At 35.5% G+C, this 114004-nt stretch overlaps 15 protein-coding genes across 21 annotated transcripts; 6 read left to right on the top strand and 9 right to left on the bottom strand.

The window, feature by feature from the left end:
- Positions 1–2300: 2300 nt before the first annotated feature.
- On the top strand, positions 2301–9536 carry LOC148302533 (zinc finger protein 711-like). 2 transcript variants are annotated; one of them, XM_088271499.1, is made up of 6 exons: positions 2301–2438; positions 3455–4151; positions 6007–6196; positions 7515–7601; positions 8196–8345; positions 8724–9536. In XM_088271499.1, exons 1-6 carry the CDS (start codon positions 2301–2303, stop codon positions 8965–8967), a joined length of 1506 nt encoding a protein of 501 aa, XP_088127625.1. In that variant the 3' UTR covers positions 8968–9536. The 2 variants fall into 2 exon arrangements, with proteins under 2 accessions (XP_088127625.1, XP_088127624.1); XM_088271498.1 differs by having other exon boundaries at positions 8706–9484.
- Positions 9537–11396: 1860 nt separating this feature from the next.
- LOC148302532 (uncharacterized) lies at positions 11397–14149 on the bottom strand. Its single transcript, XM_088271502.1, has 2 exons — positions 13564–14149; positions 11397–13368 (listed from the first exon to the last, which is right to left on the bottom strand). The coding sequence occupies exons 1-2, from the start codon at positions 13913–13915 to the stop codon at positions 12200–12202; spliced, it is 1521 nt and encodes a 506-aa protein (XP_088127628.1). The 5' UTR covers positions 13916–14149; the 3' UTR covers positions 11397–12199.
- Positions 14150–14533: 384 nt separating this feature from the next.
- Positions 14534–28851, bottom strand: LOC148302531 (BRCA1-associated protein). Its single transcript, XM_088271520.1, has 10 exons — positions 28648–28851; positions 27916–28288; positions 27059–27232; positions 24503–24681; positions 22507–22671; positions 20020–20086; positions 19019–19110; positions 17888–18077; positions 17578–17685; positions 14534–16828 (listed from the first exon to the last, which is right to left on the bottom strand). Exons 1-10 carry the CDS (start codon positions 28718–28720, stop codon positions 16582–16584), a joined length of 1668 nt encoding a protein of 555 aa, XP_088127646.1. The 5' UTR covers positions 28721–28851; the 3' UTR covers positions 14534–16581.
- Positions 28852–29028: 177 nt separating this feature from the next.
- On the top strand, positions 29029–36837 carry LOC148302530 (uncharacterized). 4 transcript variants are annotated; one of them, XR_015838635.1, is made up of 7 exons: positions 29029–29349; positions 29436–29793; positions 30536–30737; positions 32135–32221; positions 33307–33456; positions 34894–35708; positions 36144–36837. XR_015838635.1 is itself a non-coding variant. In XM_088271521.1 (6 exons), the coding sequence occupies exons 3-6, from the start codon at positions 30577–30579 to the stop codon at positions 35177–35179; spliced, it is 684 nt and encodes a 227-aa protein (XP_088127647.1). In that variant the 5' UTR covers positions 29472–29520; positions 29852–29968; positions 30536–30576; the 3' UTR covers positions 35180–35319. The 4 variants fall into 4 exon arrangements, 2 of the variants coding, with proteins under 2 accessions (XP_088127647.1, XP_088127648.1); XR_015838634.1 differs by having other exon boundaries at positions 29039–29349; positions 29436–29520; XM_088271521.1 differs by lacking the exons at positions 29029–29349; positions 36144–36837 and adding an exon at positions 29852–29968 and having other exon boundaries at positions 29472–29520; positions 34894–35319.
- Positions 36838–39697: 2860 nt separating this feature from the next.
- On the bottom strand, positions 39698–44936 carry LOC148302529 (THAP domain-containing protein 2-like). The gene is made up of 5 exons (XM_088271503.1): positions 44606–44936; positions 43469–43652; positions 41678–41770; positions 40959–41181; positions 39698–39960 (listed from the first exon to the last, which is right to left on the bottom strand). The coding sequence occupies exons 1-5, from the start codon at positions 44824–44826 to the stop codon at positions 39830–39832; spliced, it is 852 nt and encodes a 283-aa protein (XP_088127629.1). The 5' UTR covers positions 44827–44936; the 3' UTR covers positions 39698–39829.
- A 1143-nt stretch (positions 44937–46079) lies between these two features.
- LOC148302528 (uncharacterized) lies at positions 46080–49965 on the top strand. The gene is made up of 4 exons (XM_088271491.1): positions 46080–46412; positions 46513–46645; positions 48073–48807; positions 49769–49965. The coding sequence occupies exons 1-4, from the start codon at positions 46233–46235 to the stop codon at positions 49897–49899; spliced, it is 1179 nt and encodes a 392-aa protein (XP_088127617.1). The 5' UTR covers positions 46080–46232; the 3' UTR covers positions 49900–49965.
- A 1648-nt stretch (positions 49966–51613) lies between these two features.
- LOC148302527 (uncharacterized) lies at positions 51614–54605 on the bottom strand. The gene is made up of 4 exons (XM_088271483.1): positions 54235–54605; positions 53963–54095; positions 52303–53139; positions 51614–51887 (listed from the first exon to the last, which is right to left on the bottom strand). Exons 1-4 carry the CDS (start codon positions 54484–54486, stop codon positions 51688–51690), a joined length of 1422 nt encoding a protein of 473 aa, XP_088127609.1. The 5' UTR covers positions 54487–54605; the 3' UTR covers positions 51614–51687.
- Positions 54606–56086: 1481 nt separating this feature from the next.
- On the bottom strand, positions 56087–63447 carry LOC148302526 (uncharacterized). The gene is made up of 4 exons (XM_088271481.1): positions 62823–63447; positions 60958–61090; positions 59382–60371; positions 56087–57600 (listed from the first exon to the last, which is right to left on the bottom strand). Exons 1-4 carry the CDS (start codon positions 63003–63005, stop codon positions 57419–57421), a joined length of 1488 nt encoding a protein of 495 aa, XP_088127607.1. The 5' UTR covers positions 63006–63447; the 3' UTR covers positions 56087–57418.
- A 516-nt stretch (positions 63448–63963) lies between these two features.
- Mst85C lies at positions 63964–68710 on the top strand. The gene is made up of 3 exons (XM_088271492.1): positions 63964–64522; positions 65153–65374; positions 66719–68710. Exons 1-3 carry the CDS (start codon positions 64218–64220, stop codon positions 66876–66878), a joined length of 687 nt encoding a protein of 228 aa, XP_088127618.1. The 5' UTR covers positions 63964–64217; the 3' UTR covers positions 66879–68710.
- Positions 68711–74438: 5728 nt separating this feature from the next.
- LOC148302524 (uncharacterized) lies at positions 74439–82047 on the bottom strand. Its single transcript, XM_088271482.1, has 5 exons — positions 81798–82047; positions 80932–81118; positions 78633–78756; positions 76654–77538; positions 74439–75302 (listed from the first exon to the last, which is right to left on the bottom strand). Exons 1-5 carry the CDS (start codon positions 81851–81853, stop codon positions 75088–75090), a joined length of 1467 nt encoding a protein of 488 aa, XP_088127608.1. The 5' UTR covers positions 81854–82047; the 3' UTR covers positions 74439–75087.
- Positions 82048–82830: 783 nt separating this feature from the next.
- On the top strand, positions 82831–86401 carry LOC148302523 (uncharacterized). The gene is made up of 5 exons (XM_088271473.1): positions 82831–83000; positions 83495–83678; positions 84114–84237; positions 84521–85498; positions 85994–86401. Exons 1-5 carry the CDS (start codon positions 82948–82950, stop codon positions 86197–86199), a joined length of 1545 nt encoding a protein of 514 aa, XP_088127599.1. The 5' UTR covers positions 82831–82947; the 3' UTR covers positions 86200–86401.
- Positions 86402–87736: 1335 nt separating this feature from the next.
- LOC148302522 (uncharacterized) lies at positions 87737–92640 on the top strand. The gene is made up of 5 exons (XM_088271489.1): positions 87737–87907; positions 89330–89513; positions 90645–90771; positions 91247–92005; positions 92456–92640. The coding sequence occupies exons 1-5, from the start codon at positions 87852–87854 to the stop codon at positions 92623–92625; spliced, it is 1296 nt and encodes a 431-aa protein (XP_088127615.1). The 5' UTR covers positions 87737–87851; the 3' UTR covers positions 92626–92640.
- Positions 92641–95136: 2496 nt separating this feature from the next.
- On the bottom strand, positions 95137–100574 carry LOC148302521 (uncharacterized). The gene is made up of 5 exons (XM_088271484.1): positions 100377–100574; positions 99055–99232; positions 98858–98978; positions 96857–97705; positions 95137–96151 (listed from the first exon to the last, which is right to left on the bottom strand). Exons 1-5 carry the CDS (start codon positions 100430–100432, stop codon positions 95952–95954), a joined length of 1404 nt encoding a protein of 467 aa, XP_088127610.1. The 5' UTR covers positions 100433–100574; the 3' UTR covers positions 95137–95951.
- A 1824-nt stretch (positions 100575–102398) lies between these two features.
- LOC148302520 (uncharacterized) lies at positions 102399–107424 on the bottom strand. Of its 3 annotated transcripts, none has more exons than XM_088271485.1 (5): positions 107202–107424; positions 105556–105733; positions 104639–104759; positions 103400–104209; positions 102399–102727 (listed from the first exon to the last, which is right to left on the bottom strand). In XM_088271485.1, exons 1-5 carry the CDS (start codon positions 107264–107266, stop codon positions 102540–102542), a joined length of 1362 nt encoding a protein of 453 aa, XP_088127611.1. In that variant the 5' UTR covers positions 107267–107424; the 3' UTR covers positions 102399–102539. The 3 variants fall into 3 exon arrangements, with proteins under 3 accessions (XP_088127611.1, XP_088127612.1, XP_088127613.1); XM_088271486.1 differs by lacking the exon at positions 107202–107424 and adding an exon at positions 106866–106994; XM_088271487.1 differs by lacking the exon at positions 103400–104209 and having other exon boundaries at positions 107202–107397.
- A 798-nt stretch (positions 107425–108222) lies between these two features.
- On the bottom strand, positions 108223–113669 carry LOC148302519 (uncharacterized). Its single transcript, XM_088271490.1, has 5 exons — positions 113413–113669; positions 111839–112016; positions 111052–111172; positions 109991–110806; positions 108223–108418 (listed from the first exon to the last, which is right to left on the bottom strand). Exons 1-5 carry the CDS (start codon positions 113463–113465, stop codon positions 108303–108305), a joined length of 1284 nt encoding a protein of 427 aa, XP_088127616.1. The 5' UTR covers positions 113466–113669; the 3' UTR covers positions 108223–108302.
- Positions 113670–114004: the final 335 nt, after the last annotated feature.

Here is a 114004-nt window from a genome sequence, read left to right as displayed (position 1 = left end):
AGATATATATATATATATTTATATATATATATATATATATATATATATATATATATATATATATATATATATATATATATATATATATATATATATATATATATATATATATATATATATATATATATTTTAAATTAACAAATGATATGACTACATTTGTAATTCATTTTTTTACCGTTCAACAGATATATTTGTCGAATTACAAGTAGATCTTGTGGTACCTACCTCAATAATTTTTATGGGTATTTTTTCATATTGTTTTGTGATCTTATTTACTAGCCATATAATTTTGACAGTTGTTGTCGAAATGTCAAACCTGACACCTGTATTCAGGGGGGGTCGACTCGTAAACGTCAGATTGTTCAAAAAACGACCAGAAAATGACGAGACACACTAATACACTAACAAAAACACCAAAACGGGAACGAAAAATACGAGATACCAACAAGTTGTTCAAATATTTCAAATAAATATAGACAGACTATGGTTATAGATAATTATCAATCGAAAAATAGAAATCCGTATATGAAGAACTTGATAATATTGAGTATTATGCCAAAGTTAAAGTTAAATTTTGCGTATGAAAGTGTAGTTTTTCTAACTTAACACTACGCTCCCTTGAACTTCTGCAGCACCCCCCCAAATGCAAAAAATTTAAAAACGCCCACAAAGGGGCGCTGGCACCCCCGTTAAGAAACATAACTTCAGGAAGTGGTGGGCATTCCTTCCGCCCTTTTAAAATATTGTATTTTCTAGAATTTTTAATATAATAAAGTAATTTGTAAATTCTATCGTTTTTGTTTTTGTTGAAAAGCCTTATATTTATACATAGTTTGGGATAATAATTTCAAAAAAGTTACCATTACCATTTACCATTGTAAGGTTGAGTTGAGTAACCATTATTAATCGCCTGAACTCTTTTTATAAATGTCGCGTTTTAGCCGTGACCTTTCTATTTTTGTTTACACTGAAATAAATAAATTTAGATAGTGAAATTTCTTCTTTGTAATATTAATATTATAATTTTGAAAATATGTTATACAACAAATTTCAATATAAATACCATTTAACCTGAAAAATGAATGATAAATATTTCGGCGGGTGGATTTGACATTCAGCCGCGGCGAAGTCACGCCCAGCCGGGAGCTTAGTACTTCTAGCCGTTTACGTCACTTCCGGCCGCTGGCGAATATCACTTCCAGCCATAAAAAATCGAGGTAGTTGGCGGTCTTTATATAAAATAGTTAGTCTGTGTCCAGGGGGGGTCGACTCGTAAACGTCAGATTGTTCAAAAAACGACCAGAAAATGACGAGACACACTAATACACTAACAAAAACACCAAAACGGGAACGAAAAATACGAGATACCAAAAAGTTGTTCAAATATTTCAAATAAATATAGACAGACTATGGTTATAGACAATTATCGATAGAAAAATAAAAATCCGTCTATGAAGAACTTCATAATATTGAGTATTATGCCAAAGTTAAAGTTAAATTTTGCGTATGAAAGTGTAGTTTTTCTTACTTAACATAACGCTCCCTTGAACTTCTGCAGCACCCCCCAAATGCAAAAAATTTAAAAACGCCTAGCCAGACTTCCAAAACACCCACAAAGGGGCGCTGGCACGCCCGTTAAGAAACATAACTTCAGAAAGTGGTGGGCACTCCTTCCGCCCTTTTAAAATATTGTATTTTCTAGAATTTTAAATATAATATAGTAATTTGAAAATTCTATCGTTTTTGTTTTTGTTGAAAAGCCTTATATTTATACATAGTTTGGGGTAGTAATTTCAAAAAAGTTACCATTACCATTTACCATTGTAAGGCTGAGTTGAGTAACCATTATTAATCGCCTGAACTCTTTTTATAAATGTCGCGTTTTAGCCGTGACCTTTCTATTTTTGTTTACACTGAAATAAATAAATTTAGATAGTGAAATATCTTCTTTGTAATATTAATATTATAATTTTGAAAATATGTTATACAACAAATTTCAATATAAATACCATTTAACCTGAAAAATGAATGATAAATATTTCGGCGGGTGGATTTGACATTCAGCCGCGGCGAAGTCACGCCCAGCCGGGAGCTTAGTACTTCTAGCCGTTTACGTCACTTCCGGCCGCTGGCGAATATCACTTCCAGCCATAAAAAATCGAGGTAGTTGGCAGTCTTTATATAAAATAGTTAGTCTGTGCCTGTATTTTCGGATGTTATTGTCCCTATTTTTACAACTCCTATAGGATATTAATGTGTATTGCATAGCATTTTACCAATAAAATAAAATAAAAAGGCGAATGACCAGAATGAAGTTTAGCAAAATATGCCGAATTTGCCTTGAACGCGGTGAAATGAAGTCCCTTTTTACGAGAAATTTTATAAACAACATTCAATTGTCGTGCGCTGAAGCGATGCTGCAAATAACTTCCGTTCCGGTTAGTATTTAGTTATAATACTAAAAATCGTCTTAGTTTATCAATAATTTATTTAACGTTTCCAGGAGTACAATAATTGATGTCCGACTCTCTCTGGGGAGTGGGTTTTTTTTTTACATTAAATATGTATTTTTTAAAAATAAAATCTTTGTATTATGAAGATAGAAATTATGTAAAAATAAATAAATAAAAAAAAGGTCGCCTTCTCTAGGTTTTATTTTATAGCAAAGTTAAATACAAATATTCACAGATGTCATTACTATACAAATTATATCATACCAACTGACAGATGGACTTCGACGTTCATTTACGTCCATACTCCCGGAAAGGTTAAAGAATATCGCGATGTTTTATATAATTTGTTTAATTTCTTAATTTCTTTAATTTCTACAACCGTATCATCAAAAAACTAAAGATGTTGTAGGTGTGGCGGCTTTAGGGAGCTTTCAAAATATTTCCTTAATTTGGGTAAACTTATCGCGTAGCAGAGAAACCGTCAAAAGAACGAGGATGTTTTTGTAAAGTGACTCGAGCAGCCCTACGGCTAATATTACGCCTAAATGAGATGGTCTGGACATGTGGATTGAATGAGTGAGGAGAGAACAGAACAGTTAGAGTGAAGAGAGAACAAATTTATAAAAATAATGTAGTTGGAAAAAAGAGCAGAGGAAGACCGAGAAAGACTTGGCATTGTGAAATACTTGAAAGCGGTCGGGTCAGGAGTGGGAATAATCGGCGGGTATGTATGAGGAGATTCATGAATGTGGAAGAGGCGAAGAATAAACATTGCAAACGCAAAGACAGAGTGGTGTGGCGTTCTATTCTCTCTGCCTACCCCTGCGGAAGCGGTGTGATGGTTAGTTACTTAAGATTTGATTAATAATTCAGAATAGATGTAACAAGTGCATAAGATAAGAATATAAAAATCTGGGCATGTACAGCGATTATGACCTGTTATTAAGCATTCAAAAAGTTACAAGAAATTCCATTCCATTGATAATATTGATTGTTTTCAGATCCGAGAAAAAGATGGTTTACCAAAAAATATTTGTAAAAAATGCATATCTAAGCTTAAATCGGCCTACAAATTTAAGCTTTTATGTCAAGAATCCTACAATAAACTCCTCGGATATCTAAAGAATAATGAAGTAACCAATCACGACAGCTATACATACGAAGACGAACAATCAGCCGATGAATTCCTCACCAAAATCAAAGTGGAAAACATAAAAAATGAATTCGGACCAAATTTGCCCGACCCTAATTCGGACCTGAAATCAGAAGATGAGAAAATCGGACATACAAATTTGACTGCAGAAAATTTCACACTTAATCCTCCCTGCCTCGCTGAAGACATCTCAAATCTACATACGCCAGTCGTTGTCCTAAATGACTCGAAAAAGCACAAATCCAAAAAGTCAAAGAAGAGAAAGTTCAAAGACAAATATCAGTGCGACATTTGCGGGAAAGTATTCAACCGAAAGGACAATTTGCGGGTTCACATTCTCGCCCAGATGGGCTCCAAGGGCTACATCTGCCACAAGAAAAGAAGCAGAGATAAACCATTGGTTATAAGTGAGAATCTGGACCGAGTCAAACCGTTATATCAGTGCAGAACTTGCAACAAGACCTTTCAGCAAAGCTCCAATCTGAAAAAACACGAGCTGGCCCATATCGGCATTAAGGGATACTTCTGCGAAATGTGCCAAAAGAGTTAGTATATAGCTCACTCCTTTCAACAACGTCATATGTACTATATGTACTATATCCAAGCAAAAGCGGCATATTGTTTACTTCATATTTACCCGCTACAGGGTAGAAAGTGTTGTTTTTGCATTTTGAAGAAAATGTATTGTTTAATTACAACATTTTGAGTGTGTCCAAATACTTGTTCACAAAATCTGGATTATCTCCAATTACAGGAGTTATTTTCATATTATTTTTGACATCCCATCAAAGATGTCTCTAGTGAAGTTCTAGTGATTCAAGAACAAGGTTTCTAAATTGGTTCATATATACAGAACTTCCAAGAATTTGAGTAGTGTGGTTGTCAATAATGGGTAGAATTGGTGAATGTTACACGTGTGTAAAGTGATCACTTAAACCAGCCTATGACGGTCGTCAGCCCCGTAAATGCCCAGACTTCCATATTCTTCTTCATCTTTGATGAGATGTCAAAAATAATATTGTTTAATTAATTTAAACTAAATATTTTTCAAATGGAGAAAAAACATTCAGGTTTTACCTAAAAAGATCTGTTGCATAGTAAAAAGTTCAATAAGTGGCTTGATATTTATTTTTAATACATTTCATTATATTTTTAAACTTTAAAAACGATCTCCTGAAAAATCAAGTTTTTTTTATATATGACGTTGTTAAAAGGAGTGAGCGATATGTCTACCCTAGACCCTTATCCACACCCATTGATGCAAATGGTACTGCATCAGATTGCAGCAGTGATAAATTAACTGTAAGTTATACAATGCCAAGGCCTGACCATTGGCATCTGCTGTATCGGACAAAATGGTTTTAAATATAAAAATGAAACACTTGTATGAGACCACTTTTTAAATTTATTAATGTAAATTTGACCAGTTTCAACAACTAAAGATGTTCTCATCAACGGGTGAAAATACACACTTTATATCTTCACCTGTTGATGAGAACCTCTGTAATTTAGAGAACTACAGAGGTAGTCCGGTTTACAATAATAAACTCAAAAAATGATCTCATATAAGTGTTTTACCTTTATATTTAAATCACAATGTCATTCCACAAAGTTAAAGCCGGATTAATAAATAATGAAATATATCTGGATCACAAATATATTATATTATTAATGTCCCCCAACTAAGCAAACACTTTGCTGCTCTTTCTGAAAGGAGAATTGCCACCCCTTGACGGTGATATCGTTCTTGGCCGGAGTGCAGACACGTGTGACTATCCAACAACCTCTTTCCAGATCCTTTCCATCGCGACTCGCTCAGTCCTAGGATTGCATCGCTCCTGTTCTCTTATACGGCTGTGAGACATGGCACCTTACAAGGGCCCAGAGCAGCCGTGAACACCTATTCTCAAAGCTTAGTAGCTTTGAGAATAGGTGTTTGCGGAGGATTTTAGGCGTGCGGTGGTTTGACTTTGTGAGGAATGAAGAGATAAGGCGTAGGACGCAGCAAATCGTGGTCACAACTGTCGTCAAGAAAAGGCGATTCAGTTGGTTTGGCCATGTACTCCGCATGCCTCCTGAGAGCCGCCATCAAGCTTGCCTCTTTTACAAGGCATCAGGTTCGCGCCGCCCAGGACGACCACTGCTGACAATTCGTCGGCAGTTTTCGTCAGAACTTCGGGACGCGGATCTGACTTGGGAGGATGCAAGGGAGCTGGCAGCTGACAGAAAAGCCTGGAGACAGTTTGTGGACTCCATATGCTCCACCTAGGGAGCGGATAGGGTTTATTTTTATTATTATTAATGTCCCCACAAAGTATCTACAAAAAACATTCAAGAAAAAATGTTTACAATGCACAATTTTTTTCAAATTTCTTATATTTTGTCCCAATTTAAATCCAGCCTTCAGCTCCGAATCGGCGCATCGCTCGGTGCACGTGTCTCTGCGGTGCGCGGAGTGCGGGCGCGTGTTCAAGACGGGCGCAGGGCTGGACGCGCACGCCCGCCAGCACGCCCTGCCCCTGCCCTACCCCTGCACCCACCCTGGCTGCCAGAAGGCCTTCCCTAAGCCCAGCCGTCTGCAGATGCATCTGTGAGTCGAGCTCCATTTTCACTTCACAGACTGCGTGATCTCAGATCAAATCTTGGCAAAATAGAAATTAGTATTGGTTGTAAAATATTAAATGTTAAAATATTTTAACCCTTTTCACTCTGACCATTTTTTCTCATAACTGATCAGCTACTCTGATCAAAAAAATGTGACGTTTTTCTACCATTAAAATGAATATTTTGGTTCCCTTATTTTGGGACACTCTTCTGGCAATTCGTACGACCATGTTAATTAAGATTAACTGTATTTATCTAAAATATTTTTTGGTAGAATATACTCGGGTGATAGAGAAATCAGTGATCAAAGTTATACCTGCGCTGGGCCAGACATTGTGACCCACGGAGCTGCCTACTAGAATGTCTGGCCTACAGAGTGGCAAGAGTTAAAGAAATATATGACTAAGAAAATACAGTGGAACCTCTCATAATGAGTAATTTGCATAACAAACAAAAAAATATGTGAAAAAGTTGCTCTCTTAATGTGCGAATTTCCCATAAGGAGTTACAGAGAAAGGGCAGTAAAAATAAAAATGTTTGCTTAGTGAATATTTCGCGTAACAAGTAAGATTCTAGTACAAATTATGCTTTTATGACAGGTTCAACTGTATAGGTGGCGAATGTGAGCGGGAGAACAGAACGAGGATGGCCGAAAAAGACTTGGAACGATCAGATTAATCAGAACCTAAAACCTGGTGGGGTCAAAAGTTAAAATAATCGGAGGGCATGTATGACTAGATGTATGGGTGTGAAGGAAGGAGTATATATCAGGACAGAACAGGATAGACAGTGTGGCGTTCCATCCTCTCTACCCCTGCATACAAACGGCGTGATGGTAGTAGCAGCAGTAGTCATATTATAAGCATTATCGATAAAATTAAGAAATGTGTGTTGAAACAGTTTGGACATGTGTTGTGAAGCGAATGTCGAAGGAAAAAGAAGCAGAGAAAGACCGAGGAAAACTTGACATGATCAGGTAAAATATGGACCAAAGGCAAAATAGAGGAATGGAATCATTAAAAATTGTAAAATATGCTGAAAGCTGCATTTTCTTTCTTTACTTTTTGTGCGTATTAAAATAGATTTAAAAAAAGAACCCATGTAAAAGAACTCCACCGACAAGACACAAGGCTTGGTGATTCTATGCAAATATGTAAATATTTATAAATTTTAACAAATAAATTAAATAAAAGGGAAAAAAGAAGTTCATTGCTCATTAAAAATGTTAGCGAAAGGGAGATCTTTTCTGAATAGATGTTAGTTCTGTGGAATGGTACTTTAAGTGTCGTTTATGGTTTTTCCAGAACAACTCACACAGGAGAAAGAAACTTTATCTGCCAATACTGCTCCCACGCTGCCAGGAATAAGAAGCAACTCACTATACACATTAAGTATGTATATTTTAGATTTTTTTATGGCACTCAAAAACTGGGAAAATATATACTATAACTTATAGAATTCTCACTCCGTGGTCAGAAGTGGAAAGCTATTTACTACACACAGTTCTCAACAGATGGCAGTCCGACTGAGATACAAAAGTGGTTGTCAATATACTCTATGTAGGTACATACAACTTTCAACTTACTTCAGCCTTCTTCTTGTGTCCAGTATTGAACAAAGGCCTCCCTCTTGGACTTCCACAGTTCTCGGTTGGACGCGACTCTCTTCCAGTGCAAGCCCACTACTTTTTTAATGTCATCGGACCATCTTGTCTGGGGCCTATCCACGCTTCTGCGTTCTGTTCTAGGCCTCCTTTCAAGCACCTTTTTGTCCATCATTGGACATACACGCCACATGACCTGCCCAGTTCCACTTTTGTTTGATTTATTTTCAATTGGTCTGGGTGTTTGTGGTGCATTTTTCACATTGACCTTCTCTACCCTACATGTAGACAAACCTTTAAAAAGTAGAGTCTTTGAGGGTTATTCCTTAAAATTAAAAATTGAATATTTCTGAAAGCTGCATTTACCCGTGTTTATTTCTAGATACCATCACACAAAGGAGAAAAACTATGTGTGTGACACGTGTGGGAAGGCGTTTGTGACTTTGCAGGATAGAAACATCCATGCGCGGAGACACGATCTAGCACGCAACTACCACTGCACGCATTGCATCAAGAGCTTCAAATTTGACTTGTAAGTATTTCTCTATTTTTGCTCTTTTCCTCTAGTGCCAACCATACTGTGGAAATACTCTATTATATTTTATTTTTATTTTATTGTATTTGGAAATTTTACAGAACAGTTACATTAATACATTTACATTAACAAGTAACTAAAAACAGGTATTTGTACCATTTCAATTACAAAATTTCACATTTGTAATTTAATATAAATACTTGGAAGAGGGACGGGAGGGAGGAAAAAGGGAAAAAGGAAAGATCAAAGCTCAAGTCCAAGACAAATTATGTGAAAATAGGGACACACCACAATATGAATATCGATTTACAACTCGATATTCATATCGTGGTGTGTCTGACTTATCTCAGTGCTCAGTGATTTTATTTCCCGCAGTGATCTCCGAAACCATTTGAAGACTCACTCGAGCGAGAAGCGGTTCGGCTGTTCATTCTGTGAGTCGCGCTTCCATCGCAAGCAGCACAAGGAGAAACATGAATCACGCGTCCACAACATCGAGCGCTCACACATCAAGACTCCATTCTTCTTATCTTCCAGCTCCAAGTCTCTTCAGGCCAGGAAACTGGACTCCGTATCCCTGGAAGGAGATCCCCTTCTCGCCGCTACAACTGATCCATAGCTAGTGACAAAAATAACCTTATTCTTCTTCTTGGGGTAGGCCTTGTAGCCTGTGTTAAGAGAGATTAGCCTCCTGCGATGTTGATTCCCAGCTGTCAATCTATCTCTTTGGTAGTCTGTCCGGGAGTCAACTACCTTAGGGTTTGTTTGGCTGTGCAGTGCAATGTGGGGGAGTCTGGATGGTCCCATTTTCCTCACATGCGCATACCACTGTCTCCTTCGTTGCCTTCGTCAGGGGACCTGACGACATCTTCAATCTCGCATATATCCCTTATCCTGGCGTTTCTTATTCTGTCTCGTAGACTTTTAATAAGACCCCACTTCCCATAAATCTGTCATGTCCCAATGACAGATTTATGGGAAGGTCTGATGTTGTATGGGGAACCCGCCAGCACAGCGCAAGTTCAAACTGCTCCTGCATCACATGATGTATTCTATGAAAATGGGCAAGTCTGAAAAAAAACAATGTCAAGACATAGACCTTTATATTACAATAAACATTATGTTTGGAACCAGATCCTGATTTGGTGTGATTTATGAACAATAAAAAATTGTTTTATTAAAATTAACATTTCCTGTTTTTTATTTTACATCTTTTCTTTAAGGTTTCTTAATTTTTACTCTTTTTGTAGTTTTGTTACCCATTTTTCTGGTTAAAAATAATTACAATTAGCGTGTATATTGTATTTTGTTGTTTACCCACGCACAGACTATGCCTATGGCTATGTCTATGTGGGATTTTTTTGTTTGTGTTTTAAATACATACCAATTCTGAAATAACAAAATTGCAATGATGATGGGCAAAATCTTCTTCTGTGTGTGTGTCTTGTCAGGTCCTCCTGACGTTGACTACCACTTGAGAGTACTGTCCTTGTCTCAGGCAGCTCTAAACAACGCCTCGATGGTCCTGGCCCTGTCCAATCTCGTATATATTAACAGTGAAATGTAATTAAAAATATTAAATTAATAATAATAATGATAACAATTTTATTAATTTCAAAAATAATAAATTTATATGGATAAATATAAACATATTATATTACACAGGTATGTGCTATAATTTGACATTTTTCTCAGACCAAGACTTCATTCAATAAAATTATTATTGAATAGTAAAGTAGGTACTACTTAAATACTTAATGGTATAGTAATACTTAATAGTACTACTTCACATATGACTACTTAACAAAATATAGAGTTTTTAATACGTCTTCTGAAAGATAAATTATAAACTCTGAGCAAGCGAATGGTTTCTCACCCGTATGGGTAAACACGCGTTGCTTTAACCGCCCTACACATACGATCCCGTATGACCTACGCGCACGAGAAAAGATATACGTTCCAAAAATATTTAATGCGTACCGGATACACAGACAAGTTTTTGTCAGGTTCATACATGACAATATTTTGTGCCAACAAACAATTCTTTTTTTAAATATACCTGAAAATAACCCGAAGGTAGGGTGGTTAAAGCCTTTTTCTGTGGACACTTATACTCACTCTGGGCAAGAGAATGATTTTTAATTGTACGGCTAAACATTAAAAAGCCTCTTTAGAGCCCCTTTTCGTGAAAATACTTGTTGACACTCTCAACGAGCTAATGGTTTCTCACCAATATGGGAAAACATGTGTTAATTTAAAACTTGTTTAATGTGAACGCACGCACTCTGAGCAAGCGAATGGTTTCTTATTAGTGTGGGTTGTTTAAATTATTATACAAGTGTTGTTTTAAATTGTTTTTCTTGTACACTTCAACGCATGTTCTGAGCAAGAGAATGATTTCTCGCCAGTATTTCTTACCATAATTTGCTTATCTCAACCACCTTTAAAGCCCCTTTTCGTGATTAGGCACTCTTCACAATGGTTTTTTCAGCAGCATAAGTAAACATGTGTTGATTCAAATGTTCTGTAGACGTTTATATTCACATTCTGAACAAAAATAAGGCTTTTGTATCGACGATATATGTATGTATGATACCTAAAATCCCGCCCTGACGAAACTATTTTTAGCCGGTTCCGTAAATATTTTGTAACATCCGTTTTCTCCGGCAAAAATAAACGAAATTCAAATCCTAAGGGCGCTTGTCCACTACTCGGAATTTTACCGTCCGGCACGTCAGTTAGTGTTTTAAAACGATGACTGAAAAAACGTATTTTTTCAATAAGAAAACAATGTTTTAAGAAAAAAAATCAATTACGTCGGATGTTACCCGGGTTTAGAGAAAGTTAGTGTCTTACTCTATTACTTTTCAGAAGAGCGGAAAAACATTAATAACTTTGAAATAAATTTCCCTATTTGTATTTTTAAACTTTGTTATCATAACGAAAATGTTTAATTTTACTGTAATGTTAAACAATTCAATTCGTTAACAATTCATTCATGGTTTGAACCATTTGAAAATTATGGTTCAAATATAATAAAACGCAAAGTTTTTTTTGTAAATATAAAACATTTATTTTGAAAAATATTCATCTAAAGACGCATAACGATATGAATTTTTTAGTCATTGCAATATACCAGATAATGCACAGGGCACCGTATCAGTGAAGAGTTCAAGATGAAGGGGTTCCTTTATGGGAAAGGAAATGCAATAATTGGTAGGAACAGTAAAACGGTAGCTAATGGCTAGGGTACAAGGTTGCATACCCATACTCGTACCAGCTTGTGTGATTAAAATAAGTCGAATAAATTGCTTGACGTTGTTAGCACTCTTAGCGTTCTTCAAATTCTTAGAATTTAAAGTTCATAATTTGTAATTACAAATAAAAATAAAACTTTATTGCAGTTAGACAAGGTCGTATCTATCTTTAGAGACGTTATAAAACGTTTGTATATGGAAATCTTAACATCTGCAGTAAGTTTGTTATAATATATGTTGATGTAAAACGAGTTTTTCTAATATATATTAGTAAATTTGATGCGTTTTATTAAACTAAATTGAATGGATATTAATTTTAGCTGTGGAATTTTGCCAAAAGTGTAAATAATCTCAGCAACACAGCTCTCGGTCTTTTAAGAAAAGCGCTCGAACCGACAGTTCTTCGATTAAAATCCTCGACATCGAATCATTCGTCAGTATACAAATATTTACAAATACATGTATGTATACCGTGAAATAAACTGCGATGCAGAATTGATAATATTGTTAGTTTATTGCTGTTTTCAGGGGGTGGATAGTATTCTTCATAATAATCCCTTTATTATAAAAATGCATATTTTTCGTAAAAAACGTTTACGTGATATTGTGCAATGTAATGATATGTTGTTCCAAAGACCATTTCCGTGAACTTTTGAAATCGCAATACGAGCAGGAGAATGGTTTCTCACCAGTATGTGTAACCATTTGCCTCCCTAAACCCCCTTTCTTTGAAAATTTATAGTAACATTCTGAGCAAGAAAATGGTTTCTCAGCAGTGTGAGTTAACATGTGTTGATTTAAATGTTCTTTCTGTGTACATTCATATTTACATTCTGAACAAGAATAAGGCTTTTCATCAGTATGGGTCAACATGTGTCTTTTTAAATCACCATTTTTGGAAAATTTTGAATGACACTCTGAACAAGAAAATGGTTTCTCACCAGTATGCGTAAACATGTGCTGTTTTAAATGCTTTTTCTGTGAAAACTTATAATCACACTCTAAGCAAGAAAATGGTTTTTCCCCAGTATGGGTAAACATATGTCTCTTTAAATCCGTTTTTTGCGAACATTTATATTGACATTCCGGGCAAGAGAATGGGTTTTCACCAGTATGGATTAACTTGTGTCTCTTCAAATGTATTTTATAAAAACTTTCATATTGACACTCCGAACAACGAAATGGTTTCTCGCCGGTATGAGTTACCATATGTAATTTCAGTTTTGATTTAACCGAACATTTATATTGACACTCTGAGCATGCGAATGGTTTCTCACCGGTATGGGTAAATATGTGTCGTATCAAATGGAATTTCTGTAAACATTTGAAATCACACTGTGAACAAGTGAATGGTTTTTCACTAGCATGGATTAACATGTGCCTCTTTAAATCTCCTTTTTTTGAAAACTTATAATGACACTCTGAGCAAGAGAATGGTTTCTCTCCAGTATGGGTAAACATGTGTTGTTTTAAATGCTTTTTGTGTAAACATTTATACTGACATTCTGAGCAAGAAAAGGGTTTCTCGCCACTATGAATAAGGACGTGTCTATTTAATTCCCCTTTATAAGAAGATTTGTACTGACACTCCGAGCAAGAGAATATTTTCTCACTGGTATGAGATAAAAGGTGAGATTTTAGTTCCCGTTTCATTGAACAAGTAAATTTACACTTAGAACATGATATTATTTTTCTGGGTACTTTGGAAACCAATCCTTTAATGTTCTTTGAATATGTAGGTTTTATTCCGCTATTTATCATATCTGGAAAACAAAACATAGTTCATATTGTAAAATTTTAAATAAAAGTGCATCCTTGCATAGGGAGCGCATCCATGTACACTGCAAGGAGTACATTGATTTAAGAAATTACTGACAGGAATTATGTAGTCGCGTGTACGGTCAGCAAGGTACATAATGTAACAAAGGTATTTAAGGATAGAGAGAACATAGAGTTACCCAAATCAGTTTCAACTGTGCCCGAGGATTTCAAACATGCTTGTTCAATTTCCGTATGACTGTCATCAATCTCAGTATAGATTTGTATTACACTACCCTCTGTGCACTGCAGTTCAGTACTAATCCCCGTTTCAATACGGACACCATACTCTATTTTTACTTCGGTTTTGATAATAGGTACTTCTGGATAAACAACATTCGAACGTGACAAGTCTGCGTAACAGCGCGGCGAATCTAAGCTGCCCATAACAGACTCGGGGTCGCTCTCGAATATTGCCTTAACTCCAGTGTGAAGAGAATCTCCTGCTTTCATCTCAATACTTTCCATCTTATAGTCAAATAGCGTTGTCATTTCTAGTATTATTATTTCCCGCAATTATCGTACTATTTGTCACGTCCTTGCTTTATTTTTGACAGATGGATATTATTGTTAAATTTTGATGATTCGCCAAGCTTGATGTGTAGTATCGAACCAATATTTAGTTACACCAGTTAATCCTTTACTGGAACAGTAAAAACCGTCGAACGCTAGGTTTACATTCAAATACTAATATAATAGTACGAAGGAGCACTGAACTATCGCTGCTATTTTACCTAGCATAGACAATAATACGTAGCATAGACAGTGGGAGAATAAATTGAAGTAGGTCGGTATATAGATACCTACTCGATTATTAAAATAAATGTTTGTTTTCGAAACTATTCTCGAACAATTTAATTCGATTCTCCCGGATTAAATATTTGGGAAAAAAATCCAAACCTCTTTTTATTTTATAAGCCCCCACTTGTGATTTAGTAGGACTTAGAAGGCAACATAAAAATTATTCGACTGGGTCTTTTTGAATGTTGTAAACGCCAATTTTTCAGCTCGAGGACATCAAAAGGGTAAATTGTATTTTATCTCCAATCTTGTCAGTGTTAGAAAATATGAATACAATTTAATTAAAAAAAAACAAAATGGTCAACAAAATTAAGAATTCCGGAAACTTTTATTTATATATAAATATTTAGGTACATATTTTACAAGCGTATAAACATATTTTGCATATTACTTTTATAGAAATATTTGACAAAACATCCATAAATGTTGCCCTTTACATGCAAATTAAATCACGTTATATTTTCAGCCAACAAAGTATCATATTTTATTATAGAAAAATACTACTTTGTCAACATTTTGTTACAATTTATCAAATGTCTCAACAGAGATAAAGCATCATTGATATAAAGACATGATAATAGACCCTCAGGGGTAAAATTCAAAGTTTGAGAGCATTAAAAAAAACATTCAAATTAAAATTTTTTGGAAAATCTTTTTCATTCAGATAAATTTGGAAAAGAGAAAAGATAAATTTGGAGTGTATGGATTTCGCTCATTGCAAAATGAATTCAAGAAATATTATTATTTTCATTTGGTCTGGGTAATTGTGATGTATTTTTCAAGTCTACCTTCCCAATCCTTACTTTCCTACTTGCAGACAAGCCTATAAAATAAAAACATTGGGGTTATAAAAAAAATGATGTTCATAAATTCACTGGGAAAAAACACAATATATTCAATGCTTGAATTCAGAAAACCAACATGGAATTTATTAAATTACTTTCCAATCAAGCTGAGAATTATTTTATGTCTTTCTGGTAGCATGCGGCTGTGCATTGTGATGTTGGAGGACAACTCCCCTTCTGTTTCCTATACATATTTGGCAGCTTTCTGATTACATTTTGATTTGAGCAATTTACTTGCTCACAATGCACATTACATATTACCAGTTTTCTTCAGTAAAGGGGGGCTTGTGCATTTCCCGGAATTGTACCGTCGGGCAGTCCGGTTTTAAAAAATGAAAGCGACTACGACAGTTTAGCACAATCAAATTTACACGCAACGTGTTCACGCAGCGATCAAGAGCTCCGATCCGAAGAAAGATGGACAAAAGCACAAGCCCATCCAAGCCAATCATCGTTTTAAAATGCTAACTGACGTACCGGACGGTAAAATTCCATGTAGTGCACAAACGTCCTAAGGTTGTGTGGTGCCCATAAACATTCTCTCCAGACCTTACCAATTTTTTCTTGTTACCTTGCACGATTGAACAGGGACACTCTTGAATTGTCAATTATGGATTTGCCTCTATTTCTTGTGTCAACACTTTATCATCCAGTTTGACAGGACTACCAGATCAACGTTCATCTTCCAGACACAAATTTCCTACATTGAATATCTTAAATCAGTTTTTTTATGAAACTCGCAAAGCACTAACTTCTTTTTTTAACCCTTACCCGCACCCAATGGTGCACAGGGCAATGCATCGTACAGAAGCAGTGTTATCTTGATCGTTAAATACACTAAGGAAATGTGATCAGCCTTCCGCTTCAGTTACCAGTCCAGGGTCATATTAAGTAAATATTAGGCTGAAAAAGCACTAAACAGCGTAAAAAATGTTTAGATGGAAAATATTCTGCCATTTTCTAAGAAAGGGTAAGTAAAAACTGCACGTAAACAATGATTGCGAATAATGTAAAAAAAAAAACGTTACAGATTGAGTAAAAAATCAAACGAAAGGATATTTTAGAAGTAAACTGGGGTAGAAAAAATGCGGGTTATAAATGTATGAAAATATATCGGGGCTGAAATAATTACACGGCATAAGCGGGAAAATGTTAAATCCGGGTTTCACTGCGATAAGATTGTCTCGGGGACTACCCGGCACACCAATGTATCCACACTTGATGACAGATTTGTCGTGAAAGCTTTCCGCAATATATTGAGGCCCCATTAGTGCGATGCGCTGCGTTGCGTCGACGCAGTGTTAATTTGATTATTAATCATGTGATTGCAAGGTGATCAGAATCTGGAGCTCAAAAGCTGCAGATTCTCCGATATAGGAATGGAATTAAGAAGGTGTAAAGGTTACAGGGTCGACGCAGCACATCACACTAATGAGGCCTCACCCATACTCGAGGCATCTGCCCTATCTGGCAGAGTGAGTGAGTGAGTTCATTCTTTGGGCCAGAGATGTCTCACTGCTTGTGCTTCCTGTCCCGGGGCTTGACTGCGACGGCGCCACCCTGCAGCTCCTGGCAGTCGGGGCGCGCGGCGATGGCGCCCGCAGCCTCCACGAAGAAGGCGAGGTCGCGCACCTGCTCACGCAGTTCCAGCACCTCCGCCTCGCCGCTGCGCGCGCGCTCCGCCAGCTCCTCGCGGGCCCGCGCCGCCGCCTCCGCGAGCGCCTTCTCCTCCGCCAGCTTGCTCTGCAGCGTCGACAGCCTGGGGAATTCAAAATATCATGTTTCAAGTCTATTCACAGTCTAGCGAATTCGAAATAATATGTTTCAGGTCAATTCACAGTCTGCAGAATTCGAAATAACATGTTTCAGGTCAATTCACAGTCTGGAGAATTCGAAATAACATGTTTCAAGTCAATTCACAGTTTGGAGAATTCGAAATAACATGTTTCAGGTCAATAAATTCATGGCAGGCGCATTTGGGTAGACACTCGACTGTAAAACTGGCATCGCAGGTTCGATTCCCGCCAATTGCAAAATGAATTCAAGATATATTTATTTCCAATTGGTCTGGGTGTTTGTGGTGCATTTTTCACATTTACCTTTCCTATCCTCACTATGCTACCTATAGACAAGCCTCTAAAATAGAGGCTTTGCGGGTTATTCCTTAAAAAAAAAACGAAGTTTGGAGAATCCAAAATAAAATGTTTCAGGTCGATTCACAGTATGGAGATTTCAATAGTCACATGGCATGTATGTCCGATGATAGATGGACGAAAAAGGTGCTTGACTGGAGGCCTAGAACAGGACGCAGAAGCGCGGGTAGACCCCAGACAAGATGGTCCGGTGACATTAAGAAAAGGCGAGCCTACACTAGAAAAGAGTCGCGTCCAAAAGAGAACTGTGCAAGTCCAAGAGGGAGAGCTTTGTTCAAAACTGGACACAAGAAGAAGGCTGAAATTGAATTGAAAAATTGGAAATTTCAAGGAGAGTAATATCGTGGCTACATACTTGGTGGATAGATTGGACATCTTCTTGTTAAGTTGGCTAACGTTTTTTTCCGTTGTCTTAAGTTTCTCTTTTAGTTCCTGAGTCTCTGCCTGAGCAGCTGCTTTTTCTCTGTAATAAAAAATAAAAACCATAGATTAATAAACATACTTCATCTCCGATCGTTTCCCCCATTAGTGAGGATCGTAACCACCCTGTTGGCTTCTAACTACTCCAAAATATAATAAAACACAAATATTGTCCTTCACTTGTGAAGAAGATGAAGAATCCATCTGTATGCAGAGTATGCTATTGGTCCAGAGGGCCGGGTTACCTGGCCAGCAGCTCCTCGTAGTGGCGGCGCTGCGTGTCCAGCTGCGTGGCCAGCAGGTGGGCGCACTCCAGCTGGATGGAGTCCAGCTTCTCCTGCGCCACGGGCGCGCCGTCGCAGCCCTCGGGCCCGCCCGTCGCCACCAGCTTGCCGTCCGCCTTGTTCTGCAGCAGCCGATGCACAAAGTTGTCACCTGGACCGAGAGACAACTCGTTAATAATGCGGACCATCATTGGGTAGGAAAAATTCACTCACGAGTAGGTATAGGCTATAAAAATTACTAACACACTATCTGCGGGAAGGGTTATTTTAACGTTTCATTCGACTGGTGGTGTTGGGAGGGAAGGGTAATTTTACCTTTTCACTCGACTCATCGTAAATTGCGTGTAAGTTATTTTTACGCATGACTTTTGCGGCATCTTTTGATCTCATATAGATGTATACAGTATCGTTAAATATTATCACTTTTTTTCGGAGATGTTTATCTCATATTTATTTGCGCTCATAGCGCAAATCCGCCCGCAGTAGTGTGTTAAGATATACCATGATAAGCGGTGTTGAATAAGCCGTAGCTAAATTTCAGAGCCATTTGGACATTAGGTAATTCAAAAAATTCCTTAGAGCAGGGGTTGCCAACGTGTGCGCCGCGGCCGTATGCGGAACGCTAAATCATTTAATATCGGAATATCTGTAATACTTTGTATCTCCGCGTATTTCCGAAGCCGGTGGGTCCTGAGCCGAGCGATATTTAACACACCTTGACTGACATCGACATGTATATTTGTCTCTTTTCATCATTCGTATCTAATAATCCAATAGACTAAGAAAGAGATAGCTTTATAATATATATTGCAAAACAACTGACCGGCAAGTCATTGATAAGCTAAAATTAGTTTTATGTTTTATGAGTGACAATGCTGGTTATATTGGTTTGAAACAGATTTGTGAGATTTGACTAGTGGCTAGTGGCTAGTATATTGTACGTATTACAGCTCTAAGTATCATGATATAATAATCGCTTGATGGGTCATAGTATTTGTACCTGTGACTGACATACTTGGAACACCTCTAATGTTGACCACACCCTCAGTCCCAACGGTGACGGATTAGAGTTTTTTGTACATAAATAATTACCTGCATAATCCCATACTCGATTGGTTCCCAACTGCATAGCGTATGTATGATTAGAAGCTCGGAAGTGCTGCGCTGCGTGCCCCGCCTGGTACCTGCGCAAAACAACCAACACCCATTGTAATTATCGCACGCCTCATATTAACACACTTCGGGCGGGAAAGGTATTTCTACCCATTGGGACGATTGATGCTTAAGGATAGGAAGGGTATTTTTACCTTCTGCACTGGCCTCGTTTCAAAGGCAGAAAAGAAGGAATTATCCAATGTTTTTATATGAATATTATGTACCAATCTCTTTGTTAAGGTTTTAATTATATGTACAAAATTAACAAATCGCAAAGTAAGTCTTCTTTTTTAAATTTATCTTTGTACCTTTCGTGTACATATTTAATTTAAGTGTGGTATTTCAACAAAAGGACCTATATTATTGAATACCTGACACTTGATAGGCAATGCGTTTGAAGAATAACAAAATAAGCTATTTAGAAAACATATTCTCCTGGAATAGGCAGACCGTTATAAATATTAACAATTGCATTTTAGTATTTCGGAATTTTTTATTTAAATATTTTTATTATTTTCGAAGATATAGCGATTTAAAAAAATTAAAGAAATGTACGTAGGACCTTTATTTTTGCCAGTCGCCAGCGGTCTGCTGGTGTAATAAATAGCTGCTTGAAATGTGATAAATTATATAATATAATAATAAAACCCTTATCAGCACCCCAATGGTGCATAGGGCACTGTGTCATATTAACGCAGTGTTATCTTGATCGTTTACACATGAAGGAAAGGTGATCAGCCCTCCGCTTCAGGTACCAGTCCAGGGTAATATTGAATAAATATTACAGTGAAATAATCACTTATATTTATTTTACCCCCCTTGGGAATCGAACCCGGGACTTCCGGAACGGTAGCCGAGCGTGCTGACCATTACACTACGGAGGCGGACAATAAAGGCGGTGATAAATTACACTAAAAAAAAATAGGACGGTGTGTTACCTTCCGCAGCCCACGTGGCCGCAAATCAAACATATCCACAGCGCTCCACCCTCAACAGCTTCCCCATCTGCAATAATTCAACTCTCATTTAATCTTCATCGACGTACAGATTACTGAATTAATCAGTGATATTCTTAAAATGGATCCAGAGTTCTGCGGAAGACCATGAGAGAAGAAGAGAGGAATAGGCCGGCCCCAGAAAAGATGGGCCGATGACATTGCCCCTGTCGCTGGTAGTAGGTGGATAGAAAAAGCCCAAACAAGAGAAGACTGAAAAATATTCTTCTTCAAACCCTTTTCTGCACCTCAGTGGTGCATAGGGCACTGCATATAAACGCAGTGTTATCTTGATCGTTAACTCATGAAGGAAAGGTGATCAGCCCTCTGCTTCAGGTACCAGTCCAGGGTAATATTGAATAAATATTAGAGTGAAAAAATCACTTATATTTATTTGACTCCTCCTGGGAATCGAACCCGGGACCTCCAGAATGGTAGTCGAGCGTGCTGACCATTACACTACAGAGGCGGACAGAGGACAGAGGCGGAAAAATATTAGAGGTCTACATCCAGCAGTGGAGAGACGGCTGAAAGAGAAGAAGAAGATTCTTAACATGGATCTATGAGAAAATGGTCAGGTTTGTATTTGACTCTTTTCTTACGATAACAGCAAGGGTCAGTACTTGTGGTGGGTGCAAGACACTGGTAAATGGTAAAAATAGTATACATAATCAAATAAGCGCTTGTGAATGAGACAAGTCAACATCATGTCATAGTTCAATTTAAAAGACCACTTCAAATACAAATGCTATACTGAACATTAGTTATAGCAAATAAAAACCTATCAGCGGAAGCTAAACTGGCAGTGCACAACGGAGTCCTGGTTCCAACTCTAATGTATGGAAGTGAAACATGGAGTTGGCAAAAGAAGGATGAAAGTAGACTGAATGCAGTCGAAATTCGATCTCTCAGAAGAATGTGCGACAAAACGATGTATGATAGATGTGCGAATAGTGAAATAAGGAAGGAATGCAAAGCTGAGATAAGCATTATCGATAAAATTAAGAAAGGTGTGTTGAGATGGTTTGGACATGTAGAACGAATGAGTGAGGAAAGAACGGTAAAATAAATTTATGAGGCGAATGTAAGTGGAAAAAGGAGCAGAGGAAGACCGAGAAAAACATGGCACGGTCAGGTATGCCGAATACTTGAAAGTGGTCAGGTTAGGAGTCGTAACAATCGGCGGGTGTGTATGGGGAGATACATAAACGTGGAAGAGACGAAAAATGTTTGCAAAGACAGAGTGGTGTGGCGTTCTATTCTCTCTCGGAAGCGGCGTGATGGTTAGTTAGTTATACTGAACATTATCGCTTTCAAGACTGATCTATTCATTAGATCATCCATTCATTATAAGTTTCCTGAACATGATCCTTCTGTTCCTTTTAGACAACATGTATCCAGAGGTTCTCAATCTTTTTTGGTTTGCGGCTAATACATCAGATTTTCAGCTGCTTCCTTAAAGGTGGGGAGTGATCAGTCATTTGGTCATAACGCAACACGTTTCAATGCCAGCATTCGTATAGTCAGTACAGCGTTCCGAGTGCTCCATCCGAAGTCAGATGCTCACCGCGAGCAACGTTATATTACGACAAAATGCTCCTGTCAGTCCCCACCTTAATACATCATGAAAACTTACCTCTTTAAAAGTGATTATCCATCTAATTAATTAATTAAACCATATCCGCTCCCTAGGTGGAGCATATGAAGTCCACAAACTGTCTCCAGCCTTTTCTGTCGGCTGCCAGCTCCCTTGCATCCTCCTAAGTCAGATCCGCGTCCCGAAGTTCTGACGAGAACTGCCGACAAATTGTCAGCAGTGGACGTCCTGGGCGGCGCAAACCTGATGCCTTCTTAAAGAGGCAAGCTTGATTAAGGCTCTCAGGAGGCATGCGGAGTACATGGCCAAGCCAACTGAATCGCCTTTTCTTGACGACAGTTGTGACCAAGATTTGCTGCGTCCAAATTATTTGATTATCCATTTAACATTGAAAAATTTAAAACAAATACTATTTTCCTTGGAATAATAGAAAATATCTAATTTTAACTGCTTCTAACTGTTGTTGAGAGGGAGAGGAAGATCCCCCACACGATCGACCGATCAAATTAAGGCAGCAGCAGGCACCTCAGTGGTTGGAGCGCTACGTGCAGCGCAGTCAAGGGATAACTGGAGAAGAGTCATTGCTTCTGCAAGGGTCACAGCCCTCAGCAATGAGGATTAAGACGGAGAAGAAGAACTGTTGGTCAAAAGTTATAATAAATTTGGATAATTTATATAGCGCCATTTTCGTAAAATACTACCGCAAGGGAGCTGGTTGTGTATCTGTTTCAATTGCGGCGCCCTTATGATGACACCGCGCATACACACTCACACTTTGGGAATAATTGTGTTAATCCAACCAGGCCAGGGGACAGGGGGGGAGAGCACATTACCTTGGGCGGCGCACTGGGCGCACTCGCTGGCGGCGGGCGGGTCGGGGCTCTGCGCGCAGCGGCACACGGGGCAGGAGCCATCGCGCCACGCGCCCAGGCAGCCCGCGTGGAAGGCGTGCCAGCACTGCACCGTCAGCAGCCCCTCCACGCTCTCGTCCATGCGCTCTGCAAACACAACACCATGTCACTTCTCTTGCCGATAATTTCATGGTTCTATAGTCACATTATTTTTAATTCAATTAACTTAGTCAATACCTTAGAATTCTTAGAGTGAAGACTCTAAGAAGCATATCAGGCAAGAGTCTTCGAGATAGAATAAGAAACGCCAGGATCAGGGAAATATGCGAGATCGGAGATGTCGTCAGGTGGGGAAGGCAACGAAGGAGACAATGGTATGCGCATGTGAGGAGAATGGAACCATCCAGACTCCCCCACATCGCACTGTACGGCCAACCCCATGGTAGACGACTCACAGGCAGACCACCAAAGGGATGGGTCAATAGCTAGGAATCGAAGTTAAAAACAGGCCACAAGGCCTACAACAAGATGAAGAAGCACTATTTCTTAAAATGTATTGTGACATTTCATTTACGGTGTTAGAAAACATTTAGTTTATGGTGTTAGAAAAAACGTAAAATCGAGACACGGGTCACGATAGATTTCAATAAATAGTGGTATTTATGTAAAAGTAAAACTTAAATTAAAAATGGATAGATTTTACCACAAAGTGACCGCCGAATCAATTAATGAAATAACAGTATTTCTATGAGTTTGCAGTTATAAAGTTTACTTAAATTTACTTTTTAAAAAAATGAGAGAAGAACTAAACTGGTTATCTATAAAAAAGAGACTAAAATTAAATATGCTGATCTGTAAATATAAATTTTTCAAAAATAAATTACCCAAATATTTTAAGCATAAAATAGTGTAAAATGACGTCACAGAAATGATGGAGTTATTTTAATGTTGGTGTCATTGCTAAATTATTGTCTGCTCTATTTGTTGATGTCTATGGTCCACCCTTCCACCCCCCCCCCCCCCACTCCCCTCATATTTGTATAAAACAAATGGTAGTGTATTGGTAAACAAACAATCCTCGCTACTACTATTACAGCTCTATAAATCAGTGCTCCGCAACCTTTTCTCACCTGCGACACACCAAAATTCTACCTAGAATTCCGCGGCACACCTAAAGTTTAAATATATACACCATCGAAAAATTATTTATTGATTTGGCGTTTAATTTGTAGAACTCCATTTTAATTTATGTATTAATTGTTAAATCAATCACAGATTTTTCGAGTCAACTAAGTTGTATTTTATTGTTAAAAAACACATAAAAATTAATATTATGACCATTGTTTCGCCTCGCATTTGATTGAAAATGCCATAACTAAGCGAAACAATTGTCATAATGTTAATTTTTATTTGTTTTTTCACAATAAAATACAACTTAGTAGACTCAAAAAAATCTGTGTTTGATTTAACAATTAATACATAAAATACGTTGAAAAATGATGTATTTATAATTATTTTATAATTTTGAAATAAAAGACGATGTTATGAAAAATAATTTGTCATTGTGTGTTAACACACAATGACCAATTATTTTTGTATTTAATTACATAATGTAAAATAAAAAATGTCAATTACATTGAATTTGGCCGCGGCACACCTGAATCCTTTACGGCACACCATTGTGCCACAGCACACCGGTTGCGGAGCACTGCTATAAATCATAGATAATAAACCATATGACGTCATAAAACGTTCGATGACGGAAATTTTATGACATATGCGAACGCACATTTTTCATTTTGTTCAAATATCTAAAGTTTAAACCTTCATATCTCCCTTAGTTCTCTACAGATTTCAATAAGAATGTCACCGATAGTCTTGTGGTTTTTCACATTAATTTATTAGCCAATAATCACACATGGTATTTATCCATTGAATCCGGTCATCTAGTTCAGAGTTCAGAGTTGCGGGTGCTTACCTAGACAGACCGGGCAGGTGGGCAGCTCGGTGGCGGAGGCGGGCGGGGGCTCGGGGCCGCTGCAGCACTCCACGCGGCGCACCCAGGCCGCGTGGCACACGGCGTGCGGCTCCAGGCTGCTGTAGGGAGTGCCTCCGAACGTCTCCCGGAACTCGTAGGCAGCTCCGCGACTTCGGAACCTGACAAAAAAAACGCCATTTATTTATTTTCATCATATCGTGGGTATACTGGCAAAAAATGTTAACTGTAAAATATGAAATTTTGACTAATTTGATAGATTTATATTATCCACTGACACTTCGTGATGGAATTGCATTTTTTAATTTTTATTAGATTAAAACCAATATTTTTAGCTTTTCCACTTTTTTTATTTGACCAGCGACCGGGTTTCGTCGTTACCGACATCATCAGACTGGTGAGAGGCTATACAAATTGTTATGTTATATATAAAAGAAGGCAGGAGTTGATAACCATGATTTGACATAATTTTATTGAGAAATTAATTTAATTTGAGTGAATTGAAGTATTGTAATAAATACAATACTTAAATTCACTCAAATTAAATTAATTTCTCAATAAAATTATATCAAATCATGGTTATCAACTCCTGCCTTCTTTTATATATAACATAACAATTTGTATAGCCTCTCACCAGTCTGATGATGTCGGTAACGACGAAACCCGGTCGCTGGTCAAATAAAAAAAGTGGAAAAGCTAAAAATATTGGTTTTAATCTAATAATAAATTGACTAATTTGACCGTTTCACTCGACTGGTGGTGTTGGTTGGGAAGAGTAATTTTACCTTTTCACTCGACTCATCGTAAATTGCGTGTAAGTTATTTTTACGCATGACTCTTGCAGCATTTTTTGATCTCATATCGATGTATACAGTATGGTTAAATGTTATCACTTCTTTTCAGAGATGTTTTTCTCTATTATGAGCGCGAATCCGCCCGCAGATAGTGTGATAATGACACATATTTTATAAAGTTTCCAACGTCCTATAAACTGGAAAAATACACTAAGTAGTTTGAAATGTTATGTTTTTGTGGTTTTCAAAGTATAATAGCGGATATTTTATACAGGCTAGGTAAAAGCTTTAAAGAACAGGGATTATTCAAACAGGGATTTTAGAGTTAATGTTTTTTGCCAGTATACCCACTGTGGTGAGCCAACCAGACCCGACCACCATAGACAAGTTCACCGGGGATGAGCGCAAAGTCACCGCGCAATCGCGGACCAGCGTGACGTCACACGCGAAGAACGACATGGGATCTTTAAAAGGACTGACAACTGAAAGTACACTCTCTCGTCCCCAGCCACCAGACGTATCTTCAGTTGCCATTTTACTGCATAGTCGTTTCAATAAACTATGTAACATTAAAAGTGTTACGTGATCAGTTATCATTTCTTTTACATAAAATATAAGTAGTATTAAGCATTCTATACCATTGTAAAAAGCGATTATTTTTGCCTAGAATTTTCACCCATGAATTACATGAAATTATTTTTTCATTCATTCAAACCCTTATCCGCACCCCAATGGTGCATAGGGCACTGCATCATATAAACGCAGTGCTATCTTGATCATTAACATGAAGGAAAGGTGATCAGCACTCCGCTTGAGATACCAGTCCAGGGTAATAATGAATAAATATTAGAGTGAAAAAATCACTTATATTTATTTGACCCTCCCTGGGAATCGAACCCGGGACCTCCAGCACGGTAGCCGAGCGTGCTGACCATTACACTACGGAGGCGGACATTTATTTGACAGAGGCGGACATGAAATTATAGTAACTTTAAACATAAAGAGTAAATCCACTCACGAGTAGGCATGGGCTATGAAACTTATAAAGTTGAAGCCTGAGTAGAGACATGATAAGCGGTGTTGCATAAGCCGTAGCTAGAATCACTTGGACGTTAGGTGATTAAAAAAAAAAAGTACCATTGCAAATATTGCAGGATAAATGTGGACTTGAGTAAGTGATAATTTCATTTAATTTTTCATCCTTATGTAAACGCAGCTTCTGAGGAGCAATGAGTGGAGGTTTAGGAGTGCACTGTAATCGTAATGTAAAATTAAAACTGACCATCACGCCGCTTCCCCGGAGGGCTAGGCAGAGAGAATAGAACGCCACGCCACTCTGTCCTTGCAAACATTCTTCGCCTCTTCCACGTTCATGCATCTCCTCATACATACCTGCCGATTGTTTCGACTCCTAACTTGACCACTTTCAAGTATTTGGCATACTTGATCGTGCCAAGTTTTTTTCGGTCTTCCTCTGTTTTCTTCCTCTGTTCCTTTTTCCAATTACATTCACCTCATAAATTTGTTTTACCGTTCTTTCCTCACTCATTCGTTCTACATGTCCAAACCATCTTAACACACCTTTCTTAATTTTATCGATAATGCTTGTCTCACCTTTGCATTCCTTCCGTAATCGTAACGTAACACATTATAATGTATGTAGTGCTACATCCATAGTCAAAGCGTCACGACAAAATGCTCCGGTCAGTCCCTACCTAAACATGAGCAGGATATTGGTACTCACGTGAGCAGGGCCATGTATCGGTCGGGCGAGGCGTCCCGGAGGATGCGCGCGTGCTGGATGTCGCGCTGGCAGGCGGCCGTGAAGGCCAGCAGGTCGCGACAGCTCACGGTGGCGGGCACGGCCAGCAGGCACAGCGTGCGGGACGGGGCCTCCACCGCCGCGTCCACTATCTCGCTGCGGGCACGGGGACAGAGGGTTAGGGCAGGTAGGGTCAGGTAGGCCATAGATACCTAAATGCTTTATTTGACCTGGGCTAGTTATAAATTGACAATCTACTACATTTTTTATTTTGAATATTTAAAGCACTAACTTTGTTTGTCCGAATAATATACTACATTTTTTACCGGCGCCATTGAACTAATAAACAACATACACAGAATTATAACTTGTATAACTCTCATAAAGTGTATTCTGATTATTTTTTTTAAAGAACAGTGTACAAATTATAAAGTATATACATATTACGCCACCTATGGACGACAGATAAAAACATTAACTTTCTCATACATATTATTTTTTGACATATCAAAGATGAAGAAGAATATGGAAGTCTGGGCATTTACGGGGCTGACGACCGTCATAGGCTGGTTTAAGTGATCACTTTACACACGTGTAACATTCACCAATTCTACCCATTATTGACAACCACACTACTCAAATTCTTGGAAGTTCTATATATATGAACCAATTTGGAAACCTTGTTCTTGAATCACTAGAACTTCACTAGAGACATCTATTGGTGAGATGTAAAGAAGGTTTTTACTAAGCAGAAACTCTTGTATTAGTATGTGAGGTCCAAATCCATATTCTTCTCTTTATCTTTGATGAAATATTAAAAAAATAATACAAAGTCTCACTTCTCCTTGTAAAGATGCAATATCCCCTTGGTGACCTCCACGAGCGGGTTTCCCGAGAAGAAGTCCAGCTCCTGACTGTCCAGCCCGTCCTCGCGGCGCCCAGTGTCCTCGCTGCAGGATACGGATCCCTCGCGGCATGGCACGGACCCCTCGCGGGAAGGCATGGACCCCTCGCGGCAGGGCAACGACCCCTCACGGGAAGGCGTTGGCCCCTCGCGTGAGGGCAAAGACCCTTCGCGGGAAGGCACAGATCCCTCGCGGGAGGGTACGGGCCCCTCCCGCCCGAGCAGCCCCACTGCAGGCGCCCCCTGCAGCTTGCTGGCATATGTTTCAACGGTGATGGGCTGCGATGGGCGGGCATCTCCGGTATCCGCTGGTAGAGAGAAGTAATATAAACTTTGATTTTTTTTTAAATAAAGTAGTATTATCGATATATTCATGACGATTTCGCATAACGAATAAACAAGAAAAAAATATTTTATTTGATACGATGCACTTCGATCAAGTTGATGGAATCCCGTTTTTCAACGTTATTTAAAATATTTAAGACGTTTTTGAGAAATCAAATATCATAAAAACTAATGCAATCGCTATTGTAGTCCGGATCGATGTTTTCATCTCCATAAATGATACAGTTTGATGACAAATACTATGGAGAGAAAAATTATAAACGTAAAAGGTATCAAAATATTTTTTGTTTGACAGGTGACAAAGAAAACTTCAAAGTCATACCTTTCCGAGAACCTTCGGTCGACTCGTCGTCCATTTCAATGCGTATGATGCACAGGGAAACGAGATTTGACATTTATTGATATGCTATTTGTTGCATTCGTTGATATGACGATTGAATCATGCAAAAAACAAACTAAATTTCAATATTTCTCTCGGAAAACGCAAGACAACACCAACCCGCCAGTTCAAAAACTTTATCTTTTTAATTTTCTTTTTAATGTCCATAGACAAACAGACAAAAAACAGATTCCATCATAGGGTAAGGCCACGTACAAGCGTAGGATTTTGTCATTCGGAATTCTGAAAACATGAATGCCATACAAACGACAGCCAAATACGTCGGCGGAAAACACGCGTTTGATGAGAGCCTAAATCAATTTCACAAAGAAGTGTCAAATTGCTGTCAAATGTCAAAACAAGTAATATTATTGTCAACATTTACAAAAATATAAACAAAACAGTGATTAAAATTATTAGTTACATTAATTAAAGTTTAAATTAAACAAGAATATTAAATTGCACAATCGCAATGAATGTCCTTGTCTACATCTATTCGTTAATTTAAACAAAATGCAATTAGATTTGATTTGTAGAATTTGTCTTCAAAAAGGTGATCTCAAATCGTTAAAAGAAACGAAGTGTGTTATTAAAAAAGAACAAATCTCCTGCGCTGAAATGCTGTCTTATTGTTCTGAAAAAATTGTGAGGGTTGTAATATTATCCATAATTTCATAAATTATTGATTGAAATAAATATATTATGTACAGTAAAAATAATATTCTTTCCAGATTAATGATGTCAACCAATTTCCACAAAACATTTGCAAAAAATGCATTTTGAAACTCAAATCGGCTTACAGATTCAAAAAACAATGTGAGGATTCCTATTTCAAAATATCGGAATATATTTCAAATTTAGAAGAAAAGCAAATTTCGACAATAGACAATGAAATTAGAAAAGAGTTTTTGGAAAGTTGCATCGAATTTCAGGATTATGATGATGACACAGAAAGAATTGACACTAATAAAACTTTAAAATACGAGGATGCCGATTGCAAAAATCATTTAAAAAATATCAAAATGAAAACGGTTTCTGAAAGGGAAGAGCAAATTAAACCCTTATATTTTTGTGTTCCTTGTCAGAAAAGTAAGTAGGGACTTTTTCACTTACAGTACTCTTTTTTTTCAGTACTTTTTTTTTTCAGACACTTTTTTATCTTCCTAATCTTACTCAATGAAGCATAAGGCACTGTGTTGATCAACATAGTGTTATCTTACTACATGAATTACATGGAAGCAAGGTGATCAGTTCTCTGCGTCAGGTACCAGTCCAGGGTGATAATAAATAAATAAAACTTTTTATTTATTGATTTGGCGTTTTGTAGTACTCCTTTTTTTAAGTTATGTATTAATTTTTAAATCACACACAGAATTTTTGAGTCTACTAAGTTGTGTTTTATAAAAAAACACATAAAAATTCATATCGAGACAATTGTTTCGCCTAGTTTACTGTAACTGTTTTTTTTTATAAAATACAACTTTGGAGACTCAAAAAAAATCTGTGTTTAATTTAAAAATTAATACATAAAATAAATATAACACAGGATAGTCATACATTTATTTTGAGCCACATAGGAGTTAAACCCTAAACCTCTGAAGAATCAAAAATAACAGTGGCTAAAAACTAAGTTCTAATTTTATTTTATAATATTTTACTATTCTTTCTTCACTCATTCAATCAACATTAAGAAAATTTTTCTAAACATGGTGTACAGGAATTCAAAAAAATAACCAGAACAAAATAAAAGCTATAATGAAATTGAGATGATGCTATGTCAACAATACCTGGTTTACTTTATTACTCTGTTCAAACTTGTGTTTGGCTTCAGGTTTCAAAAATGAGAAGACACATAACCAGCGATTACACAGCATGAGGAATCCGGTCCAGTGTGACCGCTGCGCCGCTGTGTTTCTCAAGCCATACAGTCTTACTTTACACATGCGGCAACACGATAACCGGCTGCCATACATTTGTCCCATCACAGAGTGTGGCAAGGCATACGCTATCTCCAGCATGCTCAAATATCACATGTAATTTAATTTGATTATTTAGTTATTAATTGAAGTGGATAAATATCTCGATAATCTCCCAATAACATTACAATTCACTTCTTGATTTACTAAAGAAAATAAGGCATTAAAAACTATTTACCAAGAATTTTTATTTGATATTTCAACGATTGTTGCGCGGTATGATCGATAATCCTGAAATTATCCAGAGCATTGGTCTGTATGTTCCCGATAGTTACCTAAGACAGCGTCGGCATAGATTGTTTCACATTCCTATACACAGGACCAACCTGCCGATGGTTATGCCTGTAGGAAGAGCTACCGCTATGTTGAACAATATCACATTGGATATTGATCTGTTCCATGTGTCCGAAGGAGTTTTCCGAAGCGAGATTCTTCTACACATTTAACAAGAGTCTTCTTGAGTAATTTCTAATTTGTTTTTTTAATGTATACGCCTTAAATGTTTGTTTGTAATGTATATATTAATTATTGAATAAATTGAAATTGAAAATTGAAAATAATATATACGCCTTGAATATTGTTTGTTATGTATATATTATGAGGCAAATGTTAGTGGGAAAAGAAGCAGAGGAAGACCGAGAAAAACATGGCACGATCAGGTATGCCAAATACTAGAAAGTGGTCAGGTTAGGAGTCGTAACAATCGGCGGGTATGTGTGAGGAGATGCATGAACGTGGAAGAGGCGAAGAATGTTTGCAAGGACAGAGTGGTGTGGCGCTCTATTCTCTCTGTCACCCCTGCGGGGAAGCGGCGTGATGGTTAGTTAGTTAGTTAGTTTTTTTTTTTTATGTATATATTATTTTTTTATTAAATAAATTGAATTGAATTGAACATAGATGACGAAGAATATGGATCATTTACAGAGCTTACGACCTATCATTCTCTGGTTTATATGTGAGGTATTTGTATGCCTCAATTGAAAAGATCTTATGTGTAAAAATTTATAAAAATACTACTAAAAATTTTGGAACTTGAAGAAACTGTTAGCTTGTCAAATTTGTAAATAACTTAATATGTAAATAAAGTTAATAAATGCTTTTATTTATATTTGAAGCACTAACTTTGTGATTTTCAATACAATCAATACAAATCAGTACTATCAATACAAAAAAATAAAGCCACTTGAGATGTACCCAAGCTCCTTTGCCTAACTGTCTAAATATTTTGAATATTGTAAAGTAGATAGTTTATTATTGTAAAGTAGATGTTTTAGTATTTATCAGTCTTGATAAAGAACGATTAGCTTCGAAACCGGTAGACATTATAATTAAGTTATAATAAAATATTTTTAGTGATTTTAAAACAATGTTACATTTTAATTATATTAATAAATACTAATTGTAAATTAAAATCAGGTAATCTTTTTTTTCATTAATTTCAAATATGTTGACAGGACAACGCATACAAAAGAGAAGGCATTCATTTGTCACTACTGTTCCCACAGTGTTAGAACCAAACAGCAACTCATGGTACACATTCGGTAAATATCTTGTCACGTTTTATTAATATTTTAATTATTCAAGTGCTCAGATATTAAGTCAACCTTTCCCTTACAGTGCTTAAATAAAAACACGCGTTCCGGTGTTGGGTAGTCACTACACAATAAAAAATTACCAATTTTAAATCGGAAAAATACGGACATTCATAGCTAATCCCTTTAATTAATTTAAAAAAAATAATAATTTACATTTTTTTGGTGAAAACTTTAAAAAACCATCTGGCAACGCTCATGGAACAAGTATAGGTGCGCTCTAGTTGAAAGCCCAAGAGCTACTGCCGACAGTGCCGACTGCCGCTAGCCAGAGGAAAAAACACGACTGAGAATATTTAGCTTTGAGCTCCTCGCGCTTGCACAGTGCAAGTATGCAAGAGTGAGATGCGAATACAGTGCCGCACTTCCCACACACTCTTCACGCACTGTTTATTTGTGAATTTGTTTCCGATATTCACAAAATACTTTCGATGTACCCAATAACTTCTGATTGTTATTAATATTATTTTTTAAATCAATGCGTAAATATGTTATGGAGGAATACCTAAAATCTTAGCCTTGTATTTATTATATTTATATAGATATTATGGTTATTAGAAGCAATGTGTACAAGGTACACAACACCGGGAAGGGAGGGTTCACAATTAAATAAATTTTCCGTATAATCTAAGGTTTTTTTGTTACAATAACTGAGCTTTATTTGGAATGTATGAGTTGAGAATTATATTCAGAATAATATATACATATTAAGAAATAAATGTTTTATTTTTTACGCAGTAGTTATTTACAGATAATTCTTTTATTTTACTAACACATTGTTGTCGGGCTGTTATTACATCAATCCCGACCCCTAATATGTATACTAATTAGGGTCATGTACTGATCACAAGTAACCGCAAATCCAATTCCGGTCTGTACAATGTTTTATGGCGTCTCAAGCTCTACCAAAAGTAAGCAAAAATAACGTTTGTAAGGGTCTCCCGCTCTCTACCAACAGTGTGTAAAAGAAGCTTTTAAGTGTTAATTTAATTGTGTTTATAAAATAATAATAAAAATTAGAAATTCTTTTTCAGATGTCAACATACAAAAGAGAAGATTTACAAGTGCTCATTTTGCGACAAGGCATATTATTCGTATCACACCAAATACAACCACGAGAGGCGGCACAAGAGCATCAGAGACTATCCCTGTAAATTGTGCAAGAAATCTTTTCTTTATGCCAGGTTTGGATTTATAAAACACTTTAAATCAATAACAAATACTTTGATTAAGTCTCCATAAATACAGTCTGTTCACAGTTATTTTACCTCTAGTTTTTTTTTTTTTTTTTAATTATTTATACTGCCAAATAAATAATTTTAAAAAAAAACTAGAGGTAAAATAAGTGCGAACAGACTGTACATAGAGTATTAAATATACAAAATATTGTTACGGCGCAATAATTCTAACAACTTGAACTATGACCCCAAGCGCCCGCTAGGGGCAAGGCAGCAAGGGTGTAAGCGGGGAACATTTATGTTATAACCTTTTTAATAGATTTATATTATCCACTGACACTTCGTGATGGAATTGCATTTTTAATTTATTATTAGATTAAAACCAATATTTTTAGCTTTTCCACTTTTTTATTTGACCAGCGACCGGGTTTCGTCGTGATGATGTCGGCAACGACGAAACCTGGTCGCTGGTCAAATAAAAAAGTGGAAAAGCTAAAAATATTGGTTTTAATCTAATAATAAATTATGTTATAACCCTTATAAGATTGATACAAAGGAGACTGCACACGCTTATCCTTGTACTGTCATAGGGACCTGTTGAATAAACCGATTGCATCCTAATTACGAGTTATTATTATCGATACCCGAGCCCCGTAATAATATATAATACAAAATATATACATCGGTATTAATTTTGACCCCATGAGAATTGAGCCCAAGACATTCACCACGGTAGCCAAAAGGACTAACCACTGCACTTTGAATTTAGCATATCATATTTTTATCACCAAATCCAGCCACTAAAATAAAGATCTAATCGAGAAGTAGAGTATACCAGTAAATCAAAATGAGATTTATTTCATTATTTATTTTAAATGTTTATTTCAGATATCGCTCACTCCTTTCAACAACGTCATATATCAAAAATCATTCATTTTCAGTCGTGCATGTTTTCGGAATGCCCAGAAAATGTACTATATCCCAGCAAAAGCGGCATATTTTTAACTTAATATTTACCCGCATCAGGCCAAAAAGTGTTGTTTTTGCATTTTGAAGAAAAGGTTTTGTTTAATTACTTTGTTAAATGTACTAAATATTTTTGAAATGCAGAAGAAACATTCAGGTTTTACCTAAAAAGATCTGTTGCACAGTAAAAAGTTCGATAAGTGGCTTGATATTTATTTTTAATACATTTCATTATATTCTTAAACTTTAAAAACGATCTCCTGAAAAATCAAGTTTTTTGATATATGACGTTGATGAAAGGAGTGAGCGATGTGTATTTCAAACAAGTTGTGAAATCAAAGTTTTTCAAATCAATTATTCAAATTTTAATACTTCATACCTTCCATTATCATTTTTCCAAAATGAAGTTTCCATCATTTCGAAAATAGTTTAATAAGTAGATAAATAAATAACATTATTATATTGAATTGCTTGCAGTAACCTGGTGTTCCATATGCTGACGCATACAGGGGAAAAGAACTTCGAGTGCAGAGTTTGCGGCACTAAATTTAGCAGAAAGCAGCACAGAGATGATCACGAGAACAATGTCCACGGTGTCTCGTCAAATAAAGATGGTATCCTCAAGCCGAGGAGAAAGTACAGGCCTAAGAAAAAAGATTCACTGGACCCTGAAGAGTCAAATAATAAATTAAATCCGTCGGAATTTTCCAGAAAAGATCTATCTTCTCATACTATTTCTTGTGAGATATCAAGTCCCCTGTAAAAATTATGATCTTTATGATACTGAATCATTGCAGTACTCTATGCATATTTAAAAGCAGCAGAAAGAAGAAAAATTGACGCTTTCGAAATGTGGTGTTCCAAATTCCATGGACAGCTATACATATCAACGAGTCCATTCACCAGGAACTACACTGTGTAATGGCCCAGCCATTTGTCATTCGCACTTTTTACAGTCCTACCTAGAAAGTTGAGGGACTTGTCATTTGCTTCCAAAATGTTGTCCGGCTTTGGTGCGAGATGCGTCCCATGGCCATAAATCAATACAACATTTTAGGATTCTTTACCCTAAGCAAGAGGTTTGTTGAATAGTCTAAATTCGTATTTCATGAGAGTCGGGTGTAAGATCACTGTAACAGACCAGCTGAGCACACAGCCCTAAAATGGACCGTATTTATGGATTAAATATATGTAAACATGTCATAGGGAAATCGATCAAGCGCACCGACAACCTCTCGCAACGGCAATCGAATAAAGAATGCGCTAGGCGCAGCGCGCGCGGCGTCTTATACGTGGTGCGTATGACCTTATTCACGTTGTGGGCGGGGAAATTGGGCGAGAACCTCTCGCCATGACCACCGAATCCCGAATGCGCTAGGCGCGGCGCGCGCGGCGTCTTTACGTCGTATTTACGTGTTATTTACGTTGCGGTGCGGCCGGCCTGGCGCAGGTTAGGGTGGGGGGAGAAGATTTCCGTCGCTCGATCGATTTCGACGGACCGCGCTGGTTATGAGGAAATAAATATCTGTGCCATTGTATGAATAAATGATTCCACTCACACCGAGTTCTTCGTTTCACTTTGATCTTCACCGACCCTTCGCCACTACCTCGACTTCGGAATCTTCTGGGACTTGACCATCGCTACACCCACTGGACTACGAATCGACTACACGGACCTACAGCTCATAACTTTCGGGATTTACAATCCTGAGAGCGACGGAGCGGAGAAGTCACACCTATACACAGTCTAGCGGTGTGTTGGACAGACGCTGTTTGTGCGACACAATCACTTTACAGAGGTGTTTGGAAACACATGAGTATTGACTGCCGTATTGTTTGTTTTGTAAATAAACATATATATATAAATAGTCGATACCGTGTTCTTAATTAATACTCGCTTCAGTCCAACCTGCCTCCTGACAAAAGGGTGTTAGTGTCCTTATTTAATTGGGCGTCAACAAGTGCACGCGTACGCTAATCACAGTTGTAATAGGACGCGTGCACGTAGCACGCGTCCTATTACAACTGGATGGCTTGACTCAGGCCAATGTCTGTACAAGACGGAATCTCCAGTTCTTTGAACACGTTGCACGTGGCAACGAGGATAGCCTAGATCGACTGGTTGTTATCGGTAGCCTGGATGGACAAGAGGGGGAGGAAGATCCCCATACGATGGACCGATCAAGTTAAGGCAGCAGCAGGCACCTCGGTGGTTGGGCGCTACGTGCAGCGCAATCAAGGGATAACTGGAGAAGAGTCATTGCTTCCACAAGGGTCACAACCCTCAGCAATGAGGAATAAGACGGAGGAGAAGATTCGTATTTAAATGCAGGCCATTTAACCTTTTCATAGCCGCAAATAAATTACGCCACAGTGTTCACCAGGTCGAATATTTTTTGTAAAAATTAAAGGTGTCAATTTTTTTTTTTAATTGTTACGTTATTACATTATATTTTCTTCTTATTCTTCTAACCCTTACCCACACTCAATGGTGCATAGGGCACTACTTAGTATTAATGCAGTGTTATCTTGATTATTACATACATGAAGGCAAGGTGTGCTTCAGGGACCATTCCAGGGAAATATTAAATAAATATCAGAGTGTGAAATCACTAATATTTATTTTCACCCCCCCCCCTTGGAATCGAACCCTGGATCTCCAGCACAGTAGCTAAACATGCTAACCATTACACCACAGAGGCGGACCAATTATAATATACTTACCAAATATTATATCCTGGATAAATATCAAATATTATATCAAACCCCTTATCCGCACCCTATGGTGCATAGGGCACTGCATCATATAAACGCAGTGTTATCTTGATCATTAACACATGAAGGAAAGGTGATCAGCCCTCCGCTTCAGGTACCAGTCCACGGTTATATTGAATAAATATTAAAGTGAAAAAATCACTAATATTTATTTGACCCCCTAAAAATATTATATACTTACCAAATATTGGTTATTAGAGTTTTATTCTTTAAGTTGAACCAGTATCAAATATATATTGTCACACAAGTTGTTATACTGAGTCACAAACGCATGTTTTTATTGCTCCCGAGATATCTCGCCTCCGGCAATACGGACACTCCGTCATGTACCAAGATATGTAATATCTGGCAACCAACGAGTTGAATTCTTGATTTATTAAGAATAAACGAAAAAATAAAACAATCAAATCACAATAAAATTGAAAATCTAACAATGAGGAAGACATTTGAAAAATAATGACAAATCAAATATGTATATGTAAATATCAAATATGTATATGTAAATATAATATTTTGTCTGCCTCCGTAGTGTAATGGTCAGCACGCTCGGCTACCATTCTGGAGGTCCCGGGTTCGATTCCCAGGGGGGTTCAAATAAATATTTGTGATTTTTTCACTGTAATATTTATTCAACACTACCCTGGACTGGTACCTGAAGCGGAGGGTTGATCACCTTTCCTTCGTGTGTAAACGATCAAGATAACACTGTGTTCATATGAAGCAGTGCCCTATGCACCATTGGGGTGCCGATAAGGGTTTTATTATTATTATTATAAATATAAAAGATGAGTACATTTCGCTCACTCCTTTCAACAACGTCATATCACAGATCTTTTTAAGTAATACCTGAATGTTTTTTCTCCATTTGAAAAATATTTAGTATATTAAAAAAAATAATAAAATAATACCTTTTCTTCAAAATGCAAAAACAACACTTTCTGCCCTGTACCGCGTAAATATTAAGTTAAAAATATGCCACTTTTGCTGGGATATAGTACATTTTCTGAGCATTCCCAAAATATGCACAACTGAAAATTGTCGATTTTTGATATTTACATATCGCTCACTCCTTTCAAGAACGTCATAAATCAAAAAACTTTTTCAGAACGTTTTTAAAGTTTAAAAATATAATACAATGTATTAAAAATAAATACCAAGCCACTTACTGAACTTTTTACTGTGCAACAGATCTTTTTAAGTAAAACCTGACGGTTTTTCTTCATTTGAAAAATATTTATTTTATTAAAAAAAATAATTAAACAATACCTTTTCTCCAAAATGCAAAAATAACACTGTCTGCCCTATAGCGGGTAAATATTAAGTTAAAAATATGCCTTTTTGCTGGGATATAGTACATTTTCTGGGCATTCCGAAAACATGCACAACTGAAAATTGACGATTTTTTATTTATGACGTTCTTGAAAGGAGTGAACGATATGACGTTGTTGAAAGGAGTGAGCGATTTATGTGCAAATTTTGTATGGCTAACCTGACAATCAAGGCATTGGAGAGCGCATAAACGCGCTAAAGGCATGGAACTGGAAAAAAACATTACATAAAACAATTTAAAGAAAAAAAACCATGGTAAATTTTTGTCACATTTATTTCACTTTTTTTTTCTTCTTCTTCCGAATACACATAGAATGGGTAACTCGAAAGAATACGGTAACTGTCCCTGCGTCAAAATGAGTGCTTGAGCTAAGACAATATTTATTTTTGTTTTTTTTTCTTACAACATATATTGGCTGATTGCCCAACTAATTCATTTGACTTACAACACCAACATTAAACATTCATATTCTAATAATTTTCAAATTTCTTTACAATAAATGTAGGATCATTTTCAAGCTTAGATAAGTACAATATTTTTAACCTGTTGATTTCCGAAATATAAGGTCGATTATTTGTTATACCGGTGTGTGAGTAACGACACCAAGATAAAGCTTGTCAGGAGTTTGGTCTACGTCATTGTTCTCTATTCTGCTGAAACATGGACCATTAAAGCGGCAGAGAGAAGAAAAATTGACGCATTTGAAATGTGGTGTTGGAGGCGCATGCTCCGAATTCTACGGACAGATAGACGCACCAACGAGTCCATTCGTCAGGAGTTGCACTCGGATGGCTTGGCTCTGACCAATGTCTGTACACGACGGATTCTTCAGTTCTTTGGACATGTTGTGGATGGCAATGAGGATAGTTTGGAACGACTGGTTGTGATTGGTAGCCTGGAGGGGAAGAGAGGGAGAGAAAGATCCCCCACACGATGGACCGATCAAGTTAAGACAGCAGCAGGCATCTCGGTGGTTGGAGCGCTACGTGCAGCGCAGTCAACGGATAACTGGAGAAGAGTCATTGCTTCAACAAGGGTTACAACCCTTAGTAATGAGTAAGACGGACAGCAGCAGGCATCTCGGTGGTTGGAGCGCTACGTGCAGCGCAGTCAACGGATAACTGGAGAAGAGTCATTGCTTCAACAAGGGTTACAACCCTTAGTAATGAGTAAGACGGAGAAGAGAAGATTTTTTATACAAATGTCAATGTTTCAACTCATAAAATGGGCCATTACACATTGCGATGACCTTCAAGCTGTTGAACTAAAATTTGAAAACACTGCTGCATTTCCATAATATGTCTTCATTCACGTGTTAAGTTCGTCCCAATTATTTGCAATTTTCTCCATTACAATTGTAGAATTATTCTCAGGCTTAGAATTTAGTTTGTATTTCCACTGTTTCGAATTGTTTCTAGGTTTTTTTGGCATATTTTTATCTGTAAAAAACATTCACACTTGAAATTTAAGAAGTAAGAAATATAGGAAGCTTCCTAAACTAGTCATTAAAATATAATACTTAAGTGGTTAAAAACCAGTATTTTATTTATAATTTATTACAGAATATTTGTTTTGACTAAATGGAAGTAAAAGTATGATGACATTAAGAAGGTGGCGGGCCTACACTAAAAAGAGAGTCGAGTCCAACAGAGAACTATGGAAGTCCAAGAGGCAGGCCTTTGTTCAATACTAGACGCAAGAAGAGGCAGCCTATTTCTTGTATCCAGTATTGAACAAAGCCCTCCCTCTTGGACTTGCACAGTTCTCTGTTGGACGCGACTCTCTTCCAGTGCAGGCCCGTCACATTCTTGATGTTACTTCAGTAAGTAAGTAAGTTAAATACATCAAATTCTGTATGAAATCCCAGGCCCGGTGCAGTATTTTTATTTATTTATTGGTGCATACGCCTGTAAGGCCTTTACATATAGAATATAATATACTACAGCAATATAGTGGAACGTAAGTACATGACACAATGAAAATAATAAACATAGCATAACACTATTAATACAAACAAGTGTAGGAAAAAGAAGAAGAAAAAAGGACTATAATTGATATTTGAAGCACTTTGTGATTTTCCATTTTTTAATTAAAATGAAACTTTATTTTAAAATCACTATAAATATTTTATTATAACTTAATTATATTGAATATCGGTTTGCTTCGAATCCGGTAGACATTATACATAATTAAGTTGCAATAAAATATTTATAGTGATTTTAAAACAAAGTTATATTTTAATTATAAAAACAAGACACTCAAAGCCATCGCAAGAACATTACATTCATATGTCTCTCAAATTCAGGGACATCAAACACTGTTGTTTGAAATGGGTCAAACCAGTGCTAAGTATATCTATCTATGTGACCTATAATACCGTTTGCGAGAAGTTGGATTCTACGCATGGGTAGATGCAAGGAGAAGATAGCGTTCATACCTTTCCTTCGAAGTAGTTCTCTCAGAGTTGCATTTGTAGCCGTCAAGCGAAGAATTTTCTGCTTCCCCCGGTAATTTTTTTGATAAGACTCCGCTAGTTTTGCTTTTAATTCAGCTATCTGTTCCCTTAATTTTATTTCACGCAGCGGTAAAAACTCAAAATATTTTGACGCTTCTTTGTGCTTCACCGGTATGGACTCTGGTGGTCCAGTGATATTAGTAACCTGAAAATATAGAATGCTTAACATGTTGACTGCCAACTATGAGATAACTCTAGGATTGCGTTCTTTGCTAGGGAGCCGACTAGGAGTTATCTCCTACCGTGTTTACTTGCCATGTTCCTGCAGCTACCATCTAGTTCCTAGTATATCAGTGCTAATATGGATAGATGGCGCATGGGAAGAGATTAAAAAATCAATGCTGGCTTACACAAATAGAAAGTTTACTAATAAATGAACAGAAATATGATTTTTTTAAATGTGTTAAAAATCAAGAAGTAAAATAATATTTTTAAAGAATTGGCTTTTAGACCGGAATTCTGAAAATTGCCGTGGCAGTCAACGTGTTAACTAAGTCTGCCTCAAACAAATATTGTAGAAAAATTAGGGAAAGTATGTAATACATTTTTGATATTTTGATACAGTTTTGTTGCCGCAAAGCACAAAAATAAATAAATTATTTTTATAAATACTAATAAATTTGACAAAAAAAAGTACCTACCTCAATGTCTGTATTTCTAGTAATTGCGTGTGTTATATGTGAATAGGTGGACATAATCAAGGGAGCTGAAGTCATGTAGTCATCCTTTGGCAACTAAAATTAATTTATAGAACACATTAACATAGGGTCAGGTCAGGAGTCAGAATAATCAGCGGGAATGTATGATATGGAATAGGCGAAGATTGTTTGCAAAGACAGAGTGGTGTGGCGTTCTATTCCCCCTGTCTACCCCTGCGGTGAAGCGATGTGGTTAGTAGCAAAGTTTGTGGACTCCATATGCTCCACAGAGTGAGCATAGATAAGGAGATGGTATTTGATATTGTTTTTGTATTCAAAGCTTTAACATTGTAAAAAAAACAGTGGTTCTCAACAAAATATCAGTTTAAAAAGGCAAATAAAAATTGGTTCACGGGTCGACCAAAATCGCATGTGATCGACATTTTGTGTAGTTATGAGTGTGTGAATAGTGCTATGGTGTTGTTTGCATGCTGTGGTAGGGATTGTCCTGACAAAGAGACGGGTACGTCTCCAAACCGGTAGACATAAAAATCTAGGTGAGTGGTTATATACTGTGGCAGCCTACACATATAATGTACATCGAATATGGCAACTCAAGCTCAACGTAGCGAGCTACCTTCACGAGACCAGAAAAGAACGGAACGAGCGAGCCCGCGACACTTCGTCGCCACCCTTCCTCAGATCGACATGTACTTCAACTGTTCTCATATTAGAGTCACGCGATTATCCTTAAGTATTTTCTTGATTGTAATTTGATAGAACTAAATAAATTTGTGTTAAAAGTAATCCGCTTTCATCTTGCTTCCCTTCTGATAAATTAAAGTGGTATTCAACTAGAAACCATAATACTAATACAGTTGAACCTCTTAAAACGAGCATAAATTGTTCCAGAATCTTACTTGTTAAGTGAAACATTTATTGTTTTGGCTGGCGCGGAAGTCCCTGCTCATTTGAATGTCGTGTAAAAGGGACTTGCCCATCCTCTGTAACTCATTATACGAAATTTTGCTAGTTAAGGGAAAGCTTTTTCTTTTTTTTGGCTTGTTTTGGAGGTTACACTATATTATTAACATTTTATAAAAAATATCTTCTTCTTTTTCTTGGTGTAGGCCTTGTGGCCTATTTTTAAGAGGGATTATCCTCCTGCGATGTTGATTCTCAGCTATCGATCCATCTCTTCGGTGTCTGCCCGGGAATCGTCTACCATGCCGGGGTTGGCCGTATAGTGCAATGTGGGGGAGTCTGGACAGTTCCTTTCTCCTCACATGCGCATGCTTTCTCCACAAAACTTTTGTCCGACCCATCATGACGTATGGAATCGAAAGTAGAGCGGACACCGTTGCTACAAAAAACGCGCTTAGAGTGTCACGAAATGAAGACTCTAAGAAGCATATCTGGCAAGAGTCTTCGAGATAGAATGAAAAATGCCAGGATCAGGGAAATATGCGAGATCGAAGATGTTGTTAGGTGGGGAAGGCAACGAAGGAGACAATGGTATGCGCATACCATTGTCTCCTTCGTTGCCTTCCCCACCTAATGACATCTTCGATCTCGCATATTTCCCTGATCCTGGCATTTTTCATTCTATCTCGAAGACTCTTGCCAGATATGCTTCTTAGAGTCTTCATTTCCTGACACTCTAAGCGCGTTTTTTGTGGCAGCGGTGTCCGCTCTACTTTCAATCCCATACGTCATGATGGGTCGGACACAAGTTTTGTAAACCTAAATCAAAATTAAAAAATAATTTTTTTGAAATTCATACAATTTTTTTACCTTTCGGGTAAGTTTTTTCAAAGGCACTGCTGATTTCATCAGACGTGAGTATGCCGAACTTTTGTCAATATCACCCGGACTAAAGTGAACGGAGCAAATCCTGGTGGAAAGTAACGGAGACCAGTCATCTCCTCGGTTGATTGCCTTAATCCATTTTTCCCGCATCTCTTCATCCCTTGGAAAGCTAAAAAACATTAAAACTAAATTTCAACGTGTTAATTTATACTTTTTAATTTAAATTTCACATAGTAAATACAACCATTTCTAGAAATCTATTGTGATACGTATTTCGATGCATTCTGCATCATTTTTAAAAATTGTATGTGAAGCTAAATCTAAATTGTAGAATTTCATTAATTGATTCAGCAGTCACTTTGTGGTAATATTTATTAAATTTTACAACATTTTGAGTGCTTATCAAAATGCTGTAAATAAATTAACTGGTCAAATTATAAGCTAAAAATGAAAAATATATTTTCTAGTGTTTCTCGAAAAAGTATGTGAATATAATCAAAGATTCGGACTTCACAAAAAGAGTTTTTGCTTAGTAAAAAGCTTCTCTCATCCTAGATGTCTCTAGTGAATTCATACACAATGTTTAGAATTTCAACAATATACATAGAAGTTGCAAGAATTTGAGGAGTGTGGTTGTCAATCATGGGTAGAATTGGTGAATATTACACGTGTGTAAAGTGATCACTCAAACCGGCCTACGACGGTCGTAAGCCCCGTAAATGCCCAGACTTTCATATTCTTCTTTATCTATGTTGAAATGTCAAAAATAATACAATTGACAATAGATATAAATAATTATAATTTTGGATGATTTATATAGCGCCATTTTCGTAAAATACTACCTCAAGGACGCTTATACAGAATGGATTATGATATGGAAATGATAATAAAATATATATTAAAGAAAAACGTCGTGAATCCGCTGAGTCTGAAGGGGGGAAAGTGGAGCCGCAGTATTCTTGCGCCTTCTTCCCGGTCTTACATATGGTCTTAAATATGGTGAATACTGTTCGATAATAAAACGCTTTTGAGGGGTTACAACGCTGTTCTGGTAGAAAACAATAACAAAATTTACATATAAGCAAAATCAAAACGACAAGAGTATAAAACAAATTTAATTACATGTGATAAGTTACTTTACTCCCGTCCCCGGTCCTATTTCTGCATCCGGGTACGCAGCAAGTCACCATTATCGACGAAGATATTGTAAATAAACAAACGAAATGACTGATCACAGTGCCGAAATGTTGTGGAACGCCGGTAAAACAAAAACTTAACAAAGAACAGTCACACATTTGGAAGCAGATTGTACCGGATTGTAAGATGACATTGACAATTGACATCAAAGATTATATTCGTCTTCTTCTTCTTTTTAATGGCTTTTCACCCATCTTGAGTGCTCTAGCCAGTGTCGAGTTATTTTTTATTTAAACTTTTTACATTTGACTTCAAGTGTTAGTATTCCTGTTAGTGGGGTTAGTGTTATTATTAATGTAAATTTGTTAAGTGAGTTATCATACACCTTTTTTTACAAATTTATACAGTTAATTTTAAGATATTTACAAATTATTTTATGTACAAGTTTGTTAAGGATGGTTAATTAGGTTAAGATGTTAGTGGGAAATGAGATGTTTATGCTGAAGAGGTCTGAAAGGAACCGCGGGCAGCCGTCATTCAACGGGCACCCAAAGAACATGTGATCTATATCGTCCTCTTCAAGACGACATTCACACACGGCAGTATCCCGGACATGTATTCGAAACAAATGAGCACTGTAACAACAGTGGCTTAATCGCATTCTGCATAAAGATGTTGTCTCGAACTTGTTTAGAGTTATTCGGGAGAACCAGGGTTTCTCAGGTACTAAAGAAGATATATAATTTTAAAAAATACCCTTTATTTGGGCAGAGGTATCCCAATATTCCTGCCATTAGTGAAAAAGTATTTTCTTTACAATAACGAGGAGGTTATCGATGCTGAGTTCATTCACATATTCTGGGCCCCCATTAAGGACAGCCTAAACTGCCAGGGAATTCACCTTCTCATTTCCTTCTATGCCGCAGTGGCTCGGAATCTAGGCAATAGTAAATTTGTATTTAACGAAGCCGCCTGCAGTAAAAAGAATCGAGTCTCGATGCAGTATTCATCTTCGGGTTATAGGAAAAGAGGAGACCAATATACTAGGGAATAAACGCTAGAGGACGCTCACGCCGCGAATATCTGAGCGACTTATATGAGGACATGGGCAACTCGACGTATGAAGAGTTGAAGAGGGTTTCGGAAAATAGACTAGAATGGCAAAGGAGATGTTATCTGTTGCTGCAGACCAATCCGCAGGATTGAGACCAGAGAAAGAAAAGATTGAATACACTTATGAATTTTGGAATGACGAGGTCTACTAATAGGGTAATATTACACCGTTCTTTCACATTTATGACACGAACGTCAACAGAAAATCACCACATACATGAATGTGATGGACCGGAGGCAATACAAAGAAAAATTACAGCCGCCATATGCATTCCGCTCCGTTTGTAGCAGCCATAAAAAAAACTGATCACGTGATGTTTTAGAACACAAACACAGCTTTGTCTTTGTTAAATAATTTCTATGGAGCGACTACTGTCAATGTCAAAAAATGACATTTTGTACGATTTGTAGGATGTTTATGTTATGATTTGTAAAATAGTTAATATATTTTTTTGTATTATTTACAATTAAATTTTAACCGATAAACTAGATTTTTGAAATGTTTAATTTGAAGACATCTCTTAGGAGTTCTTTTCGAAGCAATTCAAGATATAAAACAGGTGTTTGCACCATTTGCAAAAATTATAAAAATGAATTGAAAATATTGGATAAAAATTACTCTTGCAATGGCAAAATAGAAAACTACAAAAAAATGTTGTTTGCGTGCTTCAATTTACAGGTAGAGTTATAAATATGTACCTATTTAAAAAACAAGCTAATTTATTAGCATTAAAAATATTTTCAAATTTTGAATATAGAACTCGAACAACTTTTTTTAGATTAAAGAAAAAAATGAGCCAGCTGCTGTCAAAATATGCGATTTTTGCATCCGTAGATTGAGGGATGCGTTTTATTTTAAAAGAGAAGTGGAATCTGCAGGAAGGTTAATTTATATAAAAGCGTTAAGAAATGGTAAGTTCCTAAACTAACTAACCATCAAGCCTCTTCTCCGCAGGGGTAGGCAGGGAGAATAGAACGCCACACCACCCTGTATTTGCAAATATTTTCGGCCTCCTCCACATTCATGCATTTCCTTGTACATACCCGCCGATTATTTCGACTCCTGACCGGCAGTATTTGGCATACCTGATTGTGCCAAGTTTCCCTCGGTCTTCCTCTGATTCTTTTTCCAACTACATTCGAATAGTAAATTTGTTTTACCATTCTTTCCTCACTCATACGTTCCACATGTCCAAACCATCTCTACTTCAGTAAGTTCTCTCTACTTTTAAAAGTATTTAGCATCTGCACATGCAAAGTTGAGTTGATAGTGGTGCAAATACTAAAAAATTGTCCCGATTGGACTGACGTCCCAAAGTCATTGAGTTTTTCATTTTGTCGCGATTTAAAATATATTATGAAAATTCATGTCCCTATACCTTATTTGGGCGTTTGTCTACTACTGGAATCACACGGAATGTTACCGTCCGGCACGTCAGTTAGCGTTTTAAAACGACGATTGGCTTGGATTGGCATGTGCTTTTGTCCATATTTTTTTCAGATCGGTGCGTGAACACGTTGCGCGTAAATTTGATCATGCCAAACTGTAGTGCTTTTATTTTTCAAAACCGGACTGCCGGGTGGTCGAATTCCGGGTAGTGGACGATCGCCCTTTCAATTTATAAGTTCATTTACCTGTCAAATTACTATACAAATCTAATGATCATCCTTTTCTTACTTAATTATTATTTAAATCCACTAAGACATGAAATTGCTTATCTCGGAGTGCTTTGAGCATTATAGTATAAGGCAAGGACAGGATAATCAAATGTGATTCGTAAAGTAATTTTAATCTTTACAGCAATTTTTTTGTAAATAAATCTTCTTCTAACCCTTATCCGCACCCAATGGTGCAAAGGGCACTGCATCATATAAACGCAGTGTCATCTTGATCGTCAACACATGAAGGAATGGTGATCAGCCCTCCGCCTCAGGTACCAATCCAGGGTATAAATATTACATTGAAAAAAATCACTTTTATTTATTTGACCCCCCCCCTGGGAATCGAACCCGGGACCTCCAGAACGGCAGCCGAGCGTGCTGCCCATTATACTACGGGGGCGGACAAATAAATACTCATCTCATAAAATAAATTGTCATCGTTATAGCTTTGATACTTACCTAAAATAATATTGGTCACTTTAAAAGGAAATACGAGACAATAAAATATTTTGAACTCAAGAGGAATAATTTAAGAAAAATCATAAATTGTAATCCATAACTTCTGCAACTTTTTTTCTATTTCATAATTTTTCACCGAGACTGATGTAAATAAAAAGTTTTTCTCTGATTAAGAATGCCAAGTAAAATATGTATTCCATTAAGCCTTTATTATTTAGGTGAAACAGCAGATAGCGAACCTCTCACAAAAGAAGTAGAGAAATGTGAACCAGCCGAAAGAAATTATTACCAAAACGATTCAGAAACCAACTTTGAAAGTTTCCACGACTACATAAGTGATGAGGAGTCTTCTACGACCTCGGAACAAATGAACATCGCAACTGGTTACGTGGAAGAAATTGGAAATAAAAAACATTACGAAAATGTGTTATTACCCCCCCTGCAAGAATCTTGCAAGGTGTGTCCAAAATGCAACAAAGAAATCGAAGATTACAAACTGCTTTTAAAGCATTATCAAAAGCATTTCTTGAATTGTTTGTGCGAATTATGTGGGATCATTTACGCAAACGTTCATTCGCTGAATGCCCATCTGAAAACCACGCACAGAGATAAAGAAATTCAATGCAAGTACTGCCAGAAGGTTTATAAAACAAAGTACGGGCTTAATATTCACATCCAAACGTATCACATGAAGATCAAGCGATCGGTTTGCCCGGAATGTCCGGAACGCTTCTCCCACGCGACCATTAGGAATAAACATTTGGCCGAGGTCCACGGTGGCAAGGTTCCGAGCTGGACCTGCGAAACTTGCCAGCGGATTTATTACAATAAGCGGTTATTGAGAAATCATATTAAAATGGAGCATGTGAAAGAATTTGACTTGCACTGTCCGTACTGTGAGAAGGGATTTGTAGACAAGTCTCACTTGAATCACCACATAGCTGCACACACAGGTAAAAAATATAATGTTGATCTTTTTTTAATTACTTGTTTTGGCATTCCCTTTGTTGGGAAGACATGATGAAATTTTAAATGAAAAACACTTGTTTCTTGACGACTAGTTTCGGAAGCTAAGCTTCTATCTTCAGGTCTTAATGTAAACTAAAACATTTACACCTGAAGATAGAAGCTTAGCTTCCGAAACTAGTCATAAAATAAACTCAAGTAGTAAATAAACAAGTTTTTTTCATTTAAAATGTTGATTCTTCAACATATTGTGTGTAAAGTGATCATAATTATCTATCTCTCTTTCTTCAGCCTTCTTCTTGTATCCATCCAGTATTGAACAAAGGCCTCCCTCTTGGACTTCCACAGTTCTCTGTTGGACGCGACTCTCTTCCAGTGCAGGCCCGCTTTTTACAATGTCATCGGACCATCTTGCCTGGGACCTACCCTCGCTTCTGCGTCCTGTTCTAGGCCTCCAGTCAAGCACCGCATTTCGTCCGTCTATCCTCAGACATACGTGCCACATGACCTGCCCAGCTCCACTTTTGTTCTTCGATTCTTTGAGCCATATCTGTCACCTTGGTTTTTTCCCTTATCCAAACATTAGCTATTCCGCCCCTAAGGGATATGTTAAGTATCCTTCTCTCCATGGCTCTATGTGTTAACCGGAGTTTATATATGATTAGTTTTATTAGGGTGAATGTCTCGAATCCATATGTGATCGCTGGGAGTAGACATGCATCAAATGTTTCCCTCTTCGGGTGGATCATTTACTAAATGCAGCCCATCCTAAAGCTTTTTGCCTTTTCAGTTCGGCTTCCATATTATCCCTTATCAGTTTGACCCAAATAGACGTAGGACTCAACTCTTGCGATATTTTGGCCTTCGGTTCGGCAATTTACTTTTAAGCCCACTTTTTACATTTTTATATAATAATTATAGAATGTACTTATTCTGATTACTTTTCAGGTGCCAATAAACACAGATGTCCACACTGCTCCAAGGAATTCGGGAAAAAATTAAGCCTTAAGAAACATCTTCTAATTCACAATGATATAGCAGACACGCGACAAGACTCTCAATATGAAATGTTATATTAAAAATTAGCTTTAAACATTTTTTTAATTATTTTATTGACTTAAATATTAAATAGTATTTTGCAAATATTAAGGACTATTATTTGATGACCATTATAAGTGAGTATTTCCAAATAAACTTATAATTTTCGGTAAAAAAAAGAAACGATGAAACATAGCGGGTCGAAAGGAAAGTTGTCATATCGCTCACTTCTTTCAACAACGTCTTATATTAAAAATTGTCAACAATCAGTTGTGCATGTTTTCGGAATGCCCAGAAAATGTACTATATCCCAGCAAAAGTGGCATACTTTCAACTTAATATTTACCCACTGCAGGACAGAAAGTGTTTTTGCATTTTGAAGAAAAGGTATTGTTTACTTATTTTTTTAAATATACTTAAGATTTTTCAAATGGAGAAAAAAACCTTCAGGTTTTACCTAAAAAGATCTGTTGCACAGTAAAAAGTTCAATAAGTGGCTTGAATTTATTTTTAATATATTTTTTAACTTGAGAACCATCTCCTGAAAAATCAAGATCTTTGATATATCGCTCACTCCTTTCAAGAACGTCATAAATCAAAAATTGTCAATTTTCAGATGTCCATGTTTTAGGAATGCCCAGAAAATGTACAGAAAGTGTTTTTGCATTTTGAAGAAAAGGTATTGTTTGATTATTTTTTTAAATATACTAAATATTTTTCAAATGTAGAAAAAACCTTCAGGTTTTACCTAAAAAGATCTATTGCACATTAAAAAGTTCAATAAGTGGCTTGAATTTATTTTTAATACATTTAATTATATTTTTAACTTTAAAAACGATCTCCTGAAAAATCTAGTTTTTTATATATGACGTTCTTGAAAGCAGTGAGCGATGTTAGTTATTATTTGGTTCATTAAATATCTTCTTCCAGTGCTATAATTGTGAAAGTTTTATGAAGTGTAATTCAATTGGCCTTCAAGTAGTTCAGTAATACCTCGATATAACAGACCTTTATTTAAAGAACTTCGGATATAACGGACAAAAAATCAAGTCAAATGTAAAAAGAAATTAAATATCCTGTTAATAGCATATGGTCAAGTGTCGCCGCATGAAAACAATTTTCAGAGGCCATGAAGTTATCAGCGTTAGGTCACATCTCGATGACCTAATAAATTTATTGACTATTCGGCAGATAACGAAGTTCAACTATATTATACACATTTTTGTAATTTTAGAGAGTTGATTGTAAAAAATAAAATAAAATTTATAAGTGCAAACAAAATGTGATTCCTTTTTCGAAGCAGGATTACCGAAAGCAAGGCTTGTCAATATCAAAGAAAAATCCGTAGACAGCCAATATAATTTTGTTTGCATTTTGAATTGTTTATTTGATACCTAAATATAGTGTTCATTTTTTTATAATATTTATTTTAAAACTATTTCCATGAAACCTTTCACTTTCCGCTTTAACGGACACCCCCTCCCCCCAATAAGTCTGTTATATTAAGGTTTTACTGTATTTACTGCCTTCCACTTGACAAATTTTATTTGAACAAGGAAAAAATATTGGTTTTTGTAACTCCAATTCAATAAGGTTTTTTTTCTATTAGGGGCAGCAGAATTATTTTTATTCATAAAAAATGCTAAAAATAATATCCTTTATTTACATAAAAATATCAAGAAAATTCATATTAAATGCGTTGATTTCAATATAATTTCCATTGATAATACATCAAGTATTTAACAATAAAAGTCATTTTATAACTGAGCTCTTTATTGATTTCAAAGATTTTATTTTAATCTACTCGAAGTTTGGTTATTTTTATTCCCTCACTCGTTGGTGGGTGATTTTGTGAAGTTTATTTTATGGGAATTGATAATGTGTCGTTTTAGTTTGTACTGTTTGACGTAAGCCTTGTCACATATAGTGCACTTGAATTGCCTGATGTTGTTGTGCAACTTGAGATGTTCAGAGAGAGCTGCACGTGTCGTGAATATCTTGGCACACATGTGACATCGAGTTCCGACACCTGCAATCAACAATTTAAGCAGGGATAATCACATTTTTTATTATAAGATAAATAGGTGACCATAGTCAATAGGTGACCATAGTCATAGTCTTTACAGATTTCAATAACCATAGTTATTGAAATCTGTAAAGAAATAAGGGAGATATAAAGAATTAAACTTAATCATCAACAAAAACTCCTCATGTCTCTTCTTCCGACCCCGAGGATTTCGGCGCCTCGGAAGGCCACTGACGACCATTCACCGACTATACTCAGCGGAACTTCGAGATGCCGGACTGACCTGGGAGGAAGACAAGGAGATGGCACGTGACAGAGTGACTTGGAGACGATTCGTGTTGGCCATATGCTCCACCCAGGGAGCGAACATGGAAAAATAAGAAAGATAAACAAAAATATTTTTTTAAAAACAAGTTACCTGTGTGAAAGGGTAAATGGGCACTGAGCTTAGATTTGGTCACAAACCACTTATCACATTTGGGGCAAGGAATGTCGTGAGTTTTTTGATGCACCATTTTTATATGATTTTTTAAGATATTCTTATAAAAATAGATTTTATTACATATATCGCACGGCCAGATGCCAACTTTAATATTGTGCGCTTCGTACAAATGCCTCTTTCTCTGGAGTTCGTAAGAAAATCGTTTGGGACATTCGTAGCAAGAGTAGGGTAGTATCTTCAAATGGCGGACACTGATGTGTAGCTCTAACGCCCTTTTCTTGCTGAACCCCTTCTCGCAATAGTTGCAGATATACTGAATGCCGCTGTGAGTGCCCATGTGTGCCGAGTAAGTCGAGCGGGAAGTGCACATCTTGCCGCAAACGTAGCAAAGGTCGCCTTGAAAATGGTTTTGATAGTGTTTAACTAATGTGTAAAAGTCTTCAATCTTTTCGTCGCATTTCGGACAGGATTTACAAGATTTATTGAGAACGGGAACATTTAAAGATTGATGGCCTGGAAAATTATCTATTTCTCTTATAAAACCGGTCGCTATCCTCATCTGTTCTGAAGTAGTTGAAGATTCTTCATCAGTCTGACCATCAAACGAGTAGTCATCACTGACGCCCTCATTTGTAAAATCATTACTTTTTAATTTATAATTTAAACATTCAGATCTCTTGACAGAGGGATTTTCATGTATTTTTAAACAATTCTTATGTTTTCTGTTGTGATCCCAGTTGTTTTTCATTTCTTTTTCAACACTGTAAATTTTGTGATTTCCTTTGGGAAGAGTACTCTTTGATGTTGTAGAACCTAAAATAAAAAAGGACAAACAATATTTTGAGTATGTCTAAATCATTATACCAAAGTACTGTATTTTGTTAAAAATCTTTCTCATTCAGTGAAGAGTGATTAAATAAAAAATTAAGATAAAAGGTTTTATGTATTTGTATTGCTTTTTTTAAACCAGTGTTACCATATATACAGATTTATCTGTATTGATACAGATTTTAAGCAGCCGTTACAGATGACAGATTTTACTCTTAGGTAGTACTTTTAGTTTTATACAGATTTTTGGAATGGCACATAGTGTATGATAAACAAAAGAATGAAATATGTATAGATTCGAGCATGATTTACATTTGATAAAAAGTAGGTGAGAATTTGTTTTATATTAGGGTGCATTATTTATTATTGGGTAGGGTACTATTTTGTCTTGTCATGGAACATTACGCAATTACGTAAGTTTTTCAATAAACTACCATAATTTATTGGTTCTAAAATTGATTTTTTACAGATTTTGGGTTATTGATTCTATACAGATTTTATACAGATTTCTAGACTGTTTGATTCAAATTTTTTGGTTTGGCATATGGCAACACTGTTATAAACAAAAAAGGTCCCGGAACTCACTTCATGTTAAGCTTTTTACTAAAAAAAAATTATTCAAATATCATTTATATATTCATTACCATACCATACTTTATTACTTTGATAAAGTATATAAATATAGATTGTAATTATGTAAGCACAAACATTGATTCATCGAATTGATTATGAAAATTAAAAAAAAAAAATCCGTAAAAAAAGGTGCCACAACGCCGTTCCACGTAAATAAAAATGATGTAAAACTTACAATTTTCCACAGCTTTCTTAAAGACTACTTTCCCGGCAGCGATTACTTCTTTACGAAAATCATACGCATCCTTCAATCTATAGGCGCAAAAATCACATATTTTTAAAAATACTCCTTTATTTTCCCCCCTGATCTGTAAATATATATTCTTATAAAAGTTAACCTCTAAACGCATAACCGTTCTGTTCATATTAAAAGAAATAAACAAAATGAGGGTTATTTATTAAATATCCATGGGCGAGGGGAACATAATAAATCAAGGAAATACAAACCTGAATACTGAAGCAAACCGATAATAATCTTTCGTAATTTATTAATTTTCCATTACAAATATGATCTCGATCAAATATCTTCAATGCATATTTGTATTTTTTGCAAATCGTGCAATTACCCGACAAAACATTCAAGGAATCCATTTTTTGAGATTTAACAGGTTTGTTGAGGAATTTCTTTAATAAATTTATTCGATATTTAACTTCTAGTGCTGCAAATATTGTTATCACAGTGATTGTTATCAAACACATAGACTATAGTGTTTATTTTGACATTTGATAATAGACAACTGTCATATATTTAGTACGAATAACGAAAGTCCATTGAGGTTTTTTTTAGGTACGAACTGGAAAACAAAATTCCAATTTTATTTGATTTTGATGGTTCAGTTTTGTGAAACTGAAATCTGCATAGTTTGTAAAAGAAACAGAAGCGGCGTGGAAAAATGAAAGAACTCACAAACATTTTTTTTTGGATTTGGTTTCGCTTTTTCGGTAAATTGACGCACTCCATTCGAAAATAAAACTCATTGCTAAAGAGACATTGAACCATAAACAATATTGCTCTTCTACAAAAAAAACTGAGGTACATACCTTCTTACTTTTCCTGATTTGGAGTCAGTGCTTCTCAAATTGTAAAAAAATGTGTAAATAAAAAAGTAACTCGTTACTGGTAAAAAAGTAACTAAAAAGTAACATCTTTGAAGGCTCAAAAGCCATAAAAAGAAGAAGAAATGTATTGTGATATACTATCTCGCCCTTTAGCCTTATGTTTTTATAAACGTGTGTACTTACTTTGGGAAAAAACTAATGCCATTTTGATGCTTATTTTTTTAAATCGTCTTAATTATTCTCATTGCTATCAAATGTAGTTGAAAGCGATTTTCTTTAAACATCAGCTTAAAAGGAGAAAAAAAAAATAGGGGGAAAATAAAATCAATAATTTGTCAGTGATATATTATTATTTATTTTACATTATTCTTCAGTATTATTATAGTATGAACAGTTTGTTCTTTTTCGTCCTTATCCCCACCTAATGATGTACAGTCCACTGCTTGAAAAAACACTAGATTTAAGTATTAATTAACCCTTAGGCATCGGGAAGGTTTTGTAGTAATTTGCAAATCTGGAATGGTGCGAATCTCAAAGTACATGTCTGCATTTTATTAGAACGTGCTTTTCCAAATGGAATTATATTGAAAAATAAAAATATCTTACAGTAATGTCAAAGGTTATTTAATTGTTTAAGCACAGTTAATGTACTGACTTTGTATATTATTCAAGTGAGATGAAATCAAAAATTAAAAATTACCTTCTAAGTACCGCACTTCATAAAAGAAACACTCAAGGACACATCATTTTTAATCACATTGTAAAACTTCCTTTTCATGTGTCAAGAATACACTTTTGGTAATCAACTTCTTGAGTTTCTTCGGAAAGGTCTCTAAGATAATTTTCTGCCATACACAACATACACTTATGCGCGCTTCGTGTGTCGTGTCGGATGACCACAGGATTGTTCAAGCTCAGAACTAATAAAAGTTAATAAGATTCCATGGTGTGGTATATTTTAAAATTGGTTGGGCATAAACCAACACCACACCCAGCACATCAATAACGTGTCTGAGTATGACGTTTAGGGCCACCCTTTGAGTGTCTACAAACATGACACATTCTGTAAATCGATTTTCGCATTGAATTCTGTTTGTGGTACGTCTGCAAAAAAAATATCTTTCGGTTAACCTCAGCGAATACTCGCCAACTCCATTAACTTAAACTACTGACCCGAAAACATGATATTTACGAATCAATTGTTAATGAAAATAAACTTGTAAAAGAAAATCTGTTAAACTTGTATTTTACTATGACTTTATTTTAAACATGGCATGGGCATTTATTAAAAAGACATTGATAGTTCGAAAAACTATTTTTTTATACCATTTTACTCTCTTTCGAACACACCGGGCGAATGTAATAAGCATGTCAGACACCTATCAACACCTCCTGTATTCTTCTTGTACTGAAGGACACAATTGGGTTTAAACTTGGGAGCTTTTGTCATATTGTCCATTTTACTTGTTTGCATAATCGATGCATTGTGTGAAGAAGTTAAAAGATGCATGTTCCTTTTGTCATGCCATTTGATTGCAAGTTGGCATACAGATGTTTTGTCTTTGCATCTCCTTTTTTCAACTACTCCAAATGATGGTATAAATTCACATGTTTTTTTTCACAGTACCACAGGCGTTGGTTTGGTAGCCATGTAAATAATTAAATTAAAAAGGGCTAGTATGCCAATTATCCTGGTACAATGTGTGGCCTTTTCCTAAATAATCATCTAATAATGAAACAACCACTTTTCTAGAGATCCCCAATTGCTTGGACATACTTTCTTCCATATTGGGTATTGGTATGTCTGTTTTTGCGCCACAATGAATCATAAATTTTAAAACAAATCTCATTTTAAAGGCACATAGCACTTTTTTTTATCCCAACTCTGGGCCTATTTGCAGGAAGATATTGTTTAATGCGGTGGTTCCCAAACTTTTTATTTGATGCTTGATAATTTTACCGCGGCCCACTGAGGGGGATGAAGTTAATTGTTGTTATTTTAGATTGTTTTGACATAATTATTTTAATTCAATTGTATAAACACATGCCTTAAAAATAAAATACAATCGATAATTTCACATTAGAATTCACTAAAACGCTAAATGAATGAGAAACCTGAGTTTGTTTGTTTGCAATGAGACGATTCATCCGGAGGTTACAGTAGACAATAACACCAAAAGACAAGTGTGTTGCTTGTGTCCAGTTTATTCCGTTGTTTTGTTTTGATTGCTGTCACTGCAGACAACCCAGCTTCACACAGATAAGGTCGTGATTGACAATAGGATATATTTTTTTACATAATTTTGATTTCTAAGCAGGGCTTGGGACCATTTGGTCCATGGACCAATACCGGTCCGCGGCCCAGGGGTTGGAGACAATTGGTTTAATGCACAACTTGCCTTTGAACACAAGTAACGACTTGTGGGTTAAAATAACATTCAAATTCGCTGCACGTTGAATTTCTTGCTATGTATGGCGTGGCCTTAGGGTTAAAGATAATTCAATATACAATCTACAATGCACATACATACAATTCGCAAATAAACAATCTATGATATAATATGTATGTCGTTCATTTAGGATTTCTGTCGTGTGTCTTCATGTGGCCTTTCAATGACACTTTCTGTACAAAAGTTTTATCACAAATTTCACAGCGGAAGTTCCTGATATTGGCGTGGATCTTCAAGTGCTCCATAAGACACGCGCGACGAGAGAAACACTTTCCACATTGATCACAGTTGAAGTCTTTGGCACCTGTAAAAAAATCTGAAATTTAGTATTTAAAATTTATTTACAACATTTTGAGTGTGTCCAAATACTTGTTCACAAAATCTGGATTATCTCCAATTACAGGAGTTATTTTCATATTATTTTTTGATATCTCATCAAAGATGAAGAAGAATATGGAAGTCTGGGCATTTACGGGGCTGACGACCGTCATAGGCTGGTTTAAGTGATCACTTTACACACGTGTAACATTCACCAATTCTACCCATTATTGACAACCACACTACTCAAATTCTCGGAAGTTCTATATATATGAACCAATTTAGAAACCTTGTTCATGAATCACTAGAACTTCACTAGAGACATCTATTGGTGAGATGTAAAGAAGCTTTTTATTAAGCAGAAACTCTTATATTAGTATGTGAGATCCGAATCCTGGATTATAATCACACACATGTTACACGTGTGTAAAGTGATCACTTAAACCAGCCTATGACGGTCGTCAGCCCCGTAAATGCCCAGACTTCCATATTCTTCTTCATCTTTGATGAGATATCAAAAAAAAAATATAAAAAAAAATAATAATAATAATAATAATAATTTAAAATTTATAATAAATGACATTGAAATGCTACTTTTATATGAGTAACAAATAATGGGGGTTAAAAATTAATTATGTATTCATACTAAATTATTAGGTTACTATCATTATTAGTACACACTATTAACCCTTCCCTTCCAGTGCTAAAATAAAACGCGTGTCCCGGTGTTGGGTAGTCATTACACAATAAAAAATTAGCAATTTTAAATTGTAAAAATACGGAAATTCATAGCAAATCCCCTTAATTAATTGTAAATGAAGTAAAAAATTCTAATAATTTAGATTTATTTGCTGAAAATATTAAAAAAAAAACCATCTGGCAATGCTCACGGAACCAGCATAGGTCCAATCTTGTCGAAAGCTCAGGAGCTACTGCCGCTAACCCGCTAGCTAGCCAGAGAACATTGAGCTTTGAGCTCCTCACGCTTGCACAGTGCAAGTATGCAAGAGTGAGATGCGAATATAGTGTCGCGGTTCCTGCACCCTCTTCACGCGCTGTTTATATATATAATATATCTGATGTGCCCGATAAATTCTGATTATTATTATTTTTTAAATCAATGCGTAAATATGTTACGGAGGAATACCTAAAATCTTAGCCTTGTATTTATTATATTAATAGAGATATTATCATTATTGGAAGCAATGTTTACAAGGTACACAACACCGGGAAGGAAGGGTTAAGTAAAGAGAATAAAAAAATTACAAAACATAAAAAATAAAATACATTAAAACACCTGTTTTTATCGAGGTTTAATTGATAACTCAGCAAAGATGAAGAAACGTATTAGGATGAGAATATGGAAGTCTGGGCATTTACAGGATTTACAACCTTTAATTGGTCTGTTTAAGTTTTCACTTTATACACTGTGCAACATTCACCATTGTACCATAATTGACAACCAAATTACCCTTATTTTGAAAAGTTGTGTATATGTTGCAAGTTGCAAACACATTTTTTTAAAGAACAGAAACCGAGAGTTAACGAATATTCTCATTGTTGTACACTTGTCCTTCTATGCTAATTTTTCAATGAAATTGTGATATAAATAACTTCTAAGTAGGATACAACTTTACTAGGGTACTAGCTATTTATTTACTTTTGGTATGGAAAACTCCAAAAAATTGATTTTATCAAATATTAACATCTTAACCATCTTCAAAGATAGATCATTTATAGACAGACTGTATATATAAAAATACCAACCGGTGTGTTTAGTCATGTGATCGCGGAGATCACACTTTTGGAAGAAGCTGTACCCGCAAACATTGCACGCAAACGGCCGGTGCTGTAAATGCGAACGCTTTGTGTGAACCGACAATCTGTGTCCGCTGTAGAACACCTTCCCGCACTCCGTACAGGGATGCGTTTCACACTGCACCCCGTGCTTTTCGAACATGTGTTTTCGCCTCGTGACGCTGTGCGAAAAAGTTGCCTTGCACTGCGAGCAACTGAACAGAGGGATTTTTTTATGTATGGCTTTTTCGTGGTGGTACCGCGAAATGGGAGAGAAGAACGTTTTACTGCAAGATGAGCAAGAATATTTGACTCCCCGATGTGTTTTCATGTGCCCGGTGAAGCTGTCCCTAAGTGTGGTTCCATAACCGCACAAATGGCAGAGAAAACTCGGAAAATGCGTGTCGTAATAGTGACGGATCAGCGACTGCCTTGAGTTAGGCACCATTTCGCAGATGGGACACATTTTACTTGATGGCTCTAATGCGGGTATCAAAAATATCTCTTTCTTTGGAACTTTTTTATCAGGCTGTGTGGCGAAGCCGGTTGCTACTTTGATATCGGCTGAATTATCAGACCACTCATCGCCGCTAGTGAAGTCTCTTTCTAAAAAAGTATCAAAGTCTTCAAAATGGTTTTCGATGAAATCTTCCGTATTTTCTGTCTTTATGTGATGTTCAATATCATAGTTCTGAAACAAGTGTTTCTTTTTTCTCTTCTCGGATTTTCTTTTCTTTTTCTCTTTCTTTCTCTTAAACTTGGATGTTCTGTTGGCATTCTCCAGCTTGATAATTCGTTTGATCAAACAATTGTTGAACATTATTTCTTGAGATAGTTTTAATTTCTCTAATACTTCCGATTTGATTCTCTTCTTTAGTAATATCCGCCTGGAATTATCCTCGCATCCATTTTCATAATTGTATTTGTTCAAGATGACCTGCATCAATTTATTTGATGTACCTAAAATGATAGGGTGTTAATATAATATAATAATAATAAAACCCTTATCCGCACCCCAATGGTGCATAGGGCACTGCGTCATATAAACGCAGTGTTATCTTGATCGTTTTACACATGAAGGAAAGGTGATCAGCCCTCCGCTTCAGGTACCAGTCCAGGGTAATATTGAATAAATATGACAGTGAAGAAATCACTAATATTTACCCCCCTTGGGAATCAAACCCGGGACCTCCAGAACGGTAGCCGAGCGTGCTGACCATTACACTACGGAGGCGGACAAAATAAATAATATAATAAATAAAAAATATAGTACCCTATGCACCATTAGGTGCGGGATAAGGGTTAATAAAAGACAAGAAGAAGAATTCTTAAGCCACACACAGCAGATTCGAGCTGCCTGAGTACCTCAAATATTTACTTGGTAAGGAAAATGGGCAATATGAAAAAGTATGTAAATAGGTTCTCATTTTGAGCAATAGAATTCGGTTGTGTGGGTACGGGCGGTGAAAACATAGCCTCGGTATAATAACTTAATACAGTATAGTTAGTTTGCCTGTGGAGATGGAAATAACATGTTATGATTCACCTCTACTTCGCGTTCTAAGAGCCAAGTTTTGGTCGACAGACTCCACCTGTTTCCGGAAGGAATGTGCGTCCCGCAATCGTGACACGCACAGCTCGCATATCTCAAGTTTCCCACACTCTTCTGAGCACAGGAGCTACAAAATAAATACACAACATTATAATAAATAGTGATAACTTGGTTACAGCATAATACGGCTGTCCAAACTAAAGCACAGTAGGGGACATTTTTTTGTGGAAGGTTTTTTTTGCATTTTTGGACTAACTAGAATCTAATTAGTCCAAAAATGAAAAAAAACGTACTATAAAAAAATGTCCCTTACTGTGTTTTGAGTTTGGACAGCCGAACACATAATGTAAACCGGGCAATCCAGATATCGCAAGTGAAGTTTCTTTCGTCTGCAAATATAGGTTTAAATTACACAAGTATTATTTATTTATTTTGTCCGCCTCCGTAGTGCAATGGTCAGCACACTTAGCTACCGTACTGGAGGTCCTGGGTTCGATTCCCAGGGTGGGATCAAATAAATATAAGTGATTTTTTCACTCTAATATTTATTCGATATTTCCCTGGACTGGGACCTGAAGCGGAGGGCTGATCACCTTTCTGTTGTGTGTTAACGATCAAGAAAACACTGCGTTTATATGATGCAGTGCCCTATGCACCATTGGGTGCGGATAAGGGTTAGAAGAATTATTTATTTTACCTTAGAGCAAAATAAAACATTCGTGGAAGCCTGGGTGTAACTGTTATCAATAGGAAAGAAGAAGAAATAGCCTCTCACCTTGTATAGCCTCTCACCAGTCTGATGATGTCGGTAACGACGAAACCCGGTCGCTGGTCAAATAAAAAAGTGGAAAAGCTAAAAATATTGGTTTTAATCTAATAATATATTAAGAAGAAGAAAGGCAATTGAGATGATATTGGCACATAGGACGCAGAGAACCTGAACATATTGTAAACCAGGCTATTGCAATGGATCTTCCTCAAAATTCAATTCAATTCAATTCAATTCAATTCAATTTATTCAATAAAAAAAATAATATATACATAACAAACAATATTCAAGGTGTATATATTAAAAGCAAAAGTAAGCAAGAAGACTTAAAGGTGTAGAAGAAAAAAAAAGACATCTAGAGGAAGACCGAAAAATTCATGGATGCTAGAGAAAGATAGCATGACCTTGGTGATGTATACGATAGAAGGATCTACAACCTGAGGATGGGACAACTGGCTCCAACAGTCTACAAAGACAATAAGTTGGGATGGAGTCAGGAAGAAAAGAATAACTTCGTTACAGCATCAGGTTCGTAATAGTAGATTGGCCACAACACATCAGAACATAGGTATAGGCTATACTAACCGACTATTATGTAGATAATTTGGCTAATATAAGATTTATAAAATAAACATTATAAAAATAAAAATAAAACAATTTGTTTTAAACACTTTTTATTGGTACACTTTATCCAACTGGTTTCGACAAGAACCTTGTCATAATCAGGGTTTATGTACTAAATTATGAAACATGAAATACTCATAGTTAGGTTATAGTTAATTACCCTTCCCTTACGATACCAAAAACTTCGACGCAAAAGATAAAGTGTACCAATAAAAAGTGGTTAAAACAAAGTTGTTTAATTTTATAAAGTTTATAAAATGTGCCACAAAGTATCTGCTAAAAACATTCAAGAAATATAAGATTTCTTTGACTTAAGCGAATGTGACGACCAAAAAAGACTTGTCACGATCAGATCAATTAGAACCTAAAATCTGGTAGTGCCAAAAGTCTTGGTAATCGGAGCGCACGCCTACCTACCCTCAAAGTTTCATATTCAACCAGAATAAATAAAATAAAATTTACAAACCTTTATATTATAACAAGACAATAGCATTGTGTTGTAATTTTCTTTTTCCCCATTGAGTATGTTATCGCTTTCCATAGTCGTGAGATTTCCGCTTTCTTCACAAATTGCGCAAAGCCCAGAAATTAATTTTGATTTGTATATTTTTGTAGGTTGATTGATTGTAACGAATGGTAACTTTTCCATATCTTCTTTAAGGGAATATGATTTAATTTAGATTAATTTTGGACTATTCCATTGTAATGTTATAATTATGGAAGAATATTTGTTTTTATCTTAATAATGATGACCGATAACAGTCATAACAACAACAAAAAATACAATGTTGATTTTGACAGCCGAAGTCATAGATTATAACCACCAAATTACCACTCTACGATTAGAGAGAGGTGAAAACGATTATGCACTAGAACATATTTTCCTAACCTTTTTGGTCTAGCACCCCCCTGCCAACATGTCTTGCTAACGGGCGATGGAAAATGCCAAAAGGTTCCCATGTAAATAAGGACGACATTGCCTACTTTCCAGCCCTCGATTCTGTCTTTTATGGCATCAGTGACCTCTCAAGGGCCCACAAGGGGTGATATTCCCAAACAAAATATTAATGTGCCGATACCAGCATACGAACGTTTTGCGCATTCAGAATTTTAATTGGATGAAAAACAAACAACACAAACTTCAATTTATTGCTTGTATAATTTGGCATGACGCGTTTTTCATCTTTCATTTAGAAATCGATGTCACTATAATAAAAATGGAAAGATTATTTTAAAATTTTGCATCGTTTCTGTAAAATACAACTTGTTAAAAATAAAACACGTCAATGAAAATATAAATTACTGTTAAAACTATCGTGAGCAGTAGAATTTTGATTCGATTAAAATTATGAACCATAAAAGGGTAAAAAAAAACCAATTTCATGCCGTTTTTCGTCCATAATTGTCATCAAACAAATAATTTCATTTATAATAAGTATGAATTATACCGATTACTAATGAACTGTTCATTCGATTACTTACCACTAATCGGTTGAAAACCCAAAGATATCGTGAGAATTTTATCAATCCCTTTTTATTTGGTGCCATTTGAAGTTCTTACTTTGATTTCTAGAAAAGTCGGGAAATTTCAGTTTTTTATTATATTTTCATATGGCAGCACGAGACTTGTGTATTGTTTTTGTTCGTAACTTGGTTCTTTTTGAAGTGTGGTTTTTGGGATAAAATTCGTGGAAAAATTATATTAAAGTATTTAATACAATCCGCAGACAATAACGAAAGCTATTATAACTACAATTCACAATTTTTTTTAGTTTTATATTAGTATTTATAATATTGTCGCACACTGACATTTTGAATAATTTTGGTTATTAATTTTTGTGTTGATGCGATATTGAAGACCATGTCGCTCTCGAGTGACAGCCAGTGGCAGCAGTTTGTCGGTATTGAAAAGAAATCTCTCCCGAAAGATAGCGATGGGTTTTCTAATTTCGGGAGCAATTTGACCATCGCGCGGCAGCCGTCCCACCCTCACGCCATGCCGCAGCCGACTGGGCTGCCGTGGAACATCCAGGACATGTCTTGGAGCACCTCGAGCAACCATCCCGGCGTGGTCGAGTTCACAGCCACTCCGAACACCATGGAAAACAAAAATAAAACAGTCAGTGTCCTTCACTGCAAGAGAAAGTCGGACCTTCGTCCGAATATGTGAGTATGATGTCGGGTAAAAAAATACTGCAGACAGGAACATACTTAGGAAGAAATGCATTTTTTCTAACCATACGTAGTAGAACATAAAAAATTAATTTGTTTCGTATCCAAAACAAACATTTTCATAAGACAGAAATTGTATGCAATTGAAATAATTGTGTAAAATAATAAACACACATTTTTTTTTAATTAAAAAAATTAACATCTCTTTATGACTTTATGAAATTGAAACCCTTATCCGCACCCCAATGGTGCATAGGGCACTGTGTCATATAACGCAGTGTTATCTCGATCGTTTATACATGAAAGAAAGGTGATCAGCCCTTTGCTTCAGGTCCAGGGTAATATTGAATAAATATTACAGTGAAAAAAATCACTTATATTTATTTGACCCCCCTGGGAAACGAACCCGGGACCTCCAGAACGGTAACCGAGCGTACTTTATGACAAAATTACATAAAAATATCCACAGATGTCATGGTTAAACAAGTTATATCGTACCAATTGACACCTGGACTTCGATGTTCATTAAAGTCGACACTCTTTTGAGGAAAATTCGCACCGACGTTCATTTACGTCCATACTCCCACAAAGGCTAATGTTTGTTGTCATTGTTAACTTTTGCAGTCCCTCGAAGCAGCTGATCACGGAGGAGAAGATGACGCAGTACTTTGACGGGATGCACATCTCGGGGGAGGGCGGTAAGGATCGGGAGGAGGGGGGCGGCCTGGAGGACATGGAGGTGGTGTCCAGCGCGGAGCGGCTGCGGGGGGCCCAGCGCCTGGTGCTTAGCGAGGAGATACACCGCCTGCGCACGGAGCCCCTGCTGCCCGAGGCCCTGCTACAGAGGTGAATATTTCTTCTAGATTTTTCTTCTTCGTCGACCCACTCAATACCTCAAAGACCTTCTTAATCTTTCATTTGACAGACCATCTTATAGGAGACCGCCCTCTTGTGAGCTTATCCTTGTGACTTTCATTTCTTGGCTTTTATTTTGATAATACAGGTAACCCCTGTATATCACGGGAGATGCGTTCCAGTCATGGCTGCGATAAGTGAAGTTTCGCGATCAATGGGGGATCTAATTTTTTTTTATCTAAAAGACGTTTTATCTTTAAAAAATTTCTCCTCTGTTTTATTCCTCATAACTGAGGGTTGTGGCCCTTGTGGAAGCAATGACTCTTCTCCAGTTATCCCTTGACTGCGCTGCACGTAGCGCTCCAACCGCCGAGGTGCCTGCTGCTGCCTTAACTTGATCGGTCCATCGTGTGGGGATCTTCCTCTCCAGGCTACCGATCACAACCAGACATTTAAGGCTATCATTACTACACGCAACGTGTCCATATTTTTAAAAATAATCATTAAATAAAGATGTCATAAAAATATAATTCATAATTTTTATTCGGCTTTTCAAAAAAGGATCTAGATTTACTTGTTTGGCCTTTCTACGTTTATTATGTAAAATTTATCAAATAATCCACAACAACCCACACTTTACAGCATTCACACACCTATAATCTTCGTCATTTTCTTCTAACAACTGCATGCACTGCGATTTTGAAGAGAAAGGGTCTTTTTTATTATTTTACCACACATTACAACGATTCCTGGAAAGTCTTCTTCTTCTTTTTGTAGATCGTAGGGATCTGTTTGTGCCTCCGCATGCCGCTCTTGGGATGTTGACTCCCAGCTGTCTTTCCATCTTCTCGGAGGTCTGCCTGGGGGTCTGCGTCCTTCAGGGTTGCCTTGAAGGGCAATACGTGGAAGTTTGTCTTCTGACATTCTGTTTATATGTTCATTCCAGTATCATTGTCGTCCCCACCTCACGATATCCTCCGTCTTACACCTGCTCCGGATGTCGGTATTTCTTACTCGGTCTCGCAATGTGTTTCCGGTTATGGATCGGAGAGTCTTCATGTCGGAGGTTCCAAGTCGAGATTTTGTTCTGGAAGTATCTGCTCTTGCCTCAATATCATAAGGAATCCCATAAGGAATCAATCTCAAAATAATCCTGGAAAGTTTTGTTTAAAATACCGCTTTATGACAAATCTGCACTCGCTGTTACCTGTACAAGACTAGCATTTTGAAAATCTCAACATTTTTGACCCGGCATAGAAATTCCTAGCGTGGAGTGTTCCCTCGCTCCTTGCATTGCTTGTATTTGCTGAATGTCTATCTTAACATTTATTTTAGGTTGGAAAAGCCGTGCACGTCTCTCGTCCTGTGGCAACCTCCCCGGAGGATGATCGGCAACGAGAAGGACCCCAACAACAATCCCGACAGCCCTAAGCAGCCCCAGAGAAGTGTGCTAATACCCAGCCAGAGTAGCAACTCCATGGATATGGACATGTAACAGTTACACACACATAACTGCATTATCATGGAGTCGTAGAAACTTTAAATTGCTATCGCTATTCGCACGGCAACTCCATGGTAAGTCTCCGAACTTAGTGATTTGTACATAATAAAATTTTTCTAGTTTTGAATATGAAAATTTGTAAAAGATAATCTTTTCATTCATTTTTTTATATGCAAAGTGATAAGTGGCAATGCTTCAAAGTTTTTTTTTTGTATATTGTTCACTCCTTTCAACAACGTCATTTTTCAGATCGTATATAAAGTTTAAAAATATAATAAAATGTATTCAAAATAAATATCAAGCCACCTATTGAACTTTTTACTGGGCAGCAGATATTTTTTGGTAAAACCTGAATGTTTTTTCTCCATTTGAAAAATATTTAGTATATTTAAAAAAATACTTAAATAATACCTTTTCTTCAAAATGCAAAAACAACATTTTCTGCCCTGTAGCGGGTAAATATTAAGTTAAAAAATATGTCCCTTTTGCTGGGATATAGTACATTTTCTGGGCATTTCGAAAATATGGACAACTGAAAATTGATGATTTTTGATATATGACGTTGTTGAAAAGAGTGAGCGATATATGTATATATTTTTTTTTGACAAAATAAGAAAAGCAGTGATTTAAATTGTCAATTGAAAGAAATTTGTAATTTTTTTTTCTATTTTTTAATTTAACGTTTTTTGTGCTCTTTTCATTCAATTTAGTTTAGAATCTCTAAAAACAACAAATTATTGAATGTTTTGTATGAGAAATTATTGGGATCAACCGGAATTTTATAATATTTTTTTAAATTGAGGCAAAATTCAAATTGGTTGTTTGAAACTCACATCATTGTGGGAATATCTGGTCCGACAAGTACAAGCACTAGAGCCAGAAGCAATAAGTACAGTCACAACAATGTATGGTTGGTTGATATTGTCCTGGAACGTAATTACGGAAAACATCAGTTAAAGAAAGTATCTGCCACTTGCCAGATAAGAAAATTAACTTTTAGTAACATCTTCCATACTGGTACATATTCGTTTCAACTGCCTTATACTAGTGATTACATATCGTGGGTATACTGCCAAAAACGTCAACTTAACTATGCAATTTTTAGTTTTTTTTTTAAAAAAGAGAAATATTTGTGTTTTTATTATTTACACAAATATTTCAATTTTATTATACTATTTCTAAGCGGCTCATTATTAGAAATAGGTATCAAATTGTGGTAGAGTTCCCACTCTACTCCCGGACTCCCGTCCGCAACACTAACTGCGGGACACGAAGTGCATATTCAAGATGCATATTATAAAGTTTTCAACATTCTATAAACTGGCAAAAAACACTAAATAGTTTGAAATGTTTTATGTGGTTTTAAAAGTAAATTCAACTTTAAGTTAAATAGTGGGTATTTTATTCAGGCTAATTTAAATAACAGGTATTATTCAAATTGGAATTTTAGAGTTAACATTTTTTACGAGTATATCCACGATATATATTCTCTGTGGAGTCCCATAAGGAACTCTTCTAGTTCCATTCTCCATGCCATTGTATCATACAAATAATGTCAATCATAAGTGTGCTTTTATCATTTTTAATTTGAGCCGTGTGAATTTTGCATCGTGATAATCGTTAACTTCATTTTCGTATTGTCGTTTTTAGTGTGGAATTTTTTATACATGTGATTTCATCGCATTTGTGATCGTTGAACCATTTAAAGGTTTTCAATTCTCTTGAAGCAGATTTTGTTCTTAGGATTATATATGATTATCGAATTCGAAATAGGTGCAATATTCGAATGATTTATTTTTAACTAATTATCATCGATAGAAAATAAAGTGTAAAAAGTGTGGATAAAGGTGGAGTCTGACCGGAGCATTTTGTCATAACATAACGTCATAACATTGCTCGCGGCGAGCTTCACCGAGCATCCGAAACTACGCATGGAAGGCTCGGCTCGCTGTACTGACTGCCTGAATGCTCGCATCGTAACATGTTACGTTACAACAAAATGCTCCGGTTAGTCTTCACGCTAACATATTCAAATTTTGTTTTTTTTGTTTTTTTATGATAATAATAATGTATTATTATTAATGATAACATTGTATTTATATGCAGTTGAACTTCCAAATTACGAAGTTGGTAAATCACAGCAAAAGTGTTTATTATGCAGGAAATTCCTTATATTGAATACATACAGTATTATTATTTTTCTTGGTGTAGGCCTTGTGGCTTGTTTTTAAGAGGGATTAGCCTCCTGCGATGTCGATTCCCAGCTGTCAATCCATCTCTTTGGTGGTCTGCCTGGAAGTCGTCTATTTCAGGGTTGACTGTGCAGTACAATGTGGGGGGAGTCTGGATGGTTCCATTCTCCTGACATGCGTATACCATTAATTATTTTTGTAAAAAAACTTTCTTTCAGTTCTTTCTAGACACTGACAACCAAAATATATGTGAAAGATCTCTTGTCGATGTAGCCATCTTCTCTCCTTGTCCTCAAAACATTTTGTGTACATCTTGTGTAGTTGTCCACCATCTCTCCTGACACACCGCCATCCACATTGCTCCAACACTGACAAACTTGTGGCAGCCTTGATTTGATCGATCCATCTAGTGGGAGATGTTCCTCTTCTTCTATTACCAATGCTGTCATTGTTTCTTCCGGCAAAGGGTCCAAAAAATTGGAGGGCTCGTCTCAAACAGGCAGAAGAAAGTCTGTCAACTGTATTTAGAGCTCTTTTAAGATGGAAATGTTTGTCCTTCTCTTCGTCCAGGGAATTCGGAGCATACGTCTCCAACACCACAAAGGTGAATTTACTATTTAATAACACATCTCGAATTAAGAAATTTATTAACCACTTAAAAGTCGAATTAGGGCAAGAAAATTGGTCGGCGTAGGAAACCATCACCAAACAGCTGGAAACAGGACTGCCCGAACACTGCTCGGGTTAGTCAATAAAAACAAATACATAAATATATTTGGGCCGGGCAAATCAATAAAGGTAATAATCGGTCAGGTTAGTAGTCGAAACAATTGGCGGGTATGCATGAGGAGATGCATGAACGTGGAAGAGGTGAAGAATGTTTGCAAAGACAGAGTGGTGTGGCATTCTATTCTCTCTGCCAACCCTGCAGGTAAGCGACGTGATGGTTAGTTGGTTAGTTAGTTAAATCAATACCACTAAGTTGGAATACGACTTGCCCGAGCAGCACTCGGACTCATCGATGCAACACAAACTCCTTGCCCGAGTCACGCGAGGGATAAACTGGCAACTGGTTAAATAATAATGTACAGGTGCTTGTAAATAAAAAAATTCTCTATTGTCTATTGCTGTCATATTGGATACTAGATAATTTACCGCACGCTATTAGGCTGAATCCTAAATCGTAATTAGGGGAGACGAATCTCAGTACAAATTAGTGTTGGTTATGTAGAAGGCAAAATAAATGAATACCCTTCAAATTCCATATCCAGCAAAAATATTTATTACAGGTGATCTCTGTTAGTTCGTTATGTGGAAGTTCAACTGTATTTTATTTAACTAATTATTTTTGGTGTTCATTTTTAGTGCTAAATTTTAAAGTCAACGAAAAAATTTGTATTTTTTTAAACTGTTATTTAAAACCTACTAAATGTACATGTCACATCATTCAAAATAACACTCAAACACGGTCGAGCGCTAGCAACACACAAAGCATTATAACGCCGGCAATACGAAGTGTTGTCAGAAAGATAGGTATTGTAATGATTAAAGAAAACACTTGTTTTTTACCACTTGAGTTTTATTATAGACTACATGTTTCAGAAGTTAAACTTCATGTAGTCTATAATAAAACTCAAGTGGTAAAAAACAAGTGTTTTCTTTAATCATTGTAACATGTCTTACCACAAAGTTAATGCCGAAACAATAAATGAGATAGGTATTGTAATAAAGTCATATTTCGAATATTATTTTTTATACTATAATGTTTTTTTTTTCAATGTTTTGATTGTTACGATGAAAGGTTGTCTTGTTGCTCACTTTTTGACCCGGCATCATTTCAGCATTACCTCAGCTTTCCAATTTTTTTCATGGAGCTCCATACAGCACCGTATTATCAGCAAGCTAGTGTATTTCTTCTTCATGAACCCTCTGTATTCAAATATCATTTAAATATTCATTACAATACCATATTTTATCATTTTGATGAATATAGGTTGTAATTACGTAAGCGCAAACATTGTTCCGTCTAATTGATTTTGAAAATTAAAAAAATATAATTAAAAAAGTATATGTTACATGGAAAGAAGCTCTGGTTGTAATTTTATTTCTACATATCATAGTCGTACAGGAGAAAGTGACCAACTACCAAAACGTAAAATGTTCAGGAGGGCCATTTAAGTCACTTTTGCTTGGCAAGAAAATAAACATCAATGCAGTTGGTCATTTTTAACAAGTCAATATATGTATTTTATTTCCAAGTTTCAAATCCTTTGGGATTTTTTTTTGGGCAACATTAAGCTAGTAAGATATCAAATAGTCAATGATCTCGTTTTTGTAAAAAAATGCACTTGGCCACTTTCTCCTGTACGATATGTTAAGCACAAATGTTCTCATGAATAGTATTTTATTTCATCTCCTGACATTTCGCTCACTCCTTTCAAGAACGTCATAAATCAAAAATCGAAAATTTTCAGTTGAGCATGTTTTTGGAATGCCCTAAAAATGTACTATATTCAAGCAAAAGCGGCATATTTTTAACTTAATATTTACCCGCTACAGGGCTGAAAGTATTGTTTTTGCATTTCGAAGAAAAGGTATTGTTTAATTATTTTATTAAAGATACTAAATATTTTTCAAATGGAGAAAAAACCTTCAGGTTCTACCTAAAAAGATCTGTTGCACAGTCAAAAGTTCAATAAGTGGCTTGATATTTATTTTTAAAACATTGTGTTATATTTTTTAATTTTAAAAACGTTCTCCTGAAAAATCAAGTTTTTTGATTTGTGACGTTCTTGAAAGGAGTGAGCGATATGTATTATATTTCCATGTTTAAAATCCTTTGGGATTTTTTTAAGGCAATATTAAGCTAGTAAATAGTCAATGATCACATTTTTGTAAAAAATGCACTTCGTCACTTTCTCCTGTATGACTACGATATGTTAAGCACAAACGTTCTCATGAATAATATTTTATTTCATCTGCTGACATTTGTTTAAAAATAAATTCATATTAATTATAAAAGTAAGTCAAATTATGATTTCGTTTAGGAATTACATTTTTTTAAGACTGCTAGTCCAAATCTCGCATTGGTTTTTCTTTTATCGATTAGAAATATAATGTAATTTAGTAGTTTGTAAGCATTTTTTATTTTTACTGACAAAATTGACTTTTTACATATGTATATTATAGAATGTACACATTGTATATTCGCTTAAAGAATACTGATTAAAATGCCTTAAAAGTAGGGTTATTAAGAGTTTTAGATCTATAAAGGTCACATGAAGCCCACGGACATAGAGATTTTCGTTTGGATGTGCTTAGATTTAAAACGATTGTTATTTGTCATTAATGAGGAATTACGTATACCTATGGCAACACAAGGTATATAAATCTGCAAATATGCACTTGAACTGATAATCTCCATAATGGAGAATCAATTTATATAATAATTCTGCCCTTTGCTTGGCTAACATTGAGTCTACTAATGAAACAGTTGTCTGAAACTAATATATATATATTTCTTTTTCTTCAAACCCGTATCCGCACCCCAATGGTGCATAGGGCACTGCATCATAAAAATACAGTGTTATCTTGATCGTTAACACATGAAGGAAAGGTGATCAACCCCCAGATCCGCTTCAGTTACCAGTCCACGGTAGTAATGAATAAATATTAGAGTGGAAAAAAATCACTCAGATTTATTTGACCCCCCCTGGGAATCGAACCCGGGATCTTCAGAACGGTAGCCGAGCGTGCTGACCATTACACTACGGAGGCGGACTATATATAATATGTGTGTATTGTTGAGTTATTATTATATTTCAGCATGTACTACATATTCTACTTAATTATTTGATGAAATAGTACCGTAGAACGGGGCTACTTGAACTTTGATGTGTTACTTGAGCCCAGTACAAAAAGGAGATTTAAATCTGTATTTGGTCTACAATAATGAACGTATAAGTGCCACCTGTCAGGGAAACAATGAATCATGTCGATACATTCATTATTGTAGACCAAATACAGATCTAAATATTTTTTTTGTACTGGGCTCAAGTAACACATCAAAGTTCAAGTAGCCCCGTTCTACGGTACCTAAATCGATGAAAGCACAATTGGTCAAATAATAAGTGGAAAAGTTCCAAGTACCAGCTTGTAAAATCTAAGTTAAATCATTACATTGCTATCACCTTTACCAATATAAAATGTTATTCAATTATCGAATATACTTTAAAACCGCAAAACGTGGAAGAAACGTATTTGTTTCTCTCATAATATGGGCTGTACAAATCAAATGTAAATATTTCTTACTACATATGTAAATATCAAGTGTATCTTGTTTGATCTGTGATTTTGCTAATAAAATAAAAACTGCACAGAATGTTGTATTATTTAAATGAATACATCCCACTGATCCTTTGAAGCTTTTACAGATGCTAAAAAATACTGGAATATGTATTACAATAAAAATACGAGGGGCATATGTAAAGTAAGGTCTCCAAGGCCTGTGCGTTGCCGCACGCAGCGCTACACAAAATCTGGCAACACTATCGTGTTTGTTGGTCCTTCCTCCACCCCACTGCATAAACGGCATCTTGATGGCAAGCTTAGTGTCGGCACAGCAGCCATTTGCGACGGACGCTCCAATTGTTGCTCCCGCCAAGTGCAAACTGCGTTCTGTCATTAAGTTTTTGCATGCAAAGAAGGTTGTTTTGATTGAAATTCATTGCCAATTGGAAGAAATGTACTGTCCAAAGTGCAAAAATGTTTGTCCTTGGAGACCTTACTTTACATATTGCTCACTCCTTTCAACGTCATATGGATATCAAAAATTGTCGATTTTCAGTTGTGCATTTATTTCGGAATGCCCAGAAAATGTACTATATCCCAGCAAAAGCGGCATATTTTTAACTTAATATTTACCCGCTACAGGGCAGAAAGTGTTATTTTTGCATTTTGAGAAAAGGTATTGTTTAATTGTTTTTTTTAAATATGCTAAATATTTTCAAATGGAGGAAAACTCTTAAGGTTTTACCTAAAAAGATCTGTTGCACAGCAAAAAGTTGAATAAGTGTCTTGATATTTATTTTTAATACATTTTATTATATTCTTAAACTCTAAAAACGATCTCCTGAAAAATGAAGTTTTTTTATTTATGACATTGTTAAAAGGAGTGAGCGATACGCCTCTCGTACTATGCGTGGTCCTGGCTGAAGGCAAACATCTTGGCTGCGCAATATTTGGACTGGACCAGGATGAGACGTGGGGGAGTTGTTCCGGGTCGCGCAAGACAGAGAAGCCTTCGCCAGAGTGATTGCCAACGTCGGGGGGACCTGACACGGCACAGGAAGAAGATAAGAAAACATAAAAGAAGTGTATTTATTCAGAGTTAAAATACATATTTTCCTCTCCTTGGTTCTGTCTTCATATGGAAATGCCAAATGAGAATTTTTTGAACTATTTTTTTGTGATATAGTGGTATTACATACCATTATACAAAATTATTTTCATTAAAAATTATTGCAAGGTAAATTGATAATAAAAAAAATTATAAAAAACTGATTTTGCATATATAAATCAGGAGTTAAATAGCAAATCAAATTTAATTCCAATAATAATTGAAGGTTTCATAAATATCTTTATTCAATATATATAGGTTTTTTTCTTCATAATCACATAAGTATAAACAATAGTTTAATGTATTTAATAATATTGCACCATCAAAAATCAATCGGTATCTAATACCACAAAAAAATATATATAAAAAAACAAGATGTCACTTTTACAATGAAAAAAAAAGAAATTCTCAGTGGACCCTCATTTTATCAAATAAGTTAGTGAAATTTTTGCTGTTAATGAAAAGATATTCCATGATATTATTCTTCTTTTTTCTTCTTTATGAGCCTTCTGTCCTCCACTGCTGGATGTAGGCCTCTTACTTTTCTTTCCAATAATGTCATCTGCATATACCGAGAGACTGTTGCAGTTTAAATCTAAAGCTGCATCTCTGCTCAGTTGTAATACGGCGCCTGTGATTTCTGTTGTTCCAGTTCATTCTTGTGGTGTGAGTTCATGTGCACTTTGAGCGAGGTTCCCTGAACAAACGCCTGTCCGCAGAGATGGCACTTGTAGTTCCTTATGTTGTAATGGATGTTCAAATGAGACTTGAGATGTTTCTTGTTCTTAAAAGCCTTTTGACAGATGTCGCAAGCGAAGTTTCTTTCGTCTGCAAATATAGATTTAAATTACACAAATATTATTTATTATACCATAGAGACAAAATAAAGAGTTCACGCATTCGTGGGAGCCTGGCTGTAACTGACATCAATAAGTAAGGTAGAGAAAAGGCAATTGGCACATATGACGTAGAGAACTAACATATTGTAAATCAGGTGATTGCCATGAACCTTACTCGAAAGACATTTAGAAAAAGACACAGAAAATGCTGCAGAAAGATAAAATAATTCAAAGGCATGGCCTAGGTGATATTAGACATGATGGAAGGACCTACGACCTGAAGACGAGGAGAGCTGACCCCAACAGTCTAAAAAGACGATAAGTTGGGATGGAGCCAGGAAGAAGAAGATTATTTATTTTACTTTGATTTGGTCCCACAATGAAAATCATAATACGAACAAGCTCCAGTATACCCAGGAGTGACTGTAACATTCACCAGGACCCTTCAGACCCCTCACTCTCTCAATAAACAACCTTGCAAGAATGGATTTTGCTGAAACAACAAGATGCAGGTTTTGCAGCGAGGACCATGAGATGTCCGTATATTCTATGCGAGTGTGATGGTCCTATTACAAGAGAAGCAGCATCTGAGCCTAAGACACCTACTCAGACCCGATGATATGAGAGGGGTCGCCCCCCCCAGTAGTCAGGTTTTTCAAAGACCACGGGTGAAAAGTGAGAATCAAGTATTGGGGATTTGTCAAACATACGTCATAGTAACGTCAGAAGCGTCAAAAGGTACGTAGAAAAAAATAGATTACCCTTACATCCTATGTTCTGTCATTTATAAAAAAAGAAGTGAGTCTTTGTTTATGAACAAAACCGTGATGGCAAATATGTATCCTCCACGATGAGAACTTAATGGAATCAGAAGGAACATGAATTCTTGGAAGGATCCACGGGAATTACAGCACTTAGCACAGTAAGAAATAATTTTTAACTTTGATCGTAAAATAAAAAACTATTGCAAGTGTGGGGGTGAAGCCTGAGTTTTTATACTGGGCCCGGGAATATGGCAGGACCTTTCAGAATACTTACTACCGTTTACTGTGTCACAACTTGTGGACTGTATAATGAATATGACTGGGTATCAAAAAAGCTCAGCGTAAAAATAAAGTTGAAAATTAATCAGTGCGCACAATTCACTGCGTGAATTGGCATGGCTAGCTGTAACATGGACGTCTCTTTACTGTAGAGAGGTGAATTGAAAGAACAGACAAAGTGGGAAAAGAGACGGCATTGCCAATCTTAGGATACACCGCAATCGGGCCACAGCAAAGAGTAATTTAAAATTGATAAAGATTGTTTAAAAATGTAAAGGTACTGTGATGTGTTCTTACCACTGTGTGTCCGCATATGTTTCCTCATCAGATGATTACTAAAGTACAGTCGTCCGCAGTACGGGCACGGGACATTCTTCTCTTTCAAATGCACTCTTCTGTGATGCTGCTCCAGCTTAAATGAAGAATAACACCTGACTCCGCAAATGGGACAAATGTGAGTGTCTAGCATAATATTATGCACCTCTCTGATGTGATCTATCCTCTGTGTGTTGGACATGAACCTGTCCTTGCACCAGCGACAGGAATAATTCTTTATCTTGCAGTGAACTAGATTAAAATGTCGTATCTGGCCGTCTCTTCGTGTGAAGGTTTTCTTGCACTGCGGGCAGGGGACTCTCTCCCCGTGGGTGCTCATGTGGCCCGTGAAGGTCGCTTTGTTTGAGAAAGTCCTGGCGCAAACGTCGCAAAGGTACGGATGGAAGTGTACGTCGTAATGCCTTTGGAGAAGTCTGAATTCGGGAAAACTCTGATTGCAAACTGGGCATTCGGTCTGGGAAGAATTCAGCAGAGGCTGCGTATATTTCTCCGTTTTGAAAACAGGCTGTTGGTCTATCCATTCCTTCCGCCCGCTCAAACTAACTTTCTTCTTAGATGTTTTCAAATTTAATATTTTATTATTTTTCTTACTGCTATTTATTTTAACGGGTTTATTCTTTGAAGTATCTTTCATACCAGCATTTTTTAATAGATCAGTCAGTAACATATTATCGCTATCAGAATCACTGGTGTGTGATTCACTGCGCGTTGGCTCCATATAAAAGAAGGAATCTTCAATGTTATCATCGGGTATTTCTTCTTTAATAGCAACATTCATAAGTGGAATATCTTTCGTTGAATCATGTTCTAATTTTGTCTTATTTGCTTCGGAGCACTTGGTTATACCTAATTTTAAAAATAACAAAAAAGCGTTACAATTTTTCCTTTAATCCTTATCTGCACCCAAATAGGGCATAAGGCATCAAATCGAATTGATGCGGTGTTAACTAAATTGTGATTATGTATATGAAGGCAGTGTGATCAGTCCTGCATTTAAGATTCATGAATATGGGAGCGGAATATGGATGGGATGCAAATGATATGAGTGAAGGAGTTCAAGATGTAGGACATTACCGCTATACAAGGAAGGGAATGGAGGAGAATCAATACATAAAAAAGAAATCAAATCAGAGAAAAAAAAGATAATAGCAACGATGGCTTAGACACTCGGGGCTGCATCCTGTTCTAATAAATAACTTTTTTAAGTTGCACACTGCAAATATGTCCCTTGAGGATGAGCATTACAATTAACAAACATAAAATAAAGTTGACATAAAGTAATAAAAATACAAACAATAAACATTGAGTGTAAGTCCCTCTCCAAGCACAAGAGCTAAGTCTCTTTTTTGGAGAGGCACAGCATAACTAGTACAAGATATCGCCTACTCCTTTCAAGAACGTCATAAATCAAAATATTTGATTTTTCAGGAGAACGTTTTTAAAGTTTAAAAATAAAACACAATGTATTAAAAATAAATATCAAGCCAGTTATTGAACTTTTTACTGTGCAACAGATCTTTTTAGGTAAAACCTGAAGGTTTTTTCTCCATTTGAAAAATATTTAGTTTATTTAAAAAAATAATTAAACAATACCTTTTCTTCAAAATGCAAAAACAACACTTTCTGCCCTGTAGCGGGCAAATATTAAGTTAAAAATATGCCTCTTTTGCTGGGATATAGAACATTTCTGGGCATTCCGAAAACATGCACAACTCAAAATTCATGATTTTTGATTTATGACGTTCTTGAAAGGAGTGAGCGATACGTTATAAGTAGAAATGTCTAGTAAATGAATTAAATTGTAACCTTTTTTGTAACCTTATCAATTAAATAAAAACTAGAGCATTAGAGAATTTAAATCATAAATATATTATTTCAAAATACTATTTTTCTAATTTATAAAATAGCTTTTAAATCAGTAAAGTATGCATTGTAAATACCACATTGTGATTGTTGGAGTCTAATGGCTGCTGCTTCAACTTGTTTCCGGAATAACACAGCATCTGTCAAGTGGGACACGCACTCCTCACATACTTCCGCCCCGTTGTCTCCTTCATCCACCAGCTGCAAAGGCAAACATTCCAGATACTCGGGATTTGCTTGGAAATACTCCGCTTTGTACTTCAATATACTTACTTGTACTTTAAATACTTAAACAAGTCAAGGAACCGAATGACAGCCTTCATATAAAATATAGTAAAACTTTTATAAAATAGATCTGTTTTTAAACTTCAGATATTTCATTCAAACCCTTATCCGCACCCCAATGGTGCATAGAGCACTGCATCATACAAACGCAGTGTTATCTTGATCATTAACACATGAAGGAAAGGTGATCAGCCCTCCACTTCAGGTACCAGTCCAGGGTAATATGGAATAAATATTAGAGTAAAAAAATCACTAATATTTATTTGACCCCCCCCTTCAGAACGGTAGCCGAGCGTCCTGACCATTACACTACGGAGACGGACAGTTCAGATAAAACAGATAAAAAAATCCAGTCAAATGTAAAAAAAATTAATACGTCCTGTTAATATGTATTATGCTTAAATTCAAGTGTAGCAGTTAATAAACAATTTTTAGCAGCCATGATAATCACGTTATACATCTAGCACTAGAATTTGAGACACAATGCTGTCCTGCTTATGGACTACACCTAGCCAAAGGAACAACAACACTACCAAAAATTACTTCATTTAACTAAACTAACTTTATTAGTGAAAATGTGTCGGGTTGTAGTCCGGTGGTTAGTGTCGCGGATTCTTAAGTCAGAGTTTCTCAATTCAAACCCACTCTACCACAATTTGATACCTATTTTTAATAATGAGCCGCTTAGGCTCACAGAAATAGTATGAAATTGAAATATTTGTGTAAATAATAAAAACACAAATATTTCTCTTTTTTTTAAATAAAAAATTAAAACAACTTTATTAGTGGTAAGATAACATCTCTATGATCTAATGAAACGTATTAGTCAGATAACGTAGTTAAACTATATTATACGCATTTTCCTAATTTTACAGAGTTGATTATGAAATAAAACAGACAAAAAAAAACTAGATTTCTTTTTCAAAGCAGGATTACCGAGCATATCAATATACCAAGCATTTCAATATCAATTAGCAACGTCACTTCAAGACAGTAAATATAATTTTGTTTGTGTTTTGTATTATTTTTTGTACATAAAAATTACATAATTTCAATTTCATATTAAAATGTTCATATTTAAAAAAATATATATATTTAACCGCCCGTACATGATACGCACGGTTTTTCTTCACCATTCCACGCTAACCCGTATGACCTACGCGCACGAAAAGAGATATCTGTTCCAAAAATATTTAATGCGTACCGGATACACTGACAAATTTTTGTCAGGTTTCATACCTGACAATATTTTGTGACAACAAACGTTGTGATTTTTTTGCTTGTTTATAAAAAATATTCTTCTGAGGTTCTCAGAAGAATGTGCGACAAAACGATGTATGATAAATGTTCGAATAGTGAAATAAGGAAGGAATCCAAAGCTGAGACAAGCATTAACGATAAAATTAAGAAAGGTGTGTTGAGATGGTTTGGACATGTAGAACGAATGAGTGAGCAATGAACGGTAAAACAAATTTATGAGGCGAATGTAATTGGAAAAAGGAGCAGAGGAAGACCGAGAAAAACTTGGCACAATCAAGTATGCCAAATACTTGAAAGTGGTCAGGTTAGGAGTCGAAACAATCAGCGGGTATGTATGAGGAGATGCATGAACGTGGAAGAGGCGAAGAATGTTTGCAAAGATAGGGAGGTATGGCGTTCTTTACTCTCTGCCTACCCCTGCGGAAAGTGGCTTGGTGGTTAGTTAGTTTGTTTTATAAAAAATTTGCCTGAAAATAACCCGAAGGTAGGGTGGTTAAACCTATTTTTGTGTAACGGAATTTCGGCTTTAACGGACACCCTCTTACCCCAATTAATCCCATGCATCATTTTACTGCACAACCATTTTAGTCTAAAGCAGAACTGATAATGCTCACCTTTACGCGGAAACATGTCGTAAGACAGGGAATGGACAGATGAGTATGCAGACTTCTGCAGTGGAGACCATGGGGCGTGAACAGAGGAATAGGCCGGCCCCAGATAAAGATTGTTCCGTCGCGGTAGCAAGTGGATCGAAGAAGCCCAAACGAGAGGAGTCTGGCATCAATTAGAAGAGGTGGAGAGACGGCTGACAAAACAAAAGATAATGCTCACCTTTATGCGGAAACAGAGCAACAATAAGTCAGTAAAGCTGTCACTTTGCGTGAAGTGTAAGGTTTGTGGAATGTACTCGGAGCACTTCCTCAGGCAGTCTGTACTGCAGCAGATCAGGCAGCCACGAGGCGCCTCCGTGGAGTGAAGCAACGTAACTTCATTATCTGACTTCATTTCTTCTTTATAGCTGAAATTGAAATAAAGAATTAAGGCTATTTAACCAGAAAATAATTCATATTCTAGCTATGTGAACTGACATCAGAGATATTATTTATTGATTTGGCATAAACTTTTTGGAATAACAGCTTTATTTTATTTTTATTTATTTAGAAATTTAACAGAACTTAACATAAATACATTTACAATAATGAATAACAAATAAAACAGGTAATTGTAACATTCCAATTGCAAAATTTCACAAATGTTAAATGAGTTTAAAGTAAACAGCAAGAATAAAATATAGCAAAAGTTAAGAAGAGCAGTTGATTATTTTAAAAATTAAACACTTGTTTAGTTTTATTTCATTGGTCTTGTGATCATAGAATTAACTAAGAATGAGGGCCGCAGTTTAGCCAAAAAATTATTAAAATTACAGGTATTAAAACTTTTAATTTAATAATTTGAAAGAAAAAGGTTTTGAAATTTCTGTGAGATACAAAATAACATTTTGAAGCAATACGTCTATATAGTTGTCAAAGGACTCCATCAAATAGTCTTGCGCAATATCCCTCAATTAAACAAACTATCTTCGCATTGTCTGTATAACTAAAGAAATGTTAAATGGCTTCTCAAAACTACTAGCTTTGAGGATTTAATAAGACTCGATATTTTAGTGGAAATAAAAATTAGAACGGTTGGTATATTACCTTTGAATTAAGAGAATTTTGTATAATTTAAACAAATGATTATATACAGATGACATTGTCAATATATTCAAAAATAAAATCAAGTAACATTAGCATAAAATTTACACATCAATCAATTCAATAAATAAAAAATCAGACTTAAAGAATAACATATTTAAGAGATAAAATCTAACATCAAATTCATATAACTTTATTATTTGTTAAAATGTCAATGCTGTATAAGATTCCATTTAGTTTCCGAAATGTCAGTGTCAAATATTGTTTGAATACATAGATATTTTTTGTGTGATATTAAATGGAAACCGTTCTATTACTAGATCATCATACAAATCATAGGGATGTTAATGACTGATTTTAGAACAATGTAAAGTTTTAGTAACGTAAGTTTGTTATGGTTATTACGATCGCAACGTGAATATCAGAAACATAATCTATTTTTATTGTTTTTTTTATTTTGTTTATATCGACGTCGTATTAGGAATGGTCGGTAATTGAAGTTAATTTGTTGAGGTCAAACTTTGACATTGATCCCAGTTACTGTACTACAAACCTAGTGGAAGTTCATCCAAATTTTCTAAATAATCTGAAAGTGGGTACTTTGTACTTTGTACGTTGAAAGTGAATATGAACTGCTCTGACCAATTACTTCAATGGATACTCTGTTATGTATTCATGTGCATTTATTGTCGGAATAGATAGCTTTATACAGAGCATTAAACTTGCGTGGAACAGTTTATTTTAGCTTTCAAGACTGCACTCACCATCTACCCACTTTTCAATTTCTTTAGTAAGTTCAGAAAAGCATTGATTGGGTGATCGTTTTAATAACAGAACGATCCATAAATGTCACTTTTGACGTATGGCAGAAACTTTATCTATGAGTTTAAATATTTGACAGCTTTCACTTAGGCTTTCGCCAGCTTTCACAAAACTTTTCGAAAAGTGAAAAAACTAATTAGTAATCCAACAAATTCAAACTTTTTATTTAAAAATTTAAGTCGCATGAAATTAGTTTACGATTTTGTTCTGTGTCTTTCTTGATTTATTTTTGAAAAATTATTTAAAAAATATTAAACAAAAATGATTTAAAAGTATTTATAAATCACATTATTTAGTAACGAATTAAAAGTACAATATAAGGATATCCATCATGTCGTTATATAGTCGTTTGTATGAATTATACAATGTTCTAGTAATCCAAAGGTAATAAAGTCAATCATTAAAAATATTATTAAATATTACTAAAATAGCTAAGTTCAGAGATCTTATTCCGAAAGCTAAATTTTTGAAGGATCATTTACAAACAAATTTCTCTCTCTGTATCTGTCCCATGTCTAAGAATGCCAATAATGAAATAATAACTCTTTTATTGCAAAATTATAGCTCATTTTATGATCAAAAGACTAATTCTATGACACTGATGATAGTTTAAATTTAAAAAGAAAATACTTGTTTAAGACTATTTTTTGAGTTTATTAATGTAAACAAAACTATTTTCGAAAGCTATAGACATTCTCATTAACAGGTGAAAATACAAACTGTACATAGTGACAAACATCAATAGTTCTCGAAAATAGTCGTGTTTATATCAATAAACTCAAGTGGTCTTACACAAGTGGTTTATTTTTATATTTAAAACATGTTCTTCTAGCATTTTCTAGTTGAATTACAACCTTGATTCTTTATTCCAATTTCAGCTATAAAGAAGAAATGAAGTCAGGTAATGAGGTTGTGTTGCTTCACTCCATAGAGACCCATGGCTGCTTGATCTGCTGCAGTACAGATTGCTTGAGAAAATGTTCCGAGTACATTCCACAAACTTTACACTTCACGCAAAGTGACAGCTTTACTAACTTATTGCTGCTCTGTTTCCGCATAAAGGTGAGCATTATCTTTTGCTTTGTCAGCCGTCTCTCCACCGCTGGATGTAGACTTCTTCTAATTTTTACCAGACTCCTATCGTTTGGGCTTCTTTGATCCACTTGCTACTGCGACAGGACAATGTCATCGGCCCATCTTTTCTGGGGCCGGCCTATTCCTCTCTTCATGCCCCATGGTCTCCACTGCAATTCACTGGATACTCATCTGTCCATTCCCTTTCTCACAACATGACCCGCCCATTGCCATTTCAGTCTGGCAATGCGATCTATCATCATTTATCGATATCAGCATTATAAGTTCTAACAGAATCAAACTTCAGAGTAAAATGGATTCAATTCAATTGAAAAATGCTGACTTTTTCCGATAACATGTTAAAGTATAAAGTGGAATGTTTTCCAAACAAGTCCCATGTATCAGGAATGATTACGTTTTCAGCTGGTAGATGAAGGAGACAAGGAGGCAGAAGTTTGTAAGGAGTGTGTGTCCCATTTGAGAGATGCCGTCTTGTTCCGGAAACAAGTAGAAGCGGTAGCAAATAGACTCCGACAGTCGCAATGCGGTATTTACAACTCATTCTTTATTTATAATTTTGTGATATTCTAGAGATCAAATATCTTTTTCTATTTTTAAACATCCAATAATAGTCAACTTGACTAACAATAATAATAGTCAACTAGGTTATAAAAATATATATCTCAGTTTTAGATTATTGTGTATCATAAAATAAAATATAAAAATTAATTGATTTACGAAATATTACGAAATTGACAAAATATTAATTCTTTTAGATGTGATTTTAAACTCATGAATTTGACTCTGATTTTTTAAATTTATTATTTAAGGTAAAAATGTAAAAAAATCCAAAGCAAGTGGAACTTACAAACCAATAACAATTATGACTAAAACATCCCAAGCAAGAACAATTGAAATATTTGAAGCAAATTTGAGGAAAGAATCTGAAGAAAATTTTACTAAAAACCGTAATGCAAGTCAAAGTAAAAAACCAAGAGTAATTAAAACAGATTATTCTGAAAAATCAGAAATTTCCAACGATGTTTACATTGACAATTCCTTTTATAAAACAGAGCCAACCTATAACAGTGATTCTGAAAATGCTAGTTTTATAAAAAGCACTGGTGTAATGGATAATTCAAGGAGAAACAATGATGAAATGAATAAAATAATAAATAATAAAGTGGTTAATTTAAAAACATCCCATAAAACACCCAATAAAAAAGATAGTTCAAGTGAACGGAAGGAATGGATAGATCAAGAGCCTATTTTTAAAAGGGAAAAATACATCCAGCCTCTGTTGAGTTCTTCCCAAACCGAGTGCCCCGTTTGCAACCAAAGTTTTCCAGAATTTAGACTACTCCAAAGGCATTACGATGTTCATTTCCATCAGTATCTTTGTGATATTTGTGCTAGAACTTTCTCAAACAGAACAACGTTTCAGGCGCACATCATTACCCACGGAGAACGTTTCCCTTGTCCGCAGTGCAATAAAACATTTCCTTGCAGAACTGGTCAGAAACGCCATTTCAACTTGGTGCACTGTAAAATATTGTGTCATTCCTGTCGCTGGTGTAAAGAGAGGTTCATGACGAATAAGCAGAGAATCGATCACGTCATAAAAGTTCACAATATGAAGTTGGATACTCCAAGTTGTCCCATTTGCGGAGTCAGGTGTTACTCCGCTTTCAAGTTGGATCAGCATCACAGAAGAGTACATTTGAAAGAGAAAAACATTCCGTGTCCGCATTGCGGACAAAAGTTTTTTGATAAGAAAAATTTGGCGAATCACTTGTTAACACACAGCGGTAAGAATACTTTATTTCAAAACAACATTTTTTTATTCTTCCTTATCCAATCCTAGTTTTCATTACTGAGTGTGATGGCCCCTTCTCTTGTCAAATGCACAGTAGATGGCTTTTCTTCCTATGTAGTCATCCTGTACCATCTTCAGGGTTTCCAGGAATAAGAGTCACATGAGTTACTTCATCTGGATTATCTTATCTGGATTATTATGTTTCTTCGTTTGTTTAATTTATATAAATTTTTTAGAATTATAATTATCACTTTATTATCAGATGAACGTGTAAAACAAATAGTCTAATTTGGATGACATAAAAATTAAACGTCTTCTTTTAAAGAAGTTGTAATTTGAAACGACTTTATCTGATCGCCCATATATAGCCAGGCTTAAGACCCAAGACTTGCTTACATATAACACAATCGGTTTAAGAATTGTTTAATAAGTTTCTAAAAATTATTTTAGCTTTATGTTTTTCTGATGTTGATTATGTTTTTTATAGATACCAGAAAATACACCTGCGACCTATGCCAGAAAATGTTCAAAGATAAATCTCGTCTTAAAAGACACTTGGATATTCATTATGACATAAGGAGATTCACATGCCATCTCTGTGGACAGGCCTTCGTACAAGGCACTTCTCTCAAGGTGCACATGAGGTCACATCACAAGAGTGTTGTTGAACAGCTGAAAATACAGGCACTATAATGATAGGCAACTCAATTATCACGAGTGCACAAAAAAACGTTTATAGAAATTATGAAGTGACAACATTTTTGTATCTCGCTAATGGTGATTAAACATTTCAATTTACCTGTTGATGGGAAGGCTGCTCTTACGAAAGTTGTAGTCTAGATTTGAAACAATAATGTAGCAAAACTTTTAACAAGTTTATTAAATAAGTATTTTATAATTTTTCTTTTATTTCATTCCTTGTACTACAGAAAAATCTTAATTCCAAATATTAATTGACCAAAAACTATAAAAAATATTGCTAATTAACAAAATCTATAATAAAATTTAAAAAGCCACTCATTTTTTCATAAATGGGTTTGTAAATAAGACAAGATGTATAGATAAATGACAAAAATATATTATATAAAAAAAATATAGAAGATATATCACTGATTTAATTTTTATTTTTTGGCATATTTTTATACAAACCTCTACAAAGTGGTTTGTTTCATTCTTTCAGAATGTTTGGGAAACAAGTCGATTATTTTCGAAGGTTCTTAAAAGCTAAAGACATAAATAAATGGGTCCTTCCAATTGGGAAATAAATGGTACAAAACGAATGATACCAAAACACGGAGATGTGGTTTAGAATACCTGCGGAAAGTGTTTTTCATGCCTTTTTCAGTCAGATATTTTCCAGTGCACTAAAACATTTTTTTAAAAGTGATAATAAGGAAACAGTCAAACCGAAGTTGCCATGGTTTCCAAAGTCACATTTGTTTACATTCATAGAAAATATTTTTGCCATGCTGTCAAAATCAAAGATGGAGACTGTTCAGTTAATACAACGATCACTTTAACCATTGTACACTGATAATCGAGGGGAGGGTGATTCAAAAATATTATGAGGGTAATATAAAAATATTGTTAGATATTCCTTTTATTTCAAGGGACAAGTTCAGATTAGTAGCGGTTTTTTCATCTTACGTAAGCTTGTATGAGTATGCAACTCAAGTGTAGTCGCCATCGTTGCTATTTTTTTCCTTCTTCTTGATTAATTTGACTTATCAACTATTTCTTCTATATTTTCTTCCCCCTTTAGCATTATTGGACTTCACCGTTACTAGTATATAATCTTTGCACTTCACTTTGAGCTCTTTCACTACGTCATGTATATCCCACTTAATAAATTTATTCCAAAACACTGATATTTTTGCCTTCCGAGTTAACACGGCTTTGATTTAATGTGGTACCTTATGCACCATCGGGTGGAATGAGTCAAATTAATAAAATACTTCACCAATAAAAGGAGTCTCCTACCAAAAATATAAATTTAACTTGAAACAGCTTAAGGGACATTGATTCGCTAATAATAAAAACAAATTTGAAAGCGGTAAAAAAATCGGAAGTCAAAAGAATACGCAATTTTACAAAAAGTTTGGTAGATATAGATTCCGGATTTCGATAGTTTATTAAAAATTTAATAGAAAAATCGACTAATACGATTATGATTACATTTACGTTACTAAAATAACAGTTTTCTTATTCTATGGATTCGTTATGTCAATTTGACAGATGATAACAAAACGACGGCTTTAATTGTTATTTTGAATAAAGAACAAAATATTTTTGAAGTTTGATGACTTAAAATTATTTCGTTACGTATATAAGCAAAGAACTTTACAATGGCGTCAATTTATTCTCGTCTGTATAAATTATACGAATTGCTGCTGATTCAAAGGTTAGAATAAACAATTTGTATTTGTAATTTTTTTTTTTGACATCTCATCAAAGATCAAGAAGAATGTAGAAGTCTAGGCATTTACGGGGCTGACGAACGTCATAGGCTGGTTTAAGTGATCACTTTACACACGTGTAACATTCTTTAATTCTACCCATTATTGACAACCATACTACTCAAATTCTTGGAAGTTCTATATATCGATCACTCCTTTCAACAACATCACATCGCTCACTCCTTTCAAGAACGTCATAAATCAAAAAATTTGATTTTTCAGGAGAATGTTTTTTAAGTTTAAAAATATAACACAATGTTTTAGAAATAAATATCAAGCCACTTATTGAACTTTTTACTATGCAACAGATCTTTTTAGGTAGCACCTGAAGGTTTTTTCTCCATTTGAAAAATATTTGGTATATTTAAAAAAAATAATTAAACAATAGCTTTTCTTCAAAATGCAAAAACAACACTTTCTGCCCTGTAGCGGGTAAATACTTAGTTAAAAATATGCCGCTTAAGCTGGAATATAGTACATTTTCTGGGCATTCCGAAAACATGCACAACTGAAAATTTACGATTATTGAAAGGAGTGAGCGATATATGAACCAATTTCGAAACATTGTTCTTGAATCACTAGAATTTCACTAGAGACATCTATTGAAGATCTATTTGGACACACTCAAAATGTTGTAAATTTGAATTTGTATTATTATTGTTTTTATAGTAAGTAATGGTATTTCTTTCGGTAAATTCACCACCGGGTGGGACAAATAGACTCTGACTTATATTATTTATTGATTCTGCATTAACTTTGTGGAATGCCATGTTGATTATTTTAAAAATTGATGATTATTTTATGTTGATTATTTTAAACACTTGTATTATTTTTTTCGCTCGTTAGTTTTTGTAATCACCATGTCGATGAAAACATCTGTAGATTTCGAACGAAATAAAACCCAATAAGTGGTTTATCTCTTTGAACCCTCGTCCGCACCCGATGGTGCATAGGGCACTGTATCATATAAACGCAGTGTTATCTTGATCGTTAATACATGAAGGAAAGCTGATCAGCCCTCCGCTTCAGGTACCAGTCCAGGGATTGACCATTGAATAAATATTAGAGTGAAAAAATCACTTGTAGATTGAAAAAATCACTTTTATATTTATTTGATCCCCCCCCTGGGAATCGAACCCGGGACCTCCAGCCGAGCGTGCTGACTGCATTACACTACGGAGGTGGACAAATATATATTTAAATTATTTTGAGAAATAAAAAGTACTCTACTCTCAAAAAAGACTCTGACTTCATATAGTCACGATCGAGTTATCACCGTGTCAATTTGATGCGGTGCCCTATGCACCATTTGGGTGCGGATAGGGGTCAGAAAGAATACATTGTTTAGTGTGTTGTTTTTGTGGCAGTTACACGGAAGAGAGGCAGCTAGAAGACAGACTTTTGGTACCAAAGATTAAAGTTAAACAGGTACTGGGAACTTGTGTCATCTGCAGTGACAGTGCCAACCTCAGAAGCTTGTACGGAAATAAACACCGAAGTTCTAAGGATGATAACTACAGCGATATGATAATGTCCTGCTTCCATATTAAGGTAAATATCAAATTTCAATCAAATCAAAATATACATATCAAAATTTAAACAAATATATGAGGCAAATGTAGTTGGAAAAAGAAGCAAAGGAAGACCGAAGAAAGCCTGGTACAATCAGGTATGTCAAATACTTGAAAGCGGCCGGGTCTGGACTCAAAATAATCGGCGGGTATGTATGAGATGCATAAATGTGGAAGAGGCGAAGAATGTTTGCAAGGATAGGGAGGTATGGCGTTCTTTACTCTCTGCCTACCCCTGCGGAGAAGTGGCTTGGTGGTTAGTTAGTTAGAATTAAAGAACATCATAGCGTCTTGTTAGTAATTAGTTTTTAAATTTGCAAATTACATAATTGATACAAATCACTCATTCAAATCACAAAAACTCAAATTATTACACCCAGTATCGTACAAAGGCCAAATAATGAATAACTTTGAAAATCTAGAAATTCAAAAAAACTTGAATTCTAATGATAGTCTTATAAATAATATATATTATTTTTAAAATGACTCACCCTTGATTTCCATGTTCCGTCATTCTCAAACTCTACTCTTTAAAACATAATTTTTTAGCGTGATCGAATTTACGCGCAACTTGTTCACGCACCGATCAAAAGCACCGATCCGAAGAAAGATGGACAAAAGCACAAGCCAATCCATGCCAATCATCCGTTTTATATGCTAACTGACGTGCCGAACGGTAAAATTCCGTGTAATATTAATGCACAAACGCCTTAAAGGAAAGTTTTTAAAAAAATCTTGATTTAATTGATAATCCAGCATTGATGAAGACAGCATGATAAAGAGATTATGGAAGTCTGGGCTTTTCAGGAACTATGAACTCTCATTTTATACACTGCGTTACATCGACCATTTTATTTTATTTTATTTTATTTTTATTTTATTTGTATTACTAACCGGCATTGTTATAATGATGGGGACTGACCAGTCATTTCATCATAACGTAACACGTTACGATGCGAGCATTCGTAGTCAGTACAGCAGAGCTCGTTCCGAGTATTTCCACCGATTACGGATGCTCGCTGCGAATATTACTTTACAACGAAATGCTCCGGTCAGTCCCCACCTTAACCCTGCGCTGTTAATTAAAGAAGATAATATCGATTTCTTTTAGTTATTTGACGATCTTCGCACTGCCGAGATATGCGAGACTTGCGTGTCACGCTTGCAGGATGCCGTCTTGTTCCGGAAACATATCGAAGATGTCGGAGTCAGACTGAGAGAGGCACAAGCTGCTCTCGGTAATTCAGCCATTTAAACGAGCTTATGCCCAAATTACACGGATCGACTTTGTCTCTCTTCGCAGTATGCTCACAATATCGACTTAATTTTTTTTATAATTCAATTCAATTTTTATTCAGTAAAAATTAACATGCACATTACAAACTAAAACTTTAAAAGCGTATATATTAACTTATGAAGTAAGTTAAAAATTATGAAGTAGACAAGAACACTCTTGTTAAAGATGTAGAAGAATCCTGCTTTGGAATACCCCTCAGACACATGGAACAGATCAATTTCTGGCGTGATATTATTCAGCATAGCGGTGGCTCTTCCCACATGCAAAACCATCAGTGGGTTGGTCCTGTATATAGGAATGTGAAACAATCCATGCCGACGCTGTCTTAGAAGGACTATAAAGTCCATTCACCTCGTAATAAAATAAAAACCTTGTTATTATACACACTACTTACTTATTCTTTGTTTTTTTTTTAGAAAATGTGCGTCTCATTTCCAAGCAGAAAATTCCTTCCAAATTAAAACTAAGAGTTCCGAAAAGTTACAATAATATACAACTCAATCAGACCGATTATGATGACTTTGATATATTCGATAATGATAGTTCGGATAGCTTCGCACTAAATGAAAGAGACAAAACAGATGAACATAATAAAAATGTCAAACGGATTGAATGGTTTGATCAGCTTCCTTTTATCAAAGATGCGAAATATGACGAACCGGCTCTTAACTTCGTAACAAAAGTGTGCCCCGTTTGTGGCGAAAGCTTCGACTCCAAGAGAAAGTTGAAAGGCCATTTTGAATACCATTTTCCCAAGTATCTCTGCGATATTTGCGGCAAGATTTTCGCCAAGAGCGTCACTTATCGCGCGCACAGGGACACTCACGAGGAGCGCAGGTTCGCCTGCCTGCAGTGCGAGAAAACCTACGCAAACAGAAACAGCCTCACGCAACACGTCGAGTCTTTCCACAATAGGAAGAAATTGTACGCGTGCCCAAAATGTAGACACCGCTTTTCTACCAGCCACAAACGGCGCGCTCACCTCACGGAAAAGCACGGAGCCCAGTTTGACCACCATACATGCGAGATTTGCAGCAAGAATTGCTTCACAGCGCATCAGTTAGCGATACACACGCGAAAGAATCACATGAACGAGAAAAATGTATCGTGCCCGGAATGTGGCGCTTTATTTTTTAGCAAATACAATTTGTCACGTCATATGGTTTCACATAGCGGTAAGTTATTCATTTTTACTGAACATCTTTTGATGTAATGTTAACTCATTTTAGGCGAATGTTTTTTCACGCCTGCGGACCGCTGGCGACGGGATTTGATAATTGTGTACGTATAGTTTAGACCTCAACAAAGAGATTGGTAAATAATAATTCAAATTATCGTTCTTTTCTGACTTTGAAATGTAAAAAAGTAAAATGTAAAAAGGTAAAAATACCCTTCTCGTCCTTAAGCATCAATCGACCAAACGGGTAAAAATACCTTTTCTGTCCTAAGTGTGTTATTCAACTGGTTATTGGCTATTTCATTAACTTTATTTGCCCCTAACTAATAATTCACCACACACTATTCATATTAAATATCACAAACAAGCTGTTTTAGGTGGCAGAGCACTGGTTTAACCGGTAGTACATGCTTGCTGAAATATTTATTAATTGTTTTATTTTTTTCAGATATCAGAAACTTTGGCTGTGATCACTGCGGAAAAGCTTTTAAAGTTCGTAAAACATTGAAAGAACACTTAAAAATCCACTACAATATAAGGAATCACGTTTGTAACATCTGCGGACAGGCGTTCGTGCAACAAACTTCACTCAAAGTCCACATTAATGCACATCATTAAATGATATACTAAAAATGTTTTGTTTTTTTTTGCAATTTCCGGTTCCCCTGACAATAGCAACCACTGCAGTGGCAGTCTCCCTATCCTGCGATATCTGGAACACCTCTGATCAATCTGGAATTCCTCCGATCCCAATCATATTTATGCAAAGTCAATATTTGCTTAGATGTTTATAAACCTGCATCGTTTCAAGCTCTCTGAGATCGACAGCTGTGATGATGAGACAACTCAAGATGTCCCTCACCAGTCGATGCTTTGCCCTTTTTTCCGCTTTCAAAGACAACAGCTGGAAGCGTGTTGCAGCTGCCTGGGTAAGTATCAATCCGACATTGGATCCGTGATGGTTCATAAGGAACTGTCACGAGTCGTGGTAAAAATAGTGAAGGATATTGGTACCAGAAACCAAGCTCCATCATCCAAGCCAAATTGTCCGCCTCCATAGTGTTATAGTCAGCACGCTCGTCTACCGTTCTGGAGATCCCGGGTTCTATTCCCAGGAGTGGGTCAAATAAATACAAGTGATTTTGTTACTCTAATATTTATTCAATATTAACCTGGACTGGTAACTGAAGCGGAGGGCTGATCACCTTTCCTTCATGTGTTAACGATCAAGATAACACTGCGTTTATACAATGCAATGCCCTACGAATCATTGGGATGCGGATAAGGGTTTGAAGAAACCAAGCTAGGACACAAAATGCCGAACCCTCTTCTAGTGGAACGGAAGGTCTGTTAAGGACAGTCAACAGTCCGCCTTCTCCTGAGGAGTGCAACGTGGTTTCCTCCCAGCAATGAGTAAATGCTGAAAAGTTCCTGATTGGTCCACACTAGATTATCCCTCCTGTTCCCAACACAGATTAAAATAAAAAATCTTTATTTTATTAGAAAAAAGGAAAATCTACAAATGATCCATAAACCTTGTACATAATAGGCAAGGTAAAATAAATGCAGCTTCCATTTAAAAAAATATATTTTAATTTGATTGCAGCTGAAACTATAAGTGTGTCAGTATTCTATGTATGATATGATGTATGAATACCTAGCTCTCTTAAACTCATTAGAAGTTTGCTTGTGAATGAAAAACATACTTACTCGATCGCAGATCACAGTTTATTACTTTAAGTTAAAAAATAAAACAGGTAAGGACTCTAAAACTATTTTAAGAATAATCGTAGGCAGAGAGAATAGAATGCCACACCAATCCGTCTTTGCAGACAATCTTCGCCTCTTCCACATGCATCTCCTTACACATACTTACTACCAATTATTCCGATTCTTGACCTGACCATCCCCAAGTATTTAAAATGCTTGACCATGCCAAGTTTTCTATAACAAAATTTCTATAACAACCATTATTTTCTATAACATCATAAATTTGTTTATAATATATAACATAATCTCTTCTTTTCCGTCTTAATCCTCATTGCTGAGGGTTGTGACCCTTGCAGAAGCAATGACTCTTCTCCAGTTATCCCTTGACTGCGCTGCACGTAGCGCTCCAACCACTGAGGTGCCTGCTGCTGCCTTAATTTGATCGGTCCATCGTGTGGGGATCTTCCTCTCCCTCTCTTTCCCTCCAGGCTACCGATCACAACTAGTCGTTCCAGGCTATCCTCGTTGCCACGCGCAACGTGTCCAAAGAACTGGAGAATCCGTCGGGTACAGATATTGGCCAGAGTCAAGCCATCCAAGCGTAGTTCCTGGCGAATGGACTCATTGGTGCGTCTAGCTGTCCAAAAACATAATCTCACATGCACCAAATTCCGTTTGTTCTGCCCTAAATTGTACAATTTTAGGACAAAAAAATACATACATACGTAGTAAGTAAACGTTGTGCGGAAAAGATTAAACAGAAAATCTCTCCAAGGCTCATTATCAATTGGAATAATGCTGATTCTTCTTTATCACATTATGTATAAAGATGCAAATTTTTAAGAAGAGGAAATAAATGCAATGTATTTTTTAAAATAAATTTCCATCTTAATTAGATTTACCAGCCATGAGATGAAAAAAATATACATAATTATCATAATTATTTTTTATTAATGCATTTTAAACATATCATTATCCTTTCTTATACATACATACATGAATTCATTTTTTAAATAAGGGTTGAGATAATATAAGAATGATTGCATGAACAAAAAAATTTTTTTTTTTTTTGACATCTCATCAAAGATGAAGAAGAATTTGGAAGTCTGGGCATTTACGGGGCTGACGACCGTCATCGGCTGGTATAAGTGATCACTTTACACACGTGTAACATTCACCAATTCTACCCATTATTGATGAATTATTATAACATTCACCAATTCTACCCATTATTCACCAATTCTACCCGATGACGGTCGTCAGCCCCGTAAATGCCCAGACTTCCATATTCTTCTTCATCTTTGATGAGATGTCAAAAAATAATATGAAAATAACTCCTGTAATTGGAGATAATCCAGATTTTGTGAACAAGTATTTGGACACACTCAAAATGTTGTAAACAAATATGAAAACTGTCAATTTTTATTTCTTCTCTTCTGTGCGTATCACGTCAGTCCTTCTGACGTCGACTATCACTTGTATGTGCTCCACTTTCTGAATATATTTATTTCTTCAGTTTCTCTGGTTTAAAAAGCTATGATAGTCATCTTATCCAGTGTAAGCGGTGTGACTACAAACCCAAATTCATTGGATGTATGCTTGTTGACACAAGGTGACTGCAAGCCATCAAGGAGCCGATGTCCAGCCACAACGTTACCGGCAGTCCGACATACTGAATTGTAAAGATATCGAACTGATCCAGAGGGGATGAGGCAAGAAACTTTGAAAATTTGCCAAGGCCAACCTTTTCACAAGCATTCTTCTTATCCATCTTACTCCTCATTACTGATGGTTGTGACCCTTGTCAAAGCAATGACTCTTCTCCAGTTATCCCTTATCCGTATTGCTCCAACCACCGAGGTGCCTGCTGCTGCCTTAACTTGATCGGTCCATCGTGTGGTGGATCTTCCTCTACCTCTCTTCCCATCCAGGCTACCAATCGCAACCAGTAGTTCCAGGCTATCGTGGCAATGATGAGTTTTATCCATGAGTACATTCCACAGATGTTACCACTTCATGCAATCTAAAGCTTTTTTGTAGTCAATAAAACATAGAACTGTGGCGTCAGTAACTCACGGCTATTTTTGAAATTAATAGACAGATCACACGCATTCATTCCTACATTAATAACAGAATCTTTTTTATTATGAAATAAGTTTAACACACGTTTACTGTTATTCAATAAATTAATAACAATAATGTGTTGTATATAATATTATGTATATAAACTGTGCTTATTTATAGTTGGTGTCATTTTCGACAGCACTCCTGTGATGTGACCTGATGTGCACTTTGAGAGAGGTGCTTTGTACGAATGCCTGTCCACACAGCTGGCACATGTAGTTCCGTATGTCGTAGTGAATATTCAAATGCCTTCTCAGGTGTTTTCTGCCTTTGAATGCTTTCTTACAGAAATCGCAGATGTATTTGGCATCTGAAAAAAGATGGACGTTTTGTAATAAAAGCCAGTTACTACCAACCTAGGATACTTAGTATAATAAATAAAATATACATGTATTTTTTAATTTCATTTCAGTACTCTATAATTCAATTTATACTAACACACTTCAGACAGGAAAGATATTTCTACATGTTCGGTTGATTGATGCTTAAGGACAAGTAGGGTATTTTTACCTTCTGCACGGGCCTCATTTCAAAGGTAGAAAAGAAGGAATTATCCAATATTTTTATATGAATATTCTATAGCAATCTTTTTGTAAAGGTCTTAACGAGATGTACAAAATTATCAATCCCGTCGCCAGCGGTCCGCAGGCGTAAAAAATACCTGTTCAAAATGTGTTTAAAGTCTTTAATTTTGTAGAAAAATTCTTACCTTATGTAATTTTTAAAACCAACACAGAATTTTTAAGTCTACTAAGTTATATTTTATTAAAAAAAAACATATAAAAATTAATATTGTGACAATTGTTTCGCCTAGTTATGGCATTTTCACAGACATTCGTTTGAAAATGCCATAACTAGGCGAAACAATTGTTACAATATTAATTTTTATGTGTTTTTTTAGTAAAATACAACTTAGTAGACTCAAAAAATCTGTGTTTGATTTAAAAATTAATACATAAATCAAAATGGAGTTCTACAAATTAAACGCCAAATCAATAAATAAATAAATTCTTACCTTCATGATTTTTTAAGTGGCACGTTAGTTGTTGTCTTCCAAAGAATTGCTTACCGCAGTGCGGACAAGACACATTCTTCTCCTTCAAGTGGACATATCTGGTATGCTGGTCTAACTTGTACTCGGTGAAGCATTCCTTGTTGCACAGTGGACATATGTGGTGTGCCATGTTTACACCGCCGTGAACGTCCATCATGTGATCCCGTTTACGCTTCATGTTTTTAAACCGTTCTTCGCACATGGGGCAGGAGTAAATCTTTTGCTTGTTGTGGAAGCGCTTGATGTGTTGCTGTCGGCCATCTTGTCGGGCGAAGGTCTTGTTGCACAGCGAGCAGGGAAACCTGTCGCCGTGCGTGCTCCGATGCCCGTTAAGGCTCGACCTCGATGCGAAATCTTTCCCGCAGTCTTCGCAAAGGAATCTTTTAAAATGAGCACTGTAATGTTTTTCTAGAGTCTTGAAGTCGTCGATTACTTTATTACAAACCGGACATTCTTTAGTAGACTTTTGTAACTGCGGGCGAGTAGATTTAGATTTTTTGTAAAATCCACGTTTCCTCTTTGATTCATTTTTATCTGATGTTTTTATTTTTCTGATTTTTCTGATTTGCTGTTGTTCTCTTAATTTCGTTGGTACTTCCACCCTTTCTTCATCACCGCTTGTTAGTTTTTCACTTTTGAATGTCTCATTAATTGTGTGTTTTCTTTCGCTGGCAGAGTCACTGAACGGGGAGTTGACCGGTTGATTGACGATGTCATCGTAACTATTATTATATTCTAAATCGGGGTCTTCTCTTTTTATAAGAATTTCTGTTAATACTGCGGGTGCTTCTGCGTTCTGTACCGAACTCTCTAAATAAAAAAAAAGAGATGAAAGATACATTTAGTAAGAGGTAACATTGTCAAAAATATAAAGCATTCTCATAATAAATCTTATGGTAGTCAGTAGTTGTTTAATTACTGGAGGGAAATGCCGATGGATGTTTTTTTTTTAATGGGAATTAAATTTATTATTTACCTTATGTACAAGGTTTATAGATCATTTGAGGATTTTTCTTTCTTCTAATAAAATAAAGATGTTTAATTTAAATCTGTGTTGGGAACAGGAGGGATAATCTAGTGTGGACCAATCAGGAACGTCTCAGCATTTGCTAAATGCCGGGAGGAAACTACGTAAAACTCCTCAGGAGAAGGCGGACTGTTGACTGTCATCAGCAGACCTTCCGTTCTAGTAGAAGAGGGTTAGGCATTTTGTGTTCTAGCTTGGTTTATGGTACCAATGTCTTTCACTATTTTTATCATGTATGATACCACCTCTTGTGACAGTTCCTTATGAACTATCACGGATAGATGGTGTATTATGGTCATGTGTTGTGTGATGCAGAGTGCCACACATTATTGTTGATTCTCTAGAGTACGATGGAGGAAAGAACATAGCATTGGCAGAAAATAACCGTCTCAGCTTGAGAAAGTGCGGGACTGGACTGGCCTTGGTGGAGTTCAGGAGGTATTACAAAACAAGTTGTACAAGACAGAGAATTAGCTTCAATTTAGTCACAGGGAATTATTGATTCAATTCACAGCAGTAACCTCTTAGCGAATAATTTTATTCCAACTAAATTGTATCCGAGGACTGAGTTTTTCAAAAAAACTTTGTTTTACCTTTTTTACAACATTAAATTAAGTAATAATGCAAATAAAATATCTTCTAACTATGCCACTCCATACTGAAGGTTAATGATAATTCGTTTATAGATTTGGCGTTTAATTTGTAGAACTCAATTTTAATTTACTTTTACTATATTATAATCAAACACTGGTGTTTAAAGTCTACTAAATTGTATTTTTTTGTTAAAAACGCATAAAAATAAAATTTGTGACAATTGTTTCACCTTTTTATGACATTTTCAAACTAATGTGAAGATAAAATAGTTGCAAAGGATTGCCCGAGTGATCGCCAATGTTGGGGGGACTTGACAAGGCACATGAAGAAGTTGAACTTACCAATTTTGATTTCTTGGAGCTCAGTGGCCACACTTTCAACTTGTTTCCGGAACAGCGAGGCATCTCTCAAGCGTGACACACACCTCTTGCAAACTTCTGCAGTGTCGTGTTCATCCACCAGCTGCAAACATATGGGAGCCTGATACTCGGGACTCAAGAACCTCGACTAACTATTGACTTTACAGAATCACGCTTACCGTTATGTGAAAACAAGACTGTAACATGTCAGTAAAGTTATTTTTGAGTTGTGGAATTGTCTCTTTGCAGTTCCAGCGCCAGCGTGTAGTGCTGCAGCAGATCACGCAGGACCCGGGAGCGTGAATACTTCCTAGTTTCAGTACTTTGCCACACCCCCATTTCTGTTCATTTGAGTAACTGAAAAGTTATAAACAGCTACTATAAAAATTGTACTGACTAATAAAAAAATAATGGTCACATCCACTGGATTAAACGGATCTCTGCGATGTGAAGTGATGGGGCAAGTAAACAAGGCTGCAGTCATCTTAGGATGCCTGAAAAATTATATATGGAAAAACACTGACATTAATATATAAAACTCGTGTGACCCATCATGACACATGGGATCGAATGCAGAGGGGACACCGCAGTAACAAAAAACGCACTAAGCTATGAATTTCCATATTTTTCCGATTTAAAATCACAATTTTTTTTATCGTGTAGTGACTACCCAACACTGGGACGCGCGTTTTATTTTAGCACCGGATGGGAAAGGTTAAGGACACATTGAGGGTGGCTTCATTATGTCTCACGGCAAGACTAGCTTACTAATTGACTTCTTATCTATGGTCCCTGTACTGTACTGGCACTGCGGAGTTTGCTGACCTGGTTCCTATTTCCAGTATTTCGTACTGGGAGTGGAATCTTTTCTGCATTGTTTTTTATGGCATTGGCAAAAACTTTACAAAACTACGCATAAGCGTAAAAATGCAACATGTTGCCAAAATTAATTTTTTGATATGCTAATATTATAAATAAAATAATTGAACTTTCGGATTTATATAAATACAAATAGAATCGTTGGGTAATATATCCAAAATTAATCATAATAAATAACCGTGTTTAATTTTGGATATATTACCCGACAATTCAATATGGAATTCTACCAACTGTCTGCAGTAACAATAAACAAATATAATCATTTGAAAAAAATCCATTGTGGAGTTATTATTTTAAGAAAAAGAAATATTTGTGTTCTTATTATTTTAAAAAATACTTCAATTTCATACAATTTTTGTGACCCTAAGCGGCTCATTATTAGAAAAAGGTATCAAATTGTAGTAGAGTGGGTTCGAACCGAGAAACTCTGAATCGAGAGTCCGCGACACTAACCACGGAACCACAACCCGACACAAGAGTATGTTATATCTGATATTCTTATTTATATTTTTCTACTTATGGGTTTCAGGTGCATAAATAAAAATATAAAATATTTATGTATTGTGTGTCATTGCAAAGAAAGTCACCACAGGGATCATTTATTACTTTTGCAGTACCTTACCTTTCAATCAACAATAGACGATATAATTTATATAAATGGGAATAAACCGACGTCATAATGAATATTTAACTTATTTCTTGTTATATTTCATTGAAGATAATAATATATAGGGTATCCATTTATAATGTAAATAAAAATAACGCATCCAACTTCAACTGTCAAACAAAGGTGTCAAAATTGCTGTCAAAAAAATATAGTAAGGTCATAGACAAAATCATTATGTATTTAATTCTATTTCATAGGAAACCGGGGTGATTTGTACACTTTATTCTGTCCATGTTTGAAAAAATAATTGCCTGCGTATAATATAAATCTTCTTCCTGGTTACATCCCAGCTTATTGCCCTTGTAAACTGCTGGGGTCAGCTCTCCTCGTCCTCAGGTTATATGTCCTTCTGTCCTGGATAACGTCACCTAGGCCATGCCTTCAAATCATGTTATCTTTCTGCCTCATTCATGAATTCTTTGGTCTTCCTCTAGATAACTTTCAATGAAGATCCATTTCTATTACCTGGTTAACTTCATGTTCTTAAAAGATAAATGGAAGGAAAAAATAGCCGCATTTATTTTCAATTCCAAAATTTAAATAAATCAAAGGAATAAAGAAATTTTATTTTTATATTTTAACCCTTACTATCCAATAGTACCTACATAATATTGATACAGTATTATTTGATTGTTAATAAAAATTGAAAAATGTATTTATTTTATATTGACCTGCTTGGTAATCAAATCCGAGACTTTTAGTTTGGTAGGCAGACACCAATTACCATACTATGAGAGTGGAAAACTCTTAGTGTAATACAAATACAATCATCCTCAAATAAACAATGTATTATACTTCAAAAAGTATATAAATACCCATTTCTTGATGGAACTGCATTTATGTATACCTTTTTTTTTTAAAGGTATAACCCACAAAGCCTCTAAATTTAGAGGCTTGTCTGCAAGTAGGATTGTAAGGATAGGGAAGGAAAATGTGAAAAATACATCACAAACACGCAGACAAATTGAAAATAAATATTTCTTGATTTTATTTTGCTAATAAAATCAAGAAATATTTATTTATTTCTTGATTTTATTTAGATTATTTATAAAAGAGACAGATTTAAGTTCCTTTTTCATTTAGCACATGATCGCTAGCTTTTTACTTTTTTACTTTGTCATCTTTTTTATGTTTAAGTTTTAATTAAAAATAAAATAAAATAAAAAATTGCTCACTGAGAGTCAAGTATTTTTATTTTTATTTTTTTTTGTATTTAATTTAAGTTTTTTGTATTTTGTATTAACTAATTATACTTAGAAACCTATACCCTTATACCCTGTACTATGACTATTTATTTTGTATACCCACACACAGGCCATGCCTTTGTGGGATCTTTTTTTGTATTTATTTTTATTTTTTATAAATATTTTTTTGTTTTTGAATTTATGTAATGCAAAAGAATTTTAAATAAAAATAAAAAAATAAAAAAAAATAAAATGCAATAAAAAATACACTAAATACAATAAACAATTTGACGGGAATAGAGCCCCCGCAGCCATTTTTGGAGTCGAGCGTCTACCCAACTGCGCCATGGCGCATGTTTAAATTTGATCAGTGACCGGGTTCTGTCATTACCGATCAAATAAATAAGATATAATTATAATTCAAATGTTACTTTGTTTTAAAATCACTATAAATATTTTATTATAACTTAATTATAATGTCTACCGGTTTCGAAGCTAACCGTTTCTTTATCAAGACTGATTAGTAACTTTGTTTTAAAATCACTGTAAATATTTTTATTATAACTTAATTATAATGTCTGCAGGTTTCGAAGCTAACCGTTTCTTTATCAAGACTGATTAGTATTAATCAGTCTTGATAAAGAAGCGGTTAGCTTGGAAACCGGTAGATATTAAAATTAAGTTATAATAAAATATTTAAAGTGATTTTAAAACAAAGTTACATTTTAATTATAAAATGGAAAATCACAAAGTTAGTGCTTCAAATGTAAATTATAAATAAATAAGAGTTGAAAAATATGTACAGTTATTTTATTACATTGAACACCTAAGGTGAATATATTTTATTTAAAAGTTGCATAGTTAAAAAAAAATCACAAAGAAATACAAATTTACTTTTCAAGCACAGAGGGAATATTTTGAAATACATATTTAGTTACTCCAGATTTTCAGGTATGATAACATCACCATTTATAACATAGTACATAACTCTATATTCGTCCATTTCGTTTGAAGATTTAGCAGGTTTTGTTTTGCGTTCCTGATGAACATTTAAATGAACCGTCAAATGTTTTTTTGTTTTGAATGTTTTGCCGCAAATGTTGCATATGTGGTTTCTATCTTCTGAAAAATGGAAAAACACGGCTCTTGTTAGAATGAAATATTGGTTAAAATCATTAATAATATGAAATAATAATACATCAAGAAAAGGTAGCTTATATTTATTTTTTTCTAACCCTTATCCGCACCCAATGGTGCATAGGGCACTGCATCGTACTGAGTCAGTATTATCTTGATCGTTACTAACATGAAGGCAAGGTGACCACTGCTGCGCTTCAGGGACCAGTCCAGGGTAATATTAAATAAATATTAGAGTGTAAAATCATAAATTTTTATTTTCCTGGGAATCGAACCCGGGACCTCCAGCACAGTAGCTAAATACGCTAACCATTACACCACGGAGGCGGACAATATATGTAACAACATATATCTAAATATTGGCAAAACTAAGTCATATTGCTTTAATCAGAACTAATAAACTAGCCCGCCTTCCTAGTATAATGGTCAGCACGCGAGGTTGCAGTACTGAAGGTCCCAGGTTCGATTCCTAGGGGGAAGTCAAATAAATAAAAGTGATTTTTTCACTGGTACCTAAAGTAGAAGGCTGATCATCTTTCCTTTGTGCGTTAACAATCAAGATAACACTGCGTTTATATTATGCAGTGCCCTATGCACCATCGGGTGCGGATAAGGGTTAGAAGAAGAAGAATAAACTAGTATAAAAATAAAGCTCACCATTGTGAACATTTTTAATATGTTTATTCAAAGCTGTTTTACAAAATTCTCTCTTCCCGCAATGCGGACACGTCACATTTTTTTCATTCAAATGAACTCTTCTGTTGTGTTGGTCCAATTTCAGGGCGGTGTAGCACTTTAGTTGACACACGGGACAAAAGTGAGGGTCTATTTTAATATTATGCACCGCCGTCATGTGGTCTTGTCTTTGTCTGGTATTGAAAAACCTTTCTTCGCAATGTAGACAAGTGTAAATCGGTTTTCTAAAATGCACGACTTTAGTATGCTGAGCCAGGGTATCTTTACTTGCAAACGTCAGCGGGCATTGCGCACAAGGAATCCGACCTTTGTGGCAACTCATATGAGCTTTATAAGTAGACTTGACTCCGAATTTCGTCCCGCAAACATCACAGAGATATTTATGGAAATGTATGTTAAAATGCCTTTGTACACTCTTGAAGTCGTTGAATTTTTCGCTGCATACGGGACATTCCGTTGAAGAGGGATCTAACTTTGGCTGTACATAATCTACTGTTTTGTAAACAGGGATTTGATCTATCCATTCCTTTCTTTTTTTCACATATTTCCCGATTCTTTTCTTCTTTACGACTTGGGTGTCGTTATTTTCTAATTTTCCCCCTTCGATACTCTCTTTTAATTCTGATTTCTTTGCACATATTATGTTGGTGACACTGTTATTGGTATTGTTTTCTTCATTTATACACTCTGCTAAATCAGATTCGTCTAGCAATGGATCATAGTAGCTTTTCTCATAACTTTCATTGGGATAAGTGTTTCCTTCTTCAATGTCTATGAATAAAATAAAATAAAAAAAATATTTACCTCAAATAATTACATTGTATGTACATAAATTTATTGGTTGTAATAATAGTTGTCCACCTCCGTAGTGTAATGGTCAGCACGCTCGGCTACCGTTCTGGAGGTCCCAGGTTTGATTCCCAGGGGGGGTCTAATAAATATAAGTGATTTTTTCACTCTAATATTTATTCAATATTATCCTGGACTGGTACCTGAAGCGGAGGGCTGATCACCTTTCCTTCGTGTGTTAACGATAATGATAACACTGCGTTTATATGATGCATTGCCCTATGCACCATTGGGGTGCGGATAAGGGTTCGAATGAAAATCAATAATAAATGACAGTAAAAATTAAAACCAATAGAGTATTTTTCGCTAAAATAAATTTAAGTCACAGTATTAACAGTATGATTTATTCACCAGGTTCCATACGTTGAAGGCTTTTGGTTACATCCTCAATTTGTTTCCGGAACAAGGAAGCATCATTAAGACGGGACACACACTTTTCACAAATTTCCGCATCGCCTTGCTCATCCACTAGCTGGAAACATATAGGGTACTGATAATAATAATAATTAATATAGTGCCATTTTCATAAAATAATATCTTTTACCTCGAGGGCACTATATCGACGGCCCCTACGTAAAGTACTCTATCTGCAAATCTGCTACTTTACAGGAGAGAGCTTAGAAGATTTTTTCAACATATTTTTTATTATTAATTAACGGTTTTACCTGAAATTCTAGACTAGTATTTTACATCATTTTACATTTTTGGGCATATCGCCAGAAAGAACGAGAAGAGTCTTGAAAAACTGGTAGTAACAGGTACAGTTGAAGGCAAGCGGGCAAGAGGACGGTGTCCAACAAGATGGACAGACCAAATAAAGGAATTAACCGGATCCTCGCTAAACGCTGCCATCAAGTTGGCCCAGGACCGGGAAGAATGGAGAGGACTTGTGCACCAAGTGCCTGACATTCCAGAAGACCACGACGCTCAGCATTGAGCAAGAAGATGAAGAAAATTTTACATCAAAAACACGATACAATAATGTATTAAATTGTTTTAAAACTTTATTCTTTGTCAAAATTAAGTTAGCGCTTTAGGAGGAAAATTCAATGTAGATAGCGTCTTATACGCCTGAAAACTAGGCGTAATTTATATTATACATTTTTTGTTTATTTATATTTGTAGATAACAGTGAGTTGATAAAGATAAAGTACACCAAACATCTCAAAATTGACAAAAATGTAGCTAGAGCACTTTAAGTAGGGCACGTCGATTTGAGACTAAGAGAAACTGCAAATTGTCTATTGGCTTTACAGAATAATACTCACCCTTATATGGAAACAAGACTGCAACACTTCAGTAAAGTTGTTTTTGAGTTGTGGAATTGTCTCCTTACAGTTCCAGAGACAGTGTGTAGCACTACAGCAGATTATACAGGACCCGGGAGTACGATCACTTTCTAGTTGCAATACCTTCCCTTTCCCCCATTTCATTTCTTCTGAAATACTGGAAAAGTATAAATAGGTTAATTTTACAACATTTTGAGTTTGTCCAAATACTTGTTCACAAAATCTGGATTATCTCCAATTACAGGAGTTATTTTTATATTATTTTTTGATATCTCATCAAAGATGAAGAAGAATATGGAAGTCTGGGCATTTACGGGGCTTACAACCGTCATAGGCTGGTTTAAGTGATCACTTTACACACATGTAACATTCACCAATTCTACCCATTATTGACAACCACACTACTCAAATTCTTGGAAGTTCTATATATATGAACCAATTTAGAAATCTCACCAATAGATGTCTCTGGTGAAGTTCTAGTGATTCATGAACAAGGTTTCTAAATTGGTTCATATATATAGAACTTCCAAGAATTTGAGTAGTGTGGTTGTCAATAATGGATAGAATTGGTGAATGTTACACGTGTGTAAAGTGATCACTTAAACCAGCCTATGACAGTCGTAAGCCCCGTAAATGCCCAGACTTCCATATTCTTCTTCATCTTTGATGAGATATCAAAAAATAATAGGTTAATTTTCATCAATATTTATTTGTGTTTACATTTTACTAATTAGATTGTCCTCCTTTGTAGTGTAATGGTTAGCATGTTTAGCTACCGTGCTGGGTTCGATTCTCAGAGGGGGTGAAAATAAATATTTGTGATTTTACACTTTAATATCACCCTAGACTGGTCCCTGAAGCGCAGGAGTGATCACCTTACCTTCATGTAAGTAACAATCAAGATAGCACTGCGTCAATACGATGCAGTGCCCAATGCACCATTGGGTGTGGATAAGGGTTGGGAAAATATTCATGAATATTTATTAGTTTTTGTTTACATTTTACTTATTAGATTGTCCTCCTTCATGGTGTAATGGTAAGCGTGTCTAGCTACCGTGCTGGAGTACCCAAGTTTAATTCCCAGGGGGGGGGGGTGAAAAGAAATATTAGTGATTTTACACTATTTATATTTATATAATATTACTCTGGACTGGTCCCTGAAGCATAGGAATGATCACGTTGCCTTGATGTAAGTAACAATTAAGATAACAACACGACAATACGATACGCTGCCCTGTGCACTGGGTGCTAATAAGAGTTAGAAAAATTAGATTTAGTTTTGTACTGACATTTCTTGGTGGAACTGCATTTTATATAATAAAATAACAACTACAAAGTTTTTTCCACTTTTGTTTTATTTGACCAGTGACCGAGTTTCGTCGTTACCGACATTACAGTCGGCAACGACGAGAACGGCCAAGAGAGACTTGGTACAATCAGTCTGAAATCCGGTCAATAGAATGTCAATATAACCGGAGAAGATGTATCTGTGCAAGTTATTCATTTCCTTATCATTTCCTATTCTTATCTAGACCTTTTTGACCATTAATGTTTGATGCATAGTTTTTACAATCAAAGAAAGTCATTATAGTGACTTTATTAAGAACTAATGAAAGGTATCTTACCTCTCTATTAACAACAGCCGATATAATTTGTATAAATGAGAATAAACCGACGTCATGATGATCATTCAACTTATTATATGTTTTAGGTTATTTTATTTTATTGTAGAGAATTGCATACGGCATGTTTAATTGATAAATAATGTAAATAACAATAACAAATAACGCATCCAACTTCAACTGTCAAACACAAGTGTCAATTTTGCTGTCAAAAATTAGCATAGACAAAACTATTAGGTATTTTATATTTATGAAAAGGGTGGTTCACATTTTTTTAGATACAAAAAAAATATGTACCTAAATGAGAAAATCATTTCTTGCACACCTATTGATATACATTGTATTCATCTGTGAAACATACAAAACAAGCTTCAGATCGTTTTAAAAATTTTCTTTAAAAAAAAAAACTACCGATAATTTCGAAGGGGATAAAATATGTGCTTGAGATTAGTGTTTTAATTTAATGAGCTATCGGGCTATCTAGGTAATATATTCCGTAAAAAATCTTTGAATTTGATAACCTACCGGATTATTATAATTTATTAGAGACAATTGATACCTTTGAAATATTCAGATATTTTTACTTATTAAAAAAATCTGTTTTATTATTATTCTTCTTCAACCTTCATTCGCACCCGATGGTGCATAGTACACTGCATCTTATAAATCCAGTATTATCTTGATTGTTCACACATGAAGGAAAGGTGATCAGCCCTCCGCTTTAGGTACTAGTCCAGGGTAATATTGAATAAATATTAGAGTGAAAATATCATTTATAGTTATTTGACCCCCCCTGGGAATCGAACTCGGGACTTCCAGTACGGTAGCCGATCTTGATGACCATAACACTACAAAGTTGGACACATTTTTTACTTTATTATTAATAAAGTAAAAAACGTAATGGTACAAATTGTAAAAAGTAAAATCATTGTTTATATCAGTAAAAATTAGTATTTTCTTGTAGTATTAAGGGACATGTATATGGTTTATAATGTAAAAAAAATTAAAAATAAAAAGAGCAAAATTTTTAAATACTATGTATAAATTTATTCAATAATATCAAGAAACCATTTTATGGAATAATTTTATAAACACATCGGTTTTCTAGTTTGAGATCACAGATTTACTTTTGCGTTCTGAATGAACATTTAAATGAATCCTCAAGTGCCTTTTGATTTTAAATGCTTTGTTGCAAATATTACAGATGTGTTTTCTGACTTCTGAAAAATAAAAATAAAAACATTGAGTTAATATTGATCTAATAAAGAATTAAATTAAGAACACAAACACAATTCTTTATAAGAGAGGGCGTTTCAATTGAATTGATAATATCGTAGTCGCACAGGAGAAAGTGACCAACTAACAAAACATAAAATGTTCAGGAGGGCCATTTAAGTCACTTTTGCTTCGCAAGAAAATAAACATCAATGCAGCTATTCATTTTGAACAAGTCAATATATTATACTTCCAAGTTTAAAATCCTTTGGGATTTTTTTCAGGGCAATATTAAGCTAGTAAGATATCGAATAGTCAATGATCACGTTTTTGTAAAAAATGCACTTGCTCACTTTATCCTGTATGACTAGCATATGTATTAGACTTGTGTTTTAGAAGAAAGTTCACACTGTGTTAGAAGACAGCGCATATAACATGACATATGTAAAGGAATAGAAATTTAAAATCTAATGGGATCGCGAGATGACAAGAATATGCCATACTCAGGAAAAATGCAAATTGAAATATACCAGCTCCCACAGCTGGTACACTTATGAAAAATGTGGTATTATACTATTGTTTAACTATATTATGTTGAATTAATCAAGAATCAAATTCTAGACTACAAATATAGCAGCCAAAAATAATGTATATTAGACTAAAGTAAGATATGTGAGTTGGTAGGCCTGCGGTAGCAGCAAGAAATGCAATTTCATGGTTGTCAACTGCAGCGCCACAACTATCCAACACACCTCTCATTACTGGTCAAATTAAAATAGGTCCTCTCCTTCCTGATGTCCCTCAAAAGGGCATAGACAAATGATTTATTTTTAAATAAACCAACGTTGAATAGTGCATGTGTATCATATTATAGATACAGTGTAATAATAAGTAAATAAATCATATATAAATCATATATATAATAATAACAATAAATAAATCATATATAAACGTTGGGTAACACAAAGAGCAATGGAGAGAAGCATGCTAAACATACCCCTTAGGTTATGAATTAATTTTTAAATCAAACACATTTTTTTGAGTCTACTAAGTTGTATTTTATTAAAAACACATAAAAAATTATATTTTGACAATTTATGTGTTTTAAATAAAATACAACTTAGTACACTCAAAAAATCTGTATTTGATTTAAAAATTAATTCATAAATTAAAATGGAGTTCTTCAAATTAAACGCCAAATCAATAAATAAATACCCCTTAGGCATCGAAAAATTAATGTTTGGAAAAAGGAAAAGATCAAGGTAACAGTTGTGGCTCAAAGAATCGCGGAAATAAAGTGGAACTGGGCAGGTCATGTGGCATGTGTGTCTGAGGATAGATGGACAAAAAAGGTGCTCGACTGGAGGCCTAGAACTGGACTCAGAAGCATGGGTAGGCCCCAGACAAGATGGTCCGATGACATAAGGAAAGTGGCAGGCCTGCACTGGAAGAGAGTCGCATCCAACAGAGAACTGTGGAAGTCCAAAAAGGAGGCCTTTGTTCAATACTGGACATAAGAAGAAGGCTGAAGCACGGAGTAATAATAAATAACTAAATAGTACAAAAATATAGCTCACCACAGTGAACGTTTTTAATATGTTTATTTAAAGTTGCTTTACAGAATTCTCGCTTCCCGCAATGGTAGCATGTCACATTTTTTTCATTTAAATGAACTTGTCTGTTGTGTTGGTCCAATCTTAGGGCGGTGTAGCATTTCAGTTGACATACGGGACAGATATGAGGATCTATTTTGACATTATGCGCTGTTATCAGATGGTCCTGTCTCTGTCTGGTATTGAAAAACCTTTCTTTGCAATGTGGGCAGGTGTAAATAGGTTTTCTCAAATGAACGGTTTTAGTATGCTGAGCCAGGGTATCTTTACTTGCGAATGTCAGTGTGCATTGTGCACAAGGAAGCCGGCCTTTGTGGCAGCTTAAATGAGCTTTATAAGTAGACTTGACTCCGAATTTCATCCCGCAAATATCACAGAGATAATTATGGAAATGTATGTTATAATGCCGTTGTACACTACTGAAGTCATTGAATTTTTCAATGCATACAGGACATTCCGTTGATTTGGGATCTAATGTTGGTTGTATGTAATCTACAGGTTTGTATACAGGCATTTGATCTATCCATTCCTTTCTTATTTTAATGTATTTTTCGAGCTTTTTCTTTTTTACTTCTTGGATATCCTCATTATTTTCCAGTTCTTCACCTCCAACACTCGATTTCTTTAATTCTATTTTCACTATTCGCATTTTGTTTGTGATATTCTCATAATTTTTATTTTCTTCACAAATACACTCTGTTAAATCAGATTTATCGACAAATGGATCATCAAAACTTTCCTCATATTTTTTATCCTCATTGATGTTTTCTTCTTTAAAAACTATAAAATAAATAAATAAATTAAATCAATATATACGAGTGTTAAAATGTGTTATATAATATAGCTAGTTTTAAGGAAAACTCATTTTTCTTATTTAAAATTATTACAATCAGCTTTATATATAAAAAAAATACATGTAAGCATCAACAAATCCAAATTAGAAAAAAATATACACAAACTTAAATTTATAAATAAATTAATATTACAATATCTTTTTTTCAATAACCAAATACATAGAAATTTACCAGTTTCTATATGCTGCAGTCTTCTGGTTGCATTTTCAACTCGTTTCCGGAAGAATAAAGCATTTTGAAGGTGGTACAAACAGTTTGCACAAACTTCCGCATTGCCCTTTTCATCTACCAGCTGTAAACATATTGGATTCTGATACATGTTATGTGTTAATCTGTCCACTATGAACGTTATTGCAGTTCTGAGCACAGAGGGAGCATCAAATTCACTCAGACCTCGCTTTGCGTCGTTACTGAATTAAGACTGATTTTCGCTCTGCATCTTTTATTTCTGCATTTTTTTAATTTTTATTCAGATTATCATTTTTTTACTTTGAAAAATGTTGTGTCCCATTTTGTAAATTTAAATTTTGTTTAAATTTTGCGGAATCTTTTGGAACGTATCTACGACGCAAAGTGAAGTCTTAGTGTACATTGTATTTAAATAAAATAACTAACCATCACACCGCTTCCCCACAGGGGTAGGCAGAGAGAATAGAACGACACACCACTCCGTCTTTGCAAACATTCCTCCCTTCTTCTACGTTCATGCATCTCCTCATACACACCCGCCGATTGTTTCGACTCCTAAACTGACCGCTTTCAAGTATTTGGCATACCTGATCGTGCCAAGTTTTCTCGATCTTCCTCTGCTCCTTTTCCCATTTAAATAAAATAAAAATTAAAAATACCTTTATAAGATCACTTTTGAATTTATTAATGTAGTCACAACTAGTTTTGAGAACTACGGATGTTCTTATTAACAAGAAATAAATCTCGGTATGGAGTCTATTGCACCTACCCTGATATGAAAACAAGACTGTAATAAGTCACAAAAGTTTTCATTTTGCCCGAGTTGCGGTATATTTTTGGAGCAATTTATTAAAGATTTGGTACAGGAGCAGATCACACAAGAGCCAGGGTTCGAACCCATAATTACTAGGATAAATCCATCTTGACTCTTCCTTTCATCTGTGTAACTGTAATGAAATCAAAATAATTATTCAAATTACCCACTATGTAATTATTTAATATGTATTTCAAATGAATGAATAATATATATTTATAAAATTCTTTCATTGGGAGGATTATTTGGAATAATTACTTGGAATAATAAGCATTTAGTTCGTCACGTATAACAAAACATTATTTTTTGACATCTCATCAAAGATGAAGAAGAATATGGAAGTCTGGGCATTTACGGGGCTGACGACCGTCATAGGCTGGTTTAAGTGATCACTTTACACACGTGTAACATTCACCAATTGTACCCATTATTGACAACCACACTACTCAAATTCTTGGAAGTTCTGTATATATGAACCAATTTAGAAATCTTGTTCTTGAATCACTAGAACTTCACTAGAGACATCTATTGGTGAGATGTAAAGAAGCTTTTTACTATCCAGTTTTTGTGAACAAGTATTTGGACACACTCAAAGTGTTGTAAAACATCTATTAACTTCTTCGTCATACCTTCAATATATTTTTTTAAAATAAAAAGATAACTATTTGTGTTTTTATTATTTACACAAATATTTGAATTTCATACTATGTCTGTGGGCCTAAGCGGCTCATTATTAGAAAAAGGTATCAAATTGTGGTAGAGTGGGTTCGAACCGTGAATCTCTGACTTAAGAGTCCACGACACTAACCACGGGTCCACAACCCGAGACTATATGTTCTACATATATCAATTTACAACTACTACTACTACCATCACGCAGATTCACCGCAGGGATTCACGCTTTTCTGTCCTGACATACACTCCTCGCCTGCTTCACATCCATACATCTAGTCATACATGCCCTCCGATTACGCAGACTTTTGACATCACCAGATTTTAGGTTCTGATCGTGCCAAGTCTTTTTCGGCCGTCCTCGTTCTGTTCTCCCGCTCACATTCGCCAAATATATTTTCTTAGTCATTCCCTCTTTATCTATTCGCTCCACATGTCCGTACCACCTTAAAGAATTCTTTTTAAACTTTTCAATTATCCCTTGTTCAGACTTACAATCCTTTCTTATATCTTTGTTTTTAATTCTGCCATACAATGATTTTCCACACATTCGTCTAAGGGAGCGCATTTGAACTGCGTTAACTCTGCTTTCATCCTTCCATTGCCAGTTCCATGTTTCGCTTCCATACATCAGTGTCGGTACCAGCACGCCGTTGTGAACCGCTAGCTTAGCTTCCATGAACATATTTTTATTTGCAATCACTCTGTTCAAAGCACTTTATCTTCTATTCCCTGCATTCACTCTTCTCTAAATATCTTTATCAACTTTTCCATCCCTTGTGAACATGCTTCCTAGATATAAAAATTATTGCACCTATATAAATATGAAGAAAGTGGCGTGATGTTAACATACATACCTCTGAATTAGTAAGCTGTATAATTTGTATAAATGAGAATAAGCCGACGTCATTATTAAAATGTTAGGTGAATTTTGCGTTTATAAAACAAACAAAAAATGCAGTTTTATGGTCAAAAGATTTGAAATCCATAAATCACTTAATGTTTAAATAACAGAATAAAGATCGGATTTGAAATTTTGACAGATGACATTTGAATGATCGTGACAGCAAAAGATTTTACACGTAGGTACTTGAAGTGACAGCTATCAACATAGAACCATAGACACAAAACAAAGCCATGCTATAGATGTTTTTCTTCTTTCTTCTAACTTGAATAATTCTTCAACAGCTTTTTTCCAACTTGAATTCACACCAATATTTTTGATACCAATACCTCATCGACCCATTATCATGAAGTGACTAGCCCCGAGCTTCAGGTACCAGTCAATGGGTACATAACAAATTCAATTTAATTCAAACCCTTATCAGCACCCCAATGGTGCATGGGGCACTGCATTATATAAACACAGTGTTATCTTGATTGTTAAAACACGAAGGAAAGGTGATCAGCCCCCGGCTTCAGGTACCAGTCCAGGGTAATATTGAATAA

Source organism: Brachycentrus maculatus, unplaced genomic scaffold (genome assembly GCF_059751285.1).
Source record: "Brachycentrus maculatus isolate JH-2025_06_01 unplaced genomic scaffold, ASM5975128v1 h1tg000442l, whole genome shotgun sequence".
Taxonomy (NCBI): Eukaryota; Metazoa; Arthropoda; class Insecta; order Trichoptera; family Brachycentridae; genus Brachycentrus; species Brachycentrus maculatus.
The sequence above is the reverse complement of the archived record's forward strand: the minus strand, read 5'-3'. Positions and strand labels throughout refer to the sequence as shown.

Coding starts and splice junctions, on each gene's coding strand:
- LOC148302533 (XM_088271498.1), top strand. CDS start 2,301: ATGACCAGAATGAAGTTTAGCAAAATATGCCGAATTTGCCTTGAACGC. Junction 7,602..8,195: donor CAACTCACTATACACATTAA/GTATGTATATTT, acceptor GTTTATTTCTAG/ATACCATCACACAAAGGAGA. Junction 8,346..8,705: donor AAGAGCTTCAAATTTGACTT/GTAAGTATTTCT, acceptor CTCAGTGCTCAG/TGATTTTATTTCCCGCAGTG.
- LOC148302532 (XM_088271502.1), bottom strand. CDS start 13,915: ATGACAACGCTATTTGACTATAAGATGGAAAGTATTGAGATGAAAGCA. Junction 13,369..13,563: donor CACAGTTGAAACTGATTTGG/GTAACTCTATGT, acceptor TTTGTTTTCCAG/ATATGATAAATAGCGGAATA.
- LOC148302531 (XM_088271520.1), bottom strand. CDS start 28,720: ATGTCAAATCTCGTTTCCCTGTGCATCATACGCATTGAAATGGACGAC. Junction 24,682..27,058: donor CGATACATGGCCCTGCTCAC/GTGAGTACCAAT, acceptor TTTTTTTGTCAG/GTTCCGAAGTCGCGGAGCTG. Junction 18,078..19,018: donor TCGAGTATGGGATTATGCAG/GTAATTATTTAT, acceptor CTCTCGGTCCAG/GTGACAACTTTGTGCATCGG.
- LOC148302530 (XM_088271521.1), top strand. CDS start 30,577: ATGAGGAATCCGGTCCAGTGTGACCGCTGCGCCGCTGTGTTTCTCAAG. Junction 30,738..32,134: donor AGCATGCTCAAATATCACAT/GTAATTTAATTT, acceptor ATATGTTGACAG/GACAACGCATACAAAAGAGA. Junction 32,222..33,306: donor CAACTCATGGTACACATTCG/GTAAATATCTTG, acceptor ATTCTTTTTCAG/ATGTCAACATACAAAAGAGA.
- LOC148302529 (XM_088271503.1), bottom strand. CDS start 44,826: ATGTCAATTGTCAATGTCATCTTACAATCCGGTACAATCTGCTTCCAA. Junction 43,653..44,605: donor AGTAAAGTAACTTATCACAT/GTAATTAAATTT, acceptor AATGTTTTTTAG/CTTTCCAAGGGATGAAGAGA. Junction 41,771..43,468: donor TGAAAAAACTTACCCGAAAG/GTAAAAAAATTG, acceptor AATTAATTTTAG/TTGCCAAAGGATGACTACAT.
- LOC148302528 (XM_088271491.1), top strand. CDS start 46,233: ATGTTTAATTTGAAGACATCTCTTAGGAGTTCTTTTCGAAGCAATTCA. Junction 46,413..46,512: donor TTGCGTGCTTCAATTTACAG/GTAGAGTTATAA, acceptor AACTTTTTTTAG/ATTAAAGAAAAAAATGAGCC. Junction 46,646..48,072: donor TATAAAAGCGTTAAGAAATG/GTAAGTTCCTAA, acceptor TTTATTATTTAG/GTGAAACAGCAGATAGCGAA.
- LOC148302527 (XM_088271483.1), bottom strand. CDS start 54,486: ATGTGTTTGATAACAATCACTGTGATAACAATATTTGCAGCACTAGAA. Junction 53,140..53,962: donor TAAGAAAGCTGTGGAAAATT/GTAAGTTTTACA, acceptor TTTTTATTTTAG/GTTCTACAACATCAAAGAGT. Junction 51,888..52,302: donor CCATTTACCCTTTCACACAG/GTAACTTGTTTT, acceptor TGTTGATTGCAG/GTGTCGGAACTCGATGTCAC.
- LOC148302526 (XM_088271481.1), bottom strand. CDS start 63,005: ATGGAAAAGTTACCATTCGTTACAATCAATCAACCTACAAAAATATAC. Junction 60,372..60,957: donor TCTTAGAACGCGAAGTAGAG/GTGAATCATAAC, acceptor CTATCATTTTAG/GTACATCAAATAAATTGATG. Junction 57,601..59,381: donor TCACATGACTAAACACACCG/GTTGGTATTTTT, acceptor ATTTTTTTACAG/GTGCCAAAGACTTCAACTGT.
- Mst85C (XM_088271492.1), top strand. CDS start 64,218: ATGTCGCTCTCGAGTGACAGCCAGTGGCAGCAGTTTGTCGGTATTGAA. Junction 64,523..65,152: donor TCGGACCTTCGTCCGAATAT/GTGAGTATGATG, acceptor TAACTTTTGCAG/TCCCTCGAAGCAGCTGATCA. Junction 65,375..66,718: donor CCCGAGGCCCTGCTACAGAG/GTGAATATTTCT, acceptor CATTTATTTTAG/GTTGGAAAAGCCGTGCACGT.
- LOC148302524 (XM_088271482.1), bottom strand. CDS start 81,853: ATGTCATCTGTATATAATCATTTGTTTAAATTATACAAAATTCTCTTA. Junction 81,119..81,797: donor AAAATTCTCTTAATTCAAAG/GTAATATACCAA, acceptor TTTCAATTTCAG/CTATAAAGAAGAAATGAAGT. Junction 78,757..80,931: donor TGCTCTGTTTCCGCATAAAG/GTGAGCATTATC, acceptor TTGCCTTTGCAG/CTGGTGGATGAAGGAGACAA.
- LOC148302523 (XM_088271473.1), top strand. CDS start 82,948: ATGTCGTTATATAGTCGTTTGTATGAATTATACAATGTTCTAGTAATC. Junction 83,001..83,494: donor AATGTTCTAGTAATCCAAAG/GTAATAAAGTCA, acceptor TTCCAATTTCAG/CTATAAAGAAGAAATGAAGT. Junction 84,238..84,520: donor ACTCCGACAGTCGCAATGCG/GTATTTACAACT, acceptor TTATTATTTAAG/GTAAAAATGTAAAAAAATCC.
- LOC148302522 (XM_088271489.1), top strand. CDS start 87,852: ATGGCGTCAATTTATTCTCGTCTGTATAAATTATACGAATTGCTGCTG. Junction 87,908..89,329: donor GAATTGCTGCTGATTCAAAG/GTTAGAATAAAC, acceptor TTTTTGTGGCAG/TTACACGGAAGAGAGGCAGC. Junction 89,514..90,644: donor TGTCCTGCTTCCATATTAAG/GTAAATATCAAA, acceptor GATTTCTTTTAG/TTATTTGACGATCTTCGCAC.
- LOC148302521 (XM_088271484.1), bottom strand. CDS start 100,432: ATGACGTCGGTTTATTCCCATTTATATAAATTATATCGTCTATTGTTG. Junction 97,706..98,857: donor GCTCCAAGAAATCAAAATTG/GTAAGTTCAACT, acceptor TTTTTTATTTAG/AGAGTTCGGTACAGAACGCA. Junction 96,152..96,856: donor CCACTTAAAAAATCATGAAG/GTAAGAATTTAT, acceptor ATCTTTTTTCAG/ATGCCAAATACATCTGCGAT.
- LOC148302520 (XM_088271485.1), bottom strand. CDS start 107,266: ATGATCATCATGACGTCGGTTTATTCTCATTTATACAAATTATATCGG. Junction 104,760..105,555: donor AGTCTTGTTTCCATATAAGG/GTGAGTATTATT, acceptor ATATGTTTCCAG/CTAGTGGATGAGCAAGGCGA. Junction 102,728..103,399: donor TATTAAAAATGTTCACAATG/GTGAGCTTTATT, acceptor TCCATTTTTCAG/AAGATAGAAACCACATATGC.
- LOC148302519 (XM_088271490.1), bottom strand. CDS start 113,465: ATGACGTCGGCTTATTCTCATTTATACAAATTATACAGCTTACTAATT. Junction 111,173..111,838: donor AGTCTTGTTTTCATATCAGG/GTAGGTGCAATA, acceptor ATATGTTTACAG/CTGGTAGATGAAAAGGGCAA. Junction 108,419..109,990: donor TATTAAAAACGTTCACTGTG/GTGAGCTATATT, acceptor TTTATTTTTCAG/AAGTCAGAAAACACATCTGT.